This window comes from Mustela nivalis (genome assembly GCF_964662115.1).
Source record: "Mustela nivalis genome assembly, chromosome: 8".
Taxonomy (NCBI): Eukaryota; Metazoa; Chordata; class Mammalia; order Carnivora; family Mustelidae; genus Mustela; species Mustela nivalis.
The window spans coordinates 124,387,200-124,509,599 of NC_139027.1; the positions used below are offsets into that span (position 1 = coordinate 124,387,200).

At 50.0% G+C, this 122,400-nt stretch overlaps 2 protein-coding genes across 3 annotated transcripts; both read left to right on the forward strand.

Moving 5' to 3' along the window:
- The first annotated feature begins 5,402 nt into the window (after positions 1–5,402).
- PPP1R16B (protein phosphatase 1 regulatory subunit 16B) lies at positions 5,403–97,794 on the forward strand. Its single transcript, XM_082746333.1, has 11 exons — positions 5,403–6,055; positions 32,772–33,132; positions 74,231–74,301; positions 78,194–78,339; positions 80,391–80,494; positions 82,103–82,227; positions 85,268–85,393; positions 85,872–85,947; positions 86,826–86,955; positions 87,047–87,215; positions 93,006–97,794. Exons 2-11 carry the CDS (start codon positions 32,883–32,885, stop codon positions 93,513–93,515), a joined length of 1,707 nt encoding a protein of 568 aa, XP_082602459.1. The 5' UTR covers positions 5,403–6,055; positions 32,772–32,882; the 3' UTR covers positions 93,516–97,794.
- Positions 97,795–99,551: 1,757 nt separating this feature from the next.
- FAM83D (family with sequence similarity 83 member D) lies at positions 99,552–119,109 on the forward strand. Of its 2 annotated transcripts, XM_082746334.1 has the most exons (4): positions 99,552–100,144; positions 110,961–111,128; positions 115,246–115,370; positions 117,689–119,109. In XM_082746334.1, the coding sequence occupies exons 1-4, from the start codon at positions 99,560–99,562 to the stop codon at positions 118,674–118,676; spliced, it is 1,866 nt and encodes a 621-aa protein (XP_082602460.1). In that variant the 5' UTR covers positions 99,552–99,559; the 3' UTR covers positions 118,677–119,109. The 2 variants fall into 2 exon arrangements, with proteins under 2 accessions (XP_082602460.1, XP_082602461.1); XM_082746335.1 differs by lacking the exon at positions 117,689–119,109 and having other exon boundaries at positions 99,613–100,144; positions 110,961–111,141; positions 115,246–115,367.
- The last annotated feature ends 3,291 nt before the right edge of the window (positions 119,110–122,400 follow it).

Below are 122,400 nucleotides of genomic sequence, written 5' to 3' on the forward strand. Positions count from 1 at the left end.
CTCATTCACCCTCTCCTTGGCAGGCATCCCCTAAGAATGAGCATAACCACATAACCTTCATAACCACAATAACGTAATCATAGCTCAGAGTATTAACGTGGATTCAGTAATGGCATCTAATACAAAAACCAGAGTTAAATTTTCAACGGTCTGCAGAATATCTTTTATATCTCTCTACTTTTCCGATCCAGGATCCAATCAACATCCACACTATATTTATATCTATATCTATATCTATATCTATATATATTTGTTTGTTTTTGTTATGTCCCTTTAATTTCTTTTAATGTAGAATAACTCCCCATCTTTTAAAAAAAAAATGAACTTTTCAAAAGAGAGTCTAGGCTTGTGGAATGCCCCACATTCTAGATTTGTCTAAATTGTCCTCATGCTTAAAATGAGGTTAAGTATTTTTGGCAAGAATATGACATAGCCGATGTCGCGTACATCACATTACATCACATCAGGGCACGCATACAATGTCGCGTTGTCCCATTCTTGGCGATGTTGGGTTTGATCATGTGGCCCCGGGTGGGGACTTCTGGATCTCTCTGTTGTAAAGGTACATTTCCCTCTCTGGGACAGTGATCATTTGAACCACGTGAATATTCTGTTATCCAGCAGCTTTTTACTCCGTGCCTCTGGTATCTGTTGATGACCCTTGCCTCCTCAATTGTTATGATTGTTATGACATGGGTGACTACACAGTACCCCAGGTGATTCTGTTACTCAGGAAATTTGGAAAACTCCGCTTATTAAGTCAAGGTGAGGGATACAGGAGAAGGAGAGGTCAGTGTTCTGGCAACTGGAGGCATTAACTAAGACCCATTCATTATTCCCTAGAATTGGTTATAATGCATATCCAGAGGCCCCCTACCACACCTAAGAATGAGGAAGGAGTGCAAAGGACAGGTCTGGGAAGCAGCATTTTAACACTCTTCCTCCCCTTCCCCTGGGTAATTCGGTGCTTCCCAAACATGGACTTAGGTAGCCATCCTTAGCCTGGCTGCATATTGCATTTTCAACTTAGCTGGGGAGTTTTTGTGATCTGTGTGGACATGCATCTGTCTAAAGGTAGGAGCCCCACCTCCAGAATCTGATTCAAAGGGCCTGGGGTAGGGCCTGAGCATCAGCCTTTGCCAAAGCCCCCTCCGTGATTCCAACATTCTGCCCAGCTTGACCGCCATTCAGTGGATTCCGAGGGTTCTCTGTAAACTGAATATAAACTTGAAAACCCATCTGTCCCCTCTTCTAGTCACCCTGAAACTCCCAGTGTCGCAGGACTGAGCTCACCTGCTAGCTGAAAACATCCAGGGCTCCCTCCACACCTCTATGGGGCTCCCACTGTGTGCAAACACTTCTGACTGTGCTTTTGGGAAGCTTACCAAAGTTAGGTCAAAGAAAGGTCACTTCCCTCCAAAGCACGAGGACGTGGGAAAAAAACACACACACAAACACATGCAAGTCTTGTACAAAAGGAGTTTCTCAGACCAGGAAACTGACCCTCTGAAAGGGGAAATGACCGCCCGGCAAGTTCACTGCGGAGCCAGGACTCTTACCCAGCATGCCTTTCTACCACTCCGGCAAATTTTCACCTGAGCCCATGCTGCACTTACTGTCCTTGTGTTGGTTGGCCCTGGCCCACTGCCAACATCTTCCCCAGCCACTTAGCCAGGCTCGCTGGGGGCCAGGCATTGGACTCAGTATTTGTTGAATGAATGAATGTAGCCAGCCAAGCACCTGCCCGCGGGCTGGCATTAAGAACCTGTGGCTCAGATAACCTTGAAAATGAATTCTATTGAGTTGGATTAACTCATGTTCCCACAGACTCAGGAGTCCCTGAGTCTTTCTTCTTCCGGAGTCCTTGCTTTACATCAGAACGACCATATGATGCACCCCAGTTCTACCGTCAGTGTCATTTATATGTACCGATGAGTTTACGTGAGCTGCACTTGACCAGTTAAACGAAAGTTATTGTAGATATTGAATTCTATATTTGCAGACACTGACGTTTCGGATTTTATGTATTGGGGCCAATCCATTTATTTTTGGGTCCTTGGACATTTCCAATCATCTGTTAGAATGCTCCTTAGCCTTGGGCTATAGTCTGATGTTTCACAGACCACTGCTGAACTCAGAATAAAGGGCAGGCCTTTCCTGCTTGGGGGCAGAAGCTTGAAGGACATGGTCAGTGTTGCCATCAAAGGACCAGTTAGCTTCTTCTGGGGAAAACTTCACTGCGATACAATTTATACCGTACAATTCACCCATTTAAAGTGTCCCATTCAGTGGATTCTTGTATAGTTGGGCCAACCAATCACCACATCAGTTTTAAAACATTTTCATCACCCGCCTCACCCAAAGAATCTAGTGTCCTTTATCCGTCGTGTTCCTCTTGCTCCCCCACCCCCAATCCCTCTCCCAACTCTGGACAACTGCTGATCTACTTCCTGTCTCTAGAGATTTGCCTCTTCTGGACATTTCACACCAACGGAGTCATGCACCTACGGACTTGTGTCTGGCTTCTTCCACGTGGCACAATGTTTTCAAGGTTTATCCATGCTGTGGTACCTGTCAGGGCTCCGTTCCTTTTCGTGCCCAAATCATACCGATGGTATAGATATGCTGCATTTTATTTATCTGTTTATCATTTGATGGACATTTAGGTTGTTTCCACTTTGGGGCTAGTGCAAAGGACGCTGCCTTGAAGGTTCGTGTCCAAGTTCGCGCACACGTGTACTTTTATTTCTCTCGGGCGCACACCTACCAGTGGAATTTCTGGACCATCTGGTAGCTCTGTGTGGAGCATTGTGAGGAAGTGGCAGACTGGTTTTGAAAGCGACTACACCATTTTACATTCCCACCAGCCATGTATGGAGTGTCTCGTTTCTTCACGTCCTTGCCATCCCTGATGAAGGCCTGTCTTTTTGATTACAGCCATCCCGTTAAGTTTGAAATTGCGCCTCCTTGTGGTTTTTATTTGCATTTCCTTGATGAGGTTGTGTATATCCTCATGTACCTGCTGGCCCTTTCCGTACCTTCTTAGGAGAAATACCTATTCAGATTCTTGGTCGAAAGTTTAATTGAGTTATCTCCCTTTTTAGTATTGAGTTGTAAGAGTTCCTTACCTATTTTCGATACAAGACCTTATCAGGTACACAACTTGCAAATATGTCTTCCCCTCTTGTGGGTTATTGTATTAGGTTCGTGTCCAAGTTCGCGCACGTGTATTAGTTTGCTAGGGCTGCTGAAACTAAAAAGCACATTCTGGGTGGCTCAAAGGGCAGAAATTTCTTTCTCACAGTCCAGGAGGCTAGGAGTCCAAGATCAAGGTGTCTGCAGATATGGTTTCTTCCAAGGTTTTTCTCCTTGGCTTGTAGATACCCACATCCTCCATGTGTCTTCACAAGGTCTTCCCTCTCTGTGTACATCCCTGATGTCTTTTCTTCCTCTTATGAGGACATTAGTCCTACTGGATTTAGGCCCTACACCACGGGGGCCTCAGTTTAACGTAATCATCTCTCTCGTGACCTTATTACCAAATACAGTTACATTCTGAGGTCCTGGGGGTTGGGACTGCCACCTGTGAAATTTGGGGAGGGTACAATTCAGCCTATAACAGTTATCTTTTCACTTTCTTGATGGTGTCCCAACTTTTGTGGCACAGAAGTGGGTTTTTTTGTTTTGTTTTGTTTTTTATCAAGTCTGACTTATCTATTTTCTCCTGCGTTGCTTGTGCTTTAGGGGCCATATCTAAGAAACCATTACTTAATCCATGGTCACAATTCTTGTTAATGTTTCACAGTTTTAGCTCTTACATATCTGTCTGGTCTTTTTTTTAAAGATTTATTTATTTGACAGAGAGAGACACAGCGAGAGAGGTAACACAAACAGGGGAGTGGGAGGGGGAGAAGCAGGCTTCCAGCTGAGCAGGGAACCCGCTGCAGGGCTCGATCACAGCACCCTGGGATCATCACCTGAGCATAAGGCAGATACTTAATGACTGAGCCACCCAGGCACCCCAAGTCCGGTCTGTTTTGAGTTAATTTCTGTATATGGTATGAGGTAGGAGTCTGTCGTCCTTCTTTTACAGGTGGAAATCCATTTGTCCCAGCACCATTTGTTGAAAAGACTATTTTTTTCCTCATTAAATTGTGTTCTCACTCTTGTTAAAAATCAATTGGTCTTAAGTGTGACGTTTATATCCGGACTCTCTTTGTATTCCATTAATCGATATGTCTGTTCTTATACCCATACATACTACACTGCCTTGATCACTGTAGCTGTGCAGTAGGTTTTGAAATCAGGAAGCGTGCGTCCTCCATCTTGTTCTGAGTGCACTTGAACTTTTGGTATCAAACACGGTGAGAGCTGTGAATGAACAGAAGAGCATGGGGATTGGGGCCCATCCTCAAGGCTTCGTGTCAGGAACACAGGCTCCAAGTTCGACACCTGCCTTGGAGAGATGGATTCCCGCCCTCTCAGCCTACGGCTCCTCATGACAAATCAACGGAAACATTCTGCGGAGAACAATGATCCCCTTGGGTTATTTTAAACATCACTTTATGTCTTCCCTACCTGCTCTTCTCCCTAATTGCTCTTACTGAAACAGTGTCATTCACAACTGGATTATTTAATGAACTAAGAGGGAGCCCAGGGGGTGAATGAGGGAGGGGGCTTTCGGAGGACTTGGGGGGCCTGAGGGCCTGGAACAAGGCCAGCCCTGAGGTTTTCACTTGCTCAAGAAAGGTTACTGCGTTTCCTTAGCGAACAGGAAATCACTAAACTCAGATTATACTGTCCACCTCAAAAGAACATTGCAAGTATGTGATGACCCAGAGGATTCTTGAAACCAGACTGTTGAGAATTGAAATAACAGTGCAGCACCCCCAAACTCCCCAAACTTAAGCCTTGTCTTCACCCCCGATGGCTGGCCCTGGGCTGCCTAAGGTTCTAAGCTGAGGCTGAGAAAGCTCAGGAAACAAGGTCCTTTGTGGAGAAGAGAATTCTATTGTTCTAAAGCCAGTGGTCAGGGGGTGTGGATTCCAGAGAATGTTTTGGTATGGGGTTTTTCCCTTTGTTAACTTTCTCTTCTCTTCCTGGGGGGTGGGGAGTAGGGCCCTCTCCGCAGCGACTTAAAAATAGTTAAACCCATTATCCTGTCAAAAAAGAAAGAAAGAAAGAAAGATAGTGCTCAGAGGACTGGGGCCTTCAGTCCCAGAAAGAGTGTGGAACTCGAAGATAGAAGGCGCCTCGGCATCTTTTGCTTTTTCGTTTACATCTTTGGCTTTTTCGTTTACATCTCCGGAGAGCAGCCAGGGTCTGGAACCTGTACAGCTCAAGCTGTGACAGACGTCAGCAGAGGTGCGACCACTTCCTTCTTCCTGAGCTTCACCTCCTTTCTTTCCAGAAAGGGGAAATGATACGAGGCTACGTCGCAGGCCACAGCCCCCAAGCTCCCACTAGTCTCTCCCCCTTCTCAGCTGGGGAACCTGCCCCCGTTAACCTGTCCCCAGGGCAAGACCTAGTTGGGCTCCTTGACGTCCAAGGAAGCCTTCAGAGTCAGGCCGTGCAGGCCCTCTAGGTAGGAGACCTGACTCTCCGCCATTGGTACTGATTCTGGGTGACCTGGGGCAGGTCACTGCTCCCCTCTGGGCTTCATGACGCCCTTCCATTGAACAGGAGCAAGAATACAGTCCTGGCTTCCCTCTTTCCGCGTTTGGTGGTAGCGAGGCGTGGAGAGGGGGCATAGACCATGGGGAAGACTGGCCATGTCCCATCGCCTCCGATTTCCCGCTGCTCGGAGGAGGGGACCGCACCGCCCTAGGGTGCCGGGAACCTTGGGCGAGCTCGGTCGCCGGGCACAGGAGCTGGGTGAGCGTGCCCACCCACTTCCCGCGAGCTCGGGCCCCGCCCACGGGGAGGAGCCGAGGGGCGGCGCGGAGGCTGGCGGCCGGGCTCAGCCGGCTTCTGTCGCCGCACGGGCAGCTGCGGCTCGGGGACAGACTGACAGAGCTAGGGCCGGAGCCGCTCGGGGCCCGGCTAGGGAGAGCGGGTGAGTTCCTGCGCGGCGCCGCCCCTCCCTGGCTGGACCCGGTGGGGATGAGGATCGCGGCGGGGAGGTGGTCCCAGCCGCCGAAGGTCTGACTGGGGGTGTGTGGGGCGCGTGCGTGGGCCAAGGGCCGGCGGCTGGAGGGAATTGGGGGAGGGGGCACTGGAACGGCGGGTGCTGGGAGCTCAGGCCGGGGAGTCTGGCTGGAGTGGGGGCGTCCTCCGGGTCTGGCGCGCCGACAACGAGGCCGGGGTAGGGGGCGCATCGGCAGGCTGTTGGCTGGGGCTACCGTGGCCCGATCTTGGGGCAGCCTGTGGGATTTCGGCTGCTTCTGCCCAGGGGCGCAATGCCGGGAAGCGGGAGCCACAACCAAACATCAAACAGCCCGGGTACCCAGCCTCAGGGCCCGGCATGGGGGCGCCGCCCCCTCGCGTGGTGGCGCCAGGTCCCCGCAGAGAGCGCTCCTGCCCGGGCGGGAAAGGTCCCCAGGCAGGCGTCCCCGCGTGCGGACCCACCCCACCGCCAGCTCCAGCTGACAGCGCCTGCTGGACCCGGGAGACCCCGCGCGCTTCTTCCCGGCGAGAGGTGCACCCGGCCTCTCCAAAGGGCAGCCGTGCGCGGGCCGCTGGGTCCCCCGCGCCAGGAGCGCGCCTCTCCTCCCGAGTCCCGCGCCCCGACTCCTGCCAGAGGAGCGCCCCCGAGCGCCGGGGATGGGCAGAACCCGTGCAGCGCGCCCTGGGGAGGTCGCGCAGAGGGGTCTCCCCAAGGTCATACGGAGAGCCCAGGCTGAGCTGGCCAGACAGCCCCGAGTGGAGAGCAGGGAGGGGAAGGCGCCCGCTACCCGCCTCCTTCCCCGATGCAGACTCCTTTCCCTCCCTCCTCCTCCTCCCCCAGTCCGGACCCGGCTTCGCGGGAGCTGCTGCTGATGCAGCTCCCAGCCCCGAGCGGATGATTGAGCCTAGGCGAGCTTTCAATCCGGTGCTCCCGGGAGGGCCGCGCGCAAAGCCTGGGACCCGGTGCTCGGGGCACCTCGGGAGCGGGGTGAGAGGTGGCTGCATAAGCGCTTCTCAGAACCGAAAGCCGAGCTGCTTGCGCGCCCATGTGATTGGATTCCACATAATGGGCCCCTGTTCTCGCTGTCAGAAGCGCCCACCAGCTCCCCGCGGCTCCGGGCACCAGGTGCCGCCTCTGAATCGCTCTCTGTGGAGGACCCAGGGCCCTGAGGTACCAGGCGCCCTTTCCTGCAGGGCTCTTTCGGGAAGGGGCCTGCCGTTAGCTGCCTGAGCCCGCGTGGTACTTTGCTGTGTGCCCTGCCGTTTCCTGCGGCGGGAGAGACACGGGGGGAAAACCCTCCATCTGGGAGGCCTTCCCCTAGGCTGGTGATAAAGCCTCTTAGTTCAGCCAGTGACAAGCCCTTCGCTGGAGGGGAAGGCACTTCAACACTGGGAAACCTCAGCGGCCTCTAGGAAATGGGGCTAATAATCAGGCGGTGGGCAGGGGTGGTGAGGGGCCCCATGTGAAGTGTTGGCGCAGGGGCCTGGAGGATGGCTCCTAGGTTGATATTGGTGCCTTTCATAATGGTTTTAGTGGGGGCATGTCCCTTCCTTTGAGCAGGAGCAGAAGCCAAGTCCTGGTGGCTGGTTCTGCAGGGGCGGGGGAAGTTTCCATGTCCTCCCTCAGCCCTGGTCATAAAGCTCCAGCCTGCAGGCAGCTTGTGGGCCCTGGTGAGTCCTTTCAGCTCCTGGCCTGCTCACAGGGCCGTCCCACATACATCCTACCCCCGCCCCACCCCTTCTCTCCCAACCTGCCACCAGGATGTTGGAGGCAAGATGTCACTCAGGCCACTCCGGACATTCAACTTTGCGCCTTCCCGTCGGTTGGCATCTACACCACTGCAGTGTCCCTTGCCCTGAAACTTTTCTGACCCCTCTCCTGGCCCAGCTTCCGGAGAGCCTCCTCCAGAAAGACCAGCGGCTCCTTCCTACCCTCCCTCAGTCCCCTTGCACTGGCACGTTCACCTGCGTGTTCTCTGGGTAGTGTGGGTCGGGGCTCCTTGCATCCTGGTGCTCTCTGGACCTCCCCTGCACGCACGGAAGGACATGCAGCCAAGGCCAATGTCTGGTCTTGGTGCTGGAGTGAAGGTTACATTCTGATCCAGCCGCTAAGTCTGTTTGTGAGCCTGAGGGACATGGGGGAAGAGGTTGCTGACACAGGAAGGCAGGATTTCTCCTGAGGCAAGAAACTTGCTGCAGGGCCCCTTTGGACACTTTGGAAACTAGGGCCTCAGGTTCTTCTCAAAACCAGTTCCAACCCCAGAGTGACCTTTCTAAGGCCAGCAGAGGTTGCAGCTATAGCCTGGTTTTGCAGATAGCCAGAGGCACGCTCCTGGATTCATGCGCTGGTTTTGGATCCTTAGGAACCCCCCCCCCCCACCTTGCCCCCTCCCCGCAAGTAGCTGCCCCAGCCTGAACCCTGCCTGCCCCCAGGACTTGAACTATTTGGTGTGTAGTGGGTCCCACAGGGTGTTTTTCCAGCAGAGCCCTCTTCCCCTGAGAACATCTTAGAGACCTGCCTCCTACGGAAAACTACAAAGTTGGAAGAGTGAGGACACCAGACAGGTCTAGTTCAAATGATAGCTCTGTGATGCTAGGTAAATTATTTATTCTCTCTGAGTCCTGCTTTTTCTCATCTGTAAAATGGGAGCAATAGTAATGTCGGCTTCATGGGGTTGTGAGAATTCTGTGTGACTGTCACGCAGAGAAGGTGCTTACTACAGCACCCGGCGTGGGCAGGAATGCAGGAAATGATAATCGTCACCAGCACCACTATTTCCTCCTTTGCGTGGGGCTGTCCGAGGTTCCCCCCCACCCCCACCCGTCTCTAGTCTGGGGGAATCAGACCTCTTCTGCCTCTCCGTCTCAGGACTGGATGGAGCCTCTCAGCCCGGGAGGCCTGATTCCTGGGAACTGGAGTCCAGCATGGGCCTGTCCCCAGGAAGTCTGGGAGTTAGCCTCTCTCATCAGGCAGTCGTTTTTCAGGATTCATGGATTCATCCAATAGATGTTTACCCGACTCTAGACCTTGTGCTTAGGACACGATTTCATGATGAATCAATCAGCTCTCAGGGCCCCCTCTGCGAGGGAGAGGCCGGCTTGGAGACCGAGAGTGAGGACAGTGTGGGAAAATAACTTCATGGATGAGAAGAGGAGTGGAGAGCAGAGCGGCGGATGGACAGGTAGCCGGGGCAGGCAAACCCAAGTTTCCCTCCTGCATTGCCACCTTGCTGCTGAAGGGTGATGGGCGGATGCTCAGCTCAGGGCCTTTTAGATATTAATCAGAGCTTTGCACACGTTAGCTGCTGTTATTACTAGTCTATGATAACCAATAGCAGGTGGGCAAACTTTGCTGGGGGAGCACAGTTGAGGCTTTTGAGACAATTTTCCAGGTGGCGGGCACAAAAGGGGCAGGGAGGCTGAGCAGAGAGACCAGCTTGCACAAATGCACAGGGGCTCAAAAGTGCATGGTGTTTTTGAGAGCAGTGGGCAGGAGTGGCAGCTGGAGTGCCGTAGCCATAGGGCGCGATGGAGGCAGTGGCGGCAGGCGAGGCCAGGGAGGTGGGCAGAGGCCATCCTGCCAAGGGGTCCCAAATGATTAAACGCTCACTGATCCGAAGCAGGCAACCTACGGCCCATGGAGGGTTGTCTGACTGCACGCCCAGGGAAGTCTAGGATTAACTTCTGCATGGGAGGGAGGGCTGGCCTGGGCTCCTCTGCTGATACGGTAACTGGCCCTTCTTCCTACTGGGAAGGCGGGAGAGCCCCTTGTTCTTCCCCAGATAACTTTTACTACTTCTGCACCCGTTTCTCTCTTCCTGGGACTCAGTTTCTTATCTGAAGGGAGGGGACGTGGGTGGAGGATGTGTCATGATTTGACTCCTTATTGATTATAATACTGAACCAGGTGCTTTCCTGGATGCTGGTCACTGTCCAAGGTCTTTGCTTGCATTGCCATGGCATCCTCATAGTGACTTACTGAAGTGGATGCATTTATCCCTGTTGCGCAGAAGGGGCCACTGAGACACCGAGGGTGAGGCGATTTGCTAAAGGACATGCAGCTCAGAAGTGGCAGGAATTCATGTGTGGGGGTCTCCAAAGCTGCTGTGTGCTGTCTGGTACCACTTTCCTCATGTTCCTTTTAAATATCTACAGCTGACCACAGAACGTCTGGCTTCTTTCGCTGTGTACTGTCGGATGCCAGACAGTAGGGACTTGAAGATGGGTCACGGTGGGGTGTGCTCTAGGTACCTGTACAGTGCCCCATTCTCTCACTGCTCTGATTTTTGGGGAGGCCCTGTGTGCAGGCACTTGGCAAAGGGGAGGAGGTGTTCCTGCGTGTCTCAGAGCGTGTTCCTCGGCCCCCAGGACTTCCCAGTGTGCAACTTGATTGATGTGGCAGGTGGTGGTTGAGTTCCACCATGACCCCCAGGAAGGAATGAGCCTTTTGGGATGGCTAGTCAGAGCATCACATGATCCTACCTGTTTTTAGAAGGAAAAGGCTCAAATTTCCTTTTCTGTAGGAGGCAGACTTCAGGTTCAAACCTTAGTTCTGCCTTCCACTGTCTTTGAGTCCTTGGGCGATTGATTTCTTCATTTTCTTGAGCCTCAATTTCTTTATCTGCAAACACAGATCATATATGCCTCACATATATACAGCATCCAGCGTTGTCATAAGGATTTGTAACCATACAAACACTCTCTGGCTCCCTTGTTGTAGATGACATTGGTGTAATATATACAGCACTGACCTCCATGGTACTTACCGTAATTGTGATGACCTGATTATTTTAGTCTATCTCATCCACTAGACCAGTGGTTCTCACCTGGGAGCAGTTTGATCCCCAGGAATCCTTTGGGAATGTCTGGAGACATTTTTGGTCGCCACACCTGGGGGGGTGCCGAAGAGGAGGCTGCTGTTGGCATCCAGTGCGCACAGGCCTGGCAGGGATGCTGCTCAATTTCTTATATTGCACCGGATGGCCCCTCGCCACAGAGAACTACACGATCCCAAATGTCAGTAGTGCCAAGGCTGAGAAAATTTGCCCAGGACTATGAGCCCCATAAGGTCGGTGACTGTGTCTAATTCATTCAGCTCTGTGTCCCCAGTTGCCCAGCATGAAGCCGGGCACACGGGAGACAATTGATATGCATTAAAGGGATGAATGAGGACTTGGAAGGCCTCATGTCCCCTGGAGTCCCAGAGGTTTGGCTTGTAGGACATTTTGAATGGGCAGAAGAGATTCAGATGAACCTGAATGATAAATGGCCAATTGGTCATTCAGGCCAAAGAAATCCCAACCAAGCTCTTTTCCTTCCCAGGCAGGTGCTGGGGGGCCCAAAGGATCATTGCTGCAGTCGCCAGTACATTCTGGTCATGTGGATAGAGGACCCACCTTTATCTGGACAAGCAGGCTGGGGCCGGGGAACGTAGGTGCTGACAAGAAACGCCCTGTCCGCTAGGCCCTTGGGATTTGCCAAGCTGGGGCACAGCTGCTGTTGCCTTCCTGTTTTTCCCTTTCTGGTGGAATGAAGGAAACCCACTGAATGGCTGTTTTCCCACTGACATTTACAGCCATGTGATAGGCCTTGGATTAATGAGGTCAAGCTCCAGTGTGAAATCTGCCCGATAACTTGAAGCCTGGCCAACAGGAAGATGTGGCTTGTTTTCTTTGGGCCATTTGATGTCTTTGGATGGCTTTGGCCAGGGAAGCAGGGGGTCACAACTCTGTACAAAAGGAGGGAATGTTTTATGCCCCAGAATCATAGAGGCTGGAGTTGTTGTCTCTCTCTTTCACTTTGCTGGGAAGCTTTATTTTAACAGGGATTCAGAAATAAGTACCTCCATTAGGCAGAGGTTCACCGTAGGCCCCAGCTGGCTGCCGAGCATGAATCTGGGCTAGGAAAGCCTGTTTTTCGGGGGCTCTCTGGGAGTTTGAAGGAAAAGACCAGCCCCAAAGAGTGCTTGGACAGTCTAGAGGAGCACATTAGTTAGAACTTATGCGGATAAGGGAAGGGCTCTTGGACACACACCTCATGCTTGCTCACGAATCATCTTGGGGTTTCTGTAAAATGCGGAATCTCCTTCAGTAGGTCTGTGTCTTGTGAGTCCTTATTTCTAACAGGCTCCCAAGGGGGAGCCTTTCCGCCGGCTTGGAAACGTGGGGAACCCCACGTCTACAGGTGAGGGGTCCTTGGTATAAGCCACACGAACACAAAAGGCCCAGCCATCAGCTCTGCCAGCAGGCTTCCCTTCTGTGTGCCCAGGTCTGGGACTCAACATGGAAGTGAGGCTGCTTGTTTCCAAGGGCAGGAGCAGGTGTGCAGGACGGCTAGTGCTCCCAGCACTGTGTGTCCAGGGACACGCTGTTCCTCAGTCACCAGATCACCTGGGGCTTGTTAAACATACAGATTCCTGGGCCCTCGCCCAACCCCGCTGTGGCAGAACCCACCAGGCCCTGGGAATCTGTATTTTTTAAAAGTGGGCCAGGTACTTCTGATTCACTGCCAGGCTGGCGGAGGGGAAGCCAGCAGGAAGCAGTGGTGGTGGCTCCTGCGAGTGCATTGCTCAGCAGGCTCGGCATGGAAGGTTGTAGAGCTGTGCACTGCTTTGTGGCACCCGGCGGAGGGAGGGACTGAAACCTAGCCTGCTCCACTTGCCAAGCTCTGCATCCTGCCGGCTTGCATCTGTCTGGAAGGAAAGGCACCTTTTTCTTAATAGTAATAATAATCATCAACATTTGGTACTGATTATGAGCCAAGTACTGTTTATTGAACCCTTTTAGTCTTCCTGGCAAATCCAAGAGGTGGATTTACGGCTACTCTGATTTTACCATTAAGAAAAGTGAGGCCGGGGTGCCTGGGTGGCTCAGTGGGTTAAAGCCCCTGCCTTCAGCTCAGATCATGATGCCAGGTTCCTGAGATTGAGCCCCGCACCAGGCTCTCTGCTCGACAGGGAGCCTGCTTCCTCCTCTCTCTGCCTACTTGTGATCTTTGTCTGTCAAAGAAATAAATAAAATCTTAAAAAAAAAAAAAAAAAGAAAGAAAAGTGAGGCACAGAGAGGTTCAGTAACTTGCCCCAGGCCACACAGCCAATTAAGCGTCGGAATCAGGATTTGAATACATCTGGCTTCAATGTCCTTGCGCTTAAATCATTACACTCTCTGGCTTTCCTTTGGACAAAAATGCTGTTGTGTTTTGTGGGGCTGTCCCGACTCCGAGGGAATGCCTTTTCCGATTTCTTTCCCAGATTGGGGAAAGGCTCTCAGTGACCTTGGCTGCTCCTGGAGTCAGACCTGGGTTTGGTCCCCACCTCTAGCACTTGCTGTAATCTTGAGCAAGTTACTTGTTCACCTCGCTGAGCCTCAATCTCCTACATGTAGAGTAAGAATAATCATAGCACGAGATGATGTGGCGAATCATCTAGCTCTGCACACAGGATACACTCGATAATATCAGTGATACTTATTATGTTAGTATCAGTAAAGACTGCCCTGGGGGAGCCCAGCTGGCTTCAGAGCAGAGGGGATAAGTGTGCAGAGCCCCGTGTCGTTTATGTCTCTGGAGGCTGAGCTGGGTTTGCTTTGCTCGCCCAGGTCACTTACTTATGTGTATGACTTACCTAAACATCCCTCACCTTTGTTTCTTGGCCCTGGTTGGAGGCCCCATGTTCATGCCAGCACGGTGAGTTCTCAGAATTTCTTGGCTTCCAGACTGACTCAGAGTGTCAGTCAGAACTGGTCTCATTTCCTCTCCTCCCAGAACAAGAAAAAGGCACGCAGGCTCACACTTCTTTACTTCAGGGCTCTTGGCCCTTCACCGTGACTGGTCCAGTGTCCGGGCTCCTTTCTGGAACTCTGTAGACATCACTGGCTCCCCTGTGAGCTGGACAGCGAGCCAATGTTGCTTTATAGAGCTTGCCTACTGCCTTATAAAGAAATAGGGAAGATTTTCCCCCAAATTTCATTAGTATTCTTTTTTCACACATCAAGCCAAGCTTTTGTTTTCTTATTGCTGTATTTCATGCTTTTTAATTATAAAAAGAATACAAAATCACTATCAGCCTCCAATAGTCCAGAAGTGTGGAAAACAGAAAGGAAAATGCCCCCAACCATCATCCCCAGCTCCTCATTTCTTCTATCCAGAAGGAATCCTTGGATTTAAAAAAAAAAAAAATCTTTCCATAAATTTCTTATATACATACAAACCCATATTCATTTACGTGTCTATCCTTTTTTCTCTTTAACACTCTTGTGAACCTTCCTTTCTCCGCTGATTTAATCAAAGCCCACATCAATACATAGTGATACAGAGCTCAGTCTTCAGGGTATCGTGGCAATAAACACGTGTCATAATGGATTTTCTAGTTCCTCATGACAATTAAGATTGTTTCTAGTTTTTCCTACTACAGCTATGGTGCTGCAGTATCCCTCTGGCCCGGAGTATCTCTTTGTCCACTGGCACGGGGTTATCCCTGTGGAAATTTCCCTGTGGGTTTTTTTTTTTTTTTAAGATTTTATTTATTTATTTGACAGAGATCGCAAGTAGGCAGAGAGACAGGCAGAGAGAGGAGGGGAAGTAGGCTCCCTGCTGAACAGAGATTCCGATGTGGGGCTCGATCCCAGGACTCTGGGATCATGACCTGAACTGAAGGCAGAGGCTTTAACACACTGAGCCACCCGGGCGCCCCTTCCCTGTGGTTTGAACTACAATGGGCATTGTCAGATTGTTCTCCCAAGAGTCCAGGCCACTTTCTATTCCCTCAACAGTGTGTGTGAATGCCTCTTTCCCCACCCCCTTCTCCAACACCACTTGGTAGGCCACTTTGATTTTTTAAACTGGAAAGAATGTTTCTGAGTCAGGTGCCACATAAATTCAGATTTTATAACCTTTTAGACGGTGCCTACATAAGGCTGGTTAAATATTCAAGAACTACATTTTACCTGGCCTTATGCGTGGAATTAGAGATATAAAATTAAATGAAGCCAGTTTCTGCCCTCAAGTTGATGTCTGTCTCCTGGAGGAAGCAGACACGTGGCAAAATCAAATCAAAACAAAACAGCGTGGTTCAGGTGTGCCAGACGAGTGCAGAAGCTAAGCTAACTCTTGCCCGATGAACTCTATCTTCATGAATATCACAAATGAATTTGTAAAATACAGTATATGTTACGTCCTGGGGGGAGAGGGAGTACTTGAAATCCTCAAGAGAAAATGACTTTGGTTTGAAGCAGAAAAATTCTGCAGCTGACCCCCAGTGGGGAGAGCAGAAGAGGTGGGCAGGTCGGAAGAGGAGGGTGGATAGGTGATTTTCAGAGAGTCCCTTTGGTGGTTTCTGGCTTTACTAATGGAACCCCATTAGTCCAAGAAAGGTGGTGCAGAAACCCAGCTGAGTTTGTAGCCGTCTTTACCCATTATCCACACCAGGCAAATGGGCACGTCAGTCCAGAAACAGTGAGGGCAAAGGAGCAGAAAGCTGGATTTGCACACCCACAACGCTGGGGCTCACAGAGGCGGGCATTGCGTGGCAGGAATAGGTGGTCCCTGCAAGGGTTACGAGGAGGCGAGCTCCAGACGGTGCCCGCTGTAGGGCGGATGCATGGAATGGGTGCTCAGTGAATGAGAGGACATCACCGATGTCTGTCTCGTAAAGGGGCCTCCTACTCTAAGAGAACCAACGAGAAAGGGGTATGATCACTTAATCTACCAGCCTGTGGGGAGCCACGCCTTAGCCGTACGTTTTCTTTGAGCCACTTTCCCGATGTCTGATCATTCTCTTGGGATGGCTTAAGAACAATGAACACAGGGAGCAGTTGACCAGATCTGAAACTGCACCTTGGGATGAAATAGACATCACTTGACAACATATCACCTAAGTGGGGGCACACAGAGCCCGTCGGGTAGCATGCAGAGTTGAAGAGAGAGAGACTGTGAAGTGCAGGGACAATTCTATGCCCCCCCCCCCCGCCCCATGGAAGTCAAAGCAGGGGACTGGTCGGGCTCTCCATATGCCCCCACATCCCCCATCAGCCAGATCTATTCTGTCTGGTTTGATTCTCCAGCGCTGCTTCCAAGCTGGGATCACGCCTTATGACCCAAGGATGGAATAATCTTGGAGAATTTTCAGTCTCTGGGTCTCCTGCCCTTCTGTCCACCGTCTCCCACAGAATACCTACTATGTGCTGGGGTGGCCGTGTGGCGGGATGTAAAGGCGGGATGATGTCCATCCCTTGCCTTTTGAGAGTATCTGGTCCAAGGGAGGGGGCAGATCCGAAACTAACACTCACTGCAAAGTCTAGAGTGCCATAGGAGAGATGTGGGCACGTGCCTTGGAACCGGAGAGGAGGAGAAAGAAACCCATTTGGCACAGGGCAGGTAAAGAACAACCCGGAGGGAAGAAAAGGAGCATTATGACAATATGGTGTAAATGAGACAAGGCGAGCGTTGAGTACCTGTGCCTGGAAAGCTCTTAAGGGGTGATATCATCAACCCAGATGATGATACTCAGAGAATGAGGAATCTACCTTGGTAAAGGGAAGGAAGGGTATTGCCATCCCGTGGAACAGAGTGAATGAAGGGGGAGAGTGTGGTGTCATGGAAATTGTGTGGGCTTTGTAGCAGAGAAATCTAAGTTCATGTCTCCCAATCCTGGTTTTTAATTGTGAGTTTGGGCATGTCAAGATGAGCCTTTATGTCCCAATCTACCGATTGGGGATAATCCGATCTGTTTTTAAAGGCTGATTGTGGGGATTAAAGTTAATCTGTGTGTGGTAGCTGGCACATAGCAGAGTCTCAGCATATGGGGGCTACCATGGCGGAGGTGTGAAACCAGCAGTCTGGTTCAGCATAGCTGGAAAATGGAGGATTAGCGGGTTGGGGATGGAGAGGAAGGTTGCAATGGCCAGAGAGAAAGCTGAAACGTCAAGGCCAGATACTGGATGGGCTGGACTGTGAGGCTGAGGAATTTAGACCTGACTGTGGACACAATGGGGAGATATTCGAGGCTTCCTTACGAGGGAACTCCTATAGGATCAGACCCAGTTTTGGAACGTATGCTCTGCTAGCATTGGTGGGTTGGAAGGTGAAGAATGGAGGTGAGGGAACCACTTGGGCAAATGCTGCATTTCATGATCCTGTCTTGGCCACCGGTAACTCCCAAGCCCAGAAGAAGTTCTAGTAAGTCCTGTAGTCAGGTACTTTCTGCAGGGGCAGATTAGGGCAGTGAGTAAGAGCATGGGCTTTGGTGTCAAGGTCGATGTGGATGTTGTTTACTGGCTGTGTAAACTTGGCAATTACTTAACCCCACCGAGCTGTAGTTAACCCTTCTATAAAATGATGGTTAACAGTACCTTCCTCATGGGCTTGTGATGTTGAGTGAGATGGTGTAGATACAGCTCACAACTTAGCTTTAGAAGTCCAGCAGGTGGGGCGCCTGGGTGGCTCAGTGGGTTAAGCTGCTGCCTTCGGCTCAGGTCATGATCTCCGGGTCCTGGGATCGAGTCCCACATCGGGCTCTCTGCTCAGCAGGAAGCCTGCTTCCCTCTCTCTCTCTGCCTGCCTCTCCATCTACTTGTGATTTCTCTCTGTCAAATAAATAAATAAAATCTTTAAAAAAAAAAAAAAAAGAAGTCCAGCAGGTGCTCAACAAAAGTTGGTAAATAAAGTTTTTAAAATTACATATTTGACCATGAAACCCTTTTCCCACATAACACCAGTTAGCCATCCCTGGAGTTACTGGTGTTCTGGAGAAAACATCCTGCTTTAGACTTTTCTGGAGAAATAGCAGCACTTTTTGCTCCAAGAAATAGTGAGGAGCATCACCAAGTTCTAACACAGTGGTTCTTGGATGTACCTTAGACCCAAATGGGGAGCTTTGAAAACTGTCAATGCCTTTCTAGACCCGGAACCAACCAAACGAGAAGTGGGACGCACGCACCAGTATTTTTCCTAATTTTTATGATTTATTAAGGTAAAACCAACATAGGAAAGCACATAAGCCTTAAGCGAATGAATCTTTCACAAACTGAACATGCCCAGGTAGCCCATATCCAGCTCAAAAAAACCCAGAATATTACTAGTATTCGTGTCACCCGTTTTTTGTCCCTTTCCAGAAGCTCTTCCGCCCCCAAACCACGATCCTAATGAATTTTAGATGCATTTTGCCTGCTGTTGGATTTCACACACATGGAATCGTAGAGTGTGCTTTGCTGTGTGTGTTTGGCTGACTTTGGTTAACGCTGTGAGCGCCCTCCGTACTGACGAGTGAGTGATCGGGAATTGCTCATTGTCTTTCCTGTACAACGTTCCCTTGTGTGGCTGTACCACAGTTCTTTTCCAGACTGTTGGTGGTGGGCATTTTGGATCGTTTACACACCTCAGCGCAATTACAAACAGTGCTGTTAACATTCTTTTTTTTTTTTTTTTTTAAGATTTTATTTATGTATTTGACAGAGAGAGAGAGAGAGAGATCACAAGTAGGCAGAGAGGCAGGCAGAGAGAGGAGGAAGCAGGCTCCCTGAAGAGCAGAGAGTCCGACATGGGGCTCAATCCCAGGACTCTGGGACCATGATCTGTGCCGAAGGCAGAGGCTTTAACCCACGGAGCCACCCAGGCGCCCCGCTGTTAACATTCTTCTAAATGCCTTTTGGTGAATGTATACAGACATTTTTGTTGCGTATATTTCTAGGAATGAAATCGCTAGGTTAAAGCTACCGAAAAGTTTTTGAAAGTAGTTGTACCAGTTTATATTCCCAGCATATAAGAATTCTTGCCAATTATTATTTCCTGTCTTAAAAGGTTTTTTTTTTGGCCCTTCTGGTGGAAATATAGTAGTTTTAGTCTATGATCTTAATCCATGTTCCTAGTGTCTCCAGGTGATTCCAACGCGTAGCCAAGTTTGTGAACCTCTTTCCTTTTTTTGTTTTCTAAGATTTTAATTTTTTGAGAGAGAGAGAGAGAGAGTATGAGCTGGGGGAGAGGGAGAAAGAGAAGCAGACTCCCCACTGAGCAAGGAGCCCGATTCGGGGCCGGATCCCAGGACCCTGGGATCACAACCTGAGCTGAAGGCAGACGCCCAACAGACCGAGCCACCCACGCATCCCTGCGAACCGCTTTCCTAACAGAATTTGAAAAGGCAAAACAACCTTTAGTGGAAATGGATAAAGAAGGGTTACAGTGGCCCGTGCCTCCCCATCGACTCCCTCCGATGTCTGTACCCAGAGTTTTGTGTCGACCTGATCTATGTCATCAGCCGGTGGAGGATGCTTTTGCTGTGGAAGGAGCATGTGGAGGTGCACCAGACCTGGCAGCCTGCCCCTCATTCCTGTGTGCCTGATGTGGGCCATGTGGGGCCATCAGGGATGATCTGGAAATGGGGAAGAGGCCATGGGGGGACTTCACTCTCTTCTTCCAATTTAAGACCTGAAAGAGAGAGGGAGGCCTGAAGGAGGGGCTGGTGGTCTATGCAGGTGTCCGATGAAAGATCTGGTCTTTGGGACCGGAGTTTAAGATTTTGTGTTGTGTTTTACTCCTCAAAGCTTGCCCGATACCTGGAAGGTACGCTTGGAAGGTACTCAAAATACCGTCACTAGGGGCACCTGGGTGGCTCAGTGGGTTGTGCCACTGCCTTCAGCTCAGGTCATGATCTCAGGGTCCTGGGATCGAGTCCCGCATCGGGCTCTCTGCTCAGCAGGGAGCCTGCTTATCTCTCTCTCTCTCTCTCTCTCTCTCTCTGCCTACTTGTGATCTCTGTCAAATAAATAAATAAAATCTTAAAAAAAAATTCTAAAAAAAGAAAAAAACGTCACTGGAGTCAAGACGAGAGAGAACTTTCCCAGGGGGGAAAGCACAACTCGAGTGGACGCAGAGAAAAGTGTTGGTGAGGATTTAGCAGATCTGATAGCTTTGGTTCTTTCTTTCATAGTGTCTGCACTGTGGCCTGTGGATACTTTCTATTGGCGCATTTATTTTCCCTTACGCCCTCGAGCAAAGTTACAATAGCTGCTTTAAATCCTTATCTGTTAACTCCAACATCTGAGGGCGTCTTGGGGTAGATCTCTGTTGATTGCCTCTCCTCTTGAGTTCAGGTCACCTTTTCCTGCTTGTTTTTGACTTTTTTTCCTAGTGATTCTGGATTACATTCTGAACATTGTGAGTGAGACTAGAAAAGACCGTCGATTTTATTCTGTTCCTCAGAACAGTCATGATTTCCTTTGTTTTATCAGGCAGTTAACTTGACCAAACTCAAGCTCAAAACTCAATTTCCCGTGTGGGCAACAGCTCAGAATCTTTGTTCAGTTCCTTTGGACTGAGTTGAGCTGCTGGGAACCTATCCCGTAAATGCACCTTTCAGGGAAATTTGGGTGGAATTTATATTCAGAGTTTGGGGCTCCTGCTGTATGGCTATTTTCTGAGCCACCTCTCCTCACTTGCTGGGTGTCGTTACCAAATTGTGCCCTCTAATTGCTCAGACCGGAAGAGCGAAGCTGTAGCCACCATGCCCATTAACTGGGGCCTGTCCTTGGGGAAAAGCCCATAAAAATGTGGAAGTCGCCCTTTCTTTCAAGTGTTGACTCCCCTCTCTTTTCCATATGTTTGTAATTGAACAAACCTAGTGCCTTCTAATAGGTTGTGTGTGTGTGTTTGTGCGTGTGGGTGTGTGGGTGTGTTTTAGAATAGTTATATGTGAGAGGGTAGGTCCAATAAGAACCTCTCTCCCATTACTAAAAGCAGAAACTTTCTTTCTTCTTCTTTTTTTTTAAGATTTTATTTATTAATTTGACAGAGATCACAAATAGGCAGAGAGTCAGGCAGAGAGAGAGAGGAGGAAGCAGACTCCCCGCTAAGCAGGGAGCCCGATGCGGGGCTCAATCCCAGGACCCTGGGACCATGATCTGAGCTGAAGGCAGAGGCTTTAACCCATTGAGCCACCCAGGCACCCTAAAAGCAGAAACTTTCCAATCAATGGTTCATTAAGGGACCCCCAGAGCTCTGTTATTTTACTGCCTAACACAGAGTAGATGGCAATAAATATTTATTTGTTTATTGAATAAATGCATGAGGCTTTAAATTAAAAAACAAAATGGAAGTGAATTGGAGAGAAAATTGCCAGAATAAAAAAAAAATCCCGAGACCAACTACCCCCCTGGATGGCCCCAGGTATCACATAGGCAGGGTGTTCAGTAATTTGCTGGAGATGATGTTGAGTGGAGGATGGCAGCAGTATTAGGGCCCCAGCTCGCTGAGGATAGACCACAGTGGCTCACAAAGTGAACCTGAGCGTTTAACACAAGGGGACAAAGTCAGCAGTGACAGTACATCACTTTCATGGGGTTGAGTCTGTGGCTTACGGAGAACTTAAACAGTGTTGAGCGGAAAGACAGCTGGTCAGAGGGGAGGCAGAGGTAAACCTGGAGTTCTGTGCCCTCCCGAGGAGCCGAGGGGAATGAATCAAAGTAAAGGAACTCTGGCTGGAGATCAAAGAGCAGAGGAAGCCATGTCGAGGCTGTCCCCACTGCAGCTGGCTCCTCTCCGCATGGTGACCTGCGAGGTCACGGACCCAGTATGGAGAGACTTCAAAGACTACATAATGCACGGAAACGGCTTTTACCGAAACGCACAGTGTCTGGAGACTTCCTGACTTATCCTACTGAATTTCATCTCTCAGGGAGAGGAGAGGAGAGAGGACAGTTGCTGGGATGCGTTTGGCTCAGGAGCCGCTGGGTGAAGTAAAAATGAGAAAAATGCGAAAAAACAGAAAAATGCCTACTCAGAAAGGGAACGTTGAGCCCACAGGGGTTTGGAAGGCAGGTTTTATGAAATTTAAGGGTGAGATTACAGTTGACCCTTGAACAACATGGGTTTGAACGGCATGGGTCTGTGTAACTATGGATTTTTTTTTTTTTCCATATGGTACAGCCCTATAAATGTATTTTCTCTTATGACTTGCTTACTAACATGTTTTCTCCAGCTTACTTTATTGCGAGGATACAGGATATAATATAACATCCAGAAGATGTGTTTATATTATGTTATATTAGCAGTAACGCTTCTGGTCAGCAGTGGGCAATTACTAGTTAAGTTTCTGGAGAGTCAGAAGGCATACATGGATTTTTGACAGTGTGGGGTTTGGCACCCCTACCCCCTGCCTTGCTCAAGGGCCAACTGTACATATATTTCCTGTCCCAGCCTCCAAAAGTAACGACAGCTCCAACAGTCAGGGAACTTATGGCTTTAATCAGTTATCCTCATTCTGCATAGATTTTGTTTTTCCATCTTCATGGGCTCCTCTTCTTGCTACCAGTCAAGCTTCCGTGGGCCATCTTCCCTGTCTGACATTTTTTTCTCTTCTTTGCAAGTACGGAAGATATTAAAATACTAAACCATCATGGCACAGGCATAGTCTAATCAGAAGAGAAGCTAACTTCAACAACCAGACTACAGCCAGCTCCTTACCTCTGAATCGCCGTTTTCTGCTCTTTGAAATGGGGGCAACACCTCCATTGCAGAGTTGGCACAACGGTCCAGGAGCTGTTTTAGAGAAAGATCCGGACATGTGGGAGGTGTGCTGTGGACAGAAGCTGCCCTTGGCGCCTGGGTGGCTCAGTGGGTTAAGCCTCTGCCTTCGGCCCAGGTCATGATCCCAGGGTCCTGGGATCGAGCCCCGTGTTGGGCTCTCTGCTCAGTGGGGAACCTGCTTCCCTTCCTCTCTCTCTGCCTGCCTCTCTGCCTACTTGTGATCTCTGTTTTTCTAATAAATAAATAAAATCTTTAAAAGGAAAAAAAAAAAAAGAAGCTGCCCTTGGTACCCTGCATTCTTTCTCTGGGTTAATTTCATCTATACATTGTATAGCTTTTCTGATTCTACCCCTTAGTTTCATTAAGTCTGTATTTTTTTCCTAAAGATTTTATTTATTTGTTTTAGAGATAGAGATAGAGAGGGAGAGAAAGAGAATGGGAGCAGGGGGAGGAGCAGAGGGAGAGGGACAAACAGACACGGAGCAGAGTCAGATGTAGGGTTCTATCCCAAAACTCCGAAGTCATGACTGGAGCCAAAACCAAGAGTTGGATACCTAACCTACTGAGCCACCCAGGTGCCCCACATTAGATCTGTTTTACTGTATACTGACTTCAGTAAGTGAAGTCTTGCATTCCGTGAGGAAGATCTTTTAAAGCAGTTAAGGTTCTTTTAGGGTTTTTGCTAGTGTGTGTAGACTTTGGAATTGAGCCGACCTTGGTTCACGTCCCAGCTCCAATGCTTACTGGCTGTGCGGCTCAATGGGTCTGCTCTTCCCTCCTCATTCTTTCTTCCTCCGGTGTGGGACATTCTCCTTCAAGTCCCGCACACTGCTTTTTACTGGCCTTGCTTCCTTGGAATATTCTCTAACCCTCAACGAGCGAACAATATGAAAAACTCTTTAAAATTCCCATCCCTGCTATTTCCAATTGGCCAACAACACCCCTGGCCCAAGAGGAAGAGAGAGCTTGCTAGTATTAGAAGTGGAGAGAGGGATCTTGTTAGGAAGCAGACCATGGTCCCCTTCCTCCTTTATGTTGGCAGTGGTGTGGGACCCACAATGCTTGGAACAGATGAGAAAGTGATTCCTGGCTGGTAGGAGTGCCTTTGTCCCTCCCCCTTCTAGAATGGACCCCTTCCGGTTACCAGGAGAATGTGTATCACCCCCTCTCCAGGGACGGTTAGCTGCGGGAGCTGCCATCCTTTGTTTAAGGGATGCAGCAATGGAATACAGCTCTTCCTTCTACCCCCTTGAAGTTATAGAATAGAGGGAGTTACTAGAGAAATTCCTGCTGGAGCCTCAGATAGTCTTGATTCTTGTATACCATGGAGGCCCAGGTGATTTTGTACTGGCGTTTGGATGATATATTGGGATCTTGGGGGCCCTTCCACTCAATCTGATAACTGTCTAGATGTTTGTGTTTAAGACTAGAGGATTTTGAACACTGGGACAAAGGCAAGGATTGAAATCCAAGGTTAGGCAAGCATGATGTAGAGCAGAGTGCCATGCTCAGTATGCATACAAGCCCCACTCCATTGCTTTCCCCAGGGGAGACATTGCTAATCAACCACACCACTCATTCCTCCTGTTGTCTCACATACACACACACACACACACACACATGCGTGCACACACACACATGGTCCCAGAACCTCACAGTGCTCCCCTCACAGTGCTCCAGGTAGCCATCACCAACCCAAGAGTTGGTGCCACAGAGGAAAGCTTGCTTCAAGATGTCACGCCCCAAGAAAGAGGCAGAGAACACGGAGGTCACTCTGGGCTTAGCCAGTGTGAATGGTCATCCCCTGTTTGATAAATGCGTAACCCAGGAGGGCATTTTGTGGCCACAGGTGGCCTCCTTTAGAAAATGATACTTCCAGCTGCAAAGGGAGTTTTTTCTCTCTCTGCAGAGAGAGGGGGTGGACCACACTCCCTCAAGCCTGGAGAAACAGTATGTGTAATTTGACTCTTGTTTCCCTGTGCTTAGCTGTTACATAAGCGTCTTCAGAAGGCTGGCTGTTGGGTGTAGCACCGTGACTGACTAATGTTCGTAGACCTCATGTCAGCTCTGTGTGTGCCCCATCCTCGGCACCTTCCCTCCGGCCCCTGCAGCCTCCCCCACACTTGACATTCTTATCGACAAGCGTGTGGGCCTCTCTGTGGGTTCAGGTTCACGGGAGAAGCTCAGCATGAAAGACTGGTGTGTTCATGGGTTTTTCTTCACCTGCTTGAGCTATGGTTTCCTTTGAAGTTTTCTTGGAACTGAGCCTGAGAAAGATGTCTCACCATCACAGGCGAGAATGAATCCAAAACATCATGAACCACTATCTACTTGGAATGGTCCTTACAGGCTAGCTTGCTGGGTGGTTACCAGGTCCTAGGCTGCAAATATGCATGATGGGGTTCTTGTTCCTAATACGGGTGATCTGTCTACCAAACCAGGACTGGGTCTCACTGGGCCAGTCCCAACCACCAGCCCTCCTGAGTGGCCTTGGAGTTCCTGGTGGTGGGAAGGCCAACATGGTGCCATGGCTGGGCTTTGCACAGTTGTCAGTGTTAGACAGTTTTTTCTCTTGCCAGGCTGATCCCACTTCTTTGTTTGCTTGTCCACGTCCCAGCCCTGCCCTCTAGAGACTTGGAAAATAGCTCCTGGCTTTTGCGAAGGCCTGGTCCTATATGGTCAATATGGCCCAGCCAGTTCAGTCAGAGGTCCATGGGCTCTGATTATCCCCAATGCTGGACATGATTCTTTTCCCAAGAAAGTTCAAGTCATACTAATTACTTAATCCCTCCTTGTTCTTGCTGAACTTGTGGGTTTTGAATCCTAACACCCTCCACTGTCTAGAACCCCCTCAAAGTCTTGCCAGACTGGTCATAGTAAATGGGCTTCGAGAGACAGGGATAATTCGGGGGCCAAGTCCACAGCCACCACTCAGAGGTTTGAATAAAGGAGCACAGATGGGAGGGGCAGACTTGAGGAGCAGGCCCTTGGGGACCCGAGTCCCACAACAGATTTAAAACCAGAATGCCTGTGGAGGGTGAGTGTGCTTGGAGTCTAGAAGGTACATCCCAACAGGGCTAGGATAGTGAGTCCATAAAATCCCTTGGGGATAGGCTTGAGGGTGACAAGGCTAATTTCTAACTCAGATATCTGGAGCACCAAAGGCCCCAGAAGTCTCTCTGCTCATGAGTAAAACATTTTTGTACTCGGGCAAGGGGGTTGATGCTATTCTCCAAAGCAGCGTGTTGTGGGAGGGTGGGGGCGTCACATCCTTGAGGAGAGAAAGTGGGTCCCAAGTGAGCTCCAAGGAGGAGGGAAAGCCAGTGCTGTTTGTTTTGTTTTCGTCTTGTCCTCGTGCTCAGCGGCACAGGAAGCACGAGGAGAAAGCACTCCCGGTCTTCCTCTAGGGCTGCCAATATTGTGTGGAAAAGAATAGCTGAAGAACAAGAAAAAAAAAATCTTAACATTTTCTTTTGACGGTGTGAACTTGGAGACACTGTCTGACTCATGTTTTAAAGACTCTTCAATTTGAATTCACCTTCCTCCGTGTTGTTTTTCTCAAGGCACTAGGCTCGAGTCCAAAGAGGTGTCAAGCAGCGGCTCCCCTGGGATTGAGGAGTCTCAAGGTCCTTGGCCCCCTTCTCCCCTCTCAGGGGGCAGGGCTGCTGACAGAACCCAGCTTTGGCCTTCCCACTCTTCCTCAAGGCTGGCCTTCAGCTGGGGCGGGGAGGAAGTGGCGGTCTCTGGAACTGTGCTCCGGAAAGAGACCACTCATCCTGATTCAGACAACAGTTCCTTCTGGGGCTCCCATTCCTACATCCCAAAAAGCAGCACTGCTGTCCGTTAGGGTCCTTTGGGCAACACGTAACCAAATTCAATTCAACTGGCTTCAATAATAAACATGATTTTGTTGGTTTGGATCACAGAAGCCCAGAAGTCCCTAAGTGAAAGGACCCCGTTCCCCACTCCCCCCCCCCCCTCACTCCCAGGTACTGGCTTCACCCCAGGGTCGGCTTCCACCTGCCACTGGGGTGCATGCTTCCTCTTCAGGGGCAATGGGAAAAGAGAGATACTGACTGCGACCAGTTTAGGTCATGTGCCTCCCGCCAGCCAATCAGCACGGCTGGGCTAAAGACTTCGCTGACAGGTTCTGACCAATTAGGGCCCAGCACAGAGTAACGCTAGGGGAGCTAAAAGACCTCCAGCAACCTGTGTCTCGGAATGGACTCATGCCTTTCTTCTCTTTCCTGGTTTCCCAGAGGCATACCATTGCCCAACAACACTCCTGTAATGCTCTTCTTTTCATTTTCGAGGAGCAGGAGGGGGTTGGATAGAATGTCCTCCCCAGCCCCTCCTCGAGCCCCAGCACACCTCCTCACCCTTTCCCCTCGAGGCTCAGCTTTCTGGAGAGTGGCCCCTGCTTCCCTAGATGCGCACTGACTCGGTTTCTCCCTGAGCAGGCAGCAAGGGTTAATGGACGCCCCAAGAGGAATCAAGCCCAGACCTGGTCAGACAGGAACCAGAGGCTGAATCAAGGCTCACCCCAAATGCCTGTCTTGCCCCACTGAGGTCAAGTGGCTTGGCCTCATACCTCTTACTGCCCACAGCCAGTCTAGTTTATTTCATCTGCCTGACCTCATAAAGCCACTTGTGGGAAAATTAAGTACCCTGCCCAATTTCCCCTTGCTTCTGATTTCTCTTCTTGTATCACACACACTTTCTGGATAATTTCACCCCAAACCTGTCCTCTGCAGACCATGTCCATACCTGCCTTGTCACCCTGGCTGCTCTACTGACACATGGCCCCATGTGCCCAGTTCTCTGCAGGATGGTCTGTGCGGATGTTCCCACAAAACACCAGGCTCCCTATCTCTCCACGGAGCTGGTCTTCTTCCAAATGAGGTCCTCGCTGGGGATCCATGGTCAGTGATAATGATGTTGATGACCTCTCCCAGGTGCTGATGGTTGGGGCTGTGTCTCTAACGCCATCCAGGGTTTCCTCTGCAAGTGCGGACAGGTGCTCCCGGGTCTCAGAGGGGGCCAGGCCACGGCCCCTGGGAGCCAGGACTTCTGTGGGCTGCCCCAGCATCCAGGCAGGTGCCCTGTCTTGGGGGCTGCCCAGCAGCTGTGTTAGCAGCACGATGGCAATTCTTTAATTAGACCAAGCAGGGTTTTCTCGGACGGGGGTGGGAGGAGGTGTGTGGGTCTATTGGGGGAAACTAGGTCACCTGAAAACCAGCAGTCAAGAGGGAGCTGTCCTGGAGCCCCAGCTCCAGGGAACCCAGAGGGGTGAGGCAGGAGGGACTGGCAGGGAGAGCAAAGTCAGAGGAAAATGTGCTCTGGCCCCTTTTATTGGCCCTTGGGAGGCATTGTCCTCACCTTGCTCGGGGGGGGGGGGGGGGGGGGGGGGTTGGGCAACTGCCCTTAATTCCTTCCTCCCGAGCAAAGTGCCTTAGTCAAGGAGTGCATTGCAGCAAAGTGCCTTCTGTCTACCTGGGGCCTGCTGCCATGGGCCCCGTGGACGGAGTACTGCCCTGGGAATCCGACCCATGGGTTGAGTTGCTGCTCAGTCTCTACCTCCTCAGAGCATGTTCCCCATTCCCTCGTTCCTCTGTTCTGTCATCCAGCCAATGATCAGGGATTGTGCCTGTCTTCTGCCCTGCTGTACCCTTAGCCCTTAGCACAGTCCTGGCCTGTGCTAAATGCCCAACAGGTATTTGTCAGAGGAAACCATGAGTTCATACAAACGGTTCCCTTCTGAAATCGTCATTGAGAATCAGTAGCCACGTGGATTTCCAAAATGCCAATCACTTCCGTCTTTTGCCAACATTAAATCCCATCATTATTTCTTTTCTTTTTTTTTTTTTTTTGGCTACCAGCTTGCTAGTTTTCCACTAAAGTAGATTTACTTAAAAGGGGAATTTTATACCGCTGCCATAAGTCAACAGTAACCGTGAAAACAAATACACAGAAAATAAAACAATGTTCTTGGGTTTCTATCCCAGACACCTTACTTGCCCAAGGCTATGAGCCCGAGGCCCGCCTTCTCTTTGTTTACGAGGGAGAGTGACATGGTTATAACGATGGATGTTTAAAACTCTATTAGTCCCCAACTGACATTTATTCTGGGGGAAAATCCAATAGATTAAAAAAAGTGAAAAACGTAACTTGCTTTCTGTGAGTCCATGGTATGTGAAATCTTGTTGCATACTTTTGAAAATTCCCTTGGAGGGAATTCTCTTTCCACACTTGGCTGAGATGATGGCTGGAGTGTCCTTAGAAAAGGATTAAGGGCTTTAATTAACAGGGTAAATGACTGGTATTCTGCTTCTTATCTTTAATCTTGGCAGGATTTTGGTGCCTCCCACCTGGTAGGTGGTCAGTAAAGACTCAACCGTGCAAAAAGGAGTAACCATGTAGAGAATGTTAGGGCGCAGTGCGATCTTACGGAATACTCAGGCCGATCTGGCAAAAGTGGAAATGGGGTTCTCTGGGGCGCGATGGAGAATCTGCCACCTCCTGAGACCACAAGCACCTTGCTGACTTGCTTGCTGGACTGCTCTGGAGTCTAGGTGTCTGTCTTTCAAGTACACAGCCCTGCTACCCTATACCCGGGTCCTATTCTTCAATGCGGAGATGCATAGACTCTCTTCTCTTTGTTTCTGGATATTTGCAGACTGCTGCCTCATTCTGCCTAAGACAGGGCTTGCAAACTCAGGCGACCACGGGAGCTAGCAAATGATGCCAATTAGTGAAGGACATTAGGTAGGGTAAGGGGGTGTGTGTGGTGGTGCTAGTGGTGTCCCCACCTGAACGGGACAGTCCTACTTCATATCTGCAGATTGTTGTCACAGGAGCCCAGCATGGCCAGGTGCTGAGATGGTCTAGGAAAATCTGAATATCTAATTTCAAAGATTCAAAACTTGATTTCAAAATCTGATTTCAAAGATTCAAAACCTGAATATCTGATATCAAATATCGGATATCAAAGCTTCAAGGTTAGTTTTTATTTTTGTTTATTTGTTTGTTTTTTAGATTTATTTATTTATTTGACAGGGAGAGAGAGAGAGAGTGAGTGTGCACAAGCAGTGGAAGCAGGAGAGGGAGAAGCAGTGTTCCTGCTGAGCAGGTATCCCAGTGCGGGACTCCATCCCAGGACCCTGGGATCATGACCTGAGCCCAAGGCAGACGCTTAACCGACTGAGCCACCCGGGCACCCCAAAGCTTCAAGTTTTCAATGTTAGCAATACATAACTGTATTATAAAATATGGTGTGGTCCAAAGCCCAACCAATGAAGCAAGCAAACATGATGTGGTCCAGTGTGCTTCCAGGTTAAGGCAGGCCCCTAGCCACAGACGGCTCACTGCTGCTCCAAAGACTTCTGTTCTTTCTAGGCCGAGTGGCCCCATCCTTCTCAAGCCATGTTTGTGGGTGTCAGTTCCTAGAATTTCCTTCATGGTAATCAGCCCCTCAGCCTGCCTTTGAACATTGGCAAGCTCGCTCTCATTCCGTGTCTGTCCTTTTTATCTGGCAAATGCCTACTCATCGTTTCAGAGTCAATTCAGTTGTCCCTTGCTCTGGAGAGCTTTCCTCATCGCCTCAGGCAGACTGACCCTTCCATTTTCTGGCTATGACATGATGTTGGGTAAACTGCTTAATCCCTTCATGCCTCAATTTCCTTCTCTGTGAAATGGGGATGATGATACTACCTACCTCATTAGATTGTCAAAAGGAGAAAAAGAATTTGTCGATACATTGGTAGACGACAGATAGAGGATTCATAGGAGGCAGAGCGCTAGTCTCTGATCCATCACTGAATCCAGGCTTGTCACAGAGCAGGAGCTTGTTAAATGTTAGATCACTTGAGGAAGTGGGTAGAAGTAAATATGTGATCCACTAGCTCCCAGAGGTCTGACTGTCCTGATATGATGTGGTTGGGAATTCAACTTTTCCAAACCCCTTACTTTTAAAAAAGGCAACCAAAATATCTGTCTAAATGGCTAAAATGCAAAAACAGTGACACCACCAACTGCTGGCAGAGAAACTAGATCACTCATACATTGCTGGCGAGAACAAAAAATGGTACAGTCACCCTGGAAAACAGTTTGACAGTTTTTTATAAAACTAATCAAATAATTGCCAAACGATCCAGCAGTTGTATTCTTGGGAATTTACTCCAAAGAAGTGAAAGCTTATGTTCACAGGAAAGCTTCCCGTGAAGGTAAGATCCCCAAACTGGAAACAGCCCAGACATTCCGCAGTGAGTGAATGGTTAAGCAAACTGTGGTACATTCACACAATGGAATACTACTCAGCAATAAAGAAGAATGGGCTATGGATACACACAACAATTTGAATGAATCTCAAGGGAATGATGCTGAGTGGGAAAAGTCAATCCCAAACGGTTACCTGCTGTCTGGTTCTATTGATACAACATTTTTGAAGTGACACAGTTCTAGAGATGGGGATCAGTTGATTGCCAAGGGCAAGGATAAGAGTGCTTGGAGAGAAGGGCGTTAGGTAATCCTTGTGTGATGGAACTGTTTGTATCTTGACTGTGGTGGTGGACACACAAACCTACACATATGATGAAATTGTGTTAAAATAATACATACACACATAAACACACGAGTACATGTAAAACCAGGGACTTCTGAATAGATTGATAGGTTGTGTCAATATCAGGTTCTCGGTTATGATACTGACTATAGTTTTGCAGGATGTTATCCTGGGGACAAACTAGGTAAAAGTTGCATATTACTTGCTACAACTGCGTGTGGATCTGCAGTGATCTCAAAATAAAACGTGTAATTAATTAATTTGAAAAGCATTACAAGGTATCCACAACAAAACTAAATAAAAGCAACCAAAGGTGGCTGGCTTGTTTTGGCTGAGCCTTGCCTTTGGTTATATTAACTTTTGAAGTCAGGTTCACTCAGACCCTGAGGATCTTTGCCCTCTGAGCATGGCCAAGCCAACCCCTTCCCCATTTGCTTGTCTGCCCTCCAGTCTCAGGGCTGGGAGGGATGTGAAGAACAATCTGACCCAGTCTGTGCTCCCACGGGTCACACCGAATCCTGGTCATTAGCCCCTGGAGGACGGGCAGTCCAGGAGTGAAGCAGGGAGCCCAGAAGATCAATGATCACTTCTTGAAACCCAGGGCTGTCCTGACCCCTGGGGACCAGCAGGCAATTCCATATTACCCAAATGCCGACCTGTGCCAGTCTTTCTCTTGCCCAGCACCCCGCAATTCTCCACCAGCCTTGCCTGTGGGGTCCCAGATGGGCTGAGTTTACATGTCCCTATTCTTTTCCCTCCAAGCTGTTTCTCTCTGCTATTAGGTGTATAACATTATTTGGTCAGCTCTTTTTATTCCTAGCAAGTCTGGGAGGTGGAGACAATATCTTATAGGTGGGAAAAGAGGCTTAAATATGTTCAAGTGATCATTCCAGGACTCTTTTCTGGTGTGTCTGAGAGCCCATAGGGTCGGTGCTAAATGAAGACAGGGACCAGCTAGCATTAGACTGAAATTGTGTTGACTTCATATTGTTCAGGAGTCCATGAGAGCAAAAAGTGTGATTAAAAAAAAATTCTTTTTTAAGGTCAGCCAAAGAAGAAAATTTCAACTCACATTTTCTAGGTCTTAAAAGTTCAGCTATTACCAAAGTTCTTGGTCTTAGGACCACTTTATACTATTAAAATTAAGGATGTCCAAGAGCTTTTATTTATGTGGATGATATCTGTCAATATTTACCATATAATAAATGAATGCTGAGCAATTTAAGATATGGTATTAAATCCTTTAAAAGAAACAAAAATTCCTTATATGTTATAACAATATAACAAGCCCCTTATATGTTACAACAATATAAAGACCTTATATGAAATAACAATGTAACCTCCCCGTCAAATTAACAATTCTGTGGTATGATGAAGGTGTTAGCCAAGGCTGCAATGGTAATCCTATTGCCATAGATAAATGTATCAGATCAACACTTTGTATGCCTTAGACTTACACAATGTTATAGGTCAATTCTGTCTCAACTTAAATATAATAGAAGCAAGTGTTTGGCACACGGGGCGAGTACCACCCTCAGATCGGAGTTTCGCGCCTGACCCGCGTGTCCATCTGTGTCTCTCTCTCCCCGCACAGGCCCCACCATGAGGCCCCAGCCCCGCAGGAGCCCCCGCGCCACCCCGGCACCCGGCGCCCCGCGCTAGCACCACCCCCTCCCCCGCCAGGGTGTGGGGAGGCGCCAAGGCCATGGCCAGCCACGTGGACCTGCTGACCGAGCTGCAGCTGCTGGAGAAGGTGCCCACGCTGGAGCGGCTGCGCGCCGCCCAGAAGCGCCGGGCGCAGCAGCTGAAGAAGTGGGCGCAGTACGAGCAGGACCTGCAGCACCGGAAGCGCAAGCACGAGCGGAAGCGCAGCACGGGCGGCCGCCGGAAGAAGGTGTCCTTCGAGGCCAGCGTGGCCCTGCTGGAGGCCTCCCTGAGGAACGATGCCGAGGAAGGTAGGCCCCTCTGGCCCCGGGTCAGCTCCGGGCTGGTGCCTCCTGCCCCGGCGGGGGGTGGGGGGTGGGGATGGGGTCGGGGGGTGGGGTGGGGGGCGCTGGTCGGGTCTGCAAGGGGCGCTCCGCGTGCTGCTGGGCTTTCCCGGGCCTCGGCTGCGGCCCTGGACAGTGTAGGGCCTTGGTTAACGGCACGGACCCGCGCGCAGAGTGCCCTCGCTTCTGAAACAGGTTTTGTCCGTTCTTCCCTGGCGTGACTCTGGCAGGGAGGCAAGTCACCTCGGTTCCCTGCACCTGAGTGTCCACCTCTGTAACACGGGGGTCAACACTGGCATCCGCCTCAGGGGTTTGCTGTGAGCATTGGGTTAGCGAATCCCGCTAAGTTATTGGGTTTGTGTGGTCCGTCGTACTCTGTGAGTGGGTATGAGTATGTTTTATTTTATTGTATGATTCCTGTATTTTATTTCATTATATTTATAGAATGAATGTCTGTCTGTATACGTATTTGTGTATATATACCATTTGTATAATATCACATTTGTATCTACATGTATATATATATATAACTGCTCATATGTGGAGTGCCCATGAAGTCTGGAAACAGAGGAATATACACAATGTTATCTAGGACATTTTCACTCTATTAAGCAAACTAATAAAAAAACATAAATGCAAATACACACTCATAGCATCTGTTTCCAGATGTTATGGATACCCTGTACTGGTTATATTTTACTTAATTATGTTATTATATGTCTCCTGATCCATATATCATGATACCCCAGAGGCAGGTATAACAAACACCCATTTTACAGATGGGAACACTGAGACCCAGAGAGGTTCAGAACCTTGACTGAGGTGGCAGAGCTGGGACCAGAAACCATGGGGTCCAAGCTCTTGTCCCTGGCCTCATGGCCTTGTAGGTTTGTTTCCTGTTATATGAATGATTGGAAGAGCCATAATCCAACCAGATCTCTTCTCTGAAGATGCTCACAGGGGTCATTGCATGGCTGAGGTTTGTGTGTGTGTGTCCTGTGTTCCCCTCAGCAGCCTCCGGTCTCCTTCCGGCATAGGAGTCCTTTCTGGCTGTCCGTGGGGAAGGCCCGGCTCGCTGTGTTTCCGGGTCCCTCTGGCCTCCTGCCTCCACACACCCTGTGGACATGCAGCGCTAAGACAGTCATGGATGGAGGGATGGCATTTCCCGCCCTAGAGGGTGTTGGATTTTATGCACATCGCTCCTCAGGTTCTAGCACCTTCTGAGAAGTGCAATTTCCCTTCTGTCCTGGTTGCACAGTGCTCTGGGAACCAAGCAGAAGCACTCCCAGAACTACTCAGCTGGAAGGAGCGCGGCTGAGAGCCTGGGGTGAGCAGCCCCCGGGAGAGAGGCATGAAATGTGGGGCTCGGGGGACCGGCCCTGCGAGGCTCCTTCCCACGTGAGGTGCTGGGTGACGTGGCAGACCCATCCCACTCAGTGGGCGGCACATCAATGATGTCTAATTTGTGTCGTGGGTGGCGGTTCATCAGCTCTTCTTTGCCACTCATCTTTTCCTCCCTCCTTCCCTGACAAAGCCGTGTTCTGCTCCCTGAAGGGACTCTGCGAGCTGGCTGACAGCTGCTCCAGAACTTCGGTGCCTCCCCAGCCCTGGCGTGGGCCTCGCACCCTGCCAGCCTCCCACATAGCCTGGGGGCGAGGAGCGCCAGGCGCGGGGCCAGGACCGCAGGCCCCCTTGGCCTTGTATGTGACCTTGAGTGGCTGGTTTCACTGCTCTGGGTCCAGCTTCTTAGTCTGTAAAATGGACTTTTGAACCTTGTCCTCAAGGGGTGGGGTGTGTGTGTGACAAGAATGAGACAAGACCCTAAATGTGACAGCTTGCTGAAAAGTGACCCTGAAGGCCGCACCAGGGTGGTGACCGTTCTAACATACTTTGTTTTTAACAGCCCAAATATACACAAACATGTTTTTCTTGTAAAAATAAGCACAGAAGCGTACAGAGGAAAAAGTTCCCCCCTCCACCCCTTTTTTCTGTTAGTTTGATGTGTTTCCTTCTAGGCATTTTCTTTACTTGCCTGTGTATTTGTTAGTTGGAGTTTTTTGGTTTTGTTTTGTTTTTGCGTAAGTGATGACATACTGGACATTACTCTGCAATATTCTTTTCCTTTTCTTTTTCTTTTTTTTCCCCACCCAACAAGATACCTTGGAGGTGTTTTCATGCCAGTACCGTGCAATTACAGAGCTGTATTATTCTTTTTAACTGCTGCATAGTATTCCATAGAGGGTTTCCCCAGAAGTTTTGAACTGGTTCCTTAGTGATGGGCATGGAGGTTTTCCCAGCAGTTTTGCTTTTGCTCAAGTGGACTTCTTGTGCACACAGGTAGATGTTGATCGAGGACAGATGTGGGCAAATGGACGAGTTGGATGCAAGCGTATGTGCATTAAATTTGAATGAGAAAAGTGCTGCCCCCTTGGGCCGGTCCCTGGCCTTGGGCAGCTAAGTGAGGGTGGAGGGCCGGAGCACTGTGTGCTGGGGTGGGCCGTAGGGTGGGGTGAGAGGTCCCCCTGCAGTCCACAGGTGGCTGGGTTGGGGCTGGGGTGTGAAGCTTCCATCAGTACCCGTCAGCAGGCAGTCTGGCCGGGCTATGCTCAGCATCCTGGCAGTATGACAGAGCCCGCTGCTCCCAGCTGGCATCGGTTAGTTTCTGTGGCTGGCGGAGCCGGTGCTGGGGAGGCTGCAGGGGCGTTAGCTCGCAGCGGGATGGAATGGGGGTGGCGGCTCCCCCGCTCCCTTGAGCTCACAGCAGTGGCTGAGTCAACCTCCTCCACTTGCCAGGGCAATGTGAGTCGACCCAGAGAAAGGCAGCACTGGAGAGGGATGCACTATACTTCCTCCTCCAGCTCTGCATTGTCTTCAGGCTAAGGTCCCAGCACCGGGGTTTCTTCTTGGTCTTGGACCTGCCTGAACCCTACTCTCTTGTGCCCCCTGCCTAGCACTGCCCTGTGTTCCAGCCATCTCCAACTTCAGCTTCCTTTCATATGCCCTGCGTTCTCTTACCTCCCTGCCTTTGCATATGCAGTTCCTTCTGTCTGGAACACTCTTTTGCCTGATTCCTATAACGCTAGGAGTTGGGTCTTGAGTGACCTTCTTGGGGAGCAGTCTGTGAGCCTTTTCTGTACCCCACCCCATCACTAGTTAGAGCAGAAATGCAGTACACAGCTAACGTTTACCGAGAGGCAGTGCAGTGTTGTGGCGAGGAACGTGGACTCTAGGGCTAGTTCTCCAGAATTCACGTCTCAGCTGTGCCACGCGCTAGCTGTGCAATGTCGGCAAAGTTACTAAACTTCTTGGGGCCTCAGTTTCGCCATCTGTGAAAATGAGGATGATAGAATACAGCTGCCTCAGAAAGTTGTCGTGGGGTTAAAATGAGTTTACAGATTTGAAGTGTATGCTAAGGGGTAAATTTTAGTGTTTAAATTGTAGCTATTCTGCATTATCTATGGTCGACAATTATATAATCTGTACTAGTATATACACTGATTATCATTGTTACTGTTATTTATTGAGTGCTTACTTTGTATCAAAAGTTATCTCAGTTAATCCTCATGATGACCTTTTGAGGGGGCAGTCAAATCTCATTTTTTTAGAAAAGAGCTCTATTGAAATAGGTTTAATTGACATGTCACAAAATTTGCTGATTTTAAGTGTGCAATTCAGCGATTTTCGGTAAGCTTATGGAGTGGCACACCCATCACCGCAACCCAATTTTTTAACATGTGCCCATTTGTAGTCACTCCTGATTCCCACCCCTGCCCCCAATCCTAGGCAGCCACTAATCTCTTTTCTGCCTCTATATCCTTGCCTTTTCTGGAATGTTCTATTTATAGAGACTCATCCAATATGTGAGCTTTTGCGATCAGGTTCTTTCACTTAGGATAATGTTTCCAAGGTGTGTTCAGGTTGTGGCATGTGTCAGGGTTTCATTTCTTTTATTGCGCTGTAGTGTTCCATTGTACGGATATGCCACATCTCGTTTATCCATTCACATTTGGGTGGTTTGCATTTGGGGTAAGGATGAATAATGCTGCTAAGAACATTTTTGTGTAAGTCTTTGTGTGGATGTATGTTTTCATTTCTCTGGGGTGGTTACCTAGGACTGGAATTTCTGGGTCATATGGCAAATTTGGGTTTAACATTTGGGAAGCTGCAAACCTGTTTTCCAAAATGGCAGACTCATTTTGCATTCTCAAACCTCATTGGACAGATGAGAACATCGAAGCTCCAAGAAGAATGTCACCTGCCAAGGATCTCACAGGTTTTTGGCATCAGACCAGGGACTCAAACCCACATCTCTGAAGCCTGTGCTTTTAACTGCCAGGCAGACCTGGAACCTCGTGATCTGGATTTTCCCTAGGAAATGAGAGAGCCATTCACTCGTGGTTCTGACCTGTGTCTCTTGGGGCCCGACGGCCCTGCTGCTCCTGCCAGCCTCTTGGGTCCTTGGCACTGGTAGCAATGGTGGTGGGGGGTCCCTGGATAAGCTCTTCATCCCAAACTATAACCTCTTTCCTTGGCCACATGAGCCGGCCTCAGTTGAAACCACCCAACATTTGTTAAGTTGTCAAGGTTCCTGTTCTTCTCTCCGAATGTTGCAGGATTTTCTTTATGGAAACTCTGTTCACATTCCCAAAAAGAGTTTGAGTGTTTCTTCTATAGCCTAATTTTAACTCTTCAACTGTTATTCTCACGGTAAAGGTTTTCAAACTTTTTTTTTTTTTTTTTTTTTTTTTTTGAGCAGTGGAAACTTTTCTTTATGTGAAATTATGCAGAAGCTCAATATGTAAAAAGGGTGAAAGAGCTATTCTGGCTGAGGCTCTGCGGGTGGCGGTGGTGGCCACTGGGCCCTCACCCGCCAGGCACCCAGCGGACCTCTCCCCGGCTCGCAGGTGCTCTGGTGCACACCTGGGCTGCGTATGCCGTGCTTAAACCGTCAGCCCCTCCAAAGGAAACAGAGGTCTGTGGCTGGCAGAGCCGGTGCTGGGGACTTTCACTTCTGGTGATTTGGAAAAGGGAAGTTTCTTTTCTCTTAATTATAAAAATCATTCATCCTTGTTGTAGAAAATTGTTAAAGTACAGGAAGAAAAAAACATTAAGAAAACAAAATCACAGCTATGCCCAACGTAAACAGCAACAACTACTGATAATGTTTTGGTATTGTTATGTTACTCAGGGTCCTGATAGGCAAGAAATGGTGCCCTCACAAGGGGTAGTTTCAGAAAAGTTTAATAAAGGGGTCATGTCTAAAGAGCTTAGGGCATCAGTCCTCAACCTTTTTGGTCTCTGGGCCCCTTTAGATGGTTAGAAACTGAGTCCTCTTAAGAGATTTTGTTTCACTGGGCTCGGTATTGATATTTATCACATTGGAAATTAAGGCCGAGGAATTCAAACAAATATGTACTCATTAAAACATAAAAATAAAGCCATTATCTGTTGTACTAGTTATCTACTCCTGCATAGCAGAGTTGCTCAACATTGAGCCCCTCAAAACAATAAACATTTCCTGTTTTACACAGCTTCTGTAGATCAAGAATCCAGGGGCAACGTGGCCTGGGTGGTTCTAGCACAGGATCTCTTATAAGGTTGCAAAAATCACCTCAGACTTTAACGGGGCTGGAGACTCTGCCTCCGAGATGGCACATTCACAAGGCTCTTGGCGGAAGGCCTCAGGTTCTTGCCACATGAACCTCTTCATAGGGCCGGATGAGTGTCTCCTGAACATGGTGGCTAGCTTTCTTCCAAGCGAGTGATCCAAGAGTTTGAGCGAGGAGGAAATCACACTGCTTTTTATGACCTATGCTTTTAAATTACATATCATCACTTCTGCCATATTCTGTTCATTAAAAACGATTCACAGAGTCTAGCTCCCACTCAAGGGGAGAGGGATTAGACTCACCTCTTGAAGCAAGGAGAATTTGTGGGCATGTTCTAGAACGACCACACCTGTGAACATAAATATTTTTATGAAAAATACTAACATTTTTCAAGACAAAAAAATATAGAGTAGCCTTGTTTTATACTTTTGCAAATCTTTGTTAAGGTCTGACTTTAAAAGAGATGGCTGAATTCTCTCATCTGCTTCCTCATTCAATATGTTGTGATATGTTATTTTGGTTAAAATAAATGAAGAAAAATCTCACACAGATATGCCATTGGAAAAGAGAGGAATCTCTTAGTTGCCTTTTCAGATCATTGTGGATATTCCTTGATATTGCAACCAAATTCAATAGGTGGTCGCTTCTTGAAGGTTAATCTCAATGTGGAACCTGAAACAGTATCAATTTTTAGATTTTCTTACTTTGTTACATTAAAATCCATTGGTGGTTTTGCATTTTAAAAGTTTCTTTTACCCATACCTACTTTCTTTTTTTTTTTTTAAGTATTATCTGTTAGAAAACATTAGCTCACTTTTTTTTTTTTTTTGGATATTACACCAAAAGTACAAGTAACAAAAGGAAAAAATTAACAGGTGGGACTATATCAAACCCAAAAGCTTCTGCACAGAAAAAAAAAAAATCAGTAAAAGGAGAAGCAAACTACAGAATAGGAGAAAGTGTTCACAAACTATATATCAGATAAGGGGTTAATATACAAAAAATATAAGGAACTCATACAACTCAATAGCAAAAAAACAAATAATCCAATTAAAAATGGGCAAGGCATCTGAATAGACTTTTTCCCAAAGAAGACACACAGATGGCCAACAGGTCTATGAAAAGATGCTCCACATCACTAATCATTAGGAAAATGCAGATCAAAGCCACAATGAGATAACACTTCATTTTAGACCTGGGACAGCCGTCAGGCTTCTCTTGTGTAGTAATAGCAAGGTAGGTGGAGCAAAAAACACAAACCAAGAGAAACCCCGGGGATGCCTCGGTAGCTCCTTGCTGAGCCAAGAAGAAGAGGACAAAGGAGACCAGTAATCATCTGCCAGGGTAGAAGAAAGACAGCTAGGGTGGTGTGGCATCTCAGAAGTCCAGGGAGGAAACCATTTTTAGAAGAAAGGTCTGTCTCCTGAGCCAGATGTGGCTTAAAGGTGGACGGTTTTATGTCATCTTAATATCGTCTTTGCAAAAGAGAGGGTTAATGCCGGCTTCCTAGTCTCCTGTCTGAATGTACCATGATTGACGTAAACACTCTCCTATGATTGGATTTTCAGGTTGTTTCCAATTTTTGCTACTATAAGTTATGCCATGGTAATTCTCAGTGGACTAAAAGTAAAGTATTTGGCCACAAGTTTGGTTATTTACTTGGGGTAGACTTCTCGAGGCTCAGAGATTTGAGGTATGAACATAAGCAAGGCTTTGGTAGAAATTGCTGATTGGTCAGTTTGCACATAAACCTCACCCCACAGCCTGTGTGCCAGGCCTGCCTCACCTCCGCCTCGCTTATCGACCCTGCTTGATGACACAGAAAAGCGCAAAGTTGCTGACAGATTCAAGATATGGAAGATAGTCCTGTGGTCTTAATTTACACATAACGGAGAAATTTAAGGTTGAACACCTATTCATAACCTTACTGGGAATTCGTTTCTTTATTTCTCTGAGTTGTCTATTTTTTGGGTTCCATTTTTTCTACTAGTTTCTTTTCTTTATTGATTTCAACGATTGGGTAATGTTTGTGTCAGACAGAGAAGAGACAGAGAGTGCATGAAAATGGAGGGCAGGATGTGAGTTGTTGTCATGTACGGTGCACATGCTTTCTGCCAACTGTGTGTGTGTGCGTGTGTGCACATGTGTGTATGTGTGTGTTTGCTTTACCATTTTGCCAGATCATTTTTATGTAGTTTAATCTAATGATATTTGCTTCTTTCTCCTCTTCATGATTTTGTTCTTTGCTCTTATCCCTCTAAAACAGGGCTTTTAACCCTCTAAAACTGTGGTTTGGAGGCCAAATCTTGCCACTACCTGTTTTGCAAATAAAGTTTTATTTGGAATACAGCTTCACCTAATCATTTACATATTGTCTGTGGCTGCCTTCACACTACAGCGACACAGTTAGGCTGTTGCAACAGAAACCATATGACCTATGAAGATGAAAATATTTACTTTCGCCTTTTACAGAAAAAGTTTGTTGACTCTTGCTCTAAAGCATTTCCTCACCCAGTGATGTATTTTTAAAAAATATTTTACTTATTATTTGATAGAATGAGATCACAAGTAGGCAGAGAGGCAGGCAGAGAGAGAGAGGAGAGAGAGGGAAGCAGGCTCCCTGCTGAGCAGAGAGGCCGAAATGGGGCTCCATCCCAGGACCCTGAGATCATGACCTGAGCTGAAGGCAGAGGCTTAACCCACTGAGCCACCCAGAGCCCCCCCCCCTCCCCGTGATGTATGTTAACCTACATGCTTTTTCTAGATTTTTGTGGCCTTATGTAAATAAAGTAAACATGTAATTCTTCTGGAATTCATTTTAGTGTGAAGTAGTCCATGCAAATCTATCTCCATTTTGTTCAGAAGCATTTTCAATTGTCCAGCTTCCTTCCCTTCCCTGTGAATTTGCGAGGCCACGCTCATCCTCCTGAGCCTCATCTGTGACAAAGGGTAAATTTCTGAGCTGTTCATTTTGTTCTAACAATCTGTTTCTGTGCCAGTTACACACTGTTTTGATCCCAGCTTTCTAATGTGGCTTAGTGTATTATAGAACGAGTCCTTCTTAAATTGCTCTTCTTTCGCAAAATGTTCTTGGTTATTTTCAGCTGTTCACGTAACATTTAAGCACTTTTGGTCAGGTTTTCCCTCCAGAGCTCAAAAATAGAGTCCTCCAAAATTGATTAATGTTGTAAATGGGTATAGAGTTTTGGTTTTATAAGATGAAAGGAATTCTGGAGAGACATGGCAATGATGGTCGCACAGCACACAGCATTATGAATATAATAATATTCATAACATTATTAGATTATCATATAGATATTTATATATGATATATAATAATAATAATTTGATACCACTGAACTGTACTCTTAAAAACGATTAAGGTGGTAAATTTTATGCATATTTTACCATAATAAAAAAAATGAAAAAACAAAAATGACCTCTCAAAATTTAGCCAGGGACCAAGGGAGGAGACAAGGGGAAGTTATTGTCTAATGGGGATGGAGATTCCATTTGGGAAGATGAGAAGAGTTGGAGATGGATGCTGGTGAGAGTCACGCAACAATGGGAATGTAATTAATGCCACTCAACTGTACAGTAAAAAGTGGTTAATATGATAACTTGTATCTTCTCTATATTTTACCACAATTTAAAAAATGAATTGGGGCTCAATGTATATCCTTGTCATGAGTTTTTCTAAGCAGGCAGATGGCACATGTCTCCAGTGGGCAGCTATTCCTTTAAGTCTTTCAGGAAAGCTACAGGGTTTTTGTTGTTGTTATTGTTGTCCTTGTGGGTTGGGTTTTTTTTTTTTTTTTTTTTACCATACACGTCCTGTTTATTTCTTGAAAGGAAGGCTTTGAGTTCTTATATATTGATTTTGTAGAAAGATATTTTACTCTCATTTTTTCAGTAGTTTTATTGGGGGCCTTTGTGTAGAAAATGACATTTGCAGATGATAAGGTCGTCTGTTCATTCTGATGTTCAGTGAGGCTGTCATGCCTATAACCTATCTTCCCACTTTTTCTCTCTAGGCCAATAACTCCTGTTCCTTTTGCTGACTTTTATAGGATGTGGCTTGAGATTCGTGATCATACTCTCCTTTGTCTATAACTTTCCCAAAGCCTGATCTGGCTCCCCCAGCGTGAATGGAACTCTCAGTTTCCTCATTCTGGTTGAGTTTATCTGTTAGTATGGCTCAAATTTTCCATTGGCTTTTTGGGCTGCCGCTATTGACTCATCTGGAGTTTATAAGAAACTGAAACCCCCAAGTGGGTGTCCATTAGTGAACTTACATCTTCCCCAACCTGTTCTTACGCAAGTGATTTTTAAAAAACCAACTATCTGTTGAAGTATGTTCTTCAAACAGAAAAGGGCAAAATGGGTTCCACTTTCACATGTCATGGGTGCCTCTGTGACCCAGTACTCACCCTCTGTAACCAGTATATTACCAGCATCCCAGAAGCCATCCTGGACACACAGGTGATTTTCAGCCCTGAAGTCGAGACCCTAAATTGATCTTGTTGAATTTGAGTCTATTTACCTGCTCAAATAATTTGGACTCTGAATAATATATTAAGATTCCTGTGTTAGCAGTAATAGGAACCCAACTTAAACCAACTGAAGCCCATGCGGATTCAAGGCTACCAAAGTATCTATGATCACTGTTAGCAGCTCAAAGTGTATATTCTATACTTTCAGTAACTGCATTAGGAATAATTTCTCTTTCTAACAGTTTTCTAGGTTGAGCGCATGCCAGAATGGAATCTCATTGTCTAAGATGTCTACCTCCGAGCCAATCACAGGGGCTGGGGCAGGGATGCAATGCTATGATTGGTCTGATCTGAGGCATATGCCCACCCCTGAAGTCAGCTCCTCCCAGAACGCATGAGCTGACACTTGGAGATACGTTGTACCTGCCCCAAGAGAAATTGGGATGCGGTTCCCAGAAGGATGGAAAATGGATGATGGGCAGGCCATAATGAAATATGTGCATCTCAGATAAAATATTCATCAGCAGCTTCTATTCCACACCATTCACAGATGCAACTGGCATTTGTCTTCTACTGCAGAGTTCTTCAGTTGAACTTTTTCTGATGATGGAAATGCCCTGTCCATTATGGTAGCTGCTAGTCATATATGGTTCTTGAGCATTTAAAATGTGACTAGGAGACTAAGGAGCTCAAGTTTTGCTTTTATTTAATATAAAATCATTTAAGCAGTCACCTATGGTTAGGCTAGGGGCAGAGTATCAGACAACACGATCCTGGACACTATCCAAATCCCTAATAAAATTGTTGAACAGGCATTGGCCAAAGACAGACCCTAGGGGACAACCCCAGGGACCTCCTCTGTGTTACTGTATCCAGTCAGTCATTACTCATTAGGGATAGTTGTTCAACTGAAAGGAATTTAGCTATACTGTTTTTATAGTTGGTATGTGGAGACAACAGCAAGAATTTCCTATAAAAAAAGAGCCTTCCTGTCCTACATAAACTTGGAAGAAGTTTTCTATCTGAGGATTAAATAACAAAACATGTAAGGGATCAGAGTAGAATTTCATGCACAGACATGGAACACAGTCTGGACATCTTCAGACCAGCACCAGTAGCTCAGTAGTGAGCAGGAGACTGGCTCAGACCATAAGGAAGCTCACAGCCTAGAAAGGCAGTTTGAAGAGAACACAGTATTAATATGCTGATGAGTGGATAATGTTATATAAAGAAAACCTTGTCAAGAACAGTTCCCTCGAAAAAGGAGGCTAAGAGGTCATTGATGAGGGAGACCATCTAAATACTGTCCAGGGGAGACATGTGACCTAGTGATCAACAACTTTGAAGTTGACTGTCCCTTTCCTAAAAGCATTGTGTTATGGAAAAAGAGACTTCAAGCCATCTTGACCTAATGCTGCTCATGTGATGACTACTTGATGTTTACGTACCTCCTTGCAATCTTCTGACTATAACTTGGCTTCCCAGCCAGGTCTGCCTATAAGCACAGAACAAGTTGGCCATGCTTAAGTGAATGTCTGGTGTACAAGACAATTCCTTTTCTGAGGTGAGACTGTGTTGTGGTTTTATTCAGCAGCCTCCTAGGCTCAGATTGTATGGAACTACTCTGGGTTGAAGAAACTACTTGTGGTAGATAAATCATGGTCAATCATAGATAAATCATGGTCAAACCATGGTCAGTCACCAATGAGATGCCATCCTGGGAGACTCAGCCAACTGGAACTCTCCTGGAACCTCTTCAAACCCAAACACCATGACATACAGCCAGCATTTCCCTTCCCTATGTGAGGAGATATGCGAGAAGCTTGTCAAATGCTCACTGGAGTCCTGACAGTCCCTAGCTTTAATATTTCTCAGTCTAGTGACCTTGTTGAGGAGATAGATGAGATATTTTGGGGCATGACTTATTCTTGCTTGGCTTCTAGGAACCACTGTGTCCTTTATAATGGAGTGAGAAGATGGTCAGTATTTCTGTCAGAGGAACTTAGAGGCTCTTTCAATGAATGTACCATAAGCTCTTCTAAAACAATCACTGAGGCCAAACTCATTAACTAACCCTGTGGAGAAAGCCTGGGGTTTAGCAAATAGAAGAATATTCCAGAATCTTCTCAAAGTATTAAATTGTCTAGTACATCTATCCATCCTGTGTTTGTCCCAACAAACAGAGCTGACCCCACCACCCCATCCTCTGTCTGCCACTTGGTGGAGGCAGTTGTGTCCAGAACAGAGGTGAAAATTAAGAGAAGAGATATGAAGTCTGCTATGTCAGGGAGAGGGAAGTGGTATCTTAATCCTTTACACATGAAAAACTAAATGAAGCCCGAATCTTGGTGGAGGAGTCAGAGTTCCCAGACCTTCAGAAGAAACCTGAGGTCACAGGCTTTTGGCATAAGGATCCCCAATTCCCTGGGTGCCACAAAGGTAGTAGTGGCAATTCTCCAGGTGAGTCACCCTTAAGAACTGGGCTGGATTGGCTATCCGTTGTTGCAAAAGAGACCACCCTGAAACCTTTAGTGGCTCAAACCACTTACTTCTCAATGTTCCTTTGGATTGGCTGGGCACTTCTGCCGGTCCTACCAGGGCTCAATATGAGGTTGTGGTTATTTGCTGGGTCAGCCAGTGTCTGGGTTTGGCTGGGATGGCTGGGATTCTCTCTTCAAGTGGTCTTTTGTGCCGGGCTTCCTGCATCATGGCGGACTCAGGGTTCTAAGAAGGCAAGCTCCCGTGCTCAAGGATGTTATCTGCCTGCATCATGTTTGCTGATGTCTCATTGGCCAAAGTCAGTCACATGGTCAGCCTTCAGTGTCAATGCAGGAGAAGCCCATACGCGCCTCTCTGTACCCATGCGCTTGATGCAGTGGGTCTCTTACTGTTGCCCTCTAGCACACACTTTAGACTTCGCTTTGCTCTAGACCAGAATTCTGGCAACCCAGTGTGATAACCCTAGGCATATTGTTTTGGTCAAATGCTGTGATTGGCCGTTGATATACCTGCAATATCTGGGATTGTTCTGGGTGGGCCAAACCCTGTGGGACCCCAGACCCTGGGTTGAGCGTGCCAAGTATGTGATTTGCATTGACTCCAAAACCATGTGGCCATCAGAATTCAGCACAGGGGGGATGGTTCTTATGCTTATTTAATTTTAGTGCTTATTAACTGCATAGCCATGACAGAGATTTATGTGATTTCATAATATTATGTTGAACCCTCAGTAATTGGGGTTAAAGTCTGGATCAATGTTGAAACAGAAGCAGGAACAGAAAAATAATCATCAGCCAGATGGAACGAATTATTAGTTCACAAATGCAGTGTGTTCAATAGATAAAATCTTCCAAAACATGGATGGCATAGGGAAAATGGAATCAAAGGGGGCCGTTGGTAGAAAGGTTGGGAAGTTTTGCAGAGAGGTGATAGACCTTGAGAGTTAGCATGGAGTCAGGCAAAACTAAGCTTTAATCTCCATTTTGTGCCCTTGGGTGAATGACTTAATTTCTTTGTGCTTAGATTCCTCATCTGTAAAGTGGAAAGAATAGTGACTGTGTGGGTGGGAGCAGTGATGATTCGTAGAAATAAAATCTGGCCAGCAGATATAGCCCAAGTGGCTATTACTATCCTCTGCCACTGACCTTGGTTAGGATGGGCCAGGAGCAAGGTTAACATCTCTTCTGTTTTCTTTCTAATCCTTCTTCCACTCACCCCCACTACCATAACTACCCTATTTCCTCTATCTCCATTTACTCAGTGCCAGCCTTTCTATTAGTCATTCATATAAGAAGATCCTGATTGTAGTCATTTACACTTTAGTATGAAAATGAAAACATTTTACAGCAATTTTCATTGCAAGTCAGTGGGAAATGAATGGTTGGCACCCCACAAAATGTAACATTTACAGCCTGCTTACATAAGGGAGCCTTTATAGAACCCCTAAAGTGAAAGGGCCTGCCCCCTGATGAACTTCTTTTAGACTATTTACTGAGACTGTAGAACTCAAGGTCTCTGGGATCTCCTGGTTTCCGTGTGTCATCTCTCAAGGCAGCCACAAATAAATTTTTTGTTTGGCTTGAGCCATTTGAATGTTCAAAACCCATCTATAACTATAAACCCATCTCTTTGGAAAGACCCTAATTAGCTTCTATGAGTGGTTTTCTCTAACCTTTTGGAGTTAATATGATCCATTTCCTTGTCATTAAAGAGTAATAATGCCCTAGTTATTTCACAAAACTTCTATGTTCCTAAAATTAAATAACCTAACATTTTGTCAAAGAGACATGGTGGCCAACCTTCCTCTGAATGGGCAAGGTTTCTACATAGTCATTCCTTCCGGCTCATGACTTTCTTCTTCATTTGCTGCCCACGGATGCTGAAAATAACTTGTTTTCTGGCAAGCCTGGGATGAGATTCCTTGTGATTTAATCAGATCCATAATGAAGCTCTCCTGGCTTTTAGGAGAACATCCCAAACTGCAGGGACGGTATGGGCAGGACCCTGATGAGGGGGAGGAGCCTCTAGTCTTAGCATCACATCTGCAACCAGGAGAGCCACTCCAGAGCCATGCTACCCAACCCATCAGGGTCCTCCTGTGCGGCTGGAACTCCTGGCTCTGCCTGCCAGTGTTCCGTGCCCTGTACTGGGTGGGCTTTGCCTTTCCGCTCCAGTAGCCCAGACCAAAGGCCTCAAAGATAATAAGCAGGAAACAATCCATTTCTAAACATCAGCTACCTGGTCCAGGAAGATGTAATTTCCTGCAGATATATATATATATATATATATATATATATAGAGAGAGAGAGAGAGAGAGAGAGAGAGAGAGACCAGGACAGATTTGTCCTGACTAAAGCCAAGATCCCCTTGATTGTTCCAAACTGGTGTGAACTCTAGATAACACAAAGCTGCTAGAGAAACTGGGGAGTGGCAGAGTAGCTGGGCTATGAGTGGTCATCTGAGTGGGTGGCACAGAGTCAGATAGTGAAGAAACAGCTAAGGTAATGGGAAAGTAGTTGGAAAGAGGGATTAGCTGGGCAGTGAGAGACTAGCTAGAGAGAGGGAGTAGCTGGGCAATGAAGGACTAGCTGGAGAATAGAAAAGTAACTGGATAATGAAGGTAAGGTACAAGGTGGGACTTACTGCAGTGGGGAAGTAGAAGAGTCCCAGACCTGGAGTAGGGGTCATGGTACCCCGCTCCAAGTGCCTCCATTTTGCCTCTTTCTTAGGTCTTCTGGTAAAAAAGAAACTCTAAGTGTGTATCTGTGATCTTGAATCTAGGCAGCTGCAGACTAGTGGGGGAAAGCTTTCCAGGATTAAGGCAGGTATTGTGGCCATGGTGCACGAGTGCAATGTGGCTGGGCAAGTTTCTTCCCTCTAGGGAGGAGCTCTTCCTTCTCTCAGCCCCTTAAAAGATGGGTGAGGTTGCCTGCTAGATGTCCCAGCAGACCCCACATCTGAACCCCCCCCCCCGACTCTTCATCACCTTCATCGTTCTGTCTACAAGTTTTCACTGGACACTATGTGCCAGGCACGGTGCTGTTAGGTCTTTCCATGCATTGTCTCATTTCACCCTTTTGACAACTCCATAAAGTAAGTATTATTGAGAGCCCCACTTTACAGGTGGATAAACAGAGGCTTAGAAAGCTCTAGTCCTTTGTCCAGGTGAAAAGCAAAGTGAGCACTGTCTGTACTCTAAGCCTTATCCCAGTCACGGATTATATCCACACTTGATCTTAGCCAAAAGGCCGAGAAGCGATGACGGATTATATCCATATGGAGCATTTTTCCCTCTTCCAAAGCCTGAGCACTTAGCAAGGTCTGATCCCGAAGTGAAGGCTCAGATAGAGTATCCTGTGTGAGTGAGGAGCCTGAGAAACAAGCAAAGTGCCTGTGGCCCCCCCCGTGGGTGGGTGCAGCCGCCTGTTAGCTGTGCTCCAAACCCATTCCCAATGAGGCCTGTTAGATAAAGTCACAATTTAGAACCAGTCTTCCCCAGGGTATACCCACCACAGGCAATCAGACCTCATTTGCACTTAGACATTTATAGTCCATGGTGAATTTCCATCATCTGCATAGGCTGAGCCATAGAATGAATAGTTCCTGGGCTGGGGTAGTTCGTCCTCTCTCTTCTGTCTTTTCAAGCTTGTCTTGGGACAGATGCCGTGTCAAGGGTCATGCCCCACTTATGTTTTCAAAAACATATTCTGACACTAGGTGATTGCAAAACGTTATATAGCAATAACTTCAGGCTCCAGAAGCTTGTTTTAATTCAAAGAAGATTTACATTTGGGTCCTGAAGAGCCTGACTGTTCTTATTTCGTGAAAGCAGTGCAGTCTCGTTGTCATAGGTGACGTGGTGCCTTATTGAATAAGCTGCTGATTTCAAGATAAGCCATTCACTGGAGAGGCTCTTGGTTGGTAAGTTGTTTTTCACTAAAAGAAGCTTAAGGTTAAGCTCTAATTAAGGGAGGGGGTTGGATTTTATACAGATAGATCGGTAAGTAGGTTTGAGGACATGTCAAATACACCATCTTTGTCTCTGCAGCTGAAAATATATTCATAAAGCCCACACAACTCTGTAGATTTCTTAAAACTCCATTTTTGGCAAGTATATTCTGGTCTTGGTGTGCTCTGGCTAATAAACAGCTTCTGACTCATGGCACTCAGTAGCTGATTACTGCCTTGACCGAGGTGTCTCCCAGGGCAGAGCCAATGGGTGCCAAAATCCCCCATATCTTTCCCGGGTGGCCATGGCTTGGAGACCTCAGCCAGGTACTAGGGCTCTGCCTTGGGCTTGGGCTAGTGTAGCAAAACACCACAGACCAGGTGGCTTAAATAGTAATAATGTATTTCCCACCTTTCTGGAGGCTGAAAGTTCAAGATCAAGGAGCCAGCATAGTCAGTTTCTGGTGAGAATCACCCTCCTGGTTTATGGATGGCCACCTTCTCACTGTGTCCTTCCATGGCAGAGAGAAAAAGAATGACCAAACCCTTTGGTGTCTCTTCTCATAAGGCCACTAACCCCACTACAAAGGCCCCACCCTCATGATCTCATTTAAATCTAGTGACCTCCTAAAGGCACCATCTCCAAACACATTCATACTGGGGCTTCAGGTTTCAACATATACATTTGCAGAGGATAGAGTTCAGTCCACGGCAGGCCCTTTGTGCTGTCAGGCCAGAGGGCCAGCTTCCTTGTTGTTGTGGGGGGTGACTTGCAGTCTGGAGAAGCTGGTAGGGAGTCCCCAAGGAGGACGCAAAGGCAGCTTAACACCAAGAGGGTTTTCCCAGCAGCTGGCCACACTGAAGGCAAGTCTGTTGTTGATTGGAAGAGCTCTTGGATCACCAGATCCTGGCAGACTTGGAATGGATCATTTTTGGCGGAGAATCCTGATCTTTGAGAACCTTCTGGCAGAGAGGAAAAGAAAGGGAGGCAGAGGGAAGGATCAAACTGATCTCCTGGGTAAATGAAATGGGCCTGCTAGCTGCCACCCTCTTTACATCATCAGATTTGAGCAAGGGGCTGTGACTGGGGTTTGCAGAACCATGCAGAGGGCCATGAGCTGTTGACCAAATCCCTGAAGTGACCCAGAAAGGTGTAAGGAAGTAGAGATGTGGAGGGGAGTTCTATTACCAGGGAGGGACCCTCATTCTCTATTGCCATGTAAAAAAACCACCCCAAAATTTAGTGGTTTAAAACAAACACCATTATGGGATGCCTCGGTGGCTCAGTTGGTTAAGCAGCTGCCTTCAGCTCAGGTCATGATCCCAGCGTCCTGGGATCGAGTCCCACATCGGGCTCCTTGCTCGACAGGGAGCCTGCTTCTCCCTCTGCTTCTGCCTGCCATTCTGCCTGCCTGTGCTTGCTCTCTCCCCCCCTCTCTCTCTGATAAATAAATAAAATCTTTAAAAAAAACCCCACCATTTTATTATTAAAAAACAAAATTTTATTAATCATTAAAATAATAAAATTCCTCCCACGGGTCAGGAATTCAGATAGACAACGGCAGAGAAATTTCATCTGTGCTGGGGCCTTAGCTAGGATGATGTACATAGTAGGGGCTGGGGCACCTGGGAGCTGGCTTGGCAGCTCTCTCTCCACGTGGCCTGTCCAACATGGCGGTCCTGGCACAGTCAGACTTATATGGTAGCGCAGGGCTCCCAGAGCACATGTGTCAAGATCCAGGAAGTCAAAGCTGCCCATATCTTGAGTCCTGGAAGAATTACAAAGCCCACTCAGTTTTGAGGAGAAGGGGTGAAGACCCCATGTCTCGATGGCAGGAGTTCGAGGGTCATAATTTGTGGCCATCTTTAATCTATAATAAAGCACTAACTGCTCTGACATTTTGAAGTTTATCTCTTGCTCATATAACCATCCAACATGGGTGTTTATGGGTTACCTAGGGCTGGAGGGCCAGGTAGAGAATAAGGCATGACTGCTAATGGGCACCGGGTTTCTTTTTGGGGTGCTGAAATGTTCTAAAATAGATTGTGGTGATGGTTGTGTAACTCTGAGAGGTCCCCTCAGGTGACTCCTCCACGCGGGGACCCTGTACCCAGGCTCCTTCCATCTGTGCTTCTGTGCCCTTCATCTACATCATCCAATAGAAATATAATGCAAGTCCCATATGACATTTTTAATGTGCTAGTAGTACATTCAAAAAGGTGAAAATGAACCAGTGGAATTACTTTGACTAAATTATTAATAAATTTAAAGGTATATTTTATTCAACTCAGTGTATGCAAAATATTATTTCAACATGCAGTCAGTGTAAAAACTTCTTAATGACATTCTGAGGTCTTTTAATAGAAGCCTTTGAACTCCAGTGTGTGTTGACACATTTGTATGTCAGTTCAGACTGGACACATGTCAAGTGTCCGTGCCCACGTATAGCTTGTAGCCACCATACTGGGCAGTACAGCTCTAGACTCCTCAGGTCCTGTCCATTCAGACCAGCAGTGGAGAGTGTGCGGGGATTGCAAGGGAGGGTTCCACATGGTTCTACCTACGCCACTCCTGCCCACCTTCCACTGACCAGGACCCAGACTGGGGTCCCGCCTTTGCAAGGGAGATGGGGACAGATATTCTAGCTGTGTGCCCAGGAGGATGAGGAGGCGGGGTTTGCTGAACAGATGATGGCTTCTGCACTAGCAGCCAACAATTTTTGAAGTCCCTACTGTGTGCTGGTGGTCCTGGTCAGCAGCGTTTGCTTAGGTTTGGAGAAAGTGTGAGGAAGCTTTGCTTTATACACTGGTGCTGTTGACTCATAGTCCGTACTGCTTAAAGTGGCATCCGGCTTGCTAGCACTTGCTATGTGCCAGACATTTAAAGTGCTCTATACATATTCACCCATTGAATCCTCCTGGCAACCTTATGAGAGGTTCTGTGATTACCCAGTTTCTGCAGTTGTGGAAACACAGGCACAGAGAAGTTAAGTAACTTGCCCAGAGTCACACAGCGAGTTAGTGGCAGACCTGGGAACTGAGCTCAGACATTCTGGCTTGTGCCCTAATCTCCACACTAAGCTGTCCCCTTTTGTAGCAATCAGAGGCCAGACTGTATGGGGGACAGAGAGGGTCATGGGGCTTCTTCAGCCTGTAAGGACTTTCTTACCCCTCTCACGAGGGACCTTCCAGGATCTGGGTGGGCTGGGGCCCTGGAGCAGAGCCAGACAGTTGTGCTTCCTCAGTGGGAAGACTACACTGACAGCTTTGTGGAGAGACAGAGGAGAGGACTGTAACACAGCAGCGCCTGGTCAGAGTACCCTGCCGTCCAGCTCAGTTCCCTGGGCCGGTCTCCCAGCCCTCTCCATCAGTCCTCGCTCTCATACTCGCCCTCCACCAATGGCCTCTTTCCGTCTCGCCGCTTGTCCAGAGAGCCAGCCCCACCCTCCGCTTGCAGACCCCCAGCAAAATGGAGCCTTGGCCAGCCAGCAGCCACTGCCCCCAGGGTTTCAGGTTCCCCTTCACTGGGAGTTCCAGCTTCAGCCAGCTTCCTTTGATTTATGAAGCTCTCCTTGTCCTCCTGGGGCCTGACTCATCCCAGTCTCCTGTAGCTTCATCCAGGAGACTCACCCCACTGGTCAGGCCCTGGAGCCCGGGGGGATCCACAGGGCACAGGCAGCCAGCTCTGGCGGCAGGATGGTGTTGAGCACTGATCCCAGGGAGCTCATAGGCCAGTGCGATTGAGTCACATCTGAAACCAAGGCTCGGTGACGCCCCAGCAGCCTGGTGGGCCATTGCGGGTACACTGTGTGAGATTTTCCCATAGTCAGGAAGCAGGTTAGCAAGTGGTCTAGAGCAAGAGCTTGGCAGTCAGCCAGGCCTGGGGTCTAGATCTGACTTTTCTATGGCCTTGAGCAAGTCAGTCCATCTCTCTGAGCCTCAGTTTCACCATCTGTACGTTGGAGACACTGACAGGATGCTTCAAGATTTAAATAAGGAAATGTATGTCACTTGCACGGGCAGACATCCTGGCACATAGCGAGCCCCTGAGAAACACAGTCCTTAGGACTGTTAGGATATCCCCAACATATATCTGGGCCATGGCTCATGGCTTCTGTTGAAGGCTATGTTTGAGCTCTGCCCCTCACCCTGGGCCTTCGAGCTGGTAATCTTTAACCCCCAAGATGTCCCTTTTGCCTTCCGTTTGGACTTTGTTTGGGCTGGTTCCTTCTGTTCTCATTGATGAACTCAGCAGGTTCTGCTAGGTCCTGACCGTGAGCTGGGCTTGCAGCCCTAGATGCCTTGACCCTGAACCAGTCGTGATACATGGCCATGCCCCCACCCCCACCCCAAGCAACCGCCTGGACCTCTGAGCCTGGCATTGTGGGGGAGCTGGGAGGCCGCCTCTCCAGAGAGGAGTGCAATGCCCATTGGGGTGGGCTAGGCCGTTGGAGGTGAAGACCTTGGTCAGTGACCCAAACACAGCACCAGGGTGGGGAGTGACTCGGGCCTAGATTCACCAGCCGAGATGCAGGTAAGAAGTCGGTGCTTCTGGGGGACTCTGAGGGAGTAACAGTCTTTGACCCAGTTTGAGAGCGGCTGGCCCCTCTCAGAGCTGGAGCTGCAGAAATCGATTTGCAGACTGGCACATTCACTTAATTAGCGTGGGCCTCCTTCTGGCTGGGAAAGCACCAGTAAATGGGCTGGGTTGGCCTGAAATCCTGCCAGGGCCCTCAGCCCAGTCCCACAGGGCTCTCTGTCCCTTGGGCTCTGTCCCCTTAGCTAGGCTGGATCCAGAATGACCTGAGTTTCCATTTTGGAGTGTGAGACAAATTCTCCTCTTGTCCAAGCCCAGGAAAGCACCATGCTCCAACATGGCAAATGTCAGATGGCCCCAGAGCCTGGGGTGTGCATGGACCAGAGGAGGAGAAGCAGAGGCTCCCCCCAGCACACTCTGCCTCCCTGCCCCAGCTCTGACTTCTCCCCTGCACCCTGCACAGTGCTGTGTCCTTCCTGTGCATCACCTGTGTGCCTGTAATGTGGGTTCGACTTCACCAAGGAGGAAACAGACTCAGAGAGGTTGTCACCTTGCCCAAAGCTCACACAGCCAGGAAGTAGCAGAGCAGGATTTAGACCAGTTCCATCTGTCCATATCCTGGCTTCTGTGCAACCTTATTCTGCCTCCGCAGAGCCTATCTCTAATTTGAGGGCAGCCTCCAGCACCTGTGTTTCAAAACCTTGTGAGTTTTGATCCCCGCTCCTGGTTTTGGAGGGAGAGTAATCACACAGGCTGTGAGCCCCTGAGAGCAGAGGAACCCCCAAACCCTAGGCGCGTGATCCTCTGTTGGCTGAGTGTGTGTGTGGTTGGAAGAGGGGGGCGCCTGGGAGTTCTACCACTTACTAGCTCGGTGAGCTTCTGCAGGGAACTTGATCTCTGAGCCCCTGTCCCTCATCTGTGATGGGAGTGACAGCAGCACAAAGCTCACTGTTGTCGGGAGGACGATGTAGGAGGATGTGCAGAGTGTTCGGGATCTGATGAGGGTCCCACGAATGTTGGCAGTTGTCTTACCCGCACCCCTGTTGTGGTTAGCTTCCCAGAACCTGGCCCAAAGGAATCTCTTTGCTCTCCCCTCACCCCATGGACCTCTGGGGTGTGAGGCAGAGAAGGTCTTTTCCTATGGAGAGGGCAGCTGGACATGCAGGGGCAGCCTGGGACGGAGGGCGGGCCTCCCCGACCCAGACCCAGTTTGCCCCCCGCCCCCAGTTATATCAGGGATCCGGGTCTGCCTGTAGAGTTCAAGTGCCCCAAAGTCTGGAAACTACTGAGTTTTTCTAAAATTTGAAGTGCAACTCACATAGCATAAAATGAACCATTTCCAAGTGTACAAGTCAGGGGCATTGAGTACATTCACGGTGTTGTGCGGCCCCCACCACTACCTAGTTCCAGAACATTGTCATCATCCCAAAAGGAAACCTTGTTCCCATTAGCAGTCACTCTCCAGGTCCCCTCGCCTCAGCCCACAGGAAACACCTGTCTGCTTTCTTGATCTGTAGGTTTACTTATTCTGGACATTCCATGTAAACAGAATCGTACGGGATGTGACTCTGATGTCTGACTTCATTCACCTGGTATCAGCCTTTCCAGGTTTGTCCATGTTGTCGCAAGCCTCAGCACTTGTCTCTTTTTTATGGTTGGATAATAGTCCTTTCAGTGGCTGCGCTGCATTTCGCCTGTCTGTTCATCAGCGGGTGGAGAAACTGCTGTTTTGTTTTGTCTTTGTTTTTGTTTTGAAACTGCTGTTTTTAAAAGGACTTGGAGAGGGAGGGCTGGGCCCAAGGGGGTGCCCACACACGCACACACACGACAGCCCACCCTAGGGCCCACTGGCTGCAGTGATGGCCAAAGGGCACTGTGGTCATGGTTACTCAGGCCTCATCAGTGTGTTAATGCTCAAACATTCTACCTGGTGTTGATGAGAGTGACAGAGGGGGTTGGTCCGGGGTGGTTAAAGATCCACCAGGCACCCAGCCTGGGAGTCACCAACGTGCATGGGTCAGACCCAGGGCTTTGGAGCGAGACCGTCTGGGCTCAAATCCCAGTTCTGCTGCTTGTTGGACGATCTTGGGCAAATCACTCAATCTCTCCGTGCCTCAGTTTCTCTTTTGGCTAGATAGAAAGAATATCACCTACTTAAAAGGGTTGCACCAAGGACAAGATGCTGCCTTGCTTTAGCACAGTGTCCAGCATAGCGGAAGGTTCCAAAGCACGACGACCATCAGATGTCATTGCTCTTCAACTATGTCAGTTGGCGTTCAGCCATAGACGTGCAGGCTTGTGGGGTTGCTGAGCCCCTGACTTGGCCTGGTCCCTGCCAGGCATCCTCCCCGCGTGGTTCCATCTATTTGAGTGGTAATCTTGTTACCATGCATTCCTGTGACCCCCACCAAGGCGAGGGCTGGGGCCGGTTTGGCTTAGCCCAGTACAGGTGCCTGGCAAGTCTGTGTAGCGGCTGCATACCCATGCAGCTTCTGCCTTTTGTGTCTGGAGTCCAAGGCCCTGCCCCAGTGAGCCAAACTCATGCCTTTTTATTTTGAGATAATTTAGTTTCGCAGGCAGGCACAAAAATAACAGAGATCCCTTACCCTTGGCCCAGTTTACCCCAGTGGTAACATCTTAGAAAACTATAACATAGTCTTACAACCAGGAAATTGATATTGATACAACTCATCAAACCTACTGGGCTTTTTGTTTTTGTTTGTTTTTTTTTTGGCTAGTTTTCATGCACGAGAGAGAGAGAGAGAGAGAGAGTGAGAGTGTGTGTGCGTTTAGCACTGCAGTTTTTAAAATCACAGATGGAGATTTGTGTGACCAACACCACAGTCAAGATACAGAATTTAAAAATATTTATGACATGCTGAAATGATAATATTTTGGATACAGTAGGTTAAATAAAGTATATTATAAAAAATTAAAATATAGATTAAAATACAGTATTAAGATTCAAACATTAAGATGAAAATATATTGTTATCAAAACCTATTTATCTTGTAGTGTTGCTACCAGAAAATTAAAAAAATATGTATGTGGCCCACATTATATTTCTGAACATCACCATCCCTCCAGAAGTTTCCTTCATGCACCTCTCCAGCTAATCCTCTACCCAACCCTTGGCAAGTTCTGTTCTGATGCCTTTTTTTTTTCTTTTTTGTCACTACAGGATAGTTGTTTGTTTGAGGCGAAATTCACATAACACAAAATTAACCATTTTCAAGTATTCAAGTCTGACATTTAGTACGTTCACAGTTTTGGGTGACCACCACCTCCTTGGAGTTCCAGAACATTTCCATCCCTGCCCTCCCCCTGCAACAAGGCAGTTCTATACACGTTAAGCAGTCACTTCCCCTTCTCCCCTCCCTGTAGCCCCTGGCAATGGCAGTCTGTTTGCTGTCTGTGGGCTTCCCTACCATGGTGTCTTATAAATGGGGTCCTGTGATATGTAAGGAGTCTGGCTTCTTTCATTTTAGCAGAATGTTTTCAAGTTCATCCCTATCATAGCACACGTCCACACTTCATTCCCTTTTGTGACCAAAGGTAGGTACACACTTGGCTTGTTTCCACCTTGTGGCTAGGTTTTGGCTGTTGTGAATGATGCTGCTGAGATTACGGGTGCATAAGTATTAGTTTGAGTTCCTGTTTCCAATGATTTGGGGCAGGTACCAAGGTGTGGAATTGCTGGACCATATGGTAATTCTGTTTTTGTTTTTAGGACACCGTCAGCCTGTTCTCCAGAGCAGCTGCACCATTTTACATCCCCACCAGTGACATCCAAGGGTTCCAATTTTCCCACATCCTTGCCAACACTTGTTTTGTCTGCTTTCTGATTCTAGCCACCCTAGTGGGGTGTGAATCAACCAGTTACTTTTGCTTGTTCTAGAACATCATTCAAGCAGAATAACAGCATGGACTCCTGGTTGGGGGGGTGGTTCTTTCTCTCAGCCTACATGTGAAGCTATTTGAGGTGTGTGGTCTGAGTGCCTGAAACAATGGGTCATGGCCTGTGGAGTATGTTGAAGGGAAGAGAAAACTCTTGAAGGCATAGGTGGCAATTCACTCCCCTGGACCCCGAAATCCCCTGCTGTGCCTTGGTGGTGGACCCTGAGGGAGGCCATTGGGAAGGTCTCTCCAAGGGCTTTAGGAGATCTGAAGGATGAGAAGGAGCCAACCATGGGGAAAGATAGAAGAGGTTGGGCTAGAGGAGGGCGTCCTAGCAGAAATAGTCACATTAGCAAGGACCTTGCCTCAGGCAGGGAAAGATGCTTCAGTGCCAAGTCGGGAAGGGGATAAAACCAGTGGGAACAGGAGGGATGCTCCGCGGGTGATGGGCCATGGTGTGGGGGCTACAACCTTGTGTTAGCTACAAGTGGGTCCCAGGGCATGAAAGGCCACACCCCAATGCCAGCTCTCTTGCTGCCTTCCCAGCCCCCAAGGGGCAGCTCCTCTGAGACACTGTGGCTCATCCCAGTGCCTTACAGCTCTCAAACTGGAGGACTGGGAGGTGGGGATGGGGAGGGGTACAGTCAGGGACTCTGAGTCTGAGATTCAAGGACACAGACCTGTAATGCCCACAGCGACTCTTGCCCAGTCTCTGAAGCAGGCCGGGGGCTCGAGTCTTGCTGACCCACCTGCACACTCATCCTGCCAAGCTCATGGGAGATGGGGTTGGGGTTAGTGGATGGCTCAGCCCAGTGCTGTCCCCTCACTGGAGAGCTTGGCACTAAAGCTCCAAGCCCGGACCCATGCTCTGGCCAGACTTTTGGAACTTGGAGAACAACTTGTTCCTGCACACCAAGTCCTGACCCCAGGACCTGAGTGCTCCTGAGCTCCATCTACAAGAGGAGAACGGACCCCAGCTCTGACTTACACAAGGCCATCTTTGGAGGTTGGCTTCTTTTGAGATGAAATGGGAAAACTGCACCCAAACAAGTAGGTATGGGAGCTAAACGGGAGGGAAACTCCCTTAGGGTCATCCCTGGCTCAGACTGCTTCCGAGTGTTGGTCTATTCATTCAGCAAATGGTGTTGGCACTTACTTTGTGCCAGGTCTCACGGTGGGAGCACAAGAGCAGATGGCCTATAAATGCTTGTGGGAAGAAGGAGAGGGGAGGGGCAGAGAGGGGGAAAGCAAGGAAGGAAGGAAGAGAGGGAGAGACGGAGAGACGGAGAGACAGAGAGACGGAGGGATGGAGAGACGGAGAGATGGAGGGAGGGGCGAAGGAAGGAGGGAGGGAAGGAGAACGGAGGGAGGGAGGGGGAGGAGGAGAGGGAAGACGGATGGACAGAAATACCCTCCCAGAGCTCACATCTGTGTCCACAGTCATCTGACTAAATGCAGTCCAGCTCAGTGCTGCTCAGAAGGAGGACAATGTGAGCCCCATACTTTAAATTTTCCAGTAGGCAAATTAAAGTGGAAAAGGAACAGGTGACATTAACTTGTATAAAGTATTTTCTTTAACTTGATATATCCTTTCAACATACAGTCAGTACAAAAAATTCCTGAGACATTTTCCATATCTTTTTTCTTTTCTTTTTTTGGTTTAAATCTTCTGAGTCCAATGCCTTTTATGCTCATGGTGCATCTCAGTCTGGATTTTGCATATATGAGGCTCTCACAGACCCAGAGGGCTCACAGTACCTTACGGGCCACTGTGAGGATGACAGGGGCTCTGGCTGAGGTGCACACTGTCTCCTGAGGGCACCTAAGTCAAGGTCAAGGAAGACTTAGCTGAGGTGCTGCATTCGGTCTTGTATTCATTCACTCATTTAATGTTCAACTCGTGATTCCTGAATGTCTCCTGCAGTGGCCTCAGGGCTGGGCAGGGATTCGGCTGGTGGGATGAAGGGAAGAATATTCCAGACTGTGGGGAGGGCAGATTGCAAGCTGGAGGAGGGTGGAGTCCGTGTCTGTCTTGTTCACTGGTGTGCCCCCACACCTGACACAGAGCTGGAGCCTGGTGAATATTTGGAGGGGAGACGAGGATGGGGAAGTGGGGTATTTGTAGAACCCAGGAGAGCTAGGAAGGAATGATGGCAGAGAAGGCTGGAGTATCCAGATCACCGGGAGGGCTTGTCAAACCAGAGAGCCCGTAGGTCTGAGCGTAGAACTGCAGGATTTACATTTCCAACAGATTCTCTGCTGCTGCTGCGGCTGCTGCTGCCGCCATTGCTGGGACTCTGTGTGGACCTCTGGGCTCGCCCACAGACACTGTGAAGGCAGTGGGGAGCCATGAGAGGGTTTTGAGCAGGAGAGAAGCACCTTCGGGTCTGTGATTTGGGTCTGTGATTTAGGAAACTCCGGGTGGCCGCTGGGGGCAGGGGCTGGCAATGTCCTCCCCACTTCCTTCGCTCAGCCAAGTCAATGGTCCCTTAGCTCGGGAAGCTGCCTCAAGACCTGGTCCCTTCTCACGCAGAAGGGAAGCCTGGGCTGTGCCCCTGCCACAGAGAGACCCAGGCGAGTTTTCAGCCCTGAGGGGTTGTGGGGAATTGAAACCCTAATCAGCTGTAGGATTCAGCACCAACTTTTCTGGTTGACTGTGAGGGGCAGGAGGCTAAGGTTGGGGCAGCTAGGTGGCTTGGGTTCTGGCTCAGGGTTTCTTGAGAGGTTGTCATCGATATGTTACCAGAGCTCCTGTCATCTGAGGGCTGGAGTGGCGTGACAGGTTCTGATTCCACCATGGCTCGCTCACACGGCGGGTGGCAGGAGGCCCCAGTCCTCACTGAGTGGCCTCTCCATAGGGCTGCCTGCAGGTTGTCTCGACGTGGCGGCTGCTTCCCCGAGTGAGCGATCCAAGGAGCGAGCCAGAGCCCACCTTCTCTTTTGTGACACAGCCTCAGAAGCCACACTCCATCCTGTAGAGCCACACGCCAGTCAGCTCTAGTCAGTGCGAAGCCTACGGCAAAGGCACGTGTGGGCAGCGTTTGGACACTGGCTGCCACACCTGGGCTGCCCTGAGGCTCTATCTTGTGGTCATCCCACAAGAGTGCCAAAAATGCTCACGCCCTAGAGCCACCATTTGGTGGCTGAGAGCTTGAGGACATTCCCATGGAGGGTTTGTGTCAGGGGAGAGGCACCTAACTCATGTCATGATGTTATTGTTGTCACCATCATCAATACTCTGTGACCTTCCTGTCAGATAACCTCACGAGGTTATAACCCCTATTTTACAGTTGGGAGAAACTGAGGCTCAGGTAGAGAAGATGACATGCCTGGCATCAGATCACTGGCTAACAGGGTCTGAATCCTCAGCCGTGACACCCGTGTTTGCATGCCAGATGCCATGCTTAGGTGGCTTGCCTGTCCCCCAGTGGTACGTTCTGGTGTCCCCACTACAGACTGAGAATGGTTATAGCAAAGGTCAGACCAGCCCATTCATTCCTCTGGCTCAGAGCCTGGTGCAGGATGTGCTGGCAGAATAGGAAACAGGAAGGCTCTGGGCTGCAGATCCCCAGCGCTTGAGACCTGGGGTCAGGCTTAGCTCTAAGACATGCATGGGACTCGTCCTGGCAGAGCAAGGGACTAGAGTCCCTTACTAGCTGAGTGGTTTGACTAGGAAGCTGATTAGACTCACTGTGCCTCAGTATCCCGGTTATAAAATAGGAGTGACAGGAGAGGCTGCCTCGCTTCTGCCTGGGGCTGTTGTGGGGATTCGGTGAGCTAATTCCTGCTCTGTGCTGGGCACACAGTAAGTGCTCAGTACATGCTATTGTATTGCTATTACCAGCTTGTTAGATGCTGATGTGTTTGCTCTCTGTTCCCACATCTGATTGAGTCCTGGGGTAGGATGGTGGAGGACAGTCCGTTTTCATCTGCTGCTGGGAGCATCAGTAAATGATCCCCAGATCCTAGGGCTGAGGACATTCTCAAGTCCCAGACTAAACTCTGCCTCCAGCAGCGGCCCGGTCAGTCCTCCCCAAGCCAAGCCTTGATCCAGAAGCTCTGGAAAATCTGCAGACTTGCTCTCCTCCCGGCCCAGCCAGCTACCCTCTGATTGAGGAGTGGTTTTTCTGTGTTCTACAGCAGAAACGCTCATGTTCCCCCTGCCCAGCTGGGCGCCCAGGTTTCTGCAAGCTTGCACAGGAGGCTGTGTGTGCCACAGCCAGAAGAGGCCAGAGGACAGGTGGTGGGTGGTGGTCCTGGGTGGCAGGGAGCTGCCCTGCTAGGAGATAGCTTCTGTTCTGATGTGGCCAGTGAGCAGGGCCTGTACCAGAAATGACAAAACCAAACACCAGCACATGAAACCCCCCATCTGTCAAACAGGAAGCAGGGTCAGGATAAAAATACCTTCCTTCCTGCAGCTGCAGTCCCCACCACCCTGGCTTCAGAAGGTCACGTTCTTGACAGGAAGCTCAGCTGCTTGGGGTGGCTGAGCTGGGGGCTGGGGGCGTGCCTGTGGGGAGAGAGGTGAGCAGCGACAGCAGGCTCTCAGGGCTCTGTGCCCCGCATTTCTTGGCAGGTGAAGATGTGGAACCTGATCTGCCCACGCCCCTCCTGGCCAGGATGCAACGGTCTACCTCGAATGTATATTGATTTCTTCCTCTCATGTCTGGGACCTTGAAGCTTTTATTGTAGGAGGGAAAGGACTGTGGTTTTCAACATGCTTTGTTAGCTTAAAAGCGCTGCACCAGAGATCAGCAAGTTTGCTCTGTAAAGGGCCGGATAAGAACTGTTGTAGGCTGTGTGGGGTGCCCTGTCTCTGTTCTGATGGCGGAAGCAACCAAAAGCCGTATACAAACTCACGAGCTTGCATTCTGTTTCAGCTTCATTTACGGACACTGATATTTGGCTTTCACATAATTTCCATGTGTCATGAAATAGGATTCTTCATTGATTTTTTCCCCCAACCATTAGAAAAATATAGAAACCATCCTTAACTTGCAAGCAGCTCAAAATTGCATGACTGAGCCATTGGACCAGAGTTGGCCAACCCTTGCCTGACACAAATGAAGGGATATCATTATTGGTTCTATTTAACTTCCTACCTGACACAGGGGTCTCAGCTTCAGCGTTTGCTTCATGGAGTCAAACCAGCTTGAGACCCCTTACTCCCCTAGAAATTTCACCAGAAATGTAGTTCTTACCACTTGGCTGTCATTCAATAGAGGGTTTTGGGTTTTTAGTGGAACTGGAAAATTCTGGTTATGAAGGTAGCACCTACGTATTTTTAAATGCTTGGAAAGTTCTGGCCACCATAAAATAAAAAGCACTGATAGCCACAGTTCATATCTTAATTTTCTTTTTCCAGTGAGCCACGTGTGCCTGCGTGGAATGTATTTTTCCTTTCCAAGTGAGATTGCATTGAATGTACGGTTTTGATCTCTGGTTTTCCATTCTACACTATATATCAGACATTTCCCACATCATTAAAAATTCCTCAAAGACCCAAGCTGCAGAATATTCCATCACGTGAATGTTCCATAATTTACCTAATCAGTCTCCAATTGTGTAGACATTTGGGTTGCTTCTGGCAATTCTCGGTTGTGAACAGTGTCTCTAAACAATGCTTCTGTGAGCGTCCTTGTCCGTAAATCTTACCCCTGACCCCTCCTCTTTTCTTCCGTGTGTGTATGTGCCTGAGATACGGGGGAAAAAACTGTATTTTTGACTTACATATGGGCAATTTTTGTTGCACTGGATTTTGCTTTGTGGATTATGTGATTCATGGGGTTTTCTCATGATGATGACTGTGTTCTCCCCACCCTACAACTGACCCCCAGCAGCCACTGATCTTCTTTGTGTTTAGGATTTCATTTTGAAGTATCTGTTTTTAATCAACCTAACATTGCTTACCTCCTGTTTTTGCCCTGAATTCCATTCTGCATCATAGTAATGTTGCCACCCCCGCTTTCTTTGTGTTTGCGTTTGGCTGGTTTATATTTGAGCATTCCTTTATTTTTAGTCTGTTATTTTGTTGGGATGTATCTCTTGCAAGCAGCACACACTTGACATTTTTTTTTTTTCTTTTTGACAACCAAATCTTCACTGCTTTATAGGGGAGGGTAGATGATTTCATTTATTGTAGTAGATGTTTAGTTATTTTGGTCATCTTGCCACAGGCCTTGTGATGTTTGTGTTTCTATGTTCTTTCTTCCATTCTGTGACTTTAATGCAGATGGTGCTTATTTTCTTCGATCTTTTCCATTGATATGGAAAACAGAAATCCCGATTTCAGTTTCTTGAGTGGTTACCTTTAAAATTTTCAAAAATCTTGTTTAATTTTCTCAAGCAGACAGGTGGAAGCCCAGAGTGGGATTTGCCCCTGTCCTGTGCAACAGAGCACTGAGTTAGAAGAGCAAGACACAGCATCTTTAGGAGAAAAATGAGAGCCAGGCTGACAATCATGGGGGAGGGCAGGGCATGATTATGGGACAGGAGAGTGGACCCGGGGAAACCAGACAGAATGGTCAAATGGGCAGGCGGGAGCTAAAGGAATCTCCCCCTTCATAAGCAACTGAATATGGAATGGCTTTTATTCTTGGTTATATCTGGCTAAGGAATCCCTCGTCACTAGTTATGCCTGAAGCACCAGTTGTGCCTGTCAATCGACCGCTCTAGGATCGGTTCTCAACACATATTAGCTAAGTGAGCTTGAGCAAATCATGTAAGTTCCTTGTTCAACGAGTTGATAACAGCACCTAAGTCATAGGATTATTGCAGGGTTTAACTGGGATGACACATGTAGCATCCGAGAATAGTGTCTCACTTGGAAAATATTCGGTAAATGTTAGATATTATTACAATGGCCGTGGAGCCATTTTAGTGTTTATATGTATTCAGCCTCTGCCTTTAGGGTGGGAATATTTTTATCTGTTTCTTGCCTGGAGATATGAAATAATTAGATAATTTTTTAAAAAAAATATTACAGAGAGATAAGTAGACAGAGGAGTGTGGTGAGAGAGACAGGGTTGGGGAAGCAACAGGAGGAAATCAGGAAGAGTGCAGGGAGTTTGGGGAGAAGTGGACCGTTGGGGGGAAACAGCTGGTACCTTGGAGAGTTCCCAGGAGGCCAGGCGCTGCGGGGCAGAAGGGAGATCAGGTTCCTGGATCTCAGGGAAGCTGCAGGGAGAGGTACTGGGAGCATTCTGGAAGCAGAATTAGTGCAGAACAGGGATCTGGCACAGCCGAGGTCCAATGTGTTCACGAATGGAATGGGTGAGGTACAAGGGTTGTGTTTCTGGACCAGCAGTGCCCTCGCCTTGAGTTTGAGGTGCAAGCAGGCAGGCTTTGCAGCTCTGGTGGAGAAACCTTACACATACTCTCTTGTTAGATGAGTTAAGAGCAGTTCTCCCTCCCGTGGAGGAAATTCCATACAAACGTCCATGATGCACTAGGAAGTTATTCTTCGCCCACTCCCACATTTCAGAAAGACTGCTTTTTTCATGAGCATTGACTGTGGCTTATTTTGTATATAGGTTTCCCTGGTTTCTTTCTGTTTGTTTATTTACTTAGATTTTAGTTTTTGAGAAGAGTTGTAGGCTCACAACAAAAATGAGGGTAGGTACAGAGATTTCGCACACCCCCTGGCACCACACATGCATAGTTTTCCCCATCATCGGCACCCCCTGCCAGAGTGGTGCTTCGGTTACCCCCGATGACCCAGTGCTGACGTATCATCGCTCAAAGACCACAGTTTATAGTAGGGCCCACTCTTGGGGTTGTGCATTCTGTGGGTTTGGACAAATGTCTAATGATGTGTGTCCATCATTATGATACCATCCGGAGAATTTCCAGGGTCCTATAAATCCCTTGTGCTCTGCCTATACATCCTTTCCCCTGCCCAACTCCTGGCAACCACTGGTTATTTTTCAGTGTCTCCATAGTTTTGTCTTTTCCTTAATGTCATATAGTTGGAATAATACAATACATAGACTTTTCAGATTGGCTTCTTTCACCTAGTAATATGCATTTCCGGTTCTCCCATGTCTTTTCATGACCTGATAGCTCATTCCTTTTTAACACTGAATAATATTCCACTGTCTGGAAGTACCATGGTTTGCCCACTTACCTGCTGAAGGACATCTTGGTTACTTCCAAGTGTTGGTGATTTTGAGTAAAGCAGTTATAAACATTAGTGTGCAGGTTTTTGTATGTACATAGTTTTCAACTCTTGAGTAGATACTAGGGAATGTGATTGATTATCGGATTGTATGGTAAGAGTACATTTAGTTTTGTAAGAAGCTATCAAAGGCTTCTATATCACTTTGCTTTCCCACCAGCAATGGATGAGAGTTGGCTGTATTTATGTGGGTCTGTCTCTAGGCTCTTTATTCTGTTCTATTGATCTGTTTGTTTTTCACCCATACCGTACTGTCTTGATTACTGTTCCTTTTGTAGCAAGTGTTGAGGTCAGGTAGTATCAGTCCTCCAACTTTGTTCTCATTCAGTGTGATTTTGGGTCTTTTGTCTCTTCATGTAAACCTTAGAATCAGTTTGTTAATATTCATGAAATCACTTGATGAGATTTTTATTGGGATTGAATTGAATCTGTAGGTCAAGTTAGAAAGAACTAACAAACACTTTGACAATGTTGGATCTTTCTATCCATGAATGTGGAATATTTCTCCATTTATTTTTCTTTGATTTAATTCATTAGGGTTTTGGAACTGTTACAGATAATATATATAATATATATATTTTCCTAGATGTTCCTAGATATCCCTGGTTTCATTTTCTTAGAAGGAATCTTTTATTTGGTAAGTCTCGCAACAAATATTTGTTGAGATCTTACTCTAGGTCCTGGATACTCCAGATAAGAAGACAGACAAGATTTGCCTGCATAGAGTTTGCCTTCTAAAGGGTCTGCAGTCACTTTTCCTGTATACATCTAATACCAGATGTAAGTTACACATACACAGAGGCATTTGATAGCTGATGTGAGTCCCTCTCCACAGCTCCTGTCCGGCACAACCGTGTGTCCTGGGCATGGAGGTTCTGGAAAGGAAAAGATAATAGCTCCATGCCTGGCATGCCCTCAGCCACCTTGTCTTCATAGTTTTAAAGGTATTGGAGATGCTAAGAGGGACACTGACCTCTTTGTAGAAGTCAAAGGTTGAAGATTCTCTCTGAGATGAAAATATCTGTGGCCTGGGCCAGGGGGCTTGTCTGGAGGAGGAAGCATAGAACCGCCTAAGAGAGGCCACGTCTGAGGCTTGGGTGGAGACTAGGTAGGCTGTGATTACAGCTGCAGTCATCAGATGTTGACCAGGAGCTCAAATCATGTCACAGTAGCTAAAAAATTTATCATTCCTACTGTCCCACCCCTCCAGGGCTTAAAGTCTAGCAGAGACACTGACAAATCCATACACAAATACATCACAGCAGTAAGTGTTTTGAGAGGGAACAGAAAGCACACGAGAAGGGTACCTTACCTAGGTGATGAATTCACAGAGAAAGTGACATTTAAGCTGAGACATTTAACCCAAGACCTGGTTAAGAAATAGCCAGGCTAAGTAAAGGCAGAGACGGGCAGAGGGATAGCTCATGAGAAGGCCTGGGGATTCAAGAGAGAGGGGGGTGCCTGGTGGACCTGGAAGGGTCTGCGGTAGTTAGGAGGGAAGCTACTGGGAGAGGCAGGCAGAGGCCAGATCATGCAGGGCCCTGAAGGGACCAGGTGGCCGGTGGCTTCCTTCTTCCTTCCCCTTACATGAAGTAAGAATTGAAGACCTACCGTCTACCAGCTACTGTCCCAGGCACTATGGGTATAGTAGCGAATGGGACAGATGCTGTGCTGACCTCACAGAACCTGGGACTGGCAGGGGAAAGAGCTCAAGCAGAGCTTGAGCAGGATGCTCAAGAACAGCTTAGAACCCCTTCCTTTTTTTTTTTTTTAATTAAGATATCACTCACACACTGTGAAATCTACCTTTAAAGTGTGAATTTGCAGTCTTTAGTATATTCAGAAGGTTGTACAACCAATGCCTCTATCTAGTTCCAGAAAATTTTTATCATCCCAAATGAACCCCTGTACCCTTTAGCTGTCACACCCCAGGGGTCCCTCCTCTCAGCCCGTCAACCAGGAATCACTTTCTATCTTTAGGGATTTGTTTATTCTGGAGATTTTATATAAATGGAATCATATGCTGTGTGGCACTTTTGTGTCTGACTTCTTTCCCTTAGTGAAATGTTTTCAAGGGTCATCCATGGTGTGGCACGTGTCAGCATTTTGTTCTTTTTTATGGCTGCATAATATTCCACAGTATGAACAAACCACCTTTTTAAAAATTTATTCATCTGTGGATGGGCCCCTGGATGTTTCCACTTCAGGGCCACTATAAATAATGCTACTATAAACATTTATGTATAAGATTTTTTGTGGATATTTGTGTTTATTCCTCTTGGGTACATCCCTAGGGTTCAAATCCCCGGGTCACATGTTAACCCTGCATTTACTTTTTGAGCTACCGCCAGACTTTTCCATAGTAGCTGCTCCATTTCACGTGCCCACCAGCAATGTATGCAGGTTTCGATGTCCCTTCTTCCTTGACAACACTGGTATTTTTTCAACATTTTTCTCCAGATGGACCCTGGAGGGAAGCTCCCTGGGGAAGAGCAAGGCCTGGCTCCTGGGGTTTGTGCCTGGGGATGTGACTTTGAGGGAAGCCTAGGTCCTCCTTGCCTATCCTCCAGCGCAGCTGTGTCATCGCCCCAGATCCTGGGGTGAACTGCCTGGCAGTGGAACGGGCTGCACCAGCCACTGCAGAAGTCACCATCAGACTTGACTGAGTCTCCGCCCCCAGCCACAGGCAGCTGGGCTTCCCTGGAAGCAGCTATTTCTAGCTGTTTCTGCTCTAGGGAGGAGCGGTGGTGGGCGGAAAGGTTGAAATTGCTCAGTGGAGTGGTTTTGGAGGTGCCCTGCATGAAGGACCCAGGGCAACCCATCTGAGAGTGCTAGTCCCTCTGGCCTTGCCTGAGCAGCAGGGTGGGCCCCCCAGCAATCCTGGCCCCCTGGGGAAGGGGAGAGCAGAAGGGCAGGCAGAAGAACTGGTTTGACCAGGCTGTACCTGCGGGACCCTGGGAGACTCTAGGCAAGGCTGACCCGGGGCCTGAGGAAGAGGAGGAGGTGGGATCGATGTGGGCGATGTGGGCGGGGTTTTCCATGGACAGGAGCAGCGGGGGGGGGGGGGGGGGGGGATGGCAGCTGGCGACAGGCCAACAGAGTGCCTGGAATCGAGTGGGGCGGGGTCTAGTTGGAGTGGAGGTGCGGCAGGAAGACAGACGGACAGGGTGCTGGTACTCAGCCTCCCGTGTCAGCCCCAGAGCTGCGCTCATTCGCCACAGGACCTCAGGCTACGTGTTCACCTCTGTGCCTCACGTCCTCATATGCAGACTGCACTGACAGGGTCGCTGTGATGACTGTCAGTGGTCACTCTCTTGATTACCGAGTCCTGAACGCTGAGCTGTCGGCAGTGATCTTGGCCCTTCTTGCACTGCGTTGTCGCTGTGGCTCTCTTCTGCGTTCACCCTCCTCCTCTTCCTGCTGCTCGTGTTCCCTTTCCAGGCCCTTGTTAGGCACCATTTTAGCCAGGTGGCTGAGTGGTCAACCTTTGGAGGCAGCCTGCTGGGGTTAGAAATCCGAATTCTGCTGTTCCCAGACATGTGCCCTTGGGTAAGTCATTTCACTGGTTCAAACCTGAGCCTCAGTTTTCCCATCTGTGGATTGGGGCAGTCACAGCAGACAGGTAATAACAGCAGGTCGTTAATCCCCAAACTGGATCAGGACGACTGATGGATGGATAGACAGAGGGCTCGACACAGCTCCGAGCACCGTTAGCACCGGGCTGCACGAAGAACAACCAGACGTGTCAGGTGTGGCCTCCTGGCAGGAGGGGAACGAGAGGGTACCCCTCTGCCAGCCTGGGAATGGGCCGAAGGGCTGCTGCAGTCAGCTGCCTGATCTGGCTGCGCTGCCTTTGGAAGCTCAGAGAGAGAGATTTGCTACTTCGTTTCTGTATAAAATCCATATTGTTGCTTTTCAGTTCATGAGTCACATGCCTTGTGGTGTGTCTGCTGGGCTGTGCCCAGGTCCCCACAGTCCTGTGGCCCCAGGAGCAGGCAGCTCTGGGGGCCCCAGAGCATTCTTCCCCCATTACTTTGTACATTCACACAATAGATACGGCTTGGTTTATTTTTGTTTTTGAATAAGAATTTTGTGCATTTAAGATGTATAACAGGGTGTTTCTGTGTGTGTGTGCGCGCGCATGTGCGTGTGTAGAAATGATGACTATAGTTAAGCTAATTAACATATCCATCTTTCTTAGATAGTTACCTTTTTTTCTGAGATGTTGGTCAAAGGGGTCAAAGCTGTAGTTACATAGGCGCTAATGCACAGCGTGGTGACTATAGTTAACAATCATAATACTACAGTGAGAACTAGAGGTTTGTTGAGAGAGTAGATTTCAGAGGCTCTTGCTACAGTAGATAATCCTGAGGCCCTTGTTAGGAGCCAGGCTCCCTCGTGGGACCCAAAACACTAAACAAAGAATTATATAATTACCATATACTAACTAATCACCCCGTACTTGTAAACTGGGAGAGGTGCTGTTGTGAAGCCAAAATGCAGAAATGCAAGGTGCTATGGGAGAAAGCAACTCAGGCAACTTGGCTGAAATTGGGGTGATCAGGGAAGGCCTCTCAGAGGAGGTGACCTTTCAGCTGGAATCGGTGTTTCAGGAGGAGTTTGCTGGGCTGAGAGTGAGAAGAAAGAGGGCTCCAAGCCCAGGAAATGGTGTGTGGGAAAGCCTGGAGGAGCCCCGTTTTTGTTTTGTTTCATTTTGACTTGGGAAATGAAAGAAGCCAGTGTGACTGACCCAGTCACGGAGGGATTCAGGAAGGGGCAGAGGTTGGATCAGGCAGTGCCTCAGAAGCAGTGGAAAGGTGGGCTTTGTTGCTGGGTTCTGGGTGGAAGCAGAGGTGAGATGGGGTGGGAGGAGTGTACCCCACAAACATGACTGTGCCAGTCACATGGCCAGGTGACAGCAGCTCGGCCCTGGAGCACCCCTGGCCGGCGGGGATGGACTGAGGTCCACCTCCAGGGGGCAGACACCTCTGTCTGGTCGTCGCGGGCCTGGAGCAGGAGCCACACCTGTGGGGGCGTGTCCCTGACCAGCTGGAGGTCAGGCAGTCTGCTCTGCAGGGTGGAAGGGGTCGGGTGGCAAAAAAAACCCACAGGCTTATCAGCAGTGATTTCTCCCTGCAGAGGCAACCCGCCACCCGCTTCCTGCCGGGATGGGTCGGTTCAGCCTCACTCGCTACAGCTGGAGATGGAGGGGAGCAGATGGCCCTGCTTGGCCCAGATTCCAGCCAGATTGTCAGGGAGGTGTGGGCGGAGGGACAGGGTTGGTGCCAGCAGCGGGAATATAGGAGAGGAGGGTGGGAGCTGCCTCCTTGCTGTCTTAGTGGGACCTTGCTTGCGTGGGGGGCAGTGGGGACCACTACAATGTGGTTCTTGAACCAGCAGGGGCTCGGAGCTCTCTAGCGAGATGTCTCTGTCCTTTACAACCAAGGCACGTGCTCTTGGAAACACAGGATGTCGATGGTTACGTCCCCAGCACCCAGCACCTGGCAGGACCAGGCAGGAGCTTTGTGGCTGTTTTGCATTGGTATTAAAAAATAAATAAGTAAATAATGGTAGTAGCTTTCAGGTATTTTCTTACTTAATCCTCATGGCAGCCCCACAAAGGAGCCCCTGCTGTGATCCCCATTTTACAGATGAGGACACTGAGGAACAGAGAGGAGGAGTAAGTTGCTTACAGCCCCAGCTGAACAAATGTGCGAGAGCAGATGGCTCACGCTGACAAACTGATGACCAAGCCTGGGATCTGGGGCTCTGGGATCCACACTGACCTGGGTGTGGGCAGCCACGTGTGAACACGGCTGGCTAAAAGGGAGAGTGTGTCCCTGTTCTGTTTGTGCTCCCTGAGTTCTAGTTAACCCCTGAGACACCCTCAAGCCAGCTTCCTTCATGGTGCAGGGTGCTTGGAGAGCAAGAGATGAGCCTGGAGAGGTATGGAGACGGGACTGCTGGTACAGCTGATTAGGCTGCACACTGTGCAACTCTAAGGCAAGCCATTCACGTAGACTATGATGAGAGCAATGCCCCCTGGAATGGGGCAAGGTGGACACCCTGTAGGGGTGACTCCACCATGCAGGACCTTGAAGACCAGGGCCTGCAAACCTTTCCTATAAAGGGCCAGATAGTAAATATTTTAGGCTCTGTGGGTCACACAGTCTCTGCTGTTGTCAGGTGAAAGCAGTCTCAGGCCACGTGTAAAGAAATGAACGTGGATGTGTTGCAGTGAACAACGTGATCTACAGGCACAGGTTGCCTGCCAGACTCAGCCCGTGTACTGTAGTTGGCCAGCCCCACGAAAGGATTGTGGACTTCATTCCAGGAGCAAGGTGGAGCCATGAGAGGGTTTTAAACAGGAAGCTGGAGGAGGCAAGCTCATGTTTAACACAGCCCTGAAAGACCTGACCGCGCCCCCCAGGACCTGCGGTGTTCCTTCTGTCCTGTGTGTAGATCCCTGAGCCTGTCTGTCTGCAGGAGGAGGCCCAGCCGGGTCCTGGGGGGCTCCACTGCTGTGGCTCTGCTCTCTCCCGCCTCTCCACACCAGCTGTTAGGGCTCCTGCCAGGCTGGTTCCCTCTCTGTGCCTGGGCCTCGGGGTCAGAGCAGAACAGCCCTGTGGCCAACATTCTGGCCTTCAGACTTAGAGCATCTGATTTGCTGTGCATGGTCACGTGTGACTGGGACTCTCTGTCTCTTCTTCTCCACGAGGGGAGTAGCTACAGATTGGGGACCCATGAAAGGAGGCCATGTACATGGACCTGGGTTCAGAAGAAGGGCTCAGTAAGAAGACACTATGCATGTAGGAATCATTTTCCTTGTGGAACCAGAGGTGGGAAAGCCTGATCGTGCCCTGGGTGTGGGCGGTGGGGTCTTTGCTCCCTTGTGTCCAGAGCCAGGCTCCTCACTGGAGCAGAGCCCACATACAAGGGGGCCTTGGCTCCAGCATACGAAGGGCTCTGTAGAGATGGGGTGATTTGTCACACCTTTGGCTGAAAATAACTGCCCGCCATGGGAGTCATTCCGCATCAGGGGCTCCCATGCAGCACGGGGAACACCCCGATAATTACTGTGCACAAATGTTGCTTTTAGCAGCTGGTGTTTAATGTCTGCCTCAAGGAGTGTCTTCTGGGACAGGAAGCCTGGCCCACCCTCCGTGCCCCCCACCATGGGATTTGAACCCTTGCCTTATGCGAGCAGAATCTTCCCCAAGCCCCTTCTACATGGGAACATGGGAACACTTCTACTCTTCTGAAGGCCACCTGCCCAGCCCAGGGCATTCCCCCTGGCCTGCGGATGGGTGCGCTGGGCCTTGGTGATCTGTGGCCGTGCCATAAATGACCTTACCCAGTGCTGAGGCTGAGACCAGCTACCGGGGCATCTGGGAGGGGCCTGCAGACAGTGCCGCGTGGGGCCGGTGTGGACCATACCCTCTACAGACTCCTGACACTCCTAACCCCCGGTCTGCTGGAGATGGCATCTCTGGCTAGAAGCCTGGTGGAGGCCTCAGTCTCGCCTTCGCGTGGACCTCAGTTCTTACTCAGGCCAAGGAAGCCGTGGGGCTGTGGCCCCAGGAACTGGGTCTGGCGAGGATGGAGCTAAGGGCCCGCGCCCATCCCCCACTGCTCCTGAGACCTTGTCCCCCGCCCCCCACATCCCCAGCACCTGCTGGGGTGCTGACCCAGTATCGGTCCTGCGGAACGGGTGGTCTTCTCCCCGCCCTTCCCAGCTCACTCCTAGTTTCCCCACAGCAGCTTCCTCGTCCTCCCGTGCCTGTTGTAAAGAGTCAGTAGGATGGTCAGCTTCAGGCCACGGGGGAAAGTGGGTCTCAGCCGGGCCCCTCGCATTGCCGCGTGCTGGTGCATGACGGGATGCTGACTCCTGTCCCCTCTGTTGCAGTACGCTACTTCCTGAAGAATAAGGTCAGCCCTGATTTGTGCAATGAGGATGGACTCACAGCCCTGCACCAGGTAAGGCCAGGCTCTCTGGGGTCCCCCGATTGCTGCCCCCCTACCTGAACAGTTACCCCCCTCCCTGCTTTTTCCTGCCCAGACTCCTTAGGGAGGAGGGGGAAGGAGATCCTTGGCTGCCTCGTCTGAAAGGCTCTTCTCTCCTCAGGGGAGAGATGTGGGTCTGTTACGAACACGCCCCCAGAGCCCTGGTGCGGAGGCACGCCCAGCACACGCGCGCAGCCTCCAGGGACAGGGAGCCTTTGTCCACTGCGTCCTCACTGTCCAGCGAGAGGCTTGCAAACAAAGCAAGTTTGTTTTGAGCTTGAAGTTTATGAAGCGTGTCTATTCACACCCACCAAGGCACCCCTCCACCCTGGTGACGGAGGTGATTGACCTGCCTGGGTGTCATACACCAGGACGTGTGGCCACGAACCAGGTGCTCTCACAGCAGGGCAAAGGGCTAGCCCCCTCGCTGGTCCCCAGCACCCAGCTGCCCCTCCCTGTTTTGCTCTTTACGCTGTGGCCACAGGGATGCTCAGGTCAAAGTCTCACATTACTCAAAGCCCTCGGTGTCTTCCCACAAGGCTCCTCAAGGCCTGGCCCCCAACCAGCACTCTGGGCTTCCTGGCTCTCCAGACTCCAGCCCTCTGGCCTTTCTGTTCTTTCCACACACTGGCTACTCTGCACCGCATTTCTCCCAGCATGTGGGCATGTGGGTATGTGCCCACTTAGCCCCAGTCTGTGGCGAGGGCCCGGGCGCTGGGGTGCGTGATAGGGCATCCCTACCTTCTGAGCACGCCCTCTGGCGGCCGTTTGAACGGTTAGCTGAACCGTTTGATGTTGGCCTCCCTCTGTCCAACTCAGCCTCATGAGCGCAGAGCCCAGGTCACTTGTTCATTGGTACATCCTAGTGTCTTCCCCCATGCTGGCATACAGTGGGTGCTCAAGATGTGCATGCTGACTTAAGGAACACACAGAAGCCTCCCTGTGCCCTGGCCCAAGTTTCTGAGCAGGGGGACTTGAATGCAACATGGTGGGTGGGAGGCCAGGCTGTCGGACCCCCGGGCTGGTGAGAGCTTCTCCCTGTGCCCATGAAGGCAGGAAGGGGTGGACAACGACTGACCACTGCCCCCATCCAGGAGCCCCAGGAGCAAGCCCCACCCCTGGCCATCAGCCAAGTGGCTTCCCATGTGTCCTTTTGGCTGCTTTTCCTGTGCACAGGGTGTCCTGCACCCCCTCATTCTAGCTGTATGATCTTGGGCAAGGTACTTAAGCTCTCTGTGCCTCACTTTCCTCATCTGTGAAATCAGAATAACTAGTGCCCACCTCGCTGGGTTGTTGTGAGGATTAAGTGAGTACTCATAACAGCCCTTCGCGTCTCCTGACACAGCACGATCATGAGACGGTGTTGTCATTATTGAAATCCGTCCCATTGCTCGTGTCTGTAGTCACTTCGCTTTTTGTGAAGCATAGGGTGAGCCTCACAACAGCCCTTTGAAATCTTATCCCCATTTTATAGCTCAGGAAACTGAGGCTCAGGGATAGCACCGTCCAGTTAGAATGTTCTATGACGGTGGGATGTCCTGTACATCTGCCCCGTGCTGGACGGTGGACGGTAGCCACTAGCCGCACAGGACTCCGGAGCACTCGGGATGTTGTTCTGAGGAGCGAATGAGGCAGTTGGTGGCCAAAGGCTAGCGAGGTGGTCCCAGGGCTCCTCCGCTGCACTCCCAGTGGTTATCGATAACGTGACTGGCGGGGCTGTCGTTACTGTTGTCACTGCCCCTGCATCGGACCAAGGAGCACATTAAGAAGCAGCTTCACATGCCTGGCAAAGGAGAGCGGCTCTTCTCCTCTTGGCAGAGGGAGCCTTTGGGGTTTGTAAACTGAGACTGATGGTTTGGTGAGGGTGCAGGGCGTGGGAAGGGGAGCGCCAGGGAGACGGGGAGGCGGTGAAGCTTCACCAGGCAGTGGGATGGGGGCAGGGACTTAGGAGATGGCATCCCCAAGTCTGCTGCTAGATTGAATGTGGGAAGGGAGGGGGCGGGAGGAGTCATCAAACGGCAGGTGCCATTTCCCACCTTGGGGAGTGTGGGGGAGGAGGGCTGCCCACGCCACCACCGACCACTGCAACGTGCACCCCAAGCCCAGCCCTTGCTCTGGCTGAGTCTTTCAGGCTGGCCATAGCTCTCACAAGACTGCAATTCTGGGTGCACAATCTTTTCCCTTTTCCACCTGAGCTCCCCTGCCACCCCATCCTCACTTTACTGGAGCCCTACGGGTGGGTTTTCTGCCTCCACTGTCTCCTGACACGGGGGAGGGGTGGGGCTGAGCCGGTTCTTCTTTGGACAGGGGCTTCTTAGACCCACCTCCCAGCCACTGCCAGCCTGGGGCCCCTTGCTGCTACCCAAGACCTCACTCCAGTGCTTTTGGCGCCCTCTGCTGGCCATGCAGCACCACTGCGTGGTTCGCTCAACCCTCCTGAGACAGAGCCACCCTTCCTTGAATTCCCTTTACCCCGCAGTTCTGGAGAGATGCCCTTAGACCCAGCCAACCCCAGACCGGCCAGAGCAGGGAGAGAACCTGGATCTCTGGCATCATCTGTGTAAACAGCTGCTCCTTTCCCTTATGCCCTTCTGGTGCTGAGCCGTGGCTCTGCTGGGGATGGGGTTGGGCACCATGTCCCCCCACCCCATATCCACACCCAGGGCTTTGGGTTCCCAAAGGTGCCCCTGATTCTTCTGCTGACATCCAGTCCCTTCTCCCTCTGCCCACAGATACTCCTGTAGGCCCAGCCGCCATCATTTCCTAACTGGATGATTTCAACATAGCTTCTCACTGTCCCTCTCCACCCCCAAAAGTGCTCGCACGCAGTCTGTTCTCCACATCCACCCGAGGGAAGATTAAAAAACAAAACAAAACAAAACAAAAAAATCAAGTCTGATTATGTTGCTTGTCTGAGTATAACTACAGCGTCTCCCACTGCAAGAGAGCTGAGCCTTACCTGGTTGGGGAGTCCTGAGCCCAGACCCCTGCCTCATCCCCTGCGGCTTCTCCTTGTCTTCCCCCTCTGTCCTCACCTCTCTCTGCTCATGGGCTTGAGGCCCCTCCGGCCCCGTGGAGTCTATCTCTGTCTGTGTCCCTGGAGTGTGAGAGCTCTAACGGCTGTCGGAGCCCTTTGTCTCTCTGAAGGGCTGCCGAGAACCTGCCCTCTCTCCAGGACCGGCCTACATGTGGACAGGGGAGAGCACAGACATGGCCATGTCCTTTCAGGGATTATATTGGGGTCCCCAGAGCCCTGAGGTGGGGGTGGGTGCTCTGGGGGTGAGGCTTGGTTACTTGGGGCTTCCCCAGGAATGGAGCTCCTGGGTCAGAAGTCCCCGAGTCAGAGGTATCAGACTGTGACCTTGGGCCATGCCTTGGAGGTGACTGACAGGGAGAGGGACTCCCCCAACAGCCCCCTTACCCCACCGACACCCACTCCTGCTCCAGCCGGAGTCAGCCCTCCCTGCACGTATTTGTTCTCTAAGGTAGAGTCGTCCATACAATTTTGTTTGAAAAAGGCCTTCAGGAATTAAAAACGATTTTAAAGTCTCATTCAAAATTTCCTTTCATTTCACCAACACTTGCAAAAGCATCTTATTGCTGCTCCCTTATGTTTTTTATGTTTCACTTATATTTATGTCTTAAATATTATGAACTTCCTCATGGGGAAACTGAGGCTCAGAAAGGTTATGTGGCTTACCCAAGGTCATATAGCATGGAAGTCATACAGATGGATTCAGACTCAGACACAGTTTGGCTCCACTGTCCTTCTCGTGGCCTCCCGAGGGGAAGCTGGCGTGTCCCCACCGGGGTCGAGGCCCTGCGGGAGCTGATCCTGCCTGTGTCTCCCCCTCACCCTCCGCAGTGCTGCATCGACAACTTTGAGGAGATTGTTAAGCTGCTCCTTTCCCATGGTGCCAACGTGAATGCCAAGGACAACGAGCTATGGACGCCCCTGCATGCGGCGGCCACCTGTGGCCACATCAACCTGGTGAAAATCCTCGTTCAGTAGTACGTGGCCCTCTCTCCCCCAGCGGGGCTTCTGCCCTGCCTTCGCGAGCTCTGTGCTGGTTTTGTTTTGTTTCTGCCTTCTGTCTCCCTCCTCTCTCTCCTCTTCCTCTCGGCCACCACTTCCTCTGCCTCTTGTGGTGCCTGGTGTGTCTCTTTCTCCCCACACCCTCCCTCCGCCTCTGTTTCTATGTCTCTCTCTCCTCCTCTGCCCCCCCCTTCCCTTCCTCCCTCTATCTCTGTGTGTCTTTCCTACTCCTCTTTGTCTCTCTTCATTCTCTCTCTCCCTTTGTGCTGTACCCCCACCCCCAAACCACCACCCTTGCATTGTCGGAATGGTCCCCATTGGTCTTGGTGTGTGATCCTTTTGCCGTGCTGCTGCCTTGGGTTTGCTGGTATTTCGTGGAGGGCGGTTGCATCCGTGTTCATGAGGTATGTGGGTCTGTAGGTTTCCTTCCGTGTAGGGGCTTGGTCTGGCTTCATATCAGGGTATCAGGGTAGCCTTCTGTTTTTTAAAATCTCTTTCTTTCTGTCTTTGTGAGTCCATGAGTTTATACTCGTCTCCACTACCCTCTTTATGTCTTGTTGCCATTTTTGGCTAGTTTGCTATTAAAAAAAAAAAAAAAAAAGCAAGCATCCTTCCTTGGCCCTGTCTCCCAAATGCTATCTACATGCTATTCCTTGGGTTGGGGGTTGGGGGGAGAACCTGCTTGGAGGGGCACCATGTAGCAGTGTCTTCCCTAGGAATAAGGCCATTTCTGCCCATTTCTTCCTGCTCAGGTTCTGTAAACACAGAAAAAAAGCAACATTCCATTTCAAGTGGGTTCTATTGAATTCCCTGATAATTGGTGAGCACTTGAGCTGGGCAGTGGTCCCTCAGGAATGCAGAAGTGCTAGGGCACTGGGCAGGAAACCAGGGGATTTCAGTGCTGGTGCTTAGAGTGGGTCCTGGGAGGCCACGGAGAGCATCTGAGAGCAAGGAATCAGGAAGAGGGCCCAAGAACAGGTGACCTTTGGCAGAGGTCTCAGCAAAGCAGCAGCTTGTCAGGTGGCCGCAGGGGACAATGGAGGTCACAGCGGAGGATCAGAGGGGAGGATCAGCTTGCCCAAGGGCATGTGGCAACACAGAGACCTCTCCGTGCAGGGCCGTTGGGCCTGAGGACTTACTGGCGGGGGCCCCGTGCCCACAGCTCTGATGAGGACCTGGGTGTGACTCAGTCTTCCAGGAGCATCTGACCGGTGATGGTGCCCAGAGGGAAAGGGAGTGGTGCCACCCTGGCGCAGCGGGTCCCCAGCGCTGATCTGTGCCAGAGTCACGTGGCGTGTGGGTTCAGAGTACCCACTCCCAAGCACCCCCCCCCCCCGCCAGAGGGTGTTTCAGGGGGTCCGGAGTAGAGTCCAGGAAGCTGCCCTGTATTTCAGGGATGCCTGGGTGATTCTGCGGGGCAGCCCAGGACCACACGTAGGAACCACTGGCCCCAAAAGCAGGTTCTGCCAGGGAGCCCCAAGGCTCGGTCTTACCCCTGGGCTGTCAGCTTTTGGGGATGGGACTTGGAGATGGTGGGGGAGAGCTTAGGGTGTTTCTGCAGGGGGATGCAGACTGAAACAGAGCCAGGGTTTGAGCCTTGACCCTCCCACGTCCTTGCTGTGTGACCTCGGACAACTGGCCATCTGAGTCTCTGTGTCCTCTTGAGTGAGACGGGCTGACAGGAGCAGCCCACAAGGACTAGGATGAAGATGAAAGAAGACGGTGTGTTTATAGGGCCATTCATGTTATTTATGTTACGGTCACCAGGGAGGACTTTGACATTTGTCCCCAAGTGCCTGCCCGCTGGCCCAACAGAGCAGGAAGCCGGTGGAGGTCTGCTGGGGCTGCTCTCCTGGGAGAAGCCGAGTCCTGAAGCTGCTGTCCTAGCTGGGGGGCCCCAGTAAGGGGGAAGGGCTGGGGCGCTAGGGTGCACAGCGGAGCTGCCGGCGAGAGGCTGGAGGGCAGAGGCTGCCAGACCAACCCCAGCCACACTCCCCTGGCCCTCACTCTCACCCTCTCTCTGCAGTGGGGCCGACTTACTCGCAGTCAACTCGGATGGGAACATGCCGTATGACCTCTGCGAGGACGAGCCCACCCTGGATGTCATTGAGACGTGCATGGCGTACCAGGGTACGTACCTGGTGTGGGCACAGGTGCGCCAGTGAGCCGGCTACGTGCCTGCCTCGGGCCCAGCGCTCAGGAAAGGGGATGGATCCTCGTTACGATGGTTATCCCAGTGATTAGCAAGACGAGGACACAGAAGGACCCTTGGAAAGCTGTGCTGTGCAGAGGGAGGCATTGTTCTCTGCCGTGTCACCCACACGCGTGGGCGGCCTCAGCTGGCCCTGTCTCCTCTCCGTCAGCTGTGACAATCCAACTCAATAAACATTCACGAGAAAGATAGATTTCCATTTGGGAAAATAATCAAGAGTCAAGAACATTCGCGGGTGCCCGCTCTGTGCCAGGCACCACGGGGGCTGCCAGGGGCTGGGGTAAACAAGCTGTGGGCTGTTCTCAGCTCACAAATGAGCTTCAGAGAGGAAACAAATGTAGCAATCAGAGACCTGTCCGCCCCACCACCACGGGGACATATTTCTGAAGGTCTCTGCCAGAAGACAGCTCAAATCCAGACCCTTGGCCACAGTGTCAGGGCCGGCTGGGACCCTGCCCTTGAGTTCCTTCCCAGGGCGCTCCGGTAACCATGATGGGGTCCCTCCATTCCTTGGCATCTGGGCTCTGCCTGTCCATCTTTGGCCGACGGTCTGCAGTTTTGTGCCAGTCTGATGAATCTCTGTGCCCCTCTTTAGGAATCGTGTTTTCAGATGCAGTTCTCAGAATCTCAGGATTGATTATAAAGGAACCCAACGATATTAAACTATAGCTACCGAAATATTCCTAAACGTGTTATGTAGAAACTTGATTAATTCACAAAATAGCAAGGTAGCATGTCAGGAAAGTAGGCGCACTTTTTGTTGGTGTTAAAGTCACAGGCATTTCTTGTCGTGCTGTGGATTTCACTTTTGGCCTCAGGGAACGAAATGCTACATTTCAGTTCAGGGTTCATGTGAGTGAAATTATAATTTTTTTTCCCTCCTTTTCAGTTTACAGACCTCCCCCAGATTCCGTCCCAGAATGTTCAATCTAATGGACCTTTGAATAGAACATGTCACTTTTGCTTCCTTAAATACATTTAGTCGCTGCCGGTAACACTCAGACTTGTAGCCAGAGACTCAGGCTACAGAACGTCTGTCCGGGTCCTCACACCTCCCTTGACTCCACTTCGCTATTCAGAAGTTATGTTTGTCCATTCACTCATTCCCATAACGGAAATCCACGAAGCACCGTGCTGCAAACGCAGCCGCGGACGGGAAGGGGGAACTAGCAGAGCCCCTGGTCAGCTAGGTGGTCAGGGGAGGTCAGCAAGGGGGGCGATCCTGGCCAGACCGTGGCCTGGGGCAGAGCCAGCCATTTGAGCGGATGGAGGCAGGTGGATGGTGCAGAGGAACAGAACATCTCACAGTAAACAGTACTCGTGTAGTGCCTCCTGGGCATCAGGAAGGAATGGCCCCTGTTCTGTGGGCCGGTGCGTGGGTGTGTGTTCACTGGGCCTGGGAGAGAGTGACCCGTGGGCATGGCTGTCTGCTCTCTTGCCCAGCCGCCTGGCCCGTCTGCCCTGCATCCCTCCCTGCCTGGGGCCTGGCCCCGGGGTGCTGACTTGGCCCCCTCTCCCCTGTACAGGCATCACCCAAGAGAAGATCAACGAGATGCGGGCGGCCCCTGAACAGCAGATGATCGCAGACATCCACTGTATGATCGCAGCGGGCCAGGACCTCGACTGGATAGATGCCCAGGGCGCAACGCTGGTGAGCACATGGGCCAGGCGGGTCGGGCTGGGGGCTCAGCACCAGCCTAGCTGGGGTGGATCTGTATCTGGTTGAGGTTAAGCTGATACAGTTGGGGCCTGTCTGTGTCCTTGAACCTCCTCCAGACTCACTTTGGGGCCAGGGTTGCTCCTGAAATACGGAGAGTTAGCAGAACAGGGCTCAGTGCCTTGGAGAATCTGGCCAGTCTCAGCTGGGGCTGGGGGTCAGGAGCCCTGTTGCTCACCAGCTCTGTCTTCCAGTTCCTCCTTCACCTCATGTTCCCGGAGTCCATCCGAGCCCATCACGTGGCCTTCCTCCAGTGGTGCCTCCCACGTAAAGACTGGAGCCACCAGCCACCCACTCGTGCATGCCCCCTTGCTTTGTGCCGTCCATTCCCCTGCCTTAGGATCACCTCTCCCATCCCTCTGGCCAGACTGAGCAGCCTCCCCGAACCTCACTGCGACAGCCTGTCCCCTGGGTTCTTTGGCTTCTGTGTCCAGACACCCAATCATCCATCCATCCATCCATCCAACCCTCCATCCATCGGTTCCTTCCTCCATCCAGGCAACACACACCTGTGTGCCCCAGGCTTCATTAGACCCTGGAGATAGGGAACAAGGGAGCTCTTTCCCTCTCAGGTCTGCCTGATTAGCTCCGCTCATCCTTTCAGCTCATGTGTCAAGGATTGGAAACTTTGACCTCTCTCCGTAGGCTCTCCTATAGGATGGAGCCCGGTATTGGGGAGGGTCTGGCTCTGAGGCTTTAAACTGAAAACAGGAGCATGGCCTGGGATGCCCACATACCCACCTTCTCCTCACCGATGGCTGGGCCCTGGCCTCGGCTTGGGGTCCATGCTGGCCAGGAGCACTCAGGAGTCTCAAAATCTTGAGCTTACCTGGTAGGACTCAGCAGTCCTGAGAGCCTTCATTGCCCTTCAGGCCTGACCTGTGGCCCAAAGATAGTAAGTGGCCTTCTCCACCTGGTTCCTGAGCCCCACCCTCTGCCTCATCCCCTCGCTAACCCATTAATGGGTCCCTGCTCAGCCCAGCCCTCAAAGATAGAGTCACATAGTGAGATGGAACGTTGCTGTATGAAGGCAAAGCCAGGATGTCCCAGGGCACACGCCCCTTTGGGTTTGTGGCTGGCCCTCTAGACACACAGGTTTCCTCCTCTTGGACTGAGGCTGGCCTCAGGGTGGCCCAGACCACATGGGCCAGGCCCGTACTGGGTCTCAGGTCTTCCCAGTAAAGTGGGAAGGTTGTTGGGAGGAATAAATGGGATTCTGCATGTAGGTGCGAAGCCCAGAGTCTCTAAACTCTCAGTAGGTATCAGTGGTTCACACTATCATCATTATTATTAACGCTCTCCCTATCCCAGTCATGCCTTTTTATTCCCCGCCCAGTACGAGGCCACACAGATTATAATGTCTGCTGGCCCTGCCCGCTGTCGTCTCCACAACTGGCAAACATCACACATTTATAAATCAGATGATTATTGTAATTTTCGTGGGTGCCTGCACCGGATCACACCCTGGGCTTCTTCTGCAAATTGAAAAATAAAGGAAAACGTCTGTTTGCCCGAACCTTATAGCAGCTGTACCTCAGGATGAGGCGACGCCTGACCGTCAGGGCTGCGTTCTGAAGGGCTGCTTTCCAGGGCCAAGCCTTCTCTGTCCCACTGTCTGCAACGTTGTTGTCCCAAATCTCAGCACCTCCAGAGCTCCCTGGTCTCCTCCTAGCCAGCCTTCCGCTGGCCTCCTTGGACTCTTCCCTCCGCCTCCCACCTTGGCTAGGCAGCTGGTGTCTCTTTACCTCATCGCCTTCCTCCTTCCTCCATTTCCATGGTGAACCTCGTCATCCCTCACGGCTCTCTGAGAATGTTCATCACTTACTGAGTGTCTGTCACGGGCTAGATGCTTTATATACTTTCTGGAGATCAAGCAGATGGGACAAGTGAGGTCCCAGTATGGTGTCTATCACCAGAGGCCTTGAATGGTATCAGATAGGAGAGCTGTTACCTCAGCATGAGGCTTTCCTTTATTGGATGTACTGATGGCCTATCGTGTAACGAACAAACCCAAAACTTAGCCTCTTGAAACAACGATCAATATTTATCACCTCACATAGTTTCTGTGATTAGGGAATGGGGAACAGCTCAGCTGGGTAGCTGTGCTTGGGGGTCTCTCAGGAGGCTGCAGTCGTCTGAAGACTGGACCAGGGCTGGAAGATCCACTTCCAAGATGGTGCCCTCATGTGGCTGGCAAGTTAGTGCCCGCTGTCAGCAGGAGGCCTCCATGCTTCACCTCCTCACTCCTCTCTGTACTACGTGATGGCTGCTTTGTCCTCGAGGGATTGATCCCAGAGAGCAGGAGGTAGAAGCAGTGATGCCTCTTATGACCTCACCTCAGAAATCACACACCACCACTTCACAATGTCCTACTTGTTAGAAGTGAGTCACTTGTTCTGGCCCACATTCAAAGCAAGAGAATTAAACTTCCTCTCTTAAGGGAGGTATATCAAAGAATGTGTAGACATTTTAAAACCACCACGCTGGGCCTCTGAAACCCCTTCCTCCCAGCTCAGCACATCGTAGGGACTCAGTCAGTGCTGTTGCCTTAACCACAGGGGCCCTCACACCAACCACAGGATAAAGAGTGGCCTTAATAAGACTTTGCAGTGTGGCTGGATTTCTGCTTCCTTCTATTCCATTCTACCGTCCCTGGAAATGAGCTGGGATTTGGGTTGGGAAGAGGGCTCTCCTGTCTCTAAAAGTGGGACTGGTTGGGGCGCCTGGGTGGCTCAGTGGGTTGGGCCGCTGCCTTTGGCTCAGGTCATGATCTCAGGGTCCTGGGATCAAGTCCCGCATCAGGCTCTCTGCTTGGCGGGGAGCCTGCTTCCTCTTCTCCCTCTCTGCCCGCCTCTCTGCCTACTTGTAATCTCTCTCTGTCAAATAAATAAATAAAATCTTTAAAAAAAAATAAAAAAAAAATAAAAGTGGGACTGGCACCCATAGGGAAGATTCACTTTCCCCTCCCCTTTAGCTGCACATCGCTGGAGCCAACGGATACCTGCGGGCAGCCGAGCTCCTCCTGGACCATGGAGTGCGTGTGGACGTGAAGGACTGGGATGGCTGGGAGCCCCTGCACGCGGCTGCCTTCTGGGGACAGGTAATGCTCGGCCACGGGACCTGCCCGCTGTCCTTTGAGCTGGCAGTTGGTTCACAGGACCCACTGAAGGTGTTGACTATAGCTAGTTTGTGAGATAGGAAAAGACCTAGAGAGTTTCCAAAAACATTTGATAAGTTGTGTTCTAAGAAGATGATAACACATTTACCAAATTAGGTAATTCTTCATGCTTCTGATTTGGTCCTTTCTCCCTCTGTTTCCCAGATAGAAAACTCTGATTGCAGCTCTAGATTTACAGCAGACTCCTTCTCCTATCCCTTGGCATGGCCCAGGAATGCTGGAGGAGGGGTCAAGCCCATTGTGTTGCCAGGATTCCTGCCTCCAGGGTGCAGGGCCTTCCCTGCAAACCAGCTTTGCCCCATCACTCTTTATGTCAGATCCTGAGAAACGTAGGGGCACTCTATCTACCTCCCAGACTTTTTGAGCCCAGGGGGCATGTGGGCTTCTTCCTGTGTTTCAGATGCAGATGGCAGAGCTGTTGGTGTCCCATGGGGCTAGTCTCAGTGCTAGGACATCCATGGATGAAATGCCAATAGGTAAGTCCAGCATAAAATCCAGAACACCCTTAGCTACTCATTGGGGTTTTTATAGATAGTGGGATAATTGGGTAAAATACAGAGTTGGCCTGATGGTGGACTGGTGTGTGGATGGGTAGCAAAATGAATGAATAAGTTAATGAAGGGTAGATTGTACAGATGGATAGCTGGACGGATGGATAGATAAATGTATTCATGAGTGGGTGGATGGAGGATGGCTGGCTGATGGGTGGATGGATGATGGGTAGATGGATGATGGGTGGATGGATGGATGGAGGATGGGCGGATGTTGGGTGGTTGGATGAATGGATGGATGGATGATGGGTAGATGGATGGAGGATGGATGGATGATGGGTGGATGGATGGATGGAGGATGGGCAGATGATGGGTGAATGGATGGATGGATCAATCACTGGTTAGGGATGAATCTACGGATGGATGGCTGGGTCAGTGACTGGGTGGGTAGAGAAATGAAGGGATTGGTTGGATTGAACGTGTAGGTATATATGACCCGAGATATATATAAGTTCTGGCTTGGGCTACATAGAGTACCTGCTTGTTTCTCTCAACACTTCCTATATCACTGGAGAGTTGATGACTCCTGTTGGAAACTACTGAAGGTGGATGGATCTTTTGGTCATAGCAGAGAACCTTAGGAGCTATGACTATATGGGTCCTGGGTTTCCCGTTCTTATCCTTTAAGGATTGGGGTATAGCCCAGGAAGTGAGGCCAGCATTGTTTACTCCCCTCTCTGGATGCCCCCCAAAGATGCTGAGAGTTTTCAGTGCGTTGGGTGGCAGCTCCCATGGTCTGGAGGGCTCCTGGGGTCCACCGGTCCTGGCACTGCTCCCCACAACAGCTTCCTCCCCTGCTTCAGACCTGTGTGAGGAGGAGGAGTTCAAAGTCCTGCTGTTGGAGCTAAAACACAAGCATGACGTCATCATGAAGTCACAGCTGAGACACAAGTCATCCTTGAGCCGGAGAACGTCCAGCGCAGGGAGCCGTGGGTGAGTCGGGGCAGGCCGGCCGTGGTCCCTGGGGGCACTCCTGCCTGTGGCGCTTGGGCCCAGCCCTCCAGCAGCTCCTCTCTCCCCTCAGGAAGGTGGTGCGTCGAGCCAGCCTGTCGGACAGGACCAACCTGTACAGGAAGGAGTATGAGGGAGAGGCCATACTGTGGCAGCAGCGGAGTGCGGCAGAGGACCAACGGACTGCCACCTACAACGGGGACATCAGGGAGACCAGGACAGACCAAGAGAACAAGGACCCAGTGAGTGGCCTTGTGACCTGCCTCGGTGTCAGCTGCTACTGGGATGGAGGACAGGGCCCCGGCCTGGTCTTGGCCTTTTCATGTCAGAGCCTTCAGGGGGAGGGCTGCTGGACAGCGCCCTTACACCAGCTGGACCCCTTTGGTGCTGGTGGCCCCTGTGCTTCTTGAGGAAGTCCTGGTGTGAGAGAACTGGGAGCCTTGGCAGCCAGGAGGGTCTCCTAACAGACAAGAAGTCCCTGCTGTGTGCCTGCTGTGCTCTGGTACATCTGGTTCTGGGCTCCCCAAAGGAGAGGCTCAGTACAGCAGTGCCCCCGGGTGCTAACAGCACTAGAACGTTCTGGGGGGGGGAACATAACAAGATATGGAGAACTGAGTTTACGGAGCACATCTGGTTGGGAAAAATGTGTGGAAATACTGAGCAGGGTACTGGTTGGAGCCACAAGAAGCCTGCTCCGAGAGTAGCTGCTGGTCTGGGCGTTGAACTGCTTTCTTAAGGGGATGCCGTGTCAGTTTCCTAGAATTTCTGGATCCCATTTCCACAAACTCGGTAGCTCAGATCCCTAGAAGTGTGTTCTGTTACAGTTCTGGAGGCCAGAAGTCGAAAGTCTAAGTGTCAACAGCATTGGTTTTTTCTGTGGGCTCCAAAAGGGAATCTGTTGCGTGCCTCTCTCCTAGCTTCATGTGGCTCAGGCACGTGCTGGCTTTGCTCGCCAGACTCCAGTCTCTGCCTCTGTGGTCACATGGCTTCTCCCTTGTGTGTGTCTGTGTCTCTGTTTTCTCTTCTTAGACAGCAGTCATTGGATTAGTGCCCACAATCTAGGATGACCCCATTTTAACTTATTATATCTGCGAAGACTCTGCCTCCAACTAAAGTCACATTCAGATACGTGGGGCGACCAGGAATTTTGGGAGGACCCTGTGTTACTTAGTACCAACAGGCTTGGGTTTCATGCATGGCTGCTGGCTTGCTGAGTGGGGCCAGCAAGTTTGGGGCCAGAGCAGAATTGCTGGGGACAGAAACAGAGAGGCTGACTGTCCATAGCAGTGGTCTGCCTTTTTGGTATATCCACCAATGATGAGCAGCTGAAAACAGTTCTGGAAAGTATTGCTTTGGTGGAATAAAAAATGATTAGCCCAGAGTACCTGTGCTCTCTGTGGGACCTGCCCTCCAGCTGGAACAGTGAGGTCACATGAAGGCTGATCTGAAGCCGGGAAAGGTGCCCACCCAAGGGAATCCAGTCACAGCCCTGGCTGGGGACAGAGAGGGCGCCTCAGAGGCTCTGTTGTGCCTACTTCTAGGGTCGGGGAGAAGAGAGATGCAGACTGAAATTAAATCACATTTATTTAACTTTCCTTTGTGAGTGCGGTGAAGTTATGTTCAGTACATGAATTTGAAATGGGTTTTTCAGTTGAACTTTTGTAAACATGTCCCCTGAGATGAATGCATGGAGCATTTCCATCACCCCAGAAAGTTCCTGGTTCCGTGTCAGCAGTCCTCCTGCCCTAAAGGCAGCTCTGTTTACCTTTGAGCACTGAAGAGCAGGTTTGCGCCCACATCTGCGTGTGAATGGCCTCAGCAGTCTGTAGTCTTGTGTGTCTGACTTACTTGGAGACCCTGAGACTCATCCCTGTGCAGGCACAGAGCTGCAGCTCAGCCTTTTCCCTCACTCTGGAGAGTTCTGTTGTTTAAATATGTGACAGCACATGTGTCCATTCTTCTGCTGGTGGACATTTGGGCTGTTTCAAGTGTGGGGCTGCTTTGAATAAAGCTGCTCAAAACATTCTCCGACGGGTTTTTGGTGGGCATAAGCCCTATTTTCTGTAGGACCGTGTAGCCAGGAATGCAGAACAGCTCATGGGGAGGCTACTAGAGATACTGCCATGCAAGTTTCCAGAGTGACTGTTCCCATCTGCTCTCTGAGCAGGCGCGCAGAACTCTTTGCGCTGGTCCCTGATGTAACATCGCTCTCCATCTCAGCCGTCCTGGCCTGCTTGCTGCTGCAGCTTGCATTTTAAATTTGCATCTCCCTGATGGTGGACGATGGAGACCGCTTGTTCATGTCATTAGGGGCTGACCGCGTGTCTTCTTTCGTGCAGTATCTGTTCTTTTGCCCCTTTTCCTTGTTGATCTCTGGGAGACACTGGAGATTCTTAAAGAAATCCTCAGGGGGAAAAAAAAAAGATATCCTCAGGGAAGCAGCTGCTTCCCCCCGCCCCCACCTGTCCCCATGTTTGTTCAGATCTCACAGCCGAGGACTCTGCCAGAAGTCCTTGCCAGTGTGGGGCATCAGCCCCGCAGGGAAGGGGGTGGGAAGATGTGGCCTGAGTTCATCCTTAACTTCTGCAGCATTCTCATCAACGCTGTGCTTGGGGGTTAGGTGAAGGCAAACAAAGGGCCTGCTTTGCAGAGAAAAAGGAAGGAGCTCTGGGCTTCGGGCCAATCACCCAGAGGTCCAGTCCCAAGGACAACTGTCAGGGTCCAGAGCCCCAGATCCTAGGCGAAACCAAGATCACAGGGCACAGCTATGAAGCCCCAAGTTCCTTCCTTTCTCTGACCTATCCCTTTCAAGGCTTTAGGTACTGGCAAGGCTGTGAGAGTCTCTAAGGTAGACATTCTCCAAAGTGGGGTCCCTGGACCAGCAGTAGCAGCGTCACCTGGGAGCGTGTGAGAAAAGCAGACTCTCTGGCCCGCCCTACATGTACTGAACATGCACCCTGGGCTCTGGGTTTAACCGGTGCTCTGTGCCCTAACCAGCTCTCCAGGGGACTCGGAGGCACACCAGACATTGAAAACCCCTCATCTAAGGGGGTGTTTGCTCGGTCTGACCTGCAAGTTGGGTTTCTGCCAGGACTCCACCCAGTTAGCTATCAGAGCTGGCCCCCTGCACATACTTCGGCAGAGCTGGCACCCTGACACGAGGCTCGGGAGGCAGGCAGCAGCCCTGTCTCTTCAGCCAGTGGCTCACAAACTTAACTGTACCAGAAAATTCCTTGGGGAAGTGTTTTTGGTTTTGTTCGTTTAAAATCCTGGTGTCTAGGTTGCAACCCAGACTAATTAAATCTGAATCTTTGGGCCTGGGGCCCAGGCTTTGTATTTATGTATTTAAAAAAAAAAATCAATAGACTTGATTTTTTGGAGCAGTTGTGGTTTCTGGAAAACATACGTAGGAAGTACCTAAAGTCTCCACACACCCCCTTTATCACGTCTGCTGGTTTCCACTGGTATGAACATCTTGCCGTAGTGTGGTAGGTGTATTACCATGATGATAACAATATAGATACATAATTGTTAACTGATGCCTATAGTTTACGTTAGGGTTTACAACATTTACGTTAGGTGTTCAACATTCTACAGATGTTGACAAATATGTGGTGTCATATAGCCGTCATTAAAGTTTCATACAGAATACTTCCACTGCCCTAAAAATCCTTGGTGCTCCACCTGTCCATCCCTCCCCAAACCCTGGGCAACCACTGACCGTTTTACTGTCTGCATGGTTTTGCCTTTTCCTGAATGTCATAGAGTGGGAATCACACAACGTAGCCTCTTCAGATTGGCGCTGTGCAAGTGTTTTTAACTCCCCAGCTGATGTAGTGTGATTTAATTCCCCAGCCTCTGAAGCTGAGAACTAGTGTCTTAAATCCATGCTCGTCAAAGCACCATGGGGAGTTTGTTAGAAACGCTGGAATTCGAGTTCCAACCCCGAACTGGTGATTCAGCATGGACCCTTTCACAAGAGCCCCAGGTGACTCATACGCACAGAGTTAGAGAAGCGTTGATCTAGGCAATGAAAAGCGGTCTTTCCAAGACCATTCCGGAAGTAAAGAAAATAGATATAGAAATTCAAGTTGAAAAAAAAAAAATTTCACAAATGCGGCATCAGTCTGCCTGCATAGCTCAGAAATGCCATTAAATATGAGAAGAAAAGACATACCTACAGGGAAGCTTGTTGTGGAAAGTGCCCTCGCCTTACTGTGTCTTAACCTAACTGTGTATTTCTGGGAGATCTTTCCAGGAAGTGGAGACTCCTGGAATTGCAAGTCAGCACAGGAAGGTTGCCTTTGTTCTTTTCACCAGGTGTAGAACATTCCAGAACAAGTACTTGCCCTAGTTTACCACCCACCTAATGGTGACGTTCAGGCTTTTCTCCCCTAAGGGGACATGTATCTGTGAAATGAAGTCCTTGAAATGGGCTTGCTGGTGAAAAGTATGCATTCTTCCATAAAAACGAACTTTTGGGGGATGGGGAGATGTTGAGATGTTGTCCTCCGAAGAGACTATGGTACTTTATGTACCTGCCTGTTTTCCCGCACCCTTGTCGATGCCGAGTCATAACACATTTTTAAAACATTTGTCAGTGTGACAGGTAAAAAGATATTTTGTTGCTTTAATTTTCATGTCATTAACTATGAGTGAGATTGAATATTTTCTCTTGTGTTTATATGCTATAAATGTAATAGCTCATGTTTAATAATAATATTATAATTATATATAATAATACTATTATTTATTATTATTATTATTGTCATTGCCATGAGCTGCACATTAATCTCCTTTTTTTTTTTTCTGTTGGATAGTTGGGCTTTTATGTATTTTTATTTTATTTTTTAATTCTTTTAAAGATTTTGTTTATTTGACAAAGATCACAAGTAGACAGAGAGGCAGGCAGAGAGAGATGGCAAAACAGGCTCCCTGCTGAGCAGAGAGCCCATGCAGGGCTTGATCCCAGGACCCTGAGATCATGACTTGAGCTGAAGGCAGAGGGTTTAACCCACTGAGCCACCCAAGCACTGCTAGTTGGGCTTTTTAAAATGGATTTTTAAGAGTTCTGGTTTATTTGGGAAATTAATTGCTTTTCTGTCATATATGTCGCAGTTTTTTTAATGTGTCTTTTGACTTCATTCATGATGAATTTAACTATGCTTTACATTTTTGTGTTCACCAAATGTAGCTACCTTTTAGTTTGTAGTTTCTAGGCGGCAGCTCCTTTTAAAGCTCTTGTTATTCAGAGATTTCAGAGTGGGTATTTGCTGGGAATACAGAGGAAGGATTATAAGTGACCAAAAACTCAGGTAAGGGGTGCTTGGGTGGCACAGTGGGTTAAGCCGCTGTCTTCGGCTCAGGTCATGATCTCAGGTCCTGGGATCTAGCCCTGCAAGAGAGAGTCTGCTTCTCTCTCTCTCTCTCTTCCTGCCTCTCTGCCTACTTGTGATCTTTCTCTGTCAAGTAAATAAATAAAATCTTAAAAAAAAAAAAAAACTCAGCTAAAATCGGGTGACATGAAACAGGAATTTTTCAGCTCGTGTAACTGCAAAGTCTGTGACCAGTTGGGTCCTAGGGCTCTCAGTGCACCCCTTCGGTCTCCCTCCAATGTCAGGTCAATGTCAAGCAGGCCATTTGACGTGCAATCTCCCCAGGCCCCCAGCTTCCAACATTCTCACTACCCTCGAGTTCTGCACACACAGAACTTCTCTTTCTCAAGTGTTCTGGTGCACATCCAAGGGCTAAGTTTCATGGACTCCTTTTCAGTCAAGAACCAACTCCTGCAGGGAGTACGTTGATGGGCCAGACCTGGGATCATGGTCCAGCCCCTTTAGCAAGGATGGGGATCAGTCAGCTCTCCCAAAAGACAGATTGGTGAGTCCCCCCAAAGTGGAATGCAGGTCCTGTTAGCCCAGTTGGGCAAATGGTGGGAGGACCGGTCCAGACCAGAATGCCCTCCACAGAGGTGCAAGTCGGGAGTGAGTTCAGATCCTCTAACCGGCTGCTCATGTCCTTCTCCCCCTCAGAACCCCCGGCTGGAGAAACCCGTGCTGCTCTCTGAGTTCTCTACCAAGATCCCACGAAGTGAAATGGATGGGCCTGTTGAGAACGGCCTCCGGGCTCCGGTCAGCACCTACCAGTATGCGCTATCCAACGGGGACATCTGGAAAGTGCACGAGGTGCCTGACTACAACATGGCCTATGGCAGCCCCGGTGTGGCCGACGCCACCCCTCCCTGGAGTGGCTACAAGGAACAGAGCCCCCAGACGCTTCTGGAGCTGAAGCGACAGCGGGCTGCCGCCAAGCTGCTCAGCCACCCTTTCCTGAGCACCCACCTGGGCAGCAGCATGGCCAGGACGGGCGAGAGCAGCAGCGAAGGCAAGGCCCCCTTGATCGGAGGCAGAACTTCCCCGTACAGCAGCAATGGTGCCTCGGTCTATTACACCGTCACCAGCGGAGATCCCCCGCTCTTGAAGTTCAAGGCCCCCATGGAGGAGATGGAGGAAAAGGTCCACGGCTGCTGCCGCATCTCCTAGTCTCTGTATGATGGAGGAGAGAGATGCTTCGGGGAAGGGTCTCTGGGATCCAGGATCCCTCCCCACCCCCCCAGCAGCCTTGGCTGGGGAGACATCAGAGGGCAGCTTGTGGGGAGGTGGGCTCTGCTTTCCAGGGGAACGCTGACCCCACCTCACCCAGCGGCCATAGCATCGCCACGTCCCACGGTTCTGCTTCCTGCTGCATTGTCTGCCATCAGAAACAAGGCCCATCATGGCTTCCTAACTCTCCCCGCTGTCATATTTGGGAGGGGGGGCTGGGATTCTGGCTCTTTTGTTGGTAAAGGCTTCTCTGGACCAGTACCCACATATCAAATATCGGTGTGCATGTGCTCGCGCACACGTGCACACACACACACACACACATACATACACACTCAACCATGTGTAGGAATCACACACCTGGGCTCATGGGAAGCAGGTCGGACTGACAATTTGTGGGCTCTTCCCAAAAGGATTGAGGCTAAGACTCTGTTATGTCACCACTGCCAACATGGCTTTAGCTGGGAACGGGGCCTGGTAAGCTGAGACCCACAGTCCTACCACAGTCATACTGGGGCTTGGGCCACCGTCCACATCTGGAAGGAGCAGGAGGTCCACTCTTTGATCAGAGGGAGCTATGAGCCGACATGGGTCCATGAGATGGGCAGTGGCCTGCTCCCCAGAGCCTTGCCCATGCCAAGAGCCAGCAGTGTGACCACCCGGAGGCTGAGGTGGAGAGCCAGGCTCTTCCTTTCCTAGAATAATCCAAGTCACATTTTACTTCTAGATGGAAGTATCAAAAATTAGAGGGAAGGGGGAACAAATTTAGTGTGTCCAAAAGTGCACTTGATAAAAGAATTCTCTTAGGCTGCAGGACTCCAGGTGGGAGATAACTGAACTTGCTTTCCTGCTTTCTTTCCTGGGTAGCATCATGATCACTAGGCTTTCCTGACCGGTGTTGGAAACATGTAGCTTGTGTTGGAAGGGCTTTCGAGGGCGAAGAGTGAGTTGGTGTTAATTTCTGTGAGCATCTCTAGTGGCCGTGACCAAGCCCGGTGCCTTGGGCCATCTTTGTGAATATTCAGGTGGCTTCAGTCCAGCCTCTGTCAGCTAGACTTCACCAGCCTGAGCCATCAGAGTGAGCAGTGGGGGACAGCTGGAATCCCCCAACTCCTCCCAGAGTCAGTGCTCAGGACCCCCAGCCCAGCTTTGCCTTTTCTGGAATGCTTGGTAAGACAAGTCTGCCAGGTGGCCCTTATGAGATCCTGCCGGGCCCAGGGGCTCCCAGCCTGTCATGGGAGTGATGACACCCCACGGCTGCAAATCCAGGGTGCCCATGGCCAACACCCTGCACTGCATTCAGGAGAGCGGTGGTAGGGCTGGAGTTGGACCTTCCCACGGCCCAACAGCTTCACAGCCACGATCTCCCTAGCACTGGGGAGGGCAGGCTACCCACCGCCTCTCTCCTGCATCTTCTCAAGAGCCCCCTTGAAACTGCTGTCTACAGGCCCAGCCAGAACCTACTGGTGTACTTAATAAGAAGCAGGTTTGTCCCCTGCCCTGCGCCTTTTATTTGTCCTGAAACTACCTCCTTAGAGCTCTGACGGGGTCCCCTAGTCCTGATTCTGGGATTCAGGGGACCACTCTGGGTTCCTTCTAATCTTCTTTCTGAGCCTATGAGAAATTCTCCCTGAGGGGCCCCTGGGCCAGAGGGAGGGGGCTGAGGCTGGAGGAGCCCCCCCCCACCGGTGCCACAATTCTAGTGATGGGGTCTGCTGTTTATCAGTCCCTGTCCTCACTGTGGCCTCCATGGCCCCTTAGCCCAGAAAGGGAGCTGGATCCCAGGGGCCTGGCAGATGCTTTATCAGGACCAGAGAGCTGGGGGCTCTCTGGTCCTGGTAAAGGGCAGCTGGACCAGAGAGCAAAGGGCTCTGTGGCATCACTGTGCGCTTGGTGGCTCCTGGGTGCAGGGAGGGTCACAACACCAGGCCAGCCCCACCCCAGCTCCTGGATAGACCCAGTCTAGGGTGGAGGGGCAGCTCAGGAGGCTGCAGGCACCATGCCTCCTGCAGCCCTGGCATCTGGGGCTGGCTCTCCGCCGTGTCAGCCTGGGTCTGGAGCCCGGCAGGGGATGGTCCGGAACACACATACCTTTGGCTTTAAAACAGTGTTCAGATTCCACTGACCCTGAATTCCTCTGGAGCAAACAAGCTGCAAGCAGAAGAAGCCATACACTCCCAGGAGGGGGCCGGGCAGGTTTCCCCCGATCTGTTTGCTTGGGAGCCAGAGACTGAAGGCGCTTATTACCCACGCTGAGCCCTTCTGGCCACTCCCTCCTTTCCCCTCACTGGTTGCCTCCTGGGCCATTCACCCCCCACCTGGAAGGCCGGGAATCCTAGCTGATTCCCCGACAGGAGCCGACTTAAGACTCCCAGGCATTTCAGCTCTCATTTTCAGTCGGGGTAAGTCATTCCCTATTAGGGCTTCAGGAACCTGGGGAACTTTCCCTAAGGGTCTCTTTGGTGTTGAGGGACAAGGTGGGGTCGGGATGACTCGTTTATTTGCTGACTTAGTTTATTGAGTAGCTGAGACATACCAAGCACTATGTTAGGTTGTGGGGGTAAAGGAGGAACAAGACAGGGTGAGGAGACCCCGTTTTACAATTTGCATCCCCGGAGGAACACGACTGTCAGCAGCCCCATTCAATTTACTTGAGACGGAGTGACCATATCCTGGTCCAGCTTCAACCCAGCTTCTAGCTCCTAGAATCCCTAGAGTACAAAACCCATCAGTAGGGAAATGGCTGCTGTGGCCATCCCTGGATAACATTTGCTACTAGATGCAGATGCTGGATCTTGAGTTCTAGGGAGACACCTTCCAAGTCTGTCTGGAACTTTCAGGGATAGCTGTCTTTGGGCCAGCATCTTTGGGACATTGTATAATAGCAGTTTGAGGTCAGTATGTAGAAGAACTGAGAGTCTGGAATTTGCTGCTGAGTGCATCTCCGGTTCTGAAACTCTTGTCTCTTGCTCAATTTGCTCATTTGTTACGGAGTCCCCCTGCCCCACTGATGGATGATGGGAGGCGAGGAACTTCTCCTTTAACACTGAAGCCTGTCCTTGGGTCTGCCTCTCCTCCCGGTGGGTGTGGCTCAAGGAGCTTGAAGAAAGCTAGCAAGGTCTGCTGGAGGCTCAACTCCCTCTGAGACCAGGTGGATGAAAGGAGGCTACTTCCAAAGCATGTGCCACGTGGCTCACGGTGGAGCTCTGGCCTTTGTTCCCACCCTGTGCCCCAAAACCACTGAAAACTGGTGGCCATCATCAGGTAGTGAGTTCCTGGCAAGAACGCAGGGAAGTTGAATCAACCCTAGACTCAGCTCTACTGAGGAGTTCGGGATATTATTCTCCATTAAATATGCAGCAGCGATGAAACTGCTCTGCACTGTTGGGTCAATTTCAGCGAGTGTAGGAAAGCTCACAGGGGGTGTCCCCTGTCCTGCCGCACCACGGTTTGCTGGCTTTGTGATAACACGAGACCATTTTGGTAACTGGTGTCAGATGCCTTTCGATCTTGAGCTCTCTTTCCCACTTGCTTTCCCAGAGCAGAATACTGGGGCACTTTCCAGAAGGGCAGTTTTTAACAAGCTACCCAGAAGGACTATATTTAACTCTTTCTTTTGTGGCCTGGGGACAGCCTCCCCCGCCCCAGTGCACTTAAGAGCAGAGGGTCCTGTGGTCAGTGGTTGACTGCCTAAATAATGACCTCCTTTGCCAGAAGCTGTAGTCCTCTCCTTGGCAGGAGACTCTTGTTGGCCAGTTCACCAGAGGACCTGTTCCCCCGGGCATTGCAAGAGCTGCACTGCGGGGCCTGGCCCCACGCACTGAGGAAAAGTCTGCAGACCCCCAGCCCTCCGCAATAATTCACCAGACCAGAAGCCACTGATGTACAGAGAACATTTAAGAAAAATGTATTTTATGTGAAAAAAAGTTAAAACTCTGTATACTGTATCAGCAGCTTTGTGTAAAAATGGCAATCAAGAGAGTCTAATATATTTAAAACTTTTTTTAAAAAAAAAATTCCTTGCAGATCTTTGATATTGTATTGAAGCAACTTCCAGGGAGCTCCTTGCCATGTGGCAGTGGTGGGCCTCGATCCGAGACCGTGGCTCAACCACACCCCGAAGGGGCATCCCCTGGAGTTCCTTCCAGCTGCCAAGGCCTGTGACAGAATTCACTGTTGAGAGTTTTTAATTAAGATTATTAAATCCCTTTTAATAACACCTGCTAGCGTTGGCTGTGGTCATTGCTGTGAGCTCGCTTGAATTATGCTGATTTGAATTCGCAAAGAGGTGATCCCTGGACAGAGGGCCAGGGAGGGCTCCTGGTCCCTGTCCCCACCACAGACGGCTCTCCCGGGAGGGCCCTAAAACAGAGGAAGCTCTGAGGGCTCAGACATGGAGATGTCTTTCTAGACTGGGGGATGGTGAAAACCAAAGAATTCCAGAAAAGAAGGGTGATTGGGAATGACCTTCGCTTTATCAAATGTTCCCATTGGAATAACATATTCTCCCATTGGAGACCCATAATGCACACACAGGCACACACACATATTCAACATCCAATATATATACTGGATATTGAATGCCAGAGCAGGAACACATAGATGGAAGGCAACCACACTCAGGCTTGAAAAACGTCACAGATAGGTGGGAATGGGGAGGGGATGGGAAAATAGAGGATGTACCTTTGCAACAGTGGGCAATCATCAATTTTAAGTGTTTACTGGTTTTCAAATAATAATGGTAACCTCTCACAATTATGAAGAAGCACTTTAAAGTTGTATGTTTGCTTTCGCATTTACACAAAGAAAATGTGGCCTGAACACTGACTCTGATTTAGCGCTGTGGTGGAGTTCCCGATGGTCTTGGTAAGAGGTTTTGGCTGAGAAGTGGAGGCATAGCCTGTTTGGACCAGTTCAGGAAAGAATGGGAGGAAAACTGGGTACAACTGGTTTCAGGTTTTATGCTCTAAGAGGAAGCTCTAGAGGAATGTAAGGTCAAGAGAGAGAGGATGTAAGACGAAAAATATTCCGGCATGTTTGTATGCTGGTAGGAAGGGAAACCGGCGATCCAGGAAAAGAATTGCTGTAGGGATATAGGTTAGTAGTAGCGGGACTGGCAGCAAATGCCCAAATGGAAAGGCCCGTGTTAAGCGCAGGGACAGCTCATTAGTCGTAACAGAAGGACCAGTATGTGGGCAGAGGTGTAGACGAGTAAGTAGAGGTGGGGGGAGCACGTGGGAAATTCTCTCTGACTGCTTCTATTTTCTCAGTGAAAAAAGAGTAAGAAAGAGAGGAAAAGATAGATTGAATGAGGGAAAGGTAGGCCAGCGGGCAACCTGAAGGACCCACTTGATGTCATGAATTTAAGGCACAGGTTGTGTTTTCTTCTCCCCAGCAGGTGGAGAGTGGGGTTTAACTAGGGTTGGGGCTTTGCCAGGCCAAAAAGCTGATGGAATGAGAAAAGGGAGAGCTACCTGAAGGTGTGATCAAAGGAGTAGCGCGTATGATGGGCCGGTATTTTTGAAGGAATTTACGAAAGATTTCAAAGCCGGGGATGAAAGCGGCAGGGCTGGTCACACACCCGACCTCCGAATGCCCGGGAGCAGCGTGGCCAGCAGGGGGCGCGCTAGGACGGCGGGGTACGGCCACTCCGGCTTCAGTTCGGATTGCGGGCCCTGTGCTGCCGCCGCCTCGGGCAGCACCGCCACTAGGGCTCGGTAACCCCTCTCTTGCTGACCCTGAACCGTTCGGGTCTCCGCAGGCCCGCAGCGGGAACTACCGATCGGAGAAGGCATGGAGTGTCCACGCTGAAATTCCACGCAGCGACCCCCGAAGGCGATGAGACTCGCCCCCCGCCCGCAGGCAGCGCGGAGGCGCCGGGGGTGGGGGTGGGGCCGGGCGGCGGTGCAGCCAATGGCAGGTCAGGGGGCGGAGCCGCGGCGGCGTGCGCTGCGCCGGGACTCCGCCGTTAAGGGTGGCAGCCAATGGGAGGGCCGGGACGCGGGCCGGCTAGATTCAAAGGTGCCTATAAAGCGGCCGACACGCCCGCCCTCGCCCGAACCCGGTGCGGTCGGTCCGGTGCGAGCGCAGCTATGGCTCTGCGCCCCGACGGTCTGGACGAGCTGCCCGCCGCCTGCCTGTCGCCGTGCGGGCCGCCCAACCCGGCCGAGCTGTACAGCGAGGCGCGGCGCCTGGCGCTGGAGGAGCTGGTGGCGGGCGGCCCCGACGCCTTCGAGGCCTTCCTGCGGCGCGAGCGCCTGGGCCGCTTCCTGAACCCCGACGAGGTGCGCGCTATCCTGCGGGCGGCCGAGCGGCCCGGCCAGGAGGGCGCGGCGGCGGGGGCCGAGGACTCCTTCGGCTCGTCGCACGACTGCTCGTCCGGCACCTACTTCCCGGAGCAGTCGGACCTGGAGCCGCCGCTGCTGGAGCTCGGCTGGCCCGCCTTCTACCGGGGCGCCTATCGCGGCGCCACGCGCGTCGAGGCGCACTTCCAGCCCCGCGGCGCGGGCGCCGGCGGCCCCTACGGCTGTAAGGACGCGCTGCGCCAGCAGCTCCGCTCCGCGCGGGAGGTGAGCGGCCGGCCTCGGGCCCCGGGGCGAACGGGAGGCCCTCTCCAGAACGGGAAACAGGCCGGCTGGCAGCGCGGGCCGGGTGGTCCCGGGAGCCCCCGACTCTTCCCGCTCTGCGTGCCTTCCCTCGGATCACAGGGACCGCGGGAGAAGCCTCAGCACCCAAGGATGATAGCTGTGTCCGAGATCCAACTCCTGATAGTCACCTCCCCTGGGGGAGGGGGCCGGAAACACTTTTAGTTCCACGTTTCAGTTAAAACCAAACCAGATTGCTAATTTTCCTGGCCGTCAGCCAACCCTGGATCCCATCTCCTAAGAAGTGCATTCCCTAGCGAAAGATTCCAGCAAGATTGCACTCAGCAACAACTACGGGGTGTTAGGAGTCCGTTATTGCTGGTCACAGCTCTGCGTCTTATGTTGTAGAAAGCAAATACATTCCAGGGGCAAAGTGAGAACCTTGCCCCTTTCCCTCCTGCCGCAGGCCAGAGGAGAAATTGCTCTTTCCCTGAATGGGGGGCTGTGTTGGGGTGGGGGGGGGGCTGCTCAAGTTTTGGTGCTATTGCCCTCTTAGTGTGGGTTGGGTGGGAAGCTGCTGCAGGGTGCTGGGTACCTAGGGGTTTGGGAGAAAGGATGCAACATACAAGGTGGTGGGGGCCGGGCTGACTGGCAGTGCTCATCTTCCTGGCTGCCGGCTGTGCGAGGGACATGGCAGGTAAAGCCCTAGGCCATGGGTAGACTCAGTAGGGCTGGTACCCGAGTGTGTCTGACTGTGGCTTCTGAAATCTGTGTCAGGTCGGGCTGAAAATTGTCAAGTCCAGGAACAAGGCTCAACTCTCACCAGTGTTCTTGATTGTGGCTGGTGCTTAGACTCCCCTTTGTGCCAGGGGCATCCTGTAATACTGGTGGTCCAAGGTAGGACCTCCTGCCTTGGTCTGTGCGCTACTCCAGCTCCACGCTCATATCTTCTTTTGACGGTGGGCTTGCATTGGGTAGAGGGTAATGTGGGCTAGTGCCTTGCCTTTGGGGTTGTAGGTGTGGTGGGAATGCCGCAGTGCTTTGGATATGCTGAAGGTCCTTTTTTTAGAGCAGATCCTTGAGAAAATTAAAAAGACAAAGAAAGGGACGAAGGTGGGGTGCATTTCCGGAGCTCACCTCCAGGAGGAAGGTTTGGGCACTTAGAACTTAAAAGAGTAATTAATGAACATGTCTCCATGAAAGAAAGGGGGGAATTGCCTTAACCTCTTGCCCAGCTCCACTCTATTGGTAGTGGAGGGGCACTGGAGCTGAGGCCAGGGGGAAAACTGTCTATCAAGTCATGTGCTGGCCTTGGAAGGGGCTTGAGGCTGGTGCTTAGACTCCCCTTTGTGCCAGGGGCATCCTGTAATACTGGTGGTCCAAGGTAGGACCTCCTGCCGTGGTCTGTGCGCTACTCCAGCTCCACGCTCATATCTTTAAGATTCCGCCTTGGGAACCTGGGCGATTTTAATGGAGAAAGGTGGTACATTACCTTTACATCTGTTTAGCATTTTCAGTATCTCTTCCAGATGCCACATTGCTTGCTCATTCAGCACCTACTGTGTATCGGGTGCTGTGCCAGGGCCCGGGGCCACAGGTGAAGGACGTGATGCTTACACTTGAGAGTTGACAGTCTGCTGGTGGAATGGATGGGGAGGTTGCTACAGACAGCAGGGGAAGAGTTGAAGAAAGAGTCAGGCGAGGCAGTGAACTTGGAGCTGGGTCCAGAAGGATGCCTGGGGCTTGCCAGGCCAGAGGGTAGAGAGCAGGAGGAGGCCACATTAAGTAGAGACCAGGCACTTAACTTGCCCAAGACCACAGTTGGTGGGGTGTGCCGTTGGGCTCCAGCCCATCTGCCTAGCCCCAGAGCCTGTGCTCATAACCGCTGCTGCTTGTGCTTTCCCTGCCGTGCGGGAGGACTGGCCCCTTGGCAGGCTTCAACAGGCTGAAGGTTTTTTAAGTTTCTGAAGATTTGGACTGTTTATTTCCATGTTGCCTATCCTATAAACCAGGAAAATGACTAGGGCAGTATTGATACTTCCTGTACTTTTCGAGAAGAAGGCTGGAGTGGTCAGGATACAAGGAACAGGAAATTGGGGTCACTTGGTGCATGGCAGTGTCTAATCCTAGCTCTGTGGTGCGGACGGCTGGTTTTTGGCTGGGTTTTGTCCTCACCTAGACCTCTTGCTGCAGGAAGGTGTCTGGCACAGTTGGCGGGGAGGGGCAGGGCAGGCCAGCGGATGACGAAACAGTGCGGGCGATTCCACCTGCCTTTCCACTCTTGAGTTCTTGTCCCAGGGTAGGTGTGCCCGGGGCTGTGCATCTGCAGGCCCTCCATTGGCTCAATTTCTGGGCGCCTTTCAAAATGTGGGCGTCCTGCCACATGAGTGAGGGACAGTGTCTAAAACACGCACGCGGTACGTGCAGCAGGGCTGGTGAACATGGGCTGATTGCTGACCTGGCGCCCAGCTGAGCTTCGTCACACCTGGGAGAAATCGTGCTCTGGAACTGGAGAACCGAGAGGTTGGCTTCCTAAGGAATTTTTGAGAATAATTTTGAACTGAACAGCATTTGTTTCCCGGACACACCTACCCCCGAGTCTTTCCCTGTGCTGCTGTATTTGTCCATGAATCATTTTGGTCTTTGTCTAGGTTGCCCTGTGAATCCGTGTGTGGCTAGGCTCAGGCCCCCACAAATCAGGCGGGAGTAGAGACCTTCCCTGGAAGTGCCTCTTGCCCTTGATTGTTGTTGGCTTTCTGTGGTGGCCCTGGGGGTATTTCTGGTGTTTGAATGGGAGTTCACAGGCAAAGCTCATTCTGCCAGGAGGGTCCACACTCCTCGGAGGCACTGTTCTCCCCTGCTGCTTCTGTTCTGAAAGAGCTTGTGCTGTGACGCACCCTTGGGCATCCTTTTGATAACTGAGCATTAGTAGAAGCAGGGCTTGTGTTGAGGAAGGGTCCTGCCAGGAGGAGTGGCCACTGAGAAATCAGCTGGAGACCCCTGGCATGTGTGCAGGTGGATCCGAATTAGGGCCCCCCTGATCTTGCGTAATGATCCTCTGGTTATGACAGAATCTGTGCCGTGTGATCAGTTCCTGCTCCGGGTGCCCCGGTCAGCCCAGAGCAGGCTCTCTCAACATCACTCCTGTTGATATTTTGGACCAGGTCATTCTTTGTCCTGGAGGACTGACCCTGAGCGGCGTCCCTGGCCTCCCCCACTAGATACCAGAAGCACACAACCCCCTCTCCCAATAGTCAGGGCATTCAAAAGTCTCCCAAGGGGAGATGGGGAGCTATTGCTTAAAGGTTACAGAGTTTCTGTTTGGGGTGATGACAGAGTTTTGGAAGCAGATAGTGGTGATGATCACACAATGTTGTGAATGTAATTAATGCCTTTAAAAATACACTTGAAAATAACGAGGGTGGCAGATTTATTACTTATTTTACCAGAATTTAAAGAAATTGCCAAGGGGTACCTGGGTGGCTCAGTCGTTAAGCGCCTGCCTTAGGCTCAGCTCATGATCTCAGGGTTCTGGGAATGAGGCCGTGCCAGGCTCCCTGCCCAGTGGGGAGCCTGCTTCTACCTCTTGCTCTGTCTGCTACTTCTGCTTGTATGCGCATGCGCTCTCTTTCTCTCTGTCAAATAAATATGTGAATAAAATCTTAAAAAGAAAGATAGAAAGAAAGAAATCTCCAAATGTCCCCTGAGGAAGGAAACTGCCCCTGGTTGAGAACCGCTGGCTCAGAAGGCCTAGCTGATGTACAGTTTTAGGATGTGCCCCACCAGACAGCTTGGCTGCTTTTTCTCTCTTCTTTTGACTTTATGTGTCACGTGAAGGATTTTGGAATTGTCAGCCAGTTCTTTCTTTCTTTTTTTAAACTGTGGTAAAATACACCACATTTACCATTTTCCCGTGAAGTGCCATTAAGCGTGTAGTCCCATAGTGCAGCCATCGCCACTGTCTACGCAGAACCGTGTCGTCTTCCCACGCGGCAGCTCTGTCCACATTGCACAGTGACTCCCCCCGCCCTCAGCCCTCCGCTGTGTCTGCTTTTATTCCTTCATTCTTTTCACCTGAATTTACCCTTCGACACAACAACTCCACGTCTGTGTGTCTGTCCCAGAGACACGCTGGCAAAAGCATGAATAGACACGTGCTGTAGGCTATTTGTTTGCGGCGGATTTACGGTAGTGAGCGACCGGAGGAGCAGAAGCGCCCCGTCTACAGAGTGGGGTCCCCTGCAGCTCGAAGGAAGGAGCGAGGACCTGTTCTATTTCCTGTGACTAAGTGTCTGGAGCTGCCCCGCCAGGAAGGTCACCTTTAGCCGTCTGTGGCTGTTTCAGTTTATATGAATGAAAGTGAAATACGAAAAATTCAGTTCCTCTGTCTCATCAGCTGTATTTCAAGTATTCCGTCTGCACTGGTGGTTAGTGGCTACCACGTGGATGGCACAGAGCAAGAATGTTTCTGTGCCCTCGAAGGTTCTGTTGATCGGTGCCGCTCTAGAACGCTGTGGATCACATGCTGCTTTTATCTGTCGTTATAGTAAACAGGTGTTACGTGTTTACAGCAAAGAAGTGTGTGCCTGTACACATAGGTGTACTTATTTGTATTTAGGAAAGTGGAGGACCATCCAAGAACGGGTCAAAATCCTTATCGTATGGAGAGAGGAGGAAGAGAAAGGAGGCACGAGGGACGAGGAAGGGAGCTCGGGGACCCTGAGAGCGCCCTGGTTTGTAGAGCGGACTTTGCACCCGGGTAAATGCTTTACCTAAGTATAACAAAAATAACTCAGAACGATAGCCCCCTTCATCCCCCAAACCCTTCTGGATGCTTTTTCTTTCTAAAAGCCCAGATGGCCTAGGTATTTCACGCTGGAACATGACCAAGGAGATACCGCCGCCACCAGGGCCAGCAGGGGGTGGGCACTGCCCCATGCCTTTCCGGACAGGCCTGTGCCACGCTGTAGACCGGAGCCGAAATGGTTAGTTGTAGGAGAGCAGCTAGGCGATGGAGGGAAAACAACACGTACAAGCAAATACAGGGTTCCCTGGGGACAGTTTTACTTTGTGTGTGTGTTGCTAAACCCTGAAGATAATACCAAGTTATTGAAACATTTTTAAAGAAATTTCAAGGATGTGGGGCGCCTGGATGGCTCAGTGGGTTAAGCCTCTGCCTTCAGCTCAGGTCATGATCTCAGGGTCCTGGGATTGGACCCCACATCGGGCTCAGCAGGAGGCCTGCTTCCTCCTCTCTCTCTCTCTGTCTGCCTCTCTGCCTACTTGTAATCTCTGTCTGTCAAATAAATAAAATCTTTAAAAAAAAAGAAATTTCAAGGACGTGATTCCCGTTCCGTTACAACCTGTAATGAATGAGGAGAAAAGATGTCTTTTGCTTTGTGAGAAGGTGGGTGTCTGGAACCCCCGGCGGGGGCACTGAGGAACTGAAGGAAAAGGGTCTGAGGCTCACATGGTGGTGTGGGATGTGTAGCACACGGGCTGTTGGTGACCGCTGGGCAGGCCGAGGCATCTTGGAATGGGCGCAGACCCTGGGTAGAATTCCAGGCATGTTGCACATGTGTCCTTGCTTTCTGGCTGTGGATGGGGAGGGAGGGAAGCTGAGGCACAGTAGGAAAGGGTGATAGATGCGAACATTCTACTTCTTACAGGGGACGAGCTGGAATGAGTGCCCCCCACCCCCCGAGGCTCAGGTGCCTGGTCAGGGCCGGTGGATGGCGCATGAGTCAGACTGCAGAGCTGGAAGGGACCTTGTGTCAGGGCACTGAGCTCAGGTGGAATGACCAGCCCAGGGACAGTGGCTGAATGGGGGTCAGACACACATGCTGCTGTGGGAGGGCTTCTTGTGTGCAGGGAGCTGGCTGGCTCTCTCCGGACCGAACCCGCTGCACACCCTACGGGCCAAGCAGTAGTCTTTGCAGGCATGGAAGGCAGCCGAACTTCGGTAGCTTGCCAGAGGGTCTGTGGTGCTCAAAAGTGGAGGAGCCGGCATCCACGCCGAGGTCTGCCTCTGCGGTCTGTCCGCACAATGTCTGTGCCCCCGAGCTTTCCTGACTTTGTCCGTTCTGGATTAGTTGGTAGGGCCACCTGCAGTGGGAAGGTATGGATGTGCTAAGGACGACACAAGCTTCCTCAACGTTTGTTCTGTGAACTGTTTCATGTTCCTAGGAATCCCCCTCTGATGGGCTCCATCCTGTGCCCTTTGTAAAACACTCTACCGATCCTTTCAGGAAGTGTTCCAAGCTCTCAGTCCCTTGGACACTGAAACTTGGACTTGTTTGGAATACTGTTTCATCTCACGCTCTTCTGATGGGCGGCTCTTGAGTCGCCCGGGCCTGGGCTGAGATTCCAGCTCCTGCGTTGGCTTAAGTGTGTCACTGGGAACAAGTTACCTAACTGCTCCCAGCTTCATTTTTCTCATCAGGAAATCGGAGATAATTACTGGGGTTTTGACATCTCTAGCTATCTCCTCAGAGCTTTTGTGCAAGAAAGCAGATGGAAAAGCTTCCAGATCGTGTGAGAATGAGTATAAGCAGTCTGTGCTTGTCCCAGAGACCGAGAATAGCACCGCAGTAGCTGTGGATTCACTGGGTCCCTCGGGTTACGTCATCAAAGGGCAGTTGGAGGGACAGGGGAGGGCTGTCACCTTTGAGGATGGCATGGGACTCGACAAAGGTATGGCTGCTCTAGATGTGGCTGGAGAGACACAGGCACTGTGGGGTACTGGGCGGCAGCTTTTGGCAGCTGGATGTTTCCTCCCCGGGTATCATGTAATGACTGATTCGCACTGAGTTGCAGGTGGGGGTTGACCTTGAACAGACTCTCAAAAGTCACCTCTTGCAGAAATTTCTAGCCCTAAGAGACTGGGCTGGCCCTTTCCAGCACAGGCCAGGATAGGGCAGTGCCCACGGTGATTGTGTGGGGCCTTGGTGGGCATGGGATGCTGCCTTCCAGATGTGTCTCTCCCTTGTGTCATTAAGCATAGTCACATCGCCTGGGATTGGGAACGATGACTGGTTCCAAGTTGTATCCTTCCAGGGCCCAGCAGCCTGCAGGAGGAACACCAGGCCCTGGGATGCGGGTCTGGCCTTGGAAAGCAGGCACTCGGCTGGCCAGTGAAGGAGCCCAGGTCATTGCTGAGCTCAGTGAAGAGATGGTCCCTTCAGAAATTGAGAAGCCTCCGGTCTAGTTTAGTCTAGTAGGACTTGATTGCGGGGGGCTAGCATGGGGAGAGTCTAGGGACATGGGGCGGGGTCTCGAAGGCAGGCAGGCTGATCGCTTTCCCACGCAGGCTGTTCCTCCATTGCAAGCCTTCTGCTCTGGCAAGAGAGGAGGGGCTGTTGGGTGCAGGGAAGTTAGAGGAGAAACACCTCCCTCCTCCCTCTAATCACCTAGTGTTCAAATCCGATTATTTGGCATACACACAGGAAAGGCTGGGGCTTTAAAACCAAGCGATGAAATTAAGAGCAGATGAAATACTTACTCACCAGCTAACAAAGGTGGTGTTTGCACGGTCGTTTTGTGAAGGGGTGAATCAAAGTCTAATTTGGCAGGTGCCTTATACTCTGGCCCTGCTCATGGGTCCCTGCCTCCAGCAACCCTATTTTTTTAAATTTTATTTTTAAAAATTTTATTTGTCAGAAAGAGAGCACAAGCAAGGGGAGGAGCAGAGGGAGAGAGAGAAGTAGGTTCCCCATTGAGCAAGGAGCCCGATACAAGACTCGATCCCAGGACCCTGGGATCATGACGTGAGCCGAAAGCAGGCACTTAACTGACTGAGCCACCCAGGCGTCCCCCTCCACCCCTCTCTAAGCCGGCCAGCCTGGCAGTGTTGCTTAGTCCCTTCCACGGGCAACTTGCATGCCAGTCCATCAGCCCTGTCCTGCTGGGCTTTGCCCGTGTCTCTCACTAGCCTGGGTTTCTTGAGGACAGGGATTGACCCTAGATTTGTCTTCCCGTAGCTTTCTCTAGTGAGCTCTGCACACAGTCCTAAGAGAACATTCACATCCCCTGTGAAGGCCTCCTGATGCCTTCCCGTAGCCTCTCAAGTGCATTGCTTGGTTCCTGTTTGCGTGGAGGTGAGTGGGCTTCTGCTTCCCCCCACCGCACCCCTGTCCCCACCTGCATAGCCCATGGCCTGGCTCTTACATGGACCCCCTTCCTTCCCTTCTCTGCAACCCTCAGTGCTTCCTTCCTGGCCCATCGTGGAAGCCTCTGTCACCGATTTTTCTTCCTTCTCCAGTCATTAGCCCTAAACATTGCTGAACCTGAAAAATAATGTCTAAGTGCTTTCTGGGTTGTGGGAACAGGGACGGATCTCCAACCTACACCACACTATCTTCTAGCACCCACTACTCTCCTGTTGGGTTGGCCACTTCAAAGTCCTTACTGTACCTTTTTTTTTTTTTTAAGGTGGTAGGAAGAGTAGAGGGAGAAAGAGAATCTTAGGGCTGGCATGGAGCCTGATGTGGACTCGATCCCACAACCCTGAGATCATGACCTGAGCTGAAATCAAGAGTCGGCCACTCAACCAGCTGAGCCACCCAGGTGCCCCTGGAACTCCTTACTCTTCTTTCTTTCTTTCTTTCTTTCTTTCTTTCTTTCTTTCTTTCTTCCTTCCTTCCTTCCTTCCTTCCTTCCTTCCTTCCTTCCTTCCTTTCTTTCTTTCTTTCTTTCTTTCCTTTCTTTTTTTTAATTTTGTATTCATTTGAGAGAGAAAGAACGTATGAGAGCATGAGCCGGGGGAGAGCAAGAGGGAGAAGCAGACTCCTTGCTTCAGGGAGTCAAACAGGGCTTGACCCCTGGGATCATGACCCGAGCCAAAGGCAGACACTTTGCCAACAGCCACCCGGGCGTCCCCTCCTTACTCTTCTTAAACCTCCCCCTCTATTGCCCCTGTGATGGTGACTCTATGGTTGGCCCTCAGGTCCTCCACGACCTGGTTCACATGCGTATGCCTCTCAGCCAGGTCCAGCCACGCTGGCCCCTACCCCGTCATTTCCTGCTTCTTCCTCTGCCACCACCCGGCTTCCTGCTCGAATGCCCTCCTCTTCACTTCTCCCCTGTCCAAATGGGGTCCTTGTTTGTGGTTCAGCTCAAAGGCCTTTTCCTCCAGGAATCCCCCGTTCTCTGGTGAATGTTAGAGTGCCTGGAGCACGTCCGCCCAGCAAGGGAGGTCTCCTCCTGCTCTCAGTTGCCCCGATGTAACTGCCTCATCACTCTGCCTGCCTGCATCCCACACCCCACCTCTGCTAGGGGGCTCAGAGCTGGACTCGGTGCCCAGGCCTTTCTGCCTTTTGCGCACTATGTTAGGCGACCTGCGTTAGTGGGATGGCTACAACGCCACGTGGGATGCAGAAAGCCTCATGGGAACCCGCAAAGTTCTGATGATGCCACCAGTTCCTAGAGAACACTCATTTTTGGGGTTCCTGGCTGGCTCACTCAGTAGAAAATAACTGTCAATCTTAGGGTTGTGAGTTCAAGTCCCGCGGTGGGCATGGAGCCTACTTTAAAAAAAAGAAAGAAAGGAAAGAAAAAAGAACACTTATTTTTTAAATTATTGTGCCCAGGGGATTTTAGCCAAACCCTCCCTCAAGAGTAGCTCAACAGCTGGGGCTTCATCAACACGGTGGGGTTGGGGGGGCTTGGAGTAGGGAAGGCAGCCAGAGAGAGAAGTTGGTCTTCCCAGACTCCTCATACCAGCGAACTTCCTGCGAGCGGTGTTTCGTGGCCCCTCATCCTGGTAGGTGAGACTGGGGTGTGGGAGAAAGACCGCAGACTCTCCTCTTTGTCTCCGTGTTGCTTCTTGAACACCCACCTCCTTTAAGGGGCCGTGACTGTCAGGTGCTGTCTTGAGTCCTCTGGGGCCACAGAGCCAAATCCATCCCACCCCAGGGTCACAACAGAAGTTGGGACACCCATAAATAAATAATCTTCACCTTCAGAAAAGGAGTGAATGTGGCCCTAGGAGACACAAGTTTTCGCTGTTGAAGTGAGGAGGAGGGAGACCCCCTTCCCACCCAGGCTGTTCCTAACGGTGGCTCAGGAGCTGTGTCCTTTGTTCCAGGCCCCGGCTCTGGCCTGGTTTTCAGGGGCTAAGCCTGCCCGTTCTGACACCCCCGCAGCCCGCCGGGACTTCACTCACGTTTCTAGTCTTACACTGCAGAGGGCATGTGACGAGAGGCTTGGGGCCTGGAGCAGCCTCTCCAGCGGGGAGAGCCAGGAGCTGGCAGGTGCCTCTCTGTGTTGAACTGTCTGGACGGCTCCTACTCTGGCCTGAGGAAGGGAATCAACAAAGAGATATTGAGGGATCTTTTGTACCTTGCACTTCATGTAGCCTCATCATGTAGTTCTGACGACACGCCTTTTCGCAGACTCCAGACCAGACCTTGCAAATGACTGTAATTTGCCTGGGGCTGCATGGCCAAGGCAGCTGTGAACGGTGGTCGGATGCTGAGTGTGGGAAGATTGAACAGCAGGCATGAACGGAGCTGAGCTCTTAGGAAGAAGAATGGACTGGGCCAGGGAAGCACAGAGTACAGTGGCTGGGAGGCAGTCGGGAGGTTCAGCTGGGCCAAGTCCAGATGTGTAGGGTACAGCAGCCTGAGTGTCTTTGGAGATGGAGGCGTCCGTGGTTGGGGGCAAACTGATAGCACAGAAGGTGAAGCGGGGGACTGATCCTTCCCGGGCTCTGAGATGGGCTCCCGAGTCTGCGCAGCAAGCTGTAAGCTGGTGTTGCCGGGAGCTGACCTCTCGCTCTTCCCTCCGCTGCCTCACTCTGCAGGTGATCGCCGTGGTGATGGATGTTTTCACAGACATCGACATCTTCAGGGACCTGCAGGAAATAAGTCGGAAACAGGGAGTCGCCGTCTACATCCTTCTGGACCAGGCCCTGCTCTCACAGTTTCTGGACATGTGCATGGATCTGAAAGTGCACCCCGAGCAGGAGAAGGTTTGCGTTACACGTTTCCAGTCTCCCCGCAATCAGCAGTAATGACCGAGCGACCGAGACCCACGTGGTCTGTATGGTGGTGGGCAGGGGATCCCCATGACAGGAGAGGCGACTGAGGCCATGAGCAAAGCCATTTGCCTAAAGTCTCATGGAAAGGAAATCACAGGAAAGGCAAGCTGGTGCAGTCACTCTGGAAAACTATATGTAGGTACCTCAAAAAGTTAAAGATAGAGCTACCCTGTGACCCAGCAATTGCACTACTGGGTACATGCCCCCAAAATACAAGTGGAGTGATCCAAAGGGGCACTTGCACTCCAATGTTTATAGCAGCAATGTCCACAATAGCCAAACTATGGAAGGAACCTAGATGCCCATCAACAGATGAATGGATAAAGAAGATGTGGTAGATACACACACACACACACACACACACACACACACACACACACACACACAGGCGTATTAGCCATCAAAAAGAATGCCATTTACAACAATGTGGATGGAACTGGAGGGTGTTATGTTAAGCGAAATAGATCAATCAGAGAAAGAAAGCTATCATATAATTTCACTCATGTGGGATTTAAGGAACAAAAACAGAGGAACGTAGAGGAAGGGAGGGAAAAATAAGACGAAACCAGAAAGGGAGACAAACCATAAGGGACTCTTAGTCACAGAAGACAGACAGAGGGTCGCTGGAGGGGAGTGGGGCAGGGGGATAGGGTGGCTGGGGATGGATGTTAAGGAGGACATGATGTGATGCACACTGGGTGTTACGTAAGACTGATGAGTCCTTGACCTCTACCTCTGAAACTAACTATACTAGCTATTATCCATGTTAATGGAATTTAAATAAATAAAAAAATAAATCACTACCATGACTAGGGAAAAAATAAAAAGAAACCACAGAGTCAGGACTCAGACCTCGGCTGGCCTCTCGTGTCGTGCTCCCTCCTAAGTGGGAGCTCAACTCTTGGCAGCAGGAAGCTACCTTGAAGGTGCGGCTTTTGTTGGTAGCACCGGCAGGCCCACCGCCGACAGGGCCCCTGCTCTCTCCTGGGCACTGCTCTGTCCTGTCCTAGCCTCCTGACAAATGTGAGGCAACTCAGTCCTCACCACAGCCCTGTCTCAGCTCCCAGGAGGTGGCACAGAGAGCCCAGCACTTGCCAGTCAAAAGGAGTGGGCCAGGGGTGTGACTCCCGTTCGTGCACCTGCCTGCCCCAGCCAGGCTACTCCTGATCACCGTCACGTGCTGCCTCTCGGGTGTCATTTTTCTTTTTTTTTCTAAGATTTTATTTATTTATTAGAGACAGATTGAGAGAGAAAGAGCACAAGCGGGGGTGGAGGCAAAGGGAGAAGCAGACTCCCCACTGAGCAGGGAGCCCCACATGGGGCTCAATTCCCACACTCTGGGATCATGACCTGAGCTACCCAGGTGCCCCTTGGTTCTCGTTCTTATAAAATAAGGCTTTTTATGTCCTTTGCTCTGAGCCTGGAAGTAATCTGAGCTCAAGTATTTAAATGTAAGGTGACATGAGTCAGCTAGCTGATTCTCTGTAGTGGGAGGAGGCAAGAAAAATCCTATTTGTCATTCATCTTTTTAAATCAAGCATCTTAGTGTGAGCCGTGAGCTTTGGGACTTAATTCATCCACTTGGTTGACCTTGTCTGAGCCACTTACTGTTCTAGGTGCTGGGAAGAAAGCAGTAAACAAACTGAACTAGGAATTTGGGCTTTGGTACCGTAGGCTTCTTGCATAGTGGACATCAGCTTACCACCTTCTTATTATCAAGTCACTTGGTCTATAAAACTTGGCCATTTAACTTCCCCCACAGAGTTCCCGGTGGTGGTTTTCCCTAAGGAGGATCAGGATTGGGTTTAATTAGGTAGTTACAAAGCACATTTGTGTTGGAGGTAGAATTGGAGTTTGAGCCAGCCACATGACCCAGCAGCTGCTGAAACAGGAGGTCAGGGAGGCACTGGGTTGCCTTGGGTTGTCGTGTCTCCTTAGCATCCTCTCATCTGCAACGGTTCCTCTGTCTTCCTTTGACTTTTAGGGTCTTGATGCTTTTGAAGAACACTAGCCAGTTTTTTGTAGAACTTGGGTTTGTCTGATGTTGCCTCATGGCCAAGGTCAGATTATGTGTTTTGGTCAGACCACAGAAGTGATACTATGTCATACCAGAGTGTGTCCTTCACACTACGTGAAGGATAGTGTCCTTCATAGTGTCCTTCACCCGGTTCCCCCCCGGGGTTCCATCTTGAGTAACTTAGAGTACAAAATCAAAGCCTGGAAATGGGGATCGTACAACGTGTGCCTGTAGTTCTGTGCCATTTCATCTCATGTGGACATATGTGTACCCACCACTGCCGTCACAATACAGAACTGTCCTACTGCCGTCGGGATACAGGACTGTTCTGTCACAGTGATCTCCCTCTTGCTACCATTATGGTCCCATCTGCTCCCCTCTCTGATTTTTAACCCCTGGCAACCAGTAATTTGCTCCCCGTGTCTCTAATTTTGTCATTTAGAGCATGGTCTATAAATGGAATCATACAGCGTGTGACTTTTTTAAAGATTCATTTATATATTTTAGAGAGAGAAAGGATGCTCGCACGTGGCGCAAACCAGACGGGGGAGGGGTAGAAGGTGAGGGAGAGAGAGAGCCTGAGGCAGTCCGCCCTCAGGGCAGAGCCAGATATGGGGCTCGATCTCACGACCCTGAGATCATGACCTGTGTCGAAACCAAGGGGTTGGCCACTTCGACTGTGCTGCCCAGGCACCTGGTCCATGACCTTTTGAGATTGGCTTTTTTCATGCCGCACAACGCCCTTCATATCCGCCCCAATTGTTGTGTGTGACCACAGTTTGTTGTTTCTCCTGTTGAGTCATGTCATGTGATATGGCTGTCCCATGGTTTGTTTGCCCCGTCACCCACTGAAGGGCTTCAGGGCAGTGTCCAGTTTTGTGCTATTATGAAGAAAGTTGTTATGAATCGTTGTGCACAGGTTTCTGTGTGGATGTAGGGTTTTACTCCTAGTCCTTAAAGGTAAGGAACATGCCTATTATCTGTGTTGTCTCAAGGCTCAGCACATCCTGGGGACTTTGTGGAATGAAGGAGAGAATTGAACCAATATCTTAAGCATTTCATTTGAATCATGTAAGATTTATTTATTTATTTTAAGATTTTATTTGACACAGAGAGAGAGTACACAAGCAGGGGGAGCAGCAGGCAGAGGGAGAGAGGGAAGCAGGCGCCCCACTGAGCAGAGTGCCCAATGCAGGACTCGATCCCAGGACCCTGGGATCATGGCCTTAGTGGAAGGCAGATGCTTAACCGACTGAGACACCAAGGCACCCTCATGTGAGATTTCTAAAAGTATATAGATCACCCAGTGCTGATTTGCCCCAAAGAATGCAGATGCTCTTAGTACTGTACAAACCACTGGATGTAGGTTTCCATGTGTCATTTTACAAGGAGAGTTATGCCCACATATGCACCATGGGGTCCCAGTATACTGGTGCTCTTCTGGTAAATTCGTTCTTATAAGAGATGTGACATTGCTGATTTAGCCCCATGGGATATGCGTGTTTCAGCCTCAGAAGTCCCATGTTAGAGAAGGCTTGTCCTGTTCTTCTTACTTGGGATGTGGGGTAAGTGAGGATGGGCAATATTACTCATTACCAGTGCTGTTAAATAAAAGAGTAGGAGAAATAGCAGCCTCGCCTCTTTAAGCCTTTGTTAAAATGATATCTATTACTAGCGTGTTTTCTTTGATCATTTTATCCCCCGCATTTTGTTTCAAAATCATTTCTTGGTTTCTGTTGTGTCCTGTCACCAACAGTGAGTTTTCTTTTCGAACACATACATGTGCCCCTGAACCAAGAGTCTGAGAATTCAGTGTGAGCAAAGGGCACACCAGAAAGACGGACTCACTGAAGTCGCATTCCTTGAATCCTGAACGCTGCGGGCTTCCGGGTCCTGTACGCTGTTCCCGACGGGGCCCGGGGACCCCTTCTTTGCCAATTAGCGTGCCTGTCTGGGAATCGTAAACCAAGCCCTCTTTATCATTTGCTCATTGGACTGTTTGTTTCTTTTTTCTCCCATTCCCTCTGACAGCTGATGACTGTTCGGACCATTACCGGAAATACTTACTATGCAAGGTCAGGAACTAAGATAGTTGGGCAGGTTCACGAGAAGTTCACACTGATTGATGGCATTCGAGTGGCTACAGGCTCCTATAGGTAAGTCTCTAGCCTGCCCACATATGCTGCTCTAGCCTTTGTAGATGGTGCATGCTATTTAAGGTAAAAGCTGCTTTTTCCTCGCAATGTGAGCCTTGGTGGCCAAGCATCCGAGAGTTGTGCATCTGTGGGTGTGATTACATCAGTCAGAACCTCCTTCTGCAGGGGGTGGTCAGGGTGCAGGGTCACCTCCCCTGCCCTATGGGCCACAAAACCAAAGTGCAGATGTTGAAACTTGCTTAGAGACCCCCAGGGAAAGAGTCCGTAATTCTAACCTCAGCCAGGTCTTCAGCGACTGAACCGGGAATTACCAGTGACAGGAAAAAACTCAAATCCTGTTCCATGGGGCCTTTGACCTCCCCCTGTTCCTCGTCCCAGCCGCTCATTTGCAGGTAAGGGTGGTCACGGGCCTTGGCGTCTGTGTGGAGGGCAGAGCCGAAGCTCTCACCTTGTGCTTAACACCTTCACCTTCCTTTAAGCCTTTTAACCTAGTGCTTTAGTCTAGAAAGTCCTGGTCCCTATTTCTGGCCCCACCTTTGGAGTCTCTCCTTGGCAGTGGCACCTTATGGTAGGATGCCGGGTTGTTGAAGAGGGTGGAGATGATGAGCGGTTGACACAGATCTCCGGAAGTTAAGCTACACCGTGTTTATTGAGGTGGCCCTGATGGTGGTGTGTCTGTGCGTTAGAATGGTGGTATGCACAAGGTATGTCGTGAGCTTAAAAAAGAGAGACTCCTTTTTGAAGACACATGCATCTCTGGGTGATAATCCCGTGTCAGCCCACGGTAAAGTTGGACACGGAAAGGGTGGTAGCTGAAGTGGTGAGATCAAGAAACTCACGATGCCCGTCTTCGCAGACAGCACCGTCACTGCTCAGAACAAAACTCGTGCTCTTCCTTGAGACCTCCTTTCATGAGATGTTTATAAATAACTGGAGAAAACTGCATTTTCATCCAAAATAGGTTTCATCTATATTATACAAACTTAGTCTCAAATGGTTTTTGGCTCTTCTAAAACACATAAGATATAAAAGTTACATGACTCTGCCAAAAAAAAAATAATGTGCTACCATTGAGGATAAGGGTGAGGAAGATGGCTTCTATTTATTGAGGACATTTCATAATCCTGGTGTTAGGTAGTTTTCTTGTTTGCATGATTGAGGGTTTTCAATATCAACCCTCATAGAGGGTTTCCAAAAGAATCCTTCTTCTCAGACGGCAGTTCTCAAGGTAGAATTTGCATCAGGAGGGATTCTAGGTTGCCAGAGACAGAGCTGACATTATATTTTATGATCTCATTTAAAATATCCTGTTCTTGGGATGCCTGGGTGATTCAGTCATTAAGCGTCTGCTTTTGGCTCAGGTCATGATTCCAGGGTTCTGGGATCAAGTCCCACATCTGGCTCAAGCAGGGAGCCTGCATCTCTGCCTGCTGTTCCCCCTGCTTGTGCTCTCTCTCTGGCAAATAAATAAAAGAAATCTTTAGAAAAATTAAAAAAAAAATCCTATTCTTGATGTAAACTTCTTTATCAGTGGGGTGACTGTGAGTGCAGAAAGCAGGCTCAAACTACTTTATGCAAAATAGAATTATTGAGTCCCATAACTTGAAAGTGTAGAAAGGTGCATTGGTTTTTAGCTCGTATTCACCTGGAGGGCATGTATTTATCAGAATATTGTCCCCTGGTTCTGCTTTTCTCTAGCTGATCTTTATTCTCAGTCAGGCTTATTCCTTTGAAGGTGAGGATCCAGGCTTCCTTACGCAGCTGTTAGTAGTTGTCTCCCAAAGAGAGAGCCTTTCCGTTTGCGCTGACATCGTCCTTGAAAAATTACTTGGTCCTCACTAGGTCACATGCCCACCCTGGGTAGATCCCTGACCCAATGTGCTCAGAGCAACAGCATCATCCTCAGAATGACAATACGGTCTCCCTTTGAAAATGGCGGTATCAGAGGAGCAGAGCACCAACAGTATTTAAAGATGGGGGTCTAGTCTAGGGTCTCCCACTAGCTTCCCACCGTGACATCACTAGCTACTTTCTGCACTTCTAAAATGAGGGCCCTGGCCTAAATATTTTTAAAGCCCCTTCTAGTTTTTAAGAACTCTGAGGCTGCAGAGATGTAGGTCTTAGTACCTTTTCACTTCTCATAATGCACACACGTGTTATACACCGGGGTGAGGCTGGTTGAATTTACACTGCGCGGGGGTTATGCTGTCGCCAGAGCTGTGACTCCTGGACCAGAATATCTGGGCTTTATCATTGAGTTTGACAGTAAACAGTGAGGAGATTGCTCGCCCTTACCAGCTTCTCTTTGTTTGTTTAAGTTTTACATGGACAGATGGCAAATTAAATAGCAGTAACTTGGTCATCCTGTCTGGCCAAGTGGTTGAACACTTTGATCTGGAGTTCCGGATCCTGTATGCACAGTCGAAGCCCATCAGCTCCAAGCTGCTGTCCAACTTCCGGATCAGCGGCAAGTTTGACCATCTGATCGACCCAAAGCCCCTGTCTAAGGAGCTCACGTTAGGCAGCCTGCTGCGCCTGCGGCTGGCCCGGCTCTCAAGCACCCCCAAGAAGGCTGAGCTGGGGTGCGAGGTGCCCGCCGAGGGTGGGGCAGAGGCCAAGCGCTGTGACTCCGAGTCCTCCACCGTCAGTGATGAGAACGACTTCAACAGCCGCAGGGACAAACCAGACAGCAGGACGATGACCGATGCCACGACTCAGACAGAGCTGGGAGAGGAGGTGCCAGCAGTGAGTGTGAGTGATGCGGGGACTCAGGCCAGTGCTCCTACGGCCTGTGCTGGGACCCAGACTGCAGTCACCACCAGGGCGGCGAGCTCCCAAACCGTGGTTCGGTCCACATCGGCCACCACCCAGACTGATGTGGACGAGAATGTTCTCTTTTCTCAGGGCTCCCAGTCTAAAGAAGGTTCACCGGTGTCCAGGATGTCTGTGTCGAGATCTCCCAGTTTAAGGTCTTCCTCCTCTCTGTCCTCCCAGGGCTCTGTGGCAAGCTCCTTGGGCTCCCAGGCTTCGGGCAGAGCCACTGACTTTGTCCCTGCTGGACATGCCAAGTTCTGGGGCACCCCCCACTTGGATCTGGGTTTGAGAGACTCCTTTAGGAACTTGAACCAAGAGCGCCAGTTTCACTTTGCCGGCATCAGGTCCCGGCTCAACCACATGCTGGCCATGCTGTCCAGGAGAACGTTCCTGACTGAGAACTACCTCGGTTTTCATCCCGGGAATGTCACCAGAGCCTCAGTGAATATGCTGGCTGTGAGAGATATCACACTGTATCCCTCCTACCAGTGACTGCTCGGCATTCAGTGCCGTGCTCCGAGTGCCCTGCTTTGCAGCTTGTTCACCTGACCTCTGGTCACCTCGATTTTCTCTGACTTCTAGAAACTTCACATTGTTCTCCATGCCTTTATCTTATTTTTGTCATGTATAAACCAGGTGTTGCTTTTATGGTTGAAACACTACAGGTACAGTTTCTTTGCACGACTTGAGTATTGGTATCTCTTAAAGAGAGCATTTGGGGGGGGGGTCTCAGGCTAATTCAGGTAAGAGAGAAAAATACGTTTTGTGTTTTTCGAGATATGTGTCATCTTCAGTTTTAGAGATTTGAACAACTAGTTTTTATGATCAAAATCCTGTTGAGAAGAAATTTTCTTAACGTCTGTCTCTTCTTTCGGATATCTGTGTTCTTAGCATTAAATAAATATAAACAACTTTTGTGTGGTGATTGCTCAAGTATTATTTTTCCCCTCTGGCACTTTTTTCTTTAACCCTAGGTGTGTCTCATAAGTAAATGCACAGAATAGCTCTTTTCGGAAGTTTTCTTTCTTTTTCCTCCCTCCTTCCTTCCTTCCTTTCTTTCCTTTCTCTTTCTTTCGTGTTGGGATGGGGAAGAAGTAGATGATCCAGACTGTTAAAAGAGAAAATATCCACTTAAAAGTTCAAAAAGGTAAAGTAAGTGTCAGGGTCGTGGCCTCGTTAGTGACATGAATGTCAGTGTTCCTATCTGTACCGTATGAAGGAGGGAACTTGCCAGGAACCGCAGGTCTTTTCACATGCCCTGCTTGTCTTTTCTTCAAAGAAAAAGCTTGAGCTATTTAGACCAGGAGCTTGGTTCTCTGCTGCTCTGCCAAAGGTGGCCTTCGTGCGCCTTCCTGGATTCATCCCTGGTATTCACTCTGGCAGCCCCATGGGCCTAATTTCATCAGATGGGTGTACTGACAATGATTTCACAATCGCATATCCTAGAGTAGGGGCAGAAGAGGACACTGACAATTATCCCAGATTCCTGCTCTGGTGGTAGGCCATGCAGCTGGTTTCTACACCTTGCTCATCAGGATTGGTATGGCTGTGGAATTCTGTTTTTGTCCAGTGTCATGTGTACGGACAGACCAGGGCAAGAGAATTAAAGGGTGGCCTCCTCCTGAATTGGCCAAAGCAAGAGTGATCTGTCATGGGGGAGGGCGTCATCTGCTGCTGAGGATTGGATTGTGAGCGTGCCTGTGGCTGTGGGTTTTCACAGGCTGGTTATTTGCCGGGTTCATGCCTTAACCTGGGCTGTGAAGCTGGCCAGACAACTGGTTCATGTCCAGTTCTAAACAAATTGGGCCTAAGCCTCACATAAACGTTCTGTTGGTTGAAACCATTTGCAGATTTAGATCATTCCTATGTTGTGTCTTTGACCCTCACAACAAGGTCGGGCTGGGACAGCTGTTATTCCCAATAATCAAGCAAAGAAACAGAAGCTCAGATGAAGTGGCATATCATTCCAGGGCATAGCTGGTTGAGATGAGGCCTGAGGACCGACACAACCTGCATCAGGGTGAGCTCGGTCCTTGTTTACAATGTCTGTTATTGGCCTTGCTCCCAGTGCAGGGGAGGGTGAGTAGGGCAGATTATTTGGTTTAAAAATGTTGGTTGCCCCTTCCCGGGAGAGAATTATTACTTCCTTATATGTCCAATGTCAGACTTAGCCACTGCAAACCAGACTGTAAATATTTCAGTACATAGCTGTGAAAGTTCGAAACAAAACAAAAAACAACTCACTTTGAAAAACAACCACAACACCATGATCCTACCCAAACAGCTTTAATGAAAATCTCCCAGTATCATCAGATAGTGTTGAAATCCAGTTGTCTTGTTTTCTCCCCGCTGATTTGTTTGAATGAAAGATCGAAAGAGTAGCAAGGTCAACCCGATCAGACTGCAGGGTCGATGTTCCTTCAAAACACTGGAGAAGTCACAGCCGGAGAGCCGGTCACCCCACCCCTGTCAGCAGTTGGACTGGAGAGTATTTTACTAAGGGAACTTGAGGTGACTTACAAGAAAACCCAAGGTACAAGGTCATGTAAAGGAAGAGTTACACAGAAGAAGCCCAAGGCCAGAGTGGAATGAAGCTACACATGCAGGCCACAGCGACCAGCACACTTGCTTTGGTGGACCGCACATTTCTCTTCAAGCTTCTCAGTAGACGAGGCAGACAAAGAAACCTGGTCAGATTCACCATACGCAGTGTCCAGAAGGTTAAATCCAGGTTCAGGAAGAATTCTTGGTACTAAGATCAGGTAATGATTTTTTCACAGGGATCCTCCTTCGGACCTACGGAGGTCCGAAAAGCCTGCACCGCATAACCTTGGGTCATGATTTGTGTCTCATGTTGGGTGTAGAGATTTAAATAAACTTGGAAAGAAATAAAGGTGATACTGTGAGGTATTCAGATGGAAACCTCCTGATGATAAACCCTATGACAAATACTCTGAGGTGGGCCCGGACACTGAACCCACCAGGACAGTGGTCTAAAGCTACAGACTCTGGGCATGGACTGTACAGCTTATGTGGAATATGTTCCCATAAATATTATTATGCTAGTTTCACTGGTATCTATCTCACGTCTAGAAAGATGCCCCAGCCTGCCTGGCAGAGTGAGGACCCCGTTTCAGTCAGAGCAGTGTCCTGTTTGAACAATAAATCACACTATCATCTGATCTTGAAAGCATCTGGCAGGGCTGAGGCCCTCCCCCACTCATCATCGGCACGGATGGGCCTTGTTCCTCAGGCGGACATGACAGAGACTCCCCTGCTAGCTGAGTCTCTCCTGGTGGCTCTCCACACCTCTGTACGCAAATCCCTGGAGCTAAGTAACACTTTTGCTTAAGCAAATACATGTGTGAACTTGCTCATTTGTGTGTAAGCCAACAAACCAGACAGGTTTACAGCTGTTACAAGTTGCAGAGGGCCACACCTAGACCCAGGGGGACATCCCAGCATCGTGCAATTCGGCCAAGGACTACCTCTTTTCAGGCTGGAGGCTAGTTAGCTCTCTCTCATTTGGCTTCATGGAGGAGAGACCCAAGGGCAGTTAGGATTCTTCTCAGGAAGCCAAGAGTTCTAGCGTATGACTCTTGGGAGGGTGGCATGGACATCTGTTATTTTTGCTTCCTTCATTCCACTTCTGCTAACTTCACTCTGAGATTTCCCCCTGAGGTACCATTCTGTTTCCAACTCTTAGTCCACATTGTTCTGGGGAAGCTGACCACATCTGACTTGGGGTAGAGTGTGTGACCTAGGTTTAAGCCGGTCAGTACATCCTATTCCATGGCCCTGATGATCAATTCAGGGATGGAGAATGAAAATACATATATATATATATATATATATTCATATATATATATATATATTCAGATACTTTTGCCAGGGTTTTTTGGGAAGAGGCTTAAAGCTAACTAAGGACATGGTGCGTGAGCTGACAGCCATGTGACACTCATGTCAGGAGAAGGCAGAATGTTACGTTCAGAAGTAAGTCCTGGGGGTGCCTGGGTGGCTCAGTTGGTTGGACGAATGCCTTCAGCTCAGGTCATGATCCTGGAGTCCCGGGATCGAGTCCCGCATCAGGCTCCATGGGGAGTCTGCTTCTCCCTCTGACCTTCTCCTCGCTCATGCTCTCTCTCACTGTCTCTCTCTCAAATAAATAAATAAAATCTTTTAAAAAAAGTAGTAAGTCCTGATTATGTCCTATGTG

What these genes read in the sequence shown, in the direction of transcription:
- PPP1R16B (XM_082746333.1), top strand. Translation starts at nt 32,883, where the DNA reads ATGGCCAGCCACGTGGACCTGCTGACCGAGCTGCAGCTGCTGGAGAAG. An exon ending in CATGGATGAAATGCCAATAG is followed by an intron (nt 85,948 to 86,825) that starts GTAAGTCCAGCA and finishes CCCCTGCTTCAG; the next exon opens with ACCTGTGTGAGGAGGAGGAG. An exon ending in ACCAAGAGAACAAGGACCCA is followed by an intron (nt 87,216 to 93,005) that starts GTGAGTGGCCTT and finishes TCTCCCCCTCAG; the next exon opens with AACCCCCGGCTGGAGAAACC.
- FAM83D (XM_082746334.1), top strand. Translation starts at nt 99,560, where the DNA reads ATGGGAGGGCCGGGACGCGGGCCGGCTAGATTCAAAGGTGCCTATAAA. An exon ending in AGCTCCGCTCCGCGCGGGAG is followed by an intron (nt 100,145 to 110,960) that starts GTGAGCGGCCGG and finishes CTCACTCTGCAG; the next exon opens with GTGATCGCCGTGGTGATGGA. An exon ending in GTGGCTACAGGCTCCTATAG is followed by an intron (nt 115,371 to 117,688) that starts GTAAGTCTCTAG and finishes TGTTTGTTTAAG; the next exon opens with TTTTACATGGACAGATGGCA.